Raw genomic sequence first — 144,179 nt, 5'->3', positions numbered from 1 at the left:
GAACTCTCTGACGTCTTAAAGGTACAGTATCCTAATTAATTTGTTAACTCTTTCCCCACCATTGACGAGTTAAATCGTCAATTAAGAGAAAGCGCTTCCCTGCCAATGCCGAGTATTTCTGTCAATCTGCAATATCGCTATTATCCACCACAGCTTGTACAACAGTATGTTTGATGATCGCTCTGAATCTGATCTCTATCAAAAAAATTGAATTATCTCAGCTTTTTGCTCAAATTTTTTTATTTTTGAAGAAACCTACTCATATTTGAAGAGAACTTATCGTTTCAAACCTATTTTTTTTAAGCAGAGGGTCTGATCTTTTATTTACTATATTGTATGTTTATATATTTAAAGAAGAACATTTTCTGTAAGACATCAAATCATAAAAAATGCTGGCTGGCAACTTTTTTTTAAAACGCTGGCAGGGAAAGAGTTAAATATATTAAAGAGGAAATCCCTCTTTAAACCGTTCTCAGATCTTTAAAGACTAAATCATATTTTTACAAAATAGCTTTAGTTTTTTATGTAAACAATTGACTCATTGGTCTTGTTTTATTTCTCCTAAGGTATTTTTCAAGAAGACATCTAATGCTGAGGATGTCCAGTACGTCTCTTGAGCAGGTGTGTGTATGTTAATAAGTGTGTTAGTCAGTCTTCAGTTATGTATTCTGAATGTTGTTCTTTTGCATGCGGTGTTAAAAGGAGCGGATTGATCTGAACCTGTGGAGAAAAACTCAATAATCTCATTTCTAACAGACAGAGAGTGGACGCCTCCAGCGGACCGTCTGTCTGTACCCGCGTGGCGTCTCCCGTCCCACCGCAGCCTGATTGGACACCCGCCGAGGGAACGGGCCGTGCCGTGACTTCGTCTCCGCTGACCGGTTATCGAAATCCCAACGGCCCCCCTTCGCATGTAAATACAAAAATAGACTTTCTTTTTTGATTCAGGCATTAGAAAAAGATCTGAAAAGAGCAACGGCGTCCGACCGTGTGATAATTGCACCTGGTCGTCCGACACGGGCCTATCTCAAACACCTTGCGACAGACGGATGAAAGCATGAGATGATAGAAACCCGTTTATCTGAACTTCAATGTGTCCGGTGAAGCGAAAGGTGCCGTTCAAACGACCGGTTTATATTTCCATCAGTTGTCATAATCCCGTAACCTGAGAAATCCACGGGTTCTAGCTTCACAGACGTGTTTGACGTGCCGGTCCTGTTAGGTATTATAAAGCCATCAGAGCGAAGCTCCCACGGCGAGCGTTAACATCTCCTCTGAAATCCGACAGAACCGCTGCCAGGACGGCACGCAGAACCCCGTCTGCAGCTCGCGGCCCGTCGGCTCCCGCAGAGCCCGTACACCTCGCCTCGTCCCTAATCATTATTTGATGACAGAAGTCTGCGTGCGTTACGGCGGTACGAGCGCCGGCGCTGTTTCTTAGCAACACGCCGGGGATATTCAAACAATTTCATTAAAGTGTGTCACCTCTTAGCAGGTGGTTGTGTGCGAGAGGAGATAAACACTGAGGTGGAGGCGTCGCTGCTATTTGCCAACATCACAATTGATAACATCAATTCAGGAGCGTGTTTACAAGCCCTATGAAATGAACCAAGCGTGTAAGTGTCGACGAACCCCCGACGCCTGCTGTCTTTTACTAAAACACATCGAATGCTCAGGTGACTCTGCTGATCGGATGGAAAACACTCGATTTACATTCCAATACCTGAAGCTCATCCTGGGATTTCCCGGCATCTGCCATACGACCGTGTGCGTGTGTTGTGTTAAATTGGATGTTTGTAGCATTCAGCGGTTAATTCGGTACCTGTGGTAAATCAAGGTATGAGCTCGAGACGCTCAGATGTGTTAGACACAAACAAAAATTACAGCTCGCTGACGTTTCTCAATTGCACATTTGCCTGACAGAGGAGAGGATCAAAATAACACGGCTTACGAGAGCGTGAACGGTGATTTAGTGTAGTTAAGTGAGAATGATTTACCTTATAACCTGTGGAAAATTCAGGTGATAAAGGTGACCTGGTGAATGTGTAGAGAAACACCTGGCCAGTGAGAGATTGAGTTTATTCTGTAACTAAAAGCACAAGAACTTTGACAGGCTCCTTTCCAAGTGAGAAACATTTCCTGCTCACATTTCAGTCAAGTTTATTTAGCAAAAAAGTTTTAGAACCTCTTTCAATACCTACATTTACATGCAATTAAATAATCTGTTTGTAATGGTATTGATGGCTCAATCGTATTGAAAAGTCTTCATGTAAACACCTTAATCAATACGATTAAGGTCAATCGAAGGCATATTTTGATCGTATTGAAATGGGGTGGTGTAGTCCGATCCCTGATACGATCGTCAGCATTTAAACGTGTGAATCTTAGTACTTTCTCAATCGGATGCAAAAATAAAAATGTACCTTTTCATTTACGTATCACATGATTCTTGTAACAGAAACATGAAATAGCAAGGCAATGTCAACATGCATTATTAAGGTAATGGGGTCACGCGCAGCGTTCATGTCTTTCATAACATCACATATTGCAATAAAATAGCATTGTGCCTTTCAAAAAGTGTGTTTTCTTTGCCTAAATCTAAAAACATCTTAAAAACTGCTGTGCGCTGCGTTGCCAAGTCCTCTCATTTCAGATGTGGGATACTTTTTAAACTATTTCAGCGAGTTTATTTTTTTCTGCGGGTTAAAGATGAAAGGATTTAGTTCAATAGTTATTGGCATTTTGGCTGTGAAAAGTCATTGGGATGCTTTGGGGCTAGTTTTGAATGTCCATTGACCCGGTTCTGACCTGGGAATCTGGCAACTCTGGCTGTGCGCTTGTGCAGACATTTGGTTCAGGTTATATACAATGTAAATTTTTGCAATGTTTAGGGTGCATGTAAACTATACTGTCGTAACCTGCAATCGGATTAAATTTAGTCAGATAGGCAACATTTTGTGCATGTAAACATAGCTACTGGAGTCCTATTGTACTTTTGTTTTCCAATAATATAACTGTACTGCATTACTTTATAATTTATTACAGTATAACATCAGCATTAAAGGTCACATATCATCCACTTTTACAAGGTGTTTGGACATAAATGTGTGTTGGCAATATGTGAACACAACCACCTTACAATAAAAATAAAAAAATCCACCTGCGTACAGAAATTTGTCATTTCCATCACTCATTTCTTATGCCATACTTTAAAATGTGCATAAAATCAGGGAGATGGAAACCCAGTTAATGAAATTAATAAAGTGACATTTGTGAAAATAGGGCATTTCAATTATTAACTAATAACCTTTTTATTGCCATTAAAGTAAAATTACTGCACCGAGCCATAAAAGTCTGCTTATATAAAAGAAAACATGTCAGATGTACATAGAGGGTTTTGCATCTGAGCAAAATAACATTTTCAGTCATTTATTTACTTTAGGATTAGTGATTGTCGTCTCTTTGTTTATCAGTAACTTGTTTTGTTTTTTCCAGGTAACTCATCTTCAGTCAGGTGTGTCTGATGAAATCTGCAGGACAAAACTGCTGACAGTCTTTATACAATACACTGTGACCTCCACACAAAGGTAATAATTTAATGTTTAAAGTCATCAGCATCCGGATGTGTTTACCTAAATCTGACTCCAGGAATCTATTAACTCGTGTAGTGTATCACATTCAAGAAATCAGAAACTCAGTCATCTGAAACAGACTTTACTAGTTAAACATCTGAAGTTGTCATTTTTTGCTCCTTTATAAAGAACACATGTTTACAGTTTACATGTACACACATACAGAGCAATCACTTCAGGATATTTAAGAGATGTCTCTGTTATTCAAACAAACAACATCTCTTATCAAGATAAATAATAGTAAGTTGACATGACTTGTAAATCGTTGAACATAATTTTTACAGTGCACAAAACATCAAATTAATGAGCAAGCCCTGATTTTAAACCCATTGACATCAGATACAAACTGGGATTTGTTTAAGTAATAAAAACGTTTTTATGATAAAGCAAATTACAAATTGATTGCAAAGTTAAAATTATTTCCCATAGAAGATGTTTTGTTTAAAAACGCTAATTAATAAAGAAAAATATTTCATTTTAAAGTTTCATTAAACCAAAGATTATAAATTAACCCTACATTCAACAGTCTCCATTTTCGTATCTATGATGAGGACAGAAATAACCCTGCTAACATAAATAAAATACATAGATTGATTGTTCCAAAGAGAGAAACAATCAGGAATTAATTTGATGAATAAAAGTCCCCCGCCGTGCCATTTTGGCAGTCTTGACTTTTATCACGTCACATTCATCAAAAGGTTTCTTCAGCACGCCGTGACACATCATTCCCAACAAGAGCATCATTCAGAAAGAGTCGTTTAGATATCCGCCGGGATTCATCCGCTGGATTTATGTGAATCATCACAGTTCACTCACACGAACAAATAATTGAATCGCTCCGAGTACATAAAACAGCACAATAGCTGATGTAAACAGCTGTAGCACAGAGTAAACATCAATCTGAAACTGAAATCTCTTTCCACATCACATCTCTTTAATATCTCACTTGTTCCTCTTCTTTTAGTTTGCATAGTGGATGCTTAACAACAACTGGCTCACTTGTGTCTCTTTTATGTCTTATATGAGGTTGAAAAGACGTCGAAAGTTGAATGAACGACACAAACTCCATAATGTCTCCTGAGATACGAGACGAGCAATTAAATTCTCTCCTCTGGTCACGTTGAAATGTTGTTAGTGAATTGTGTGAGTTTTCGGTATAGCAGCGCGAGCTTGCGCGTTCCACAGGGAAGGATTTTGTCATCGATAACATGCCCATTACTGTTCTGAGGTCAGTAATCAGCTTTCTGAAATGAGCCCTGCGTACTGGGCCGGGTCAGAGAGATGTTGACATAGTGTTCACTGCAGAGTTATGAAATATTAAATATGTGTCGGCTAGACATCATTCACACGTTAATGTCCTTCAGTATAGAGCAGGCCTGTATTATACCATCCATCAATCTGTTGTGCGTTACTGAATGTTGGAATATCTGCGGCGTGTACTGTCAAACATGAGCCACCATCCAAAAACAACATGATAGATCATTTTCCAGCTCAATCTGAAGAATCTAATCACCACATATTCTCTATACACCGTTTCTGCAATATTTCCAGGAGAACATTCATTTCCTTCGGTTTCCTTGTTATTATTGTAATACGTACACAGTGCTTTTTAAACTTTGACACAAACAACTTTTAAAATAGATCATTTAAAGTTAAAATGTGTACAAAGCAAATAAATACACATCTGTGAGCATATCTTCAGTGTACTTCTAGAGGTCTTCACGGGTCCACTTAGATCCGAAAACCCGAGGTCCGACCCGAGACCCGATCAGGTCCATGTCTAAATGTTTCACGTGTGCCTCGGACACGGGTCAGGTAGAATAATAGCTGCATCGGGTAATTTAAAATGAATGTGTTTTTGCCAAATGGACCTGAGAAGAACCAAACTATCTTGCATGTGTGTCAATGTCCTTTTCAAACCTCTCATCTGTTTGCCAAGAGCGCTTGCGACATTGTGTGGACAGTGGTAGGTTCATTTTTGTTGAGACAGACATGTCAGTCAATTTTAAATGTACATTTTAGCGGTTACCTTGGTGTCGTCATCAGATAATAAATTGAAAACAAATGGAGCAGCTCGCCAAATTGGTTGCGAGACCAGCTGGGTTTCTTTCTGTCTGATTGGTGCGTGCGGGGCTGCAGACTGTACACATGTCGGTGCCGTTTACATTCAGGTACAGTCGGGTAAAAAAAATTGACACTGGTTCAGGTTGGACATGGGACTTCTTTATCTGGGTTTGTCTCAGGTCTTTCTTTTAAAAAATATTTGTTATGCACGTCGGTTTCGGGTAAAAAGTAATTTGGAACATTTTGGTAGCCTACATTTTTTTGGACCCGAGAAGACCTCTAATTAACACCCTTGGTAAATATGCAGCCTAGTCACACGAAATTACGTACCTATAGTCACATAATTTTTTTATTCTTTTTCGTGATACTATCCAAATTTCCTAATTTTTTCGTGATCGTATCACGAATTTCTGTTTATGTGTCATTGTTACGTATTGGTTACTCAACTGCTTTTTCCTATTTTCAAACCATTTTTGCTTTGGTTTAGGGTTAGATTTACATCAAATGACATCCTTACCCAAAACCAACTGTAACCCTAAAGCGACAATGGTTTAAAATTTAGAAAATATAAAAAAATAAATCAGAAAAAAATAGTATAAACCAATACTTAGTGACATCCAAATGCAAACACCAAATCTAACCTTAAACCGAAGTGAAAATGGTTTGAAAATAGGAAAAAGCAGTTGAGTAACCAATACGTGACAATGACACATTTTTCATACGATCACAAAAAAAAAACCCGCGTAAATTCGTTACACAAAAAATAATTACAAAAATTACTATAGGTACATATGACTATAGGTACATACTTTTGTGAGACTGTGTAGCAAATATGAGCATGTTGGCTATATTGTGACATACACGTCATCACCAATTAACTTCTTCTTGCTCAGATTGTGGAAATTCAATGCTTTTGCCATTTCCTCATAGCTGCTTTTGTTTTTCTTCAGCCCATTTTGTGAAGCTTAAAGAATTACTTCACTTTCTTAAAAAACAATCCCTATAATTTACTCACCCCCATGTCATCCAAAATGTTGATGTCTTTCATTGTTCAGTAGAGAAGAAATTAAGTTTTTTTGAGGACTTTATTGGAACACAGGAGCTTACAGTTTAAATGCAGTTTAAAATTGCAGTTTCAACGAAGCTTCAAAGTAGGCCTGCAGCTATTAATTCTTTTTCTAATCGATTAATCTAGCACTTAATCGATCGATTAATCGATTAATCTGATTTTTTGTGTGTGTGTTTTTAAGCAAACAAAACAAATAATGCATAACAAAAATTATGTGGCTGTGAAATGCGCAAGCATTTGGCTTTTATTTCTAAAAAAAATTATTTGCCAACAATTAAGCATTTTAATTTACTAATATAACAGGTTTCATGCTGTAATCTAGCCCTGACATCAAAGTGCATATCTGTTTTATGTAGATTTCTACAACTGCAACATTTACCATTAGACTACTAACAAATAATATATCATTTCTGGTGTGATCCTGTTTGGTATGGTACCTCTGTGTGTGTGTGTGTGTGTGTGTGTGTGTGCGTGCGTGCGTGCGTGCGTGCGTGCGAAGGGGTTCTTTTTTAGGCTATACTCTCTTGCTATTGAACATGAATACGTTTACTACTTAAAAACATTAAAGCTAAACATCATATCTAGTCAAACCGCATAAAGACATCGCTACAAATACAGTATGGGATTAAATCAGCAAACTTCAGTAGGCTTTGTTGCCTTGTTTTTTATAGCGACGCTTGGTGAAACAGCAATGGATGTTTTCGGTTCAGATGCTGAATGTAATGTAATGATAAGAATGTAAAGATCCCAAACTTTAGACATTCTCTCTCTGCCATTTATGGACATCTCCACCATCGCGCCAAATAAATTCAAAATGTATGTGTTACGGTGTGCTTCCTGAACATTGAAGAACGGTTCGTGTGAATCTGATCCCTGCGCATATAGTGCGCGCCATATGAATTTAACGAGGCTTCGAGGCAGAAGTTTTGCCTCGAGGAATTTTTGAAATCGAGTAACTTGATGAATCTTAGTTTCACATACATCATGCGAAACTTTTTGACGCATTTACGTGAGGTCGCGCTGGCACATTACACGGCTAGTGCAAGACGAGAAATTGTGGTACATATTTTTTATTTTTCCTGTTGAAAATAACAATGGTTTTGCTAGATAAGACCCTTATGGCTTGTTTGGAATTGTTTAGAGCCTTTGAAGCTGTATTGACATGGCAATTTTAAACTGCATTTAAACTGTAAACTGTTGAGGTCCAAAAAAGTCTATAAAAATGAGAAAAATCCTGAATTGTTTTTCTTAAAAAAACTTTATTTCTTCTCGACTGAAGATATCAACATTTTGGATGACATGGGGGTGCGGAAATTATCTGGATTTTTTAAAGAAAATTGAGTAAACCTTTAATAATGTTTTGCCACACATCACAATACAATTTCTTGGTCTTCTTGGTCCCATTTTGTTGAAGTGATTGTGATTGTGATACCTTATTTATACCACTGTGAAATAGAAGCTCATGTTTATGTGACCCTGGACCACAAAACCAGTCATAAGTCACACAAGTATATTATTTGTAGCAATAGCAAAAAATTGTATGGGTGAACATTTTTATGTCAAAAATCATTAGAATATTAAGTAAAAATGTTCCATGAAACTTTCTACAATAAATATATCAACAATGTTTTTATCATTAGTAATATGTGTCGCTAAGGACTTCATTTGGACAACTTTAAAAGTGTTTTTTTTTTTCATCTTTAGATTCCAGATTTTTAAAGTTGTACCTCAGCCTAATATTGTCCAATCCTAACAAACCATACATCACTGAAAAGCTTATTTATTCAACGTTCAGGTACAGAATGGAAAGAATATTCAGTGAAAATATAACCTTGATATCTTTATTTATTCCCCAGCTAAAATGGTTGATTCTGATTGGCCAGTTGCACCATTCCAAGGTTCATTCTTTTTAGATAACTACGCTCCGTTTAATATTATACAAAATCAATAAATATATGTGTTTCAATATTATATATGACATTATATTTACAAATGATTAAACCAAATAGTGTGTTCATGACATTTCATTCCATGTGAAAACCAAAAGCACGTGTTTTTCATATGGAAGGTCTGTAATTTGTAAAAAATGAGCAAATAAAATATTTCAAATCAATATTTAATGTTTTTACTTTACTTTTGAGGTAAATAGTTGTGTAATAAGCAGGATGATAATAATAATAAGGCAGCAGGTTGTTATTGCGAAATAAGCCTCCGATGTTTGTTGGGTCCTGTCGGTGCTTTCTGCAATAACAACCTGCTGCCTATAGATTATCACTTTCATAACTGTGAATAGATGGATGGACGGACTGACAGATATTTTAAAGTTTGAGAGAAGTAATAAGGCCATATGTGATGTTTATGGTTCTGGTGGTTAGTAAACAGGTTTATATACTGCAGATCATCTTACAACTGCAGACATATGATGAAAAGTTCTGGGACATAAACGATAGAGAGAAAGCAAAGCAAAGACGACTTCTTACGCTAAGAAGTTTTCTTGCCAGAAAAGGCTATGTGTCAAAAGATTGTGAGATGAGAGAGTGTTTGATATCTGTCTCTTAGGACTCCAGCTATGACAATTACACCAGGTTGAGTTTTGTATCCGCGGTCAGTTTCAGTGCTCATGTTAACAAGCCCTGTTCCTCAGCTCGCTACACCGAGTCCAAAACCAGAAGAAAGGGCCTAAAACAAGCCCGGTGGAGCAAGAAAATGCATCAATGATACAGAATGATCAAGGTGAACTTTCTCTCTCTCTTTCTCTCGCTCTAGTAATGGCCCGCTTTGATTCATCTTCCACACCTTTTTCTCTTCAGCCCTCAGTCATAAACTCAACGGCCTGTCGCTCTATCGTTATTCTCGTCCCTCTGCGTTCTTCCTGGATCTCCGTCCCACAATGCACATCTAAACTCATTAAGTAAATTCTCCGACAGTCATTAATGAGGCTTTTCTGCGGGCCCGAGATCTCGTCTTTAATTAGGTGAGCGTTTTTGACAGGACACCAAAACAAAAGACGAGGCGTGTTTATAAAAAGGAGCGGATCCCGCCGAGGGCCTCACGTTCTCCTCCGTTAATGACTGCCTTCTTTAAAAGAAAGAGTGAGGCGTGAGGAGGAGGAGGGAGGAGGAGAGGAGCTCTGAACCAGACAATGGCTCGTGTATACAGGGAGTCACGCTCCTCTGCGCTCCCTCACCAGGTGACTCCGTCTTCTCATTAGGAGACAATGGACATTCAGATGGCCCGGGGTAAACAGTGTGGTGTGCATGGGTTAACATGGGTAATGTTAAGAGCGTTCTTTACGCATGCATGTGGCTGTTTTGTCAAGGATGTATAAAGGTGTCCTGCCTTGTTCAGTGTGTCGCTGCGTTCAAAATCACAATGTACTGTATTAGATGAAGTATCCACTGCTTTATTGTTAAAAGAGTATATTTCTATATTTTATGTGTTAGAATACAGTTTGGACGTACTGCATCCGCCATGTTTTCATTGTCATTTAAACTCAACCACGACCGCCATTTACAATAGGTAATGTATGCGTTGTTTAACAAGTACAAGGTAACACTTAATTAAAAAAAATACAATTGTGCGTCTGACTCTGCGTCTGTCTGCCTGTCTGTCTCTCTGTCTGAATGTGTGTGTGTGTGTGTGTGTTTGTGTGTGTCTGTCTGTCTGTCTGTCTGTCTGTCTGACTGACTGACTGTGTATTGCTAATCTGTCTGTCTGTCTGCCTGTATGTCTGACTGACTGTCTGTCTGACTGTGCGTCTGTCTGTCTGTCTGTCTGTCTGTCTGCCTGACTGTCTCTATGTCTGAATGTGTGTGTGTGTGTGTGTGTGTGTGTGTGTGTGTGTGTGTGTTTGTTTGTTTGTTTGTTTTTATTTGGATCCCCATTAGCTTCAGCATAAGCTAAAAGCTATTCTTCCTGGGGTCCTATAAACTTTTCATGTGACGATACATTTACTACATTACATAATTACATCTACACATTACACACATCACTTCACACTACACACATTTAAAATAAACAACTGACACAAAAAGAACAGACAGACTGTGCGCCTGTGTGTCTGACTGTGTTTCTGAAAGTGTGTCTGTCTGTCTGTCTGTCTGTCTGTCTGTGTGTCTGACTGTGTTTCTGTCTGTCTGTCTGACTGACTGTGCATCTGTCTGTCTGACTGTGTTTCTGTTTGACTTTCTGGATGGGCGTCTGTCTGTCTGAATGTGCGTATGTCTGTCTGTCTGACCTTGTGTCTGTCTGTCTGTATGTCTGTCTGTCTGTCTGTCTGTCTGTGCGTCCGACTGTCTGTCTGTCTGTGTATGCCTGTCTGTCTGTCTGTATGTATGTATGTATGTATGTCTGGCTGTGTGTCTGTCTGACTGTGCGTCTGTCTGTCTGTCTGACTGTGTGTGTGTGTGTGTGTGTGTGTATGTGTGTGTGTATGTGTGTGTGTGTTTCTGTCTGTCTGTCTGTCTGTCTGTCTGACTGTGCATATGTCTGTCTGTCTGACTGTCTGTGTGTCTGTCTGACTGTGCGTCTGTCTGTGCCTCTGTCTGTCTGTTTGACTGTGCGTCTGTGTTTTTGTACGTGTGTCTGTTTGACTGTGCGTCTGTGTTTCTGTACGTGTGTCTGTTTGACTGTGCGTCTGTGTGTGTGTGTCTGTCTGTCTGTATGACTGTGCGTCTGTCTGTGTGTGTGTGTGTGTGTGTGTGTGTGTGTGTGTGTGTGTGTGTGTGTGTGTGTGTGTGTGTGTGTGTGACTGTGCGTCTGTCTGTATGCCTGACTGTGCGTCTGTCTGTCTGACTGTGTTTTTGTCTGACTTTCTGAATATGTGTCTGTCTGACTGTGTGTCTGTCTGTCTGTCTGTCTGTCTGTCTGTCTGTCTGTCTGTGTGTCTGTCTGACTGTGCATCTGTCTGTCTGACTGTTTTTGTCTGACTTTCTGAATCTGTGTCTGTCTGTTTGTGTGTCTGTTTTTGTGTCTGTCTCTCTTAGGTGTATGTGGACTTGTTAGAATAGCTGATGGTGCTCTGCACCATGTTCTGTGTTTGTGTGCTCCTCTGAGACTCAGGAGTTTGTAATTACCAACAGGTGGATGATTTGAGCGGTGCTGCTTTTCCTAACTGTTCCACAGACGACTCCCCTCGCCTCCCTTAAGCCTCAATTATAACTCTAACTTACAGTGTTTGCTTTATTTAGGTAATTAAAGTCGCTGAAGCTCATTCTGGCTTTGACTTCATGAATTTTGTTTGTGCAGTTTGTGTTGAGAGTTCACATTGAGCAGTGATGCTTATAGTCAGGTGTATAGACACTAAACATCTGATCAGGATTACAGTTTATCCAAAATTAATTAACAAGCTATTCATTATTTCATGAACAAAACACAGTGCATTCTTCGGCCAGTTTGAGTTTACATTGATCTAAAGCAGCTTACGGTGCATTCAAGCTACTCTGTGTATTTTTGGGAAATCAAACCAGTAAACTTTGAACTCTTCCATATAATGCACAAAACATTGAGGTGCTTACGCAGGTTTGAATCTGGCCTGCACCATCTCCAGATTCCATTGAATGTCAGCCCAGAAGTTTCCTGTCATTCTAAAATGCACGGAGGCAACGGCCCAAACAATAGATTTATAAGACGACGACTTGTATTTATCATAAGTTGTAAATGAGACGGGTTTGCCAGAGATTGAAGCGCCTCTCCTGGAGACTTTGAGTATCAAACTGTGCGGTGAGAGCTGTTAGTGCTGCCAGCCACAGTGACGGATCCATCACATCTACTCCTGGAATTAAAGAGGAATTACAAAATGCTTAAAGAACCTGACAGGACGGGGAAATATTCCTCCCTCCCGTGTGTGCGGTCTTTGCTTTAGTAATACCCCTCAGAGTGAGATTTAGGTGAGCTGTCAGTGAGCAGTGAGAGAAAGAGGCCGTCTCATCCCCAGACGCTCCACACGACACCACCTCTCCGCTATAAATCACGGCCGACGTAAGACGGCGCGGCTGCCAGTGAAAGCCAGGAATAAATAACATATTATTTGCCATGAGAATCGAGCACATTTCACTTCATTCCTGTGTTTGAGTAACAATATAAAGTCTGGCCCGCGATTACGCCGTCAATATCGCCGTCAGCAGCCAGTAACAATGCAAGAGTTATGACCGCGCTGAAAGCCATCAAGCTTTTTACCTTTCAATTGGTTTTATTTTAAAACTGCTGAATGGGTGATAATATAATAGTTGAGTTTGTGAACTCTTGGCTTGATGTTGCAGCCGTTTGTTATCGTAGTAAATGATGTCTTTTGTCTGGCTTTATAAAACGCTGTCACAGCCGTTTGCTCAAGAAGAACTTTAGTTGGTTGCAGGTTTTTCCTGATGTCTCCTATCCACTTTGAATCAGATTATTTAAATCCAATGCATGATTCTATTTGTCCAGATGTTCATCAGAAAACAAGATCTGGTTTATAATATGAGTCTTTTCACTGAGTTGTAGGCTCAAATCTTCAAAAGATTCGTTTGAGGCTAAAATAGATATTCATAAGCATGACCATAAAATTGGCTTTGTTTTCTGTTTGTGAAATAATACAATACTAATGGATGGACAAAAATATTTCTGTCTTTCTGATGAGACATTAAACTGAGGTCCTGATTTTCTGAGGTCATAAAAATTCCCAGGATGTCCTTTAAAAATAGTAATTATTATTAGGGGTCAAGCCCAAAATGGGTGAAGACCCCTATTGTATCCGCTAGTTTTCTTATTATTCTTCCGTTTTTTCTTCTTCCACCATTGCGGTCTATGGCAGCCCATAGCAGCGTACATAGGAAAGTTATGAAATTTGGCACGCTTATAAAGAACTGTCCAAAAAGTCTCCACAGCAAAATTGAAGTCTCTATATCAAACCCACTAGCACCACCAACAGTCCAAAGTTGCACTTCTGTTTTTGCTTATAACTTCTGACCCGTAAGTCCTAAACACAAAATTCTCATTTCCTCTGATTCCTTGATTGGACCATATGACATAATTTTCCGTCATGAAATTTTTTCCACCATTTTGAATTATTCATAAAATTTTGCGAACTCGTCCTAGAGCTTTAGCCCGATTGCCACCAAAAACCGTATGTAGCATCTACAGACACTCAAGGCAAAAAGTTATGGAATTTATGTTGTTTGCCAATCCGTTTCCGTGAACCACGTCAACAAATTTTACATAAAGCGTTAAAAAAGAATTTGAGGATGTATCTTCGCCAAACTTAAGCCTATTGACATGACACTTTGTACTTGTGATGCCAGTCAGGATCTGAGGGGGCATGCACAGTTTTGTCAAAGCGCCACCTAGTGGTCAGAAGAATGTTTTATACGCCTATAACTTTGGCTGCGGTCAATGTATTTTCACGGGACTTGTTTCCTTGGAGTTCTGAAAAGTTGCCGAGTCCAACGATACAGAACATGCCAGGATTCGGCTATCGTAGAGACATGGGGATGGTCTCTTTTGACTCATTTAACTTGTCGTAACATGTTGTGACCCATGTTTTGCCACTGCAAACATCACTCACAGGTCCTTTAGTGCTCTAATGTTACATGATGGTCAATAACAGAAGGACAATTGCAGTAGACAAGAACATAGATTATTTTGATAATTACTTGATTACTTTTGCGTTTTTTCATCTGAAATCATTAGGTTTAGCTAGGTTCTTTAGTCTGCTTATCCAAACTTAACTTTACACCTTTCTGTGCCCTTTTTGGCTTGACCCCGGTATTGCTGCTTGCAGCTATATTTATAATTAGTATTATTATTATGTGACAAACCCATTAAGTGAAAAAGTTATAATTAAAGATTTACAAATATATGCAGATAAAAGCTACATTTTCCCCACTATCGGATATCGTTTGATTGTTTAAAAACAGCCGACAAACAAGGCAGATTATATCCTGACATTTTAGCGGGAAAATGCAGAACTCATAATTTATTTTAAATTGGGTCACAATGACTTCAATTCTAGGATTTCACAACATTATAACTATTGATATCAGTAGAAGTCTTTCTAAGTAAACACATATCTGTATCGGCACAGAGTTTTTGTGTGTTTTCTCAAAAGGTTTCCTCGAGTGGTTTGTGTCAACCAGCTGCTGACCACACACACACTTTTCTTCACTGTTCTGTTGCTGTTTCAGGTTTTTTCAAGCTTAAAGAGTTACTCCACTTTCATAAAAAAGAATTACTCACCCCCATGTCATCAAGATGTTAATGTCTTTCCTTGTTCAGTCGAGAAGAAATTAAGTTTTTTGAGGACATTCCAGGATTTCTCTCCATATAGTGGACTTACGTGCAAAACTAAGGGGTAGGGGTAAGACAGAGAAATGGGATTGGGCCTTTGTCCTTGATTTTGAGGGTATGTACCTGCAAAGTCCTTGAAAGGTCCTTGAATTTGAAGTTAACTAAGATGTGGGAACCCTGTAGACTGTAAACAAAGATGGACGTAGTGTCCGTGACGTCACCCATTGGTTTGTGAAGATTGTTTTTGAAGCTTAAAGTATGCAGAGCCCGCCATTGCCATCCTGGCCGCCCGTCACCGTGCATCACTCGCAGATAACCGAAAATAAGTAAAGAAGAGGGACATGGGTGAAGCTGAGGTGACTGGTTGCTGAAACCACACCCACCTAGCTCAACTCTAGTGACAGCAGTGGCTGTTCAACCGTCACTCAAGTGGCCACGCCCTTAATTATGCAGAACTTTAAGGATTAATATAAATTAAACTAATGAGTTAAAAAAAAAATTTCACCCCCCTCACAGTTGCCATGAAGGGCAAAATTAGCTATACGGACCAATAACACTTTTTGTTCCAGGCTGTAAACATATTATTTTCTACTGTAAAGTTGGGCATTTTAACATGGGGGTATATGGGAATGGACTCTCTTTTGGAGCCTCTAGTGGCCAGTCGATGAACTGCAGTTTAAGTCACTTCTGTATTGGCCTTATCAGAGAGATTGGAAAGTTGCCCCACGGTGATGACGTAATACATAAGGTTGCGCTGGCGCATCACACAGCTTTTTGTCGATAGATAATGGTTCTTCTAGATAAGACCCTTATGTTTCGGTTGTGATCGTTTAGAGTCCTGTGAAGATGCACTGAAACTGTAAACCGTTGAGGTCCACTAAAGTCCACCATATGGAGAAAAATCCTGGAATGTTTTCCCCAAAAAACCCTGTTTTTTTTCTCGACTGAAAGAAAGACAAACATCTTGATGACATATAGGGGTGAGGAAATTATCAGGATTTTTTATGAAGGTTGAGTAATCCTTTAATAGGCATGTAGCATTTATTGTGGTGAGTTGTGTTGGTGTTTGAGAATCACAGTGGAGTGGATGAGACCTTGCGCTCATTGTCAGACATCTGAAACTTCAGCTCATTTAGTTTGGAGAGAATCTGACATGTTACACTCCACAGAAATGAATGTGTGTGTTTTTGTCTGATCTGTGAATGAGAGCAGAGGGAGTATAGTGTTGTGTTTTATCACAGTCTCCGAGCCAAGTCTTGAATAACACTATAAGACACGCTTCACCGCCGGCCACTCGTAAAACCTGAGAGCGCACGAATCAGGGGAGAAATACAACATCTACAGGATGTTTAAATAGAGCGTAATAATATTTCATAACATAAGCCTCTCGTGTGCATTAGCACCTGCATTAGACTCCAAGAAATCACACTGGTTCCATAGTAATGCCAGTATTATAATAACACAGCAATAAAACAGGAAGAGCATTGTGTGTATGTGTGTGTGCTGATATTACACATCTGTACAGAGTGTAAACATGTAGTTACGTTAAAGTGTACGTTTCATCTTTCACTGGTTTTTGTGTAGTTAAGAGAACACAATCAATGATTGTGTTGTGAAAAAAATGTAACAGTTTCTGCGTATAGCACAGGTACAGTTATTCTTATAGTAATACATGGTGTTAACAGACATCCTTGTGTGCATGCGTGCGTGTTTTAAGTGTGTAGATCAATGCATGTGTTTGTGTGCGTGTGTGTAGCTCTGTGTGGTTGTGTGTGAAGGTGGCTTGTTCCTCCATGTAACAATAGCAGAGGTGAGTGACCTACAAGAGAGCTGACAGCTTTACGACTCGTGTGCCAGAGCGAGGGAAGAGAATTCTGGGAACACAGTTCTGGCTCCAGTCCCAGACAAGCAGGTACTTCAGTGCGTGTGCGTGTGTGTTTGTGTATGTGTGTGTGTATGCAGGTAGTGTGTCTGAATGAGGAGGTCATAGAGGTTTGTGTGTGTTTGAAGAGCCTGAGGAGTTTGGATTGGTCAGGTCTTGCTTTAGTTGGATTGATGAAGGAATCTGAACATCAGATGTTTTATGCACATCCATGAAGCCAGACGTTTCACTAGAGGCATGAGGTCGTGTCTACATTGTATCTTTAGTTAGAATTTGGTGTTGTACGTTTGCTACATTGTATCAGTTTTATACTGGCACTGTTCCTGTAACCCAGAGGTTTCCAAACGACCTAGTCAGATAGGTAAAGTCTATCCCGGGACCCACCAACATATTTTTTATGTAAATGTGAGGAAAACACATTTTTTTCTCTTTTATAATTGAGTATTTTTATTAATGAAATGAAAGTTTTTAATTGCAGTATCAAAATGACTTATATGCAGTGTTGGGTGTAACTAGTTACTAATGGCGCTTTTCCATTGCATGGTGCCCCGCGGTTTGGTTTGGTTTGGGTCGGGTCGGCTTACTTTTGGGAGCTTTTCCATTGGGATCACTTCGTAGTACCCGATACTTTTTTTCGTACCACCTCGGTTGGGGTTCCAAGCGACCCGAGCTGATACCAAACGTGACGCGTAAACACAGTATTTCACTGATTGGTCTGAGAGAATCGTCATCGGCGCCGTCATCCTAGTATGTAAAATAATAGCTTAACCTTGCTGCTATCTTGCGCTGTCACAAGCAAAAATGTTGTCATCTGTGCTCTGTTTTAAGTTTCCAAACACCCTTTTAGCGATTAAAAACATCCACAGGTTGTGAATCAGGAACACATAAAAGTTTTTTCCAGACTTGCAGTTTCTGGCGGCACATTCGCGACGTGCACGTCAGTATTATTTATGCTTTAATGCAACTTCATTGAGGCTCAGCGGAGCGCCGTCGACAGACGCCACGGGTGTTTGAACAGAAACTGTTATGTGAGAGAGAGGTAGTTATAAACGCGATGTGCAAAGTAAACATCTATTTGTGGTGGCCAATTTTAATTTTGTGGCAGACTGATAAATAAATAAATGTATGGGAATGTACAAGGACGCTCTCTCTCTTGTATGTTGTCACAGCCGTATGCAGCGAAAATATTACGACACGACTATAATTACTCCCACTGCGTATTGATACTAAACTCAATGGTAAAGCTAACCACGCCAAAGTGAGGTGAGCTTAGCCGACCCAAACTAAACCAAACCGTGGGGTGCTACGCAATGGAAAAGCGCCATTAATTAGTTACTGTAATTTAATAAACTTTTCCTTTGAAACAGTAAAGTAAGGGATTACTCAGTAATTTAATGACAGTTAACCCCGTAAGACCCAAATATACAAAAAAAACTTTGGAAAAAAATATTTAACCTTTTATGTGTTGTTGTAGGAGTTCTCTAATTCAAAAATCAATGGGTTTGTATATTTTTTACATTTTGGTAAGTTTTTATGGAAATGTTGTAATATTACCTTTGCTGTGATTTCACTCACTGTCTGAACTTAATGTTAATAACATCTAAGAGTTAATCTGCAGGGTGTACTGCTCATGTACCCTAATAACAGTAGCCAGATATTCATATACATAATCACACAATATAATAACCAGACAAAACATATTTGTATGAAAAATCTAATTATTATGAAAAAATGCTCAGTTTGTATTTACAAAACCAGATAAACTGAAAGAAAACTGGCATTTACTGTGTTTAAAGACATGTTCTATGCTAGTAATCCCATTTTGTTGTTTATGAAAACTTCTCTCATTTGGAAACTGTACTCATTTGTTTTATCTCTCAGAGCCGTGATCATGCCTTGACACAAACCTTCTGAGGTACTCCAGTGGTATATGGAGGGAGATGGTATCATTAGTGATGCTAATTACAGAAATATCAGTATTGAGACTGATAAAATCTTTTTCAGACAGTAATACCTGTCATAGGGCACGCTCTGTGTTCTTGAATGGCTTGGTTTTGTTGGCGTCATGTCCACATTATCATCATATGGGCAGACATAAAGTTTTTAATTTCTCTTTTATAGTTGAGAGGCATCACCACATTCCTTCTCATCAGTTATATTAGAGTCCCATCTCAAAGTCACTTTTTCCAAATTTGGATGATAGAAATGACATCATACGCATTGTAGATAAGACAGTCCTGTCTGGTAGAACTCTGAAATAAAAAAAAATGGATTATTTTCATGCTTATTAATCTTGATGCAAATCAATTTCAATCACATTTATACATTTTAAAGGATTTACCCATTCCACAGAATTCACACAATACTGTCTTGGCAAGCTTATTGTCCTCTCTTTATAATGCTAATATCACCCCACATTCCAGAACAATATCACCTGACCCTTGTGCAGCAAACACATTGATCCAATTGAAGTAAATGCTGTGTATGGACTGTAGATCAATGATTTATAATGCAATAGTGGATTAAACATCAACAGTCTAAGGTTAAAATAACACTCTAGTGTAGTTTACAATTCTCACTATTAACTGGTTGGTTCTTAGCATTATGATATTACTGAGATATTGGCTGTTTATGAGTACTTAAAGCATATATTAATGCCTGATTCTGCAATACCTTATTCTACATCCTTAATCCTACCAATACTTAACAACTACTTTACTAAGTATTAATAAATTAGTTAGTTGATAATATTGAGAATTGACCTTAAAAAGTGTGAGCAGAATAATTGATGTATTTTTATATGATTTATTTGAGCTGTTTCAAGTTTATCTTTGTATCATTTTCTAAATAGGATTCAGAAAAGTGATAAGTAATAATCATTAAATACTTTTTGGAGAGAGTAATGCGTACAGTAATCTTATTACATGTAGATGTAGATTGTAGATGTAATTATTAACTAGTAATTAATTACCTTTTAGTAACATACCCAACACTACTTACAGTGGCAGGAAAAAGCATGTGAACCCCTAGGAATAAACTGTGTTTCTATAGGGAATTGCCATAAAATGTGATTTAAACCTCAGCTAGGTCACACCAATAGACAAACACAATGTGCATAAGCCACACACAAATAAATCTAGTTTCTTGTGTCTTTTTTGAAAACACCCAGTGCTGGAGGAAAATGTAAGTGAACCCATAGACTAATTACTTTAATGAAAGCTCATTTGTGTCAGAAGCTGGCAAACTGAAGTCTAATTATTAAAATGAGTTTAACTGTGTGTTTTAGTGCAACTTTGATTGATTAAAAAACACTCAAACATTTTAAGATTGCTGTCCTTAAGAAGCATCAGCTCTTATGAACCATACCTCTCTAAAGATATCTGATCAAGAGTTGTTGGACTCCATATGGCTGAAAAGGGATACAAAACAATCCCAAAAAAATTGTCATCCATCAGTCGACAGTTAGACAAATTGTCTTTAAATGGAGACAGATTAATACTCTACCCTCCCTTCCTAGAAGTGATGCACAGCCAAAATGACTCCTAAGGCACAATGCAGAATTGCTTAGCTTTTCACCTGGAAAGATGGTTGCTCTTCTCATTAAGAACATGAGATGCTGCACTGATCGGTCTCTCACTGTCTGGGGCAGATAAATAAATACCTGCGTGCAATACGTGGTGCACACAGCAGGGTTACGTGAATGTCTGAGCTGCACAAGCGACAGATCAACTAAGCAATATGATAGGCATGTGAGAGGGCTGTGTGTCATTGCGCACCAAATGACTCCCAATAAAAGCACAGACTTAACCTTACGATGGGTTTCAGTGTTTAGAGAGTGCTTTACTTCCTGCTTTGTTTAAAACAATAGCATTCTAATGACGATAGCGTGCCTGGGCTCGGATCAATGAAAGAATGTGTGTGTCTGGGGGAGTATGGATGGTAGAACCTAAGTTCCTTCTCAAGGATTGGGGGCGACATTCATCTCAGCTTTTTTTGGGCCTGAAAACCGATAATGCCATTTTCGGGCATAAAATTTAGGCCGAAAATTTTTTGGTGGCCAAAATTTCGGTGCACCCCTACTTTAAACAGGCATGGTGTCTATGGCAGAAAACACCACAGAGGAAGCCCCAGCTCTCCGGAAAAACATTGCTGTGAGTCTAAAGTTTGCAAAAGAGCACATTGGCAAACCCCACTGCTACTGGGAAATATTTTATGGACTGATGAAACAAAAGTTGAATTGTTCGGGGAAAATACAATGGGGCAAAAAGGGCACTGCTTACCAACATTAAAAACATCACCCCAACAGTGAAGTATGGTGTAGGGAACATCATGATTTGGGCATGCTTTGCTGCCTCAGACCCTGAACCACTTACCATCATCAAGGGGAAAATGAATTCCAAAGTTTAACAAAATATCCTACAGGATAATGTCAGGATGGCTGTCCGCCAGTTGAAACTCAGTAGAAGTTGGTTGATGCAGCAAGACAATGACCTTAACCATTGAAGTAAATCCACCACAGACTGGCTTAAGAAAGACAAAATGTGACATTTGGAGTGGCTGAGTCAAAGCCCGGACCTTAACCTCGTAGAGATGACCTCAAGAGAGCGGTTTACACCAGACATCCTACAAATGTGTCAGAGTTAACCGGTTTTGTAAAGAGGAATGGGTAAAAATTTCTTCTGAACGATGTGCAGGTCGGATTCAGAACAACTGAAAGTGCTTGCTTGGTTCAACAAGCAATTAACTTCAAGGGTTCACTTACATTTTCCTCCAGCACTTTGAATGTTTAATGGGTGTTTTCTAGAATTATTTGTGTGTTGCTGGCTTATACACATTGTGTTTGTCTATTGTTGTGACCTAGATGAGGATCAAATCACATTTTATGGCAAATCACTGTAGAAAACCAGTTAAGTCCTAAGGGTTCATATACTTTTTCCTACCACTGTATAAGTTATATCATGTCAAAATCATTGTCATTGCTAGTTATTAATTGAACTAAACTTAATTTATTTTTGTAATTGACCGCAACAGTTAAGTGACCCACCATATGAAAACCTCTGCTGAGTTTCTGAGTTGTAGATTTTTGGTTCATGGAGCCGACAGTGCCGATGGCAGGTGTAAACGGGTCTCGCAGGTATTCGTTAAATGTCTACTGCTGTGGGATTTCGGTATTTAATTCACTGCTTAACCTTTGTTAACTCGATCAAATTTGAGAGCAGAATTCTCACACGCTTCAATGATGTGTTGAATAAAACAGTGAATGTGAAGAGCGGCCGAAGGGAACGATTCTGCTTTCATACGGTGAGTCTCAGGTGAAAATAGAGACTTTATCTGAATCTGCTCTTTCTCTCTCTCTCTCGTACCGTCACACGCTCACTCTTACATAATCGCATTTGGATAAAACCTGAATCATCGTCGAGGAAAAAAGCAGAGAGTGTGTCGGATTGATGTTTTGTCCTTAAAATTGATTCTTTTCTAAGGTGAACGTACCTCAGACGTCTGACTCGAGGATAAAGACATCAAACCGGCGTTACAGAACGATCCAGACATCAGGAGCAATTTACCAGAGCGACGATAGCTATCTAACCTGCTTCTCCCCGGCGCTTCGCTCCGCACAGGTGACAGTTGATAGACTCATAATCTGCATTTCAAAGGCACGGGAACATGAGAGCCGCTTAACTCCGGCACGCTTTCACAGCGCTCAACACTGATGCTCCAAAGATATTTATAAAATCCCTCCTCTCACATTATGCAACCGTTTAAAAGACGTGTTTCAAGGTGGAGAAAAGGTGAGCGCTTTATTCTGACTGATCGGCTCACACACACGCTCACTTCAGCGCAAGAGAAAAGTTTGTGTATGTAGGCAGATCTGAATGTTGTGGTATTTCTGGAAAGAGTTTGTGTGTAGGTAGGAGTTAAACTGGATGAAGGTTTACAGTTGTAGAAACACTGACAGATCTACACTCTTAGAACGAATGTGTTAAAAACAACACATTAGTGTTGATTCTGGGACAACACACTAAATGCGTTGTCCCAGAATTCACCCATTGCTGTGTTATTATTGAAACAACACATTTTGTGTTACTTTTAACACAACATGTGTTATATTTTAACACAAAATCAACAGAAATTTACACATAATATGTTAAAATTACACATAATGTGTTAAAAGCTTACCACACAATGATGTGTAAAAAATTAACACATCCTTTCTAAGAGTGTACAGATCAAGGGTCAGTTGTGGGGTCAGTTAATATACTGTAAGTACTTAATCCTCTGAACAGACATTTTACGGTTATGAAATATTGGAATCTGAGGAAATCCTTTATTGTAATACTAACTTTAAACCCTTTGCTAGTTATACCCATATACTAATACTGTATTGATAGTTATTTGACATATTTAAATTAATAAGAATTAGTGGACTATTGAAATAAAGTGTAACTTTCAGTAAATATTTAAATATTAATTTTTAATAAAACAAAGATTAGCTACTGGTGCTGAAACTAAAGAAATCTCCCTCTTACTTACTTTAAATAAAGATTTGTTTGTTCAGCTTGAAAAAAAGTAAATTACCTGGTTGCCTTAAATGAATGATGTAAACTCTTTTAAGATTCAATCAACACAGCAGGAACAATTGAAGAGTTTGGTTCCAAAACACAATAAATCCATTTTGACAAATTTTCGGTAAAAACGTATTTTCTATACCAAGAAAGTGACAAGATGAAAACCGCTATTTTCTGTTACAAACTTTCCCATAGCATCTTTAGGTTATAAAAACATAAAAAATTCAAATCCATAACTTGATTTTCAAACATTTATTATAAAAACAAATTCTTTTTTCCACAAAATGCAATAAATCCATGGCAGTTTTTTTTTTCAAAATGCTAGAAATCTATTCAATTACACACTGATTAAAAAAATAAACATTAATGGCATTAATAAAAACACTTACTTTATCATATTAAGAACACTGTCATTGCTGCGGTTATACTTGAGACGTCGTCGCTTAGCATTTTTCACAGCGATCAGCTGTAAAATGTTTTGGTCCTGCTCGATTTTCGTTGACTTTGAGTAAAATAATGGAAAGTTTTTCATGAGATCCTCTGGGGTCAATGTGTTAGCGCATGATGCTGTCGGGAGAACAAGCAACCGTCTCCCGAGTGTCTCTCGCGGAAATTATTAGATGTTGATGGCTTACATTTCTTTCCCTTCACAGAAAACCATCACGGGTTTATCAATTCAATTAAAGTATTATTTTGTTTGTTTGTAGATGTACAAAGTAGATGAGGAAAACTAGGACTCTGTGTACTCAACGCGCCGCCATTGTTTGTTTACATTGCGTGAATGGTGCGCTGTAATTTCTGGAGCAGATTTATTGCGTTCTGTAAAAAAGGAGGAGTGGCGTTTATCGCATTTTGGGAAAAAAGGGAGAAAAGATGACAGAATAACTCAGCGGATATTAGATTTTGAGTAAAATTAAGAATTTACTTTTAACTACTGACCTGATATAATACTGATTTTGGCAGCAACTCATGTCCTTTTTAGGTGTTATTTTCAGGAATGCTAAGGTGTTTAAACTCAAAAAAAGTTTTGTCAAGTAATATTTTTTGTTGTTGTTGAATTAACTAATTTAAGGAAACCGGAAAACCATTTTTAAATCGATTCACCTTTTTTTACAGTCCTGTCAACCCAATCTCACGGCAAGTCATGTTATAGTCACAAAATATTTGATACATTTATTTGTGTTCATAGACACAATTTTCCGCTTTTTTCGTGTCATTGAGCACGAATGTCTTTTTCGTGTCAGTCAACACAAATTTCTATAAATAGTTTTCGTGTTTGTGGCACAACTTTCTTTTTCGTGTCATTTTTTGTATTGTTTTCTTATTGTTTTTTCCTATTTTCTTACCATTGTCGGTTGGGGTTAGAATGACTTTTTGTTACATTTTAGACATCCTAACGCAAACCCCAACTCTATCCCCAACCCTAAGCGAAAATCGGAAGAAAAACATGTAGAAACCAATACATAAAATTACATCCTAAACCAAACCCCAAATCTAACCCCAACCCCAAGTGACGATGATTTAAAAATATGAAAAACAATGAGGAAAACAATACATAAGATGACACGTGCCACAAACACGAAAAACTATTTATAGAAATTCGTGTTGACAGAGACAAAAAAGACATTCGTGCTGAATGGCAAGAAAAAAAGCGGAAAATCGTGTCCATGAACACGAATAAATTAATCTAATATTTCGTGCCTATAACATTATTTGCCGTGAGATTGTGTAGGTCCTGTAGTAACTGTCTGGGATAAAACCTTAAGGTCAGAGGTCACATGTTTGTATTGTCATATACACTTTACATACTTGAGCAAAAAACTGCAAATGTTTGCGTGCATTAACATTTGTCAGAAAACTTGCTAGTTTGTTTGTAGAGTTGTGTCTGTGAAATAGTCAGCAGGGATGAAGAGAAATCAAAGCTGATTTTGTGGTGGTGATTATTTGTAATGCTGCTATATCATTGAAACAAGCTTCCACTTTGTTGTAAAATAAACTTGTGCTGAATTCATGCAGATCATTAAAAGTCTGAATGTACTGAACTGAAACATTCAGGGCTTAAGTCCATCAAAGTTATTAATTCAGCAGCTATCAAAATGCTGAAGTTAATATGATAAAGACGTCATTACTTTTTATTTTGGGATTCCGTTTTTAGATATTTGGTTGAAAGAACAATACATTTAGAGATACATTTTTTTTAAACTAGCCATCTTTGGATTCTCAGAAAATACTGCCTCCCCCAATGAGGCTTCAACAATCACTAAACGTGGACATGGTCGTGGCCAGGAGACCTGGAAATCATCCTGGAAATCGTCCTTACCCTCCGGACACGATCTCTGTTACAAATGGAAAGACTCACATTTTTGAGAACCAACTCCATAGAGACATTTTCAACTACCTGGAGTTTGTTATTGACCATTTGGATAAACTAACTGACTAACAGAACTCTACGAGCCAAACAAATCCTCAACACCTTTGTAAAACACTGTGCCTTTATTGTACATCTTACATTATCTGCATGCACTGTGAAAGGAATTTATTCATGCCTTATTTGCTTCACTAACTGTTTACGAGACTGCTGTATGACGTTGTTTGTCTGTTCTGTTTTTATAACGAAACATTTTCAATAAAAAATAAATAAAAATAAAAATGTTTCTCACTATCATGACTTACAAAAAAAACATGTTTTCTATATTTAAAACTAATAGAGATGTTGTCAAAATATTACAAAAGTAAAAGAGATAAAAAATACAAATCATGCAATATTTAAAAGTTATAAAATATCATTGAATGAAGAGCTGAAGGTTATAAAGAGTGATCTTGTGTCACACTGCATCACTTGTTATATGTGTTGCTGAAGGACGTTAAGAGCAAATAATGAATTTTTTCCATGATTTGGAGATCCCGACACAAAGTGGTTGATGGTTTTAGCGTGGTCTCCGGGGCAGGAGGGCAGGTGATGTATGCGTTCAGGAGTAATTCTGCTCTGGGGAATTGACTTTACTGCCATCTGTAAATGTTCTGCACCGATGTTTCTAATTAGACTCCAAACCCGGGCGGCTCGACCCTCGTGTCTAAAATAAGCTTCGGACTGTTTGAACGCAGTCGTCCGCTCCTGCCGAGAGTTCAGCGGGCAGTAATTCAGAGGTGATTTGTGAAACGATGTTTTATGAGGGCTGACCGAGACCACCGACACACTTCTCTGCACATTAACACACTTTTCCAACCTTATATCACACAAAGTCTTCAGGAGATGTGTGCTGTGTGTGCGGATTCTTGTTTTTAGATGATTTGTGAAACAGAAAAAATTCATGACATTTGAGTTCCCAAGGTCCACTTATGATTTGTATGATTAACAATTTAATACACAGTCTTGTACTTTTTTAACAAGATGTTTAGTTGCCGTTTTAATTCAGTGAATGGTTTGGGGAACAATCAAACTTTAAATGAGAGTGCGTTTTCCCTGCGCTCACGCTCCGGTCTGTGCTGTGTCGTTCTTTTATCCTGCTTGTGTTTGAAGGTACTGAGGTTATCTGTGACCCGCAGCTGTAACTCAACATAAAGCTCAGCGCTTGGAACCCCTCATGAGTCCAACAGAACCACAGGGCTGTCGCACGTCCTCATGCCCCTAACAGCCCTAAATACCCCACACACAAAACTCCTGTGCGACACTTCTGTCTGACAATACGTGACCTTATTAACACGACCTTCACTAAAGCACACTTGTGCCTCTCTTGAAAGAATATACTTTACTCTTTACAGTACACATGCCGTTCTTTGTCTTTTCTGTGGTTTTTAATAGGTTGATAAATGGTTGCTAGAATGGTTGATTACCAGGCCAAGTCAAAAGATCCAAATTTCTGATATTTTGAACTCTATATGTGATTCGCCAGACCAAAATCTTAATTGTAATAAGGTGACAGCATCCCTGTCCTCAGAAATGTGCACAATTAAAAGTGTGTTGTAATTGAGATGTTTATTTCGGCAAGCACAATTAATGGCTTTCAGTGACTCCTCCATTAGACAGACATACTGTATTTACCCTATTGGTTGAGTTGGAAATTGACAGATCAGTGTTTGAAAGTTCAGTAAGTTAAAACTATCAATAGTGGGGTTTCCATCCAAACGTGAAGTGAATCTTTTCAATATTCGCAAAAAAAGAAAAACAAACAAATGTGAATTATGTGCATCAAGTTGTTCGAGCGAATGACAGTGGAATTGGTAACCTAATAACCAACAGTAAATAAAACAAGGCACGCTTAGAAAATAAAGACAGGACTGCATTTAGTTATGATTTGACAAAATTACTAGCAGTGCAGTTTTTTTATGCCAAACTAAATGCGCACAGAAGAAGAAATGTTGAATTTTACTAGCAGACGATGACGTTGAGACTCATATATGGTAAAGATAACGACAGCTGATACAGCTAGAGTCAATTTTGTGGGTTTAACGGTACATTCACAGCCAATCACAGTGGCCGCAACACTTGCTTTGGTCTTCCATAAACGTAATTGGCTGGCTCGCACTAGGTTATTTGCATAAGATAGGTTATTTGATCTGATTGGCTGATGCAGGCATTGGTGCTTGAAAAGTTGAGAAATGTTCAACTTCTGCGTCGAGCAACAGCAGTGACGCAACGTTGATGGATCCACAATTCAGTTCGGCAACGCATGACGTCACCCATTCAAAGTAAATAGAGAAGCGTTAACACTTATGCCCAGTGCGAATGTACTGTAATGTTCACTACATCAGAATTTTTACGGAAAATATGTTTCCATCTCCCATTATTCGCATTTATTCTTTTTCACACAAGTCAAAAAACTCCTCAAACGTACGGAAAAAAACTTTTTTGCAAATTAAAGGTACTATAAGTAGGATTTACCCCATCTAGTGGTGAAGTTGTATTTTGCATTTAAAGGAATAGTGCTCTCTAGCGCCTCGCTTTTCCAAATGCGTGTTGCAACTACGGTAGCCGTTATGTAATCACTGATCTCCTTGTCCGTTTCAGCTAGTTCACATGTTTTGAACGAAAACGCATTGTGGAAACGCGTTGGTAGTCTAGTGCTTTTTGTCCCTCTCTCCTTGGACTTAGAAAAGTCAGATCATTGGCAGAGGTCATTTGACACCAATGAGGACATATTTATGAATAAAGACACTGATTTTGATTAATAAAACACTTCAAACCCTACTTACTGTCCCTTTAAGGGAGTTGTATTCAAGATTTGGCGTTTCCACACTCGTTTCTTGTGCGATACTTAAAATTAAACTTAAATAAAGTTGTGTAACTGGTAGAACATTGCGTTAGAAGTGCAAAGGTCATGGGTTTGATTCCCAGGAACACACATTGTGATTAAAAAAATATATATTTAATGTACTGTTGGCAGATGAAAAAGTGTTTTTATAATCAGAACAATGACACACTTCACATTCAAGCTGCGTGAATAAACAGCGAGCGTGTGCACGTCAGATGAAGCGTGTGAGTCTGTACTACTGTATGTGATATTGGTGTAATGACCAATCACAGCCTCTGCTGGTTTAGAGATTTGTGCTTCAGAGGTTTGATGGGGGGGTCATCGCAGGCCGCGTATATTCACGCACCTTCATGCTACAGGCGTGTTAACTGCGCTCTTTCAGCCTCTGCATCTAATGCACATCACTTAAAGAGTGTTTCTGTAGAGCCAGCGGATCTTTAATAATGTCGACTTTAGTTGAATGTGACAGCCGCAGGAACGGAGTACTCTGTTGGTTAAAGTGTTCCTCTGGAAATCTAATCACGGGGTCAGAGGTCGATCCGAGACACGCTTTAACTCGGCAGTATGAGGGTCGGCTCTTATAAATCACGTACAGGTTTATTTCAGCCAGTGAACTGATAACATGAATCTCTTTAGCGTGAAGAGCTTGAATCTCTCTGTGTGTGTTTACAGAAGCAGAAGATCAAATGAGCTGTTCTCACCTCACCTGAAATCTTTTTAATGCCATGATCAAATCTATCTTCACTTAATATAGTCAGACTGTCAGAGGACGTTAGGGCTCACAAATAGTTTTTTACTTGAATAATGTTTAAAGGTTTGTGCGAGGGTTAAATATGTGAGGTCATCACTGATGTTTGTTATGTGATGGAGTATGTTTTAAATGTCTTACGGTGATTATGCTTAATATATTAATAAGATGTGGGGTCATGTAAAGGCGTTAAACGTTTTTTCTTTTATTAGGGAAAGCCCATAGATGGTGTAAGCACAAATCAGGACGCTAGTTTTTGGCTCATTACCCCGATTTTGCATTGCATGAAAACATCTTAACCGGCTTTCTCACAGTTTTGTTCATGTGTTCATGTCTCCACATGTGAAAGATAAACGTCACACTGAAGTAAGCGCAAAGTAACGCATAAAAGTCTGCGCTTGACTCAAGCAGTTGGAAGAGAAACTGCGAAAATAAAAGCTTGTGTTACACTTACAGGTTCTGCAAACATGAGAAGAGATACAACAATATAGTGCAAGACATTTATGCCTTCGGCTTTTTTGAACTATCGGCCGTGACGTCACTGCCTGTCAAATCTCCAAATGCATAGACGGTTTATTGATTTGCACATAAATGCATGAAATAAGAAGCAGATTTTTGATAGTTTTATCTGCTTATTCTGTTCATGTAAACGCAGTCAGTGTGTTCGAGTTTAAGCTGTTGTGTGTCTCACAGGACGTGAAGATGAAAAGGTTAACTCACCTTGTTGGGCCGAATGTTATCACATGACATCCCAGGTTCACAGATGCTGAAGTTCATGTTTCAACTTAACACTAAATTGTTTGTATGTCAGTCCACATTCGAGTCTGTTAAACTCCGACACTTCATTTTTAGTTTTACTTTCCATGATTTTTGTGTGCAATATTACTTGCATGACTCTCTGTATGTGTACAGGCCTATTCAGACGGATTAGTCTTACATGGAGAGATGGGGTAAAGTAATTATTACCAGATTTTCTCACTGACTGTATATAGTCTCGTCTGAATCTGCTATCTCAGTAATCATTTCTGACCATGTCAGTAAAGATTGCGCTGACTTATGCATTCTGTAAAAAGGTTAGAAAGGTGACCTTAGGTAACACTAATCCTTTGCGAATAGACCAGCTGTAATTATGTATATAAATATTAGGTTATTTCCTATTGAAAGTTTTCTTTATTCATAGTATTTTTTGTTAATGAGTACTAAATTATTGAAATAATAAAAAATATAACCATTTGAAAAAAGCAAAGAAAATAATGACTTTGGACATCCTGCAGTTATATAATCATAAGTTGGTTCTTGCGGCACCACGTGAAGTCAAACATATCTTAGGTCTGTTTGTGCATTTCTGATTTTAGGAAGCAACGTAATACGCACATAGGTGACGGCAGTGCACAAATCGAGTTACGTCTCCTGCTTCTGAGATTTTTAAACCATCTACCTGCACAGCTCATTTGATTTAAGTACCTCCACCTACATTTCTACATAACCTGAAATGTGTTTCTCCCATCGTACGTCACTGCATCTTTCTGTCCACTAGAGGCACTGGAGGTGCTTGTTTTTATAAAAAGCAGACATATTACTGAACATTATTGGCGTATATTCAGGGCTCAACGCAAATCATTTTTTATACTGGCCCGTTGGGGCCAGTGGTTCAGGTTTTCACAAATTTTCACTGGCCCCAATAAAAAATGTCAGCGTCACATATTTAAAAATAATAATTCAAAAGTCAAATATAATTGTATATATATACAACAGACATGTTCCAACGTAAAACTTTTCTGCTTTACCTGTAAACTGACAGCAAACTTTCTTTCGTTATGTTTTACCCAAGTAAATGTCTGCTTCCAAGATGTTTAACAATATATATTGGTGAAAATATATGTTACAATCGGGCAAGTGCAATACTTTTTACTGGCCCGAACGTCTCTCATGCTTGCCCCTGGTCACCGGCAGTCCTTTATGTTGAGCTCTGATATTATTATTCAGTTCATGCTTGTGTGACTGTGGCTGATAATCGTCTGATGTTTTACTGTCAGGATTGATCGTGTTTGGTCGAGGTATGTCAAGAACTTGTTTACAGGAACATAGTGGTTACGAAATGGACAGTAATGAATGATCAAGATACATCTGTATGTTTAAGTCAGCTGTGTTTAATTCAAGTTCAGATGTGCCGTGCGTTTGCACACATTTGACTTAAACCCAGGAGAACCCAAGAACCCTTTTCTTAGCAACAATTAACATTAGCCAAATTTGACCCGTGTATGGGTTCTCCAGTCCCCAAATCTACTTAACAATGATGAGCAGGCTTTAATTTGTGCATGTGTCTGCTTTGCAACTTTTAAAATGAAAGATGCAGCGAGATGTACCTACAGCAGGTTATGCAGAAATGTAGGCAAAGATTTGTATGGCGAGTGAGCCTAGTGTGCATCCACCCTAATGTCACAGACAGAAACTTATTTTATTCAAACTGATATAGCAGGAAATCAAACAATCACTCTGCATTAAAAACATCTTTAAAATTTGATTCAACACACACACAACACAGATAGGGGGCGTCTGTTAAATGTGTCACTTTTACAGAACGTTGAGATTTTATGAATCTAGGCCAATCGTTCAGTATGTGTTTGTTTCTATTCACTGACTGTATCTGTATCTCTCCACCTAATGTTGCTTTTTATTTTTCACAATGTCTCAGTAGTTTTATTAGTAGTAGTATTTTTTGTAGCTGCTTATTATTCTTTATGTATTTTGCTTTAAATATAATGAACAGATACGGTATCTCTTACAAAACCCTGCCATCTAATGACATGACATGCTGACCATGACAGATTTTTGATTGACTAAAGAAAAGTGTTCCCCTTGTGTCTTTTACTGTTCACAGACCGTTCACTATTTAAAAAACAAATAACATTGCAATGTTGCAATCAGTTTCAATCTATGCACCGGTGGGTGCTTTAAAGATAAAAAACACAATGCTGATGTAAAGAACCTGTAATGATGGTGAAGAGTCATAACTATAAAAGTGGTACAGTAAGAATATGGCTTTTTTATAAGAAGAAGTGTTGGAAATGCGCTACTAAAGCAATAATTCAACCTAATTCAACTAATCTCATATAAATGCATTTGTACGAGTCAGTTTTTACTAGTCTGTTTGTTATAGCTTGTGCCCATATAAGTGTCCTTACTGATAAACATCAATTTTATTTCCTGTATCAAACGAAATTCCTAAAGCATCTTGAATTCCACTTTGACCTGCAATAAAAAAACATTTTTATTAGAGTATGTTACAATTTATTGTCATAATCTCTCTCTCTCTCTCGGTCTCTCTCTCTCTCTGGATAAGTATGGACAATAGTCTCAGCAGTGGCCTGTGATTGCCTCCTTTTCACATGTTAATGAGCATCTCTACATATACGTCCTCTTTCTCAAATCTCAACAAATTATACAGCAAACACAGAAAAGAGATCTCCTGCCGCTTCCATTTTTTATTTAACACACTGATGTGTAAATTTGAGTGTAAATGTTGCGCTCAAGAGCTTAAATTCGCAGCTAATTGTTGCCGTCATTTTTGCGTACGATGTTTTCTTCTTTAATCTAATACATACCCGGATAAAACACAGATCAACCCAATAAACCCTGCTTGCATGAGACAGACAGACAGACAGACAGACAAGACAGTGAGGTTTGTTGCCAAGGCAATGGCTGTTTATTTCCATCACACGTTTGCATATAAATATTTTTCATTTTGCTCATTTCATGTCTGAGATGTGAATAGTGTTGATTACAGTATGTTATACTCCAGGGCCATATTGCTTTATAAAACTGTTACTACATAATGGACACCTCATTGTTTCATTCAAATCATTTTTGTGAATTAAATTCAAGTCTTATATTTTCACCAGTAGATGTAGAGGTTTATAACTCGTGCAGTGACGTACACCACACTAATTGGAGAACAGCATTGACCAATAAGCATCCAGACTGTACGTATTACTTTTATTATAAACTGTTCAATTGTTCATTGTTAATATCTGATATCTATTGAATGATTTGACTGATGCCATTGAGAAACTCTTTGCAAACATACACAGAAATATGAAGCATATTGGTGCGGTAAAGTAAGTGGTTTAAAACACATTTCTGCGTGCAGCGCCTCTCATACGAGCAGCCTGCCGTATACTTTCTGAATGCTGAAAGAAGAAAGTCACATTTTACGTCATAGTTGAAATTACATTTCACATTCCTGCAAAGTTTATACAGCACATAGCAGCAGATTTTTACAAGATTCATATGCAAATGTGCATTGAGATTAGAGATACAACGATTATTCCAGTTCGTGATAAATTATTCATTTAACAACCGTCAATTATTAATTCCACAGGAACAATAAGCCATGTTTCTGTAGGCAGAGTTTTTCATTTAAGCGGACCTTACCTTTCTCTCTGTGTGAACTTTCCTAATGTCAGAATTAATTGTGAATGTTTAACATTTCTTTTTCAACGTCAAAATAGTTTAAAATATATGTCTGCCGGTTTGGAGCGCCATTGTTCCTTTACCTCACTGGAGGCCTGACCTCTTTACAGGATCAGACACAGAATCACTGTCGTCTCGTGCAAATGAAGAGTGTCTGATAATAATCGCATCATTCGTGTACAGAACAAGTGCTACATGTGGAAATCAATATGTGTTTGAAGCATACAGTGAGTAGTCCAGCGTGCTGTTATATACAGATGAACGAAGCCCATCGGCGAGGCTCAGGCCCTGCGGCTACGGTAAAAGACCTCATTTCATATGTTTGAGAGACTTTGAAATCACTCGCCAGTAACTCTGCTCTCTAATTGTCCATCAATCTGTCATCCTTTCTCTTTCTTTCTTTCTTTCTTCCTTTAGACTGTGTGTGTGCGTTTGTGCGACACACTCGTTCTGTACAGCTGTCATTCACATTAACATTTGGCTGTGAATTGAACAGGTTTGTTGGGTAAATGCATAATTAATAAGTACAGATGAGAAATCGCTACTGCATGTAATGTGTGTGCATGCATTGGTGTATTTGCACAGAGGTGGATCTGTGAAGAGCCGGACGGGCTTTTTTTGGCTGGTGATGAACAGGCACACATGAAGATGTGATAATTATGCTAATGACATACACACATGTATCTCTGGTACTGTTGAGCGGTTTACAACTCGGCCTAAGATCCACACGTGACAGAGACCCCAGCAGTTTATACGGTAAAATGGCATTTGTTCTGTGGATAAAAATATATATTTTAATTAGCCTACTAATTTGTTTGTTTAATTTTTAAACCTTTGCTTGCTTTTCTAAACACATTGTATAGCAAAGGTCAAATTGATGCTCCTTTAATTACTATTACTTTTGTATATTTCACACACATAAGCATATATTAGATTTTATTCTTTCCCCTTTTTTATAAAGTAACAATTTATATTATTGCTTACATTGCAAATGTAACACATATGTTGCAATGCAATGATAACTGTTTAATAAAACTGCTTCACAGTAGCAAAATGCAATACAGTAAAAATATGTGGCAGGTCAGAAATGAAGAAATGAGTGTAAGGAGAGCACGCGCAGAGAGGGGGCGTCTGATTCCCCCCTTAAAAAAAACAGATCCACGAACCTACACAGGGTTTGTCTCATTCACAACACCTATAATGATGGAGGCTAAATAACAAAAAATAAAAATTAAGACAAAATGTGATTCCTTTTGTAACATCTATATTTGAGCTGGTTATATACATGTCAAAATTATATTTAATTTAATGACTATTAACCTTACAAAATCAGGTTACAGTTTAACCAATAAAATACTTTTGAGTCAGAATTTTATAATCAGACAGAAATCAATAAGAATATTGTTTAGTTTGATAAAATGATTATTTTGGCACTCGCCCTGCAGTGACTAAATCATGATCACATCGTGCACTATTATCCGCATAGTTTCAATAAATAGGCTATACAATAAAATCATTTAAAAATCTTAATTTACAAGCTGTAATGCTATTATTGTAGTATTGTGTAAAAATCATACGTTTTTATCATTTTTATGATATCTAATCATCTATAAATTATAAGTCAGATTATATCTAAATAAATGCATCTTAATGGTCTTATACTGCAGATAAATGCTAAAAAAAATATTTTATACACATAAATCACTGTAAGACATCCGCACTAAACCATTAAAACGACCGAAAAAATGAATCGAATGACAGAAGCTCATTCACGCCCTTCAATGCGTCGCATGACCGACTTTCAATATTTTATTTTCGAATAGAAACAGAAATAGCTTATATTTGTTTTAAATGACACCTTTTTATGATCTCCAATGACTTTGTTTAAATAACAATCCTTACATAAACTTACCTGCATACCTGCAGACTCACCTGTCACGCCGGAGCGCACGCGCGCGCGCGTCCCTTCCTGCAGAAACCCGAACGCGCTTTCCGCGTCTCTCCTGACAGGATGTGTTTCTTCATAAAAGTCAGTTTTTCTCTTGCAAATTCATCCTCTTTTGTTTCAGCTTCAGTCGATCTGCGGTCGTAGCTGAAGAAGAATCGAGTGAATGTGTTTAACTTTCTTCAAACGTTTCTCTGGTCTTCGCTTTAAAGGTGCGTGATGCTCTGCGGTGTGTGTGTGTGTGTCAGTGTCATAATAGACACACACACATGCGCTCGTGGATCTATTATCCCTCCCTGTGCTGATAGGTGGCGTGTGTTTCTCTCTCTCTCGAAAAGAAAAGGAGGAAAAAGTGTCATTAGAGGCGTGTAAACGCGTCAGTCCGAGCGCAGGTTTGAGTCCTGGAGTCTGTGAGAGGATTCAGTCGCAAACCTGCGCGTCAGGAATAACGCGCGTCTGTTTCTCAGGCTTTATTCTGGACCCAGAGACTAACACACACAACACACACTCCTGCCGCCGACACGACACGGTAAGACGCACTCTTTTTTACCTTCATATCATACTTTTGTTGAAATAGTCGTCGTTAGAAATTAAGCACTTGTGCTGGAATCAGGATGCTCGAGCACAGGTACAACTGCGCGCGTGTCAAGTTACCTATGCCTTCACCTGTGCAGGTGCGCTAAAACACTTGGTGAACTTGTTTCAAACTGACGTTTTATTTTAGGATAACTTCATGCTAAATATTTGAAATTTTACAAACATTTTTTTTCTTTAGGTTAATATTTTGTTCTGTGTGAGATCAATAATAGGGAAGAGTGTACAATTTAATGCATAGATTTTATTGGGCATTTTTGTCTAGAACAATTTTGACTACAATTTTAAGTTGACATAAAATTACAAATATATACATAACGGCACTTTATAGTTTGATGTAAATATCAAAAATATTTTACAGTATTATATCTCACTGCATGTTGATGAGAGTGTATATTTGATTCACAGATGATGTTGATGATATCTGTAATACAGTAAAGCTGCACATTTATCCAAACATGTATCTTGTTATCATTAGAAATATTAAACAAACCTTTAAACATTCTCAATATAGTTTTCTCTACAGAAATAAAGTTTCATGCCTGCACATAAAGCAGATCGAACAGCATAAACTAAATCTCTTAAAACGATATAAATCTGTATTTTTCACATTTATTTTTTACCTAGAAATAAATACGTTTATAATGCAATATTTTAGTATTATGCTTTATATGTATGCTTAAAAATGACAGACCATTAACTGAGCCCTTTACTTAAAATTGTCTCTTCTTCAAGTTCCCAAAAATAAGTTAGAAAAAAATGACACTAGCTGCTTTTAAAAGCAAAATTATCTTACTTTTTTTTTCATTACTACTAGTCAAATATAAATCTAGATTCTGACCTATACAATTTTTTTCACGTCATTCAGTTTTTTGTGTATATCAGAGATTACAGCAACAGGACACACGCGCCCTTAAAGTAAATGCACCCGTCGGTACTCCGGTCCGATAGTCTCTGGTGATCAGATGCATGGCAAGAGAAAGGCTGCGCGCTCCCAGAATGATATCAGACCCTGTGAACAATCACATTCACTCACCCATGTGCCTGTGTGTTTCTCTTGTGTTTCTGCTCGGGCTGATGGGCTGCCAGAGGACGCGTCTCACCCTGCGCATTGTTCAAGTGTTCGCTCGGGTTTGAGTCCATGCAAACTGCCATCTGATCCACGTTTATCAATGCGGGAGCTGATCATGGCGGATGGCCCCCGGTGTAAGAGGCGAAAGCAAGCCAACCCGCGGAGGAAAAACGGTAAGAGCTGCTGGGGAAAGTGTCCTGGTGCGGTGCGTAAATGGATGCGTGACGCAGGACAGATTGAGATCAGACCGGGGTGATCAGACTTAGTGTATGCTTGTAAATAATAGAAAAGAGCAGAAGTATAATTTGGACTAAACGGGCGTGTTGTATACAAAGGCCACGGAGAGTTTTGCTGTTTGAATTTGTGCGCAAGTTACAGTGAGTTTGGAAATGAAAGTTTGTGCGTAAATCGTCCGCACCGTTACACGCGCTGTGATCTATCGCTTATGTTAGATGCCTGTGGATTCATTACACTCGCGTTTTAATTTGTTAAGGAAGCTGTTGACAATCCAAAGACATCGACGGGCTTTTGAAAATAGTCAGCCGCCGTGCATTATTTTCATTCATTCTTAACGCATGAATTAGTGCTCCTCTGTAGCGGTGTTGTGCTTGTCGTGTGTTTTTGTGTGGGGTGTGTATAGAGCCCCGTGAGTCGCAGTGAATGTCACACAAGTGCAGCTGGCTATAACACGCTAATGTTGTCTGATTAAAACGCATTAATGCTTTTGTGGTAAGCAGAATGAGTTTGGATCAACTTATTTTATTCACTGGTGTTGAATGCGTGCCAAGTTGGTGTTTGGGCGTTTTGAACAAGCATAAATATTCTATAATTACATAAACTAAACATGCCGTATGAGCGCAAAACAACAAACGATGTGAGTTTATAGAATGGATTGCATTAGAATCGTGCGCTAGTGTTTGGGTTTGTTGGTTCGGTTATCTGCACATTTGCGTAAATGTGAGTTTTAATGCATCTGTTTCACGGGGATTAAACGCTGTAAACACAGATCACTTCAGATGTATCTCCATCTCTCCTTTATGAAATGTTTCATATTGATCCGAAAAAATCAATACGAGCCTTTTCACCCTCACGAGTCTCTTTAAGCACCAAAGTTAAAAAAAATATTTCTATACAGCACATCCGTTTATAAGACTTTTGCGCATGTAAAAACTACTAATGCGTATTAACGCACTTCATTAAATGTATTCAAAAATCATACGCGTGATACGCGCCTTTGTGCTTTATACACAACCTGCTTATTTTGCATGAAAATAAAGTAAATGCTTCTAATTGGTGTTTATATATTTTGGGAATGATTGTTCGTGGACACAAGAGTGTTGTTTTGGCTTACTAAAAAATGAAAGATGCATCGGTAAAAATGTGTCCTGCTATGAAGTGACAGTCTTACTGAAATGAGGGCACAGATGAAATATTCAGGGATGTTGGATGGCTGCAGATTTGAGCTTAACATGAGAGTAAAATGTGTTTGTATTATAAAACACCTGCTGGATTCTGTGTCCAGGTGTGTAGCGGAAGATGGCAAACATTTAGCACATACAAATCATTCAAAAATAAAAAGAATTATAAGTATGTACATATTGGTTACATCTACCCCATAAATGTTTAGCATTAAAAAAAAGATAATCAAAAAATGGACAAAATGATTACATGCATGTGTCCGGCTGTGTTTTCTCTACGAAAGAAAGCTTGAAACACTAAGATAAATTTCAATTCTCTCTGCAAACATACAGTATTGCTTCAGTTCCAATGTATCACATAGAGATGAAACTCCCGGTTTGAACAGACTGTATAGGGAATCTCATGTGTAAGGAGCAGGTCAGAGTTCGGGAGCTGGAATCCAATCGCGGATGCTGCTGTGTCCAGGTGTAAAAGTTTTGTCCCGCCGTGAAGGTTTCTCTGTATGTGATACAGCTGTGCTTTAGTTGTTTTTAAACACTTTACTGTACCCGTTTGTGGTTCTGAATGTGATGCACGGAGGTCAAGACGGGTGTTCGTGTGTCTTGCATGTAGGGGAAGTCTTTCAGAGGCCTCAAACCACAGGAAGACCCACTTCCCCCTAAGCAGATGACTGCCGCGGGTCGTCCCGAGACGCATATTTTCACACGTTTCCTGCAGCACAAAGACGCGCCCCTCCATTCAGCGTGCTACGCTCCCGCTCGGCAAGATTGATTACATCATTTCAGGTTGGGTAAAGCTCCTCTGTGGCGAGAGGAGAATCTCACTGTTTGATTATGGCGGCTGAGCCTCGCTTGCCGAATTAGGAGGGGGGCGATTCTTTAGCTCGGGCTGCTCTTTCATCCCCAACAATGGCAGATTCCACCCCGTCTAAACTGTTTCTGTGCCCCCATTATGGCGCACGGCTCCCTGGCCGCCCGGCCCCTCCTCTGACTCTGTGTTTGGGAGGAGCGGGGCCGCTCACAGCTGACTGTCAGTCGTAATGTCTTTCATTTACATGTGTGTAAGGTGAACGGGGCGAGAGCATGTACCTCTGGTCCCCTGCACGCTTTTCTTACACGGGAAGAAAACTGTTGAGCTTCCAGACTTCAGTTTTTTTACTGCGGTTTGTTAAATGCTACTCACCAGAGTTTTCCTTGCGAGCGGCATTCCCGGGCAATTTTTTGACGTGGCTCTGAAATCTATGCTATTTCTGTGGTGTTGGACTGATTCTGATTTAATCGGTGAATTTGTCAGTGTATAAATAACAAGAAATTTGTATTTTTGTCTTGGATAGGTTGATGAGTTTGAATATTCATTTGCATTTCAAAAATTATCCTTACATTTTATCTGTCGTATTAAAAGCAGAAGGGAGCATTCAAGACTAAAACAATTTAACTCGTTTACTTGTTTAAGTTATTTTTTTCCTAAATCATAGCAGAATAGAAACACCTGTCATTCAAAACCTGCCACACATACTCCACCCCTCGCAGGTTTATCTACTCATTATTCTGACTATAATTTGATCATCAGTATTAACAGCAAGAACTCCAATTTCCATCGCACGTTTCAATCCGTTTCCCCCAAAATCTGTGCCAAAAATGTCCACAGGCTTGTAATGAACTGCCCTTATTTAAATCCCAAATATCATTTAATGTACACCAGTAGTAATTTCTTCTGTGTTCTTGCTTGTGAAGATATTTTATATTTGGAAGGGAACCCCCCCACCCCACACGCACGCACACGCACGCACAAGGCCGATAGCTCAGTGGAAATGCCTTAGGTGTGACTTCACTTTCACTCACATCAGCGCTGTCCCAACTGCCTTTCATATCACATCCACTGCGTCTCCACCGGTAAACATTCCCCGCGGGCTGAACAAAGAACGCAACCCTTTCTCCTTAATCACAACCCAGCCCCTCGCTCTCGCTCGCTCTCTTTGCCAGCGTACAACATTTGCATTCAGCTTTAGAGAGCGTGCATGAGAAGGGGGTAGAGCGACAGAAATAAAGAGAGAATAAAGACAGAGGAGGGTGGGTGTCGAGAGCAAAATAACTGAGGTGTTTGTGAATGTTTGTTGGGCGTCCCCTGGTTACGGCCCTTATATAGACGCACACACACACACACACACACACAGATAGTGTTACGCAGTGGTGTGTTAGCTCTATTCATGGATGCACACTTTCACACTTAAGAGAAAATCATGTGTGTGAGACGCGGCTTTATGATGCTAGAAACAGGTGTGTGTGTGTGTTTAGATAATTTAATGTGTGGGCATGTGCGTGTGAGGATAGAAACACTTGTAAATGATTTTTCTTGGTTGGATAATCAAACTAAAGCTCTATAGAAAGTAACGTGCATACCCGACCGAATCTGTGAATTATTTTGAACGGATGTCAGCATTAATTTCACTGCACATCATTTCGCGGATGCTGTCAGCTCAGCGGAGCCGGACAGTAAATAACCCACCTCACTGATTATTTCTTCATTTCATTTTCTGACCGTTCAGCAAATTTCTTGATGATTTTAGCCCGATGATGGTTCGGACTGTTTTGGACAGATTTTCAAAATGTGAGCATTTCTGCTTCTCGTCCAGCGACATCATGTGATGAGAATTCCACAAACTCAGAACTTTGACCAGAAAGATTATCAGCCTGTGGGATTGATCCCGATTTACTTCAGCAAACACCTTTGTAAGAGAGGGTTAGTTTGTAAAAGCGTCCTTTGTTAGAGGTGCTGGTAAAGTCCTGCCAAAGCATTACGCTTGCAACACCAGCATGACAGGTTTGATTCCCAGAGGATGCATCTCCATATTAATATATAGTTTGAATACATCATCGTTTGTTCAGAGGTTGCATTTTACACCTCCAGAAGGAGTTCATAATTGTATTTTATTTATTTCACCAATTATTCAGCTTTTGACTTACAGTAAGAATATAAAGTTAAAAAAAATAAAACCGGTCAGAACGTTTAAGAACATCTGGAATTAAATGAGAAATATTTGATTTCTGAGTTCTGATTGCAGACTTTTGCATCTAAACACATCTCTTCTGAACCTTTCATATGTGACTCATTTTCATCATTGAAACAATACAAGACCTCAATGTAGTCTAAATTACAGTAGAAACAATTGAGATTTAAAAGAGATTTCCTCTCTATGTGTGCTTTACAGGAGATGATGTCGTTGTGTAATTGATCTCTTCAGATTAACTTATTGCATGTAACCCACATTAGGTTAGTTTTAAGTCATACATTTAACAGGAAAGAGATTGTGCGTGTGTGTGTGTGTGTGTGTGTGTGTCTGTGTGTGTGTGTGTGTGGGTGTGTTTGTGTGTGCATTCATGTGTGTGCATGCGTGTGTGTGTGTATGTGTGTGTTCAGCTGTCCGGTGTTTCTCATCTCAAGAGTTTATCTTAACATGTTTTCTGTGTTGTTCACAAGAAGTTTGTATAAAGTCCAGTGTGTGTTTTGATGTGAGATGGTGGGTGGTTAGTGATGGGTTGTAGTAAAACTGTAGTGCCGTCACAGACTTTTGGCACTTTGTTACCCATTTCCCTCTTTGTACAGTAATTGTAGCATTTTGAGACTGGCTAGCGTTTCCTGTGATTTGATAACTGGACGATGACGTCACTTAAAATTTTAATTCATGCATTTATCAGACACTTTTATCCAAAGCAACTTACAGTGCATTCAAACTCAATTGTTTGTACATTTTCTCGAGTATGTGTTCCTTGGTGATCGAACACATGACCTTTGCACTGCCCTGCCTATTAAGCTACAGAAACCTTGCCCAGAAACAACATAATACATTACAGTCTTATTGTAATTTAAATTAATTACATTTAGCATATCAATTTCTTATCAATAGTCAAATAAGGCAGTGGTTCTCAAATTTTTCAGTGTGCGGCTCCCCTTGTGTAAGGCACATTGCTTCACGGACCCCCCGAAATAAAATTTATGACAAAAAAATTTAAAAACTTATCAAACTTCAAATTTAAATTAAACAAATTAAATTATACAAAGTAGTGCTGTTTGTTAGTATCCTTTTTTAGGCTTAATTACACAGAATTCATGATAAATTAATGTATTTTATAAAATGTCATAAAACTGGGGCCCTCCTGGCACCATCTCGCGGCCCCCCAGGGGGCCCCGGCCCCCAGTTTGAGAACCACTGAAATAAGGAGTTCATAACAAATGGTTTTGTATGGCACTCAGTTTCCTGATGATATTTATACTTACATTTATCAGTTTGAGCGTCAAGAAAAAAGCCGTCTGTCAACCTGAAGTGTAGAAGGATTTGTTGATTTGCATTACATGTATACATTTTTATTCATTGCATTTTCAATATGCTTTTATAAAACAATCCTGTGTTTAAACCCTTAACCTTTTGTGCTAACGCAATGCTCTACCACTGAGCTATACTGAAGCACATATATAATGCGAGTAATGTATCTCGGATGATTTTTTTTAGAGGCGTATTTTCAGATCGAGGCAAAGTTATGAATGGAGAACGTCTCTGCTCACGTGTAGATAAATGACTTCATATGAAGCTCGTCATAGGACCATCTGCACCGGAGCATCGGTCCGGTCGGCCGCATGATTGTACGCACTTCTGGTCTTTCTCTATTGTGTGATGTTAGGCCTCCGTTTCATGCATCGACTCCTCGCGAAATATCACGGCTCATTTCAGATTCATTTTTCATTGTCTCTGCTTGTGCATCATAATATTGTGTGCAAGAAAAAAACTCTCAGGTGTCAACATGTTAATTTGCAGGAAGGGCTGGTGTGACTGCCACTCTTGTGCTGCTCAGGTGTGAAAACACGCATGTCTTCTTTTGGACACGCTGCCATGTTGCGCAGGTTTGTTCTGTATAAATTAGCAGGCTGAGTTTGATGGTCACATTATGTTGAAACGCGAGCGAGAGAACACGTTTTCATCTTTTCTCTTCTCAAGGTGATTTAAAAGGATGATTTCTGTACATGTTTTAACTTGGCTCATCTGTGCAGGAGAAATTGTGCGGGCGAAAGATTTAAAGGTATTTCAGGACGTAAGCCAGATCACACAAATGGTGATTCATACCTTATGTTAATTTGCAGTCATTATTAATGATAAGCATCAAATCAAAACCTATATAAGTACTGCAACCTCTTGATCACATGTTTGATGGGAAAAATAATAAACATCTGATTATTCATCAGTTATATATGTGCATGTGTACAGTCATTTCAATATAAATCCCCTTACGTAACCAAAGTAACGTGAAGCTCGCACAGATATGACAACGATCAAATCAATTTACAGTTTACTGTCACGTTGTAATGCAAAATGCTCCTATTGATGTATTACAGATAAATATATATACATTGTATAAGTCTCTTTTAAGGATTGTGTATAAAGATATGGCACACATTGAGGTTCTTCTCTTTGATTGTTGGATCTCTTCTGGCAAGGTCATGAGCTTCAAACAATCAATAGGAGATGTGCAGATATCAGATTGTGACATGAAAATAAATGACTTGAAATATGTGCGTTCATAAGATAGAAACGAAGATCATTACACCATCACATCAGGCTAAATCTGTTTATGAGGCCTCAGGAAAGAGAAGTGCGTTTAGGTTGACGTGTGAGATTTTGACGTGGGTTTTTCTATTTAGTCTTTAATGATCTCACCGTCAAAGCGGGGCAGGAAATTGTTGAAATTGCCGTTTGGCTTGTTTCTTTAACCTTAGGTAAAAGTGTGCCAAGGAGACGCTCGCGCGCACACACTTTTTCTCCCGGACGCGCGTGCTGTCGTTAATGGAGTCTGACTGCGGATAAAGCTTTGTGCCGAAGCGCCCGTCAAAGCGACGTCTCGCTGCTGTCACACACAAATGTCAAACAAACACCTCCTCAGGTAGCAGCGAGTAATCATACAGACAGCGTGTCCTCAGCCTTTCTCAGACGCCGGCATACAGGACGAACCCCAGGGCTGAGATTCAGAGCCATTACCTGCCCGTCTGTATCTGTGTGTGTGTGTGCGACAATGTTAATATTACCTGTTATCATTAACCTGTATGATTTAGTCTTGCTCAAAGGTTGATCTTTCATGGCTCAGGTGTTTTAATGGTTAAGGATCAGCTTTCTTTCAAATGTTTTAAAGTCACAAAAGCAGATCTCTCATGATTTGGTCTTGATCTAATAAGAAATGTTTAAGATCTGTATGTATGAGGAGATGTCTGCAACGTGCTCTCCATCTAATGTTTGCTCTCTTAAAGAAACAATCGAGACATTAAAGAGATCTCATTTGTGACTTTCCTACGCTCAATGACATCATGCGACCATTTCTCTGTGTTTCTCGGCGGTGGATGATCCTCTTCAGCTCAGCTTTGCTTTTTAACTCTGTCCTACTTCACAAACGTTATCAGCGCTCGTAATTAGCGAAGGAACGGCCGGTGAAAGCCTTTCTATCGGTAATTAAAGTAATGAAATATTCATTTCTGCCTTTTCTGTGAGGAGTGGGCAGTTCTCTTACAATAGCAGACAGTCTCATTTACAATTAGTGCGCACACACACAGATTTTCACTCACTTTAACCTCGCGTGTGCGTGTGTGTGTGTCTGTGAGGGAGATCTCTGTCCGACGCAGAGGTTACCTTTTCCCAACGGTGCAAAATCGACTTGACGTAAGCGTTCATCAGTCGCAGGATTTCACCTCGAGGTATTTGCATCAAATCAAGTCAGTCAAGCTATGACAAGTAGGACAGAGAGAGAGAGAGAGATTGTGTGTGTGTGTGTGTGTGCGTGTTTGGGGTCAAAGTGTGTGTTTGGCGTGCGTGTCAGAGGTGTGAGAGCTACGAGCACGATGGGTCACAGCATCATGGGTGTGAAGTCAAGAGAAGACACACGCACACGCTTCTGTCTGTCTGTCTGTCTGTCTGTCTGTCTGGAGAGGTTTCTCTTCATGTCACACAATACAAGACTTCTCACAGGACAAAGAGGAGGTGTGGGTGCTTTTGTGTATGCTAGGGCTGTGCAATTAATCAGTGAAATTTGTGATCCAAACAATTACAAAAACAAAATAATCAAGGTAAAACAATTATTGTGCATTTAAAATATAAATTGCATGCTGCTGGACTGATGTGTTAGTAAGGCACCACTGATTTGACACGTATAGCCTATTGCAACACTTACTAAAAGATTAAATAAATGCATGTTTTCAAAGTAATCATGTTAAATTATCGTGATTATGATTTTGCCTATAATCGAGCAGTCTTAGTATATGCATGAACAAAATTGTCCCCAGAACAACAATTTAAAAAAAAATAACTATACAAAATATTTAATTAATTAGAAAAAATATATGCACTCTATAAAAGAGCAAAAAATAATTTGTCATTGTGAAATAAGTATGTAATATTTGTAGCAAATAATTTTATTCGATTTTTGTTCATTGAATAATTTTCTTTATTTCTTTTTTTGGTTAAGGACCATCTTTCTTTACATGTTTCAAATAAGCAAGAGTATAGAGCGACAAAGTCAACACAGAAAGCAGATCTGGTCTTGATTTAATAAAAAATGTTTAAGATCTGTATGTGGATAAATGCAAGTCTCTATTTGCTCCTTAAAGGGGCCATAGCATGAAAATCTGACTTTTTCCATGTTTAAGTGTTATAATCGGGTACTTTTATCAATCTAGAAAATGTGAAAAAGATCAACCCAGTAACTTAGTTTTGGTAAACCATTATCTACAAGCACATGAAAAAATAGGTAGTTGAAATTTGGCTCTCCTTATGATGTCACAAGGAGCTCTTATTATAATAATACCGCCCCTTAATCTGCACTAACCAACCACAGCGCTGCCATTTAGTGCAGAGAAAAGCACAATTGAGTTTTAATTGCAACAAACCACCATCATTGTGATCAGTGTTTGAATTTCATCAGCTCATTTGCATTTTAAAGGACACACCTAAAACGGCACATTTTTGCACAAGTGTCAATTTTAACATGTTATAATAAATTATGTATATGGTGTTTTGAGCTAAAACTTCACATATGTGCTCTGGGGACACCAAAGATTTAATTGACATCTTATAAAAGTCTTGTTCCATGGCCCCTTTAAATAGATCTCATTAAAGATATCTCACATGTTTCAAATAAGCGAGAGTATAGAGCGACAAAGTAGATTTTTGTTCATTGAATATTTCTTTATTTTTTTATTTATGAGATGAGTTTAATACACGAAACTGCATCCACATGAGCAGATGCACTACCCACCACACCAAAACTCCAATGGCGAGCAATATGTTTAAATGTGTGTGTGTTAATATTTACTATTGTGTATTTTATACGCCAGTGTATTTCAGTTGTGGTATTAGTCCAGATGAAATCCACACAGAATTGAAATGGAGCTTTACCTTTGTGAAACACATTACAGCAGTGAGCGTCTGTTGGGTCGTGTTTGGCCCTACATGAAAGATGAAAAGGTTTGTGTTTGACATGGAAATATTGCACAATTATTTTCTGGAGTGTTCCCGCGGAGGAGCTTTAGAGCGAGCAGATAAGTCTCGAATTGTTGAAAGTTTTAGAGAATATCTGCTCTCGTTCTGTCTCTGCTGCACTACAAAGCCAAAGCACTTTGCTAGTTCATCGCAAAAAACGCCTTAAATCCCCTAAGAGGAGAGAGAGAGAGAGAGAGAGAGAGAGAGAGGTTTAGTTGTATTAGTGTTTGGTTTCTCTTATATGAGCAGACATAGAGTACTGAGAGGAGTCAGGTGGGTCTGCTCACCTGAAGATTAACCACTATGACACATTTGTTCACCGAGTACAACTAGACTTTGACATGTGTTGAACACTGATGCAGAGAGCTAGAGAGCGCGTGTCCGGGTTTATCACAGTGTGACATTAATAAAAGCCGCCCTCTCCAACAGAACGACCAATTAAATCCCAAAGCACACGCTCGGAAACTCCTGAAAATCCAGTGATATAGGCTCGGAGTCTCCACTCGTCTGAAGGAGGGGAACGGAGACGCTGGACGAGCTGGAGAAGATCCGCTGCTCCGGCAATCACGCGGTTAACCGAATTAAACAATTTGCAAACAGATGAAGTCAGTCAGTCAGTCTTAAACATTTTTCCTACAAAACAATTACTAAATTACAGTACATAAAAACCGTTCTCTGTCAGTATTTATGCAATCAACATAACCAAGAAACAAAACAATTTAATGTGGAAAAAAATCATCATTCATCTGCATTATAATTGCCGCTTTTCCTCGTGCACGGCGGCAGTTAATTAAAATTGTGATTAAATCCATCCCGCCGCCTAAGATGTGTTTCTCCAAACAGGTGGTACAGAATTTAAAAGTAAAGAGAAAAAGCGTAATTAGCATTGGAAATTGAGAAATTGCCTGCAAGAATCGGTGTTAATTTCATTCTCTGATGAGGTGATTTATAACAAGCCTCATCCGCACGTTTCCCAGCATGCACCGTCAATGTGTTTGCTAAATATTTGAAGTGTTTTAAGGCAGAGAGCTGCGCAGTTTCTGCTTGGGCTGATGGCTCATCTCCTGTGACAGACATTTTCCAACGAGGATTTAACAGTCCATGTAGAGAATGGTTATCTGTCGTCTACAGCGAGGTGACCATCATGCGTCCAATAATACACTGCCTGCTTTTACGGTCATGACAGGGTTTGTTTTATAAATGTGAATGAAATCCAGTTATGTGAGATCAGACAGAACAGTCATTGCTGTAGTTACTCGGATGAAAACATTGATTATTGTTTATGTTTGCATGTGCATATTTGTGTGTTTTATATATGTAAAGATACAGCCAAGAAAAAAAAAAACATTAAGAGACCATTTTAGTGGTACCTTTCAGTTTTACTAGGTATGTGTTTCAGTAAATGTTTTGTTTCATTCTGCCAACTTTCTGCCAAATTCTTAATAAAAATGATGTTTTATTTGCATTTATTTACTGAAAATTGAAATGGGAAAAACAGTCAAAATTACAAAAAAGCAGCAGTGTTTTCCAATCTTCAATGCTGCAGAGAAAACAAGTTCAAATTAATTTCTCAACCACAAAATTCTCATTTTATATGCATTTGTGGAAAAAATATTTTTTTTGGGGAAAAACCCAGATTTTTAGTGACATCTTGTCATGCTTGTCATGGGTAACTTTATGTGACTCCTGAGGTTTGCTTTTGTTGCAATTCAACAGACAGTGGACTAAAATTATCCCAATACATCTATAAATGATGATTCAAATCAAAACTGGAGTGGTCCACGGCTGTAAATATAATCTATAATGTAAATATATTGGTTGATACAAAAAGCACAAGCCTGTTATATACAGACACATTGGATATGATGTGTTTCTGCTGGCACCCAACGTTTACAGCAGTGTGACAAATATCTGGAGGTGTGTGGTGTCAGGGTGTGTTTGTAGTGTCGTGTCTGAGACTCAAGGTGTTGTGTATGTTTAGCATGTCAAATGTAGCTCACACACAGCTCCTTATCTCCAAAGACCCCGACCACACCACACAGATTTCCTTTTATTATGATTTCATCCTCATCCTCTTCCTCTCTCTCTCTCAGTGGTCCGGGTCATGTGTGATCTGACAGGTATTCCAGAGCGCAGTGACCCAAACACACTTCAGCTGTCATACACACACACACACATTTTGCATGTGGTTTGTGTAACTCAGATGTATCTTTGAAGTGTGATGTGTTGCATTTATAAATCTGTGGAGGATTTCAACTTTTAACTGTGTTCTGCTTTGCTATCTTTATGCTTTTAATGAAAATTTAGCATTGCAAAAATATAAAATTTTTTACTAATATGAGCTTGTACAAATGCATGCAATAATAATAATGATTCAGAGAGAATTAGTACAATATTTTTAGTTGAAGTGCATGAGTCACAACGTATTTTATGAACTACACTGCAACAAGCATTGCATAGCTTGAATAAATGAACATGCATGTGTGCACGTGTGTGTGTGTGTGTGTGTGTGTGTGTGTGTGTGTGTGTGTGAGAGAGAGAGAGATAGACAAAAACACACTCACACATGTGTGTGTGTAAAGAGTGTGAGAGAGAGAGAGAGACGGGCCTGGAGAGGCGGGGATGGGTGAGTATTGGTGGATTTCACAGGTAACTGGATTACGTGGGCACATAATTGATCCATTTGGGGGTAAAATAACGGAGCTCTAAGCTTTGGAAATGGAGTTTATGAAACAGGCGTTCGTAAATTCAAAGGAATCAATATGTCAATTTTATTACATCTTCAGGGTAGATGAGTTTTAAAAGAGCCCTGTCTTATATTCTGTCTGTGTACAGGTCCAGGGTGACTGTTTGTTTGATGTTGATGTTTCATTATGTACAGGAGAAGTGGGGTGAACCAGGGCCGCCCGCTTTGGCCGTCTGCAGAAAAAAAAAAAACGCTGTTTGTCAGCGCTGGCTGTGGCGCACGAGAATGATTCTTTAGACGCAACCTTTTAGTGCACCTAGAAAAGACAATAAAGCATTCCTCTCTCTTCAAGCCGTCCATTTATAATGCAGGAAAGTGGATTAAGAGCATTTCTGCATTTTCATCGGTAAAATATTCACAATTCATTTACGCGGTAGCTCAGCCCAACTCGGTTTTATTACTTCTGCTCTAATTTAAATGAATTATGCAGGAAAAAACTGATGCAAACAGACAGAAATGCAGCGCTCGCTGCGGTTTCGTTTTTGTGTTGTCGAATTAAAACGTAGAGAAAGAAAGCAGGACTCTAAACGTTGTGCGAGAAAGTGTGCAGGTGGTGAAGAGAGAGAGAGAGAGAGAAAGGCTTGTAATTACTCGGCCCGGCGTGCTGGCATTTGTTGAACACCTCTCGCTATTATACTAGTTTATTTTCCAGCAAGTAAATTCGCGGAAGTTGGTGATGCTTGCGTTTTTAATTCAGCGTTCGCTGACTGACATCTGCTATCAATGCACGGCAGATGTTAGCGTGTACGCGAGGAGCACCGGGGCTCCAACCGAGAGCACGATTATTCGTCCTGTAGCTGTTGTAGTCGCAGGACGGATGACTGCTCAGCCAGAGCACAGTTTACAGCATCCACACACACACACACACACACACATGCATGCATGCATGCATATATACTGAATTAATTACTTGTGTTTGCGGTGAGAGAGAGAATCAGAGGTGAGTTAGTTCTCAGAGACAGTGTCTCACTCATTCACACGCTTTCAGCACGTCGACATGCGGCCCACTCCTGTCGATCTGAGCCGGTCACTTCTCCTGTCAGCACACCTGCAAGCGTGTGAACCACAAATAATGAGCGCAGATATTTAAGGACCGCCTCATTATGAGAGCGCTGCATCAAAACACAAAGGCGTCCGTTTATCCGGATATCTCGTATCGGTGCAGATCACATCCATGATATTTCTGCACGCTGCTTTTGTGGCGGTGGTATTTCGTGTTTGATTGTTTTCTTCCTCTTTCTGTTTTGCGATACCAATCGGTTCTTTCAAAGAGATCTTATCGTGGGTTATTCTCTACCGAACGTAGCACCTACTCAGAGAAGTTTGTTTTACAGGAGAAACATCACAAATGCAATCTTTATCTCTGCACTATAATCTTATGCGACTCATGAGAGATCTCAACAGTGTCTCAGACAGTGCTATCAACTTTAATAGTTTAGCGCTACTGTATGCTTTCACTCAACAGTCGACACAATTGTGAAGAGCATTTAAGGATGCATGACACTGAATGTCTACTGTACTTTGTGTGGGTTTGATCTCTTAGTCATCACTGTACACATTTTTTCTTATCGTATTGTTGAATAGCTGTACGTCTGTCACACACAGAGATGAAAGACACTGTAAGTGTGTAAACTCTTTTCACATTGATAGTACAGGTCTGAGTTACTAGTGTACACAAGGTGGTGGTGTCTTACACCCGACACTAGTGTTGTAGTCAAGACCACCTAAACCGAGACCAAGTCATGACCAAGACCAAGACAGGCCGAGACCGAGACAAGACCAAGACTTTAAAGGGTCAAGACCAAGACCAGTGCAACTCACTGCATTAAAACACTTATAAAATGTGGAATATGCATATGATTAGGCACTTCTTGTCTGTGCGTGCATGTGCGCGTGTGTATGTCATCAGAGAAGTTGATAAAATAATCAAAGGCATTGCAGATATGTGGGAATTTATCTTTGTCTAAGCAAATAAAAGTGAACAAAACTAAGGAGCTGAAATCAACTTAACCATTTATTCTGAACTGTCTTTCCATGGCTCGCCATCCACTTAACACAATTGCAGGTGTTTTTAGTAATAAAGTTAGAAAAAATGTCATTGGGAGAAACTTAAACAATGCCAACATGATATACCAAACCTGAATAAACTGCATAAAAAGTAATGATAAAAAATTTGTGATATGCCATCAGTTGTGGTCTTGACCGGTCTTGAAATAAAATTCCGAGTCCTCGTTGTCTGAGACCGAGTAAAAATGCGGTCGATTCCAAGACGAGACCAAGACCTTTAAAAAGTGGTCTTGAGACCGGTCTTGAGACTACATCACTACCCGACACACCCTAAAGCAAAATGCATTGGAAAGAAAGTGTGTGTGTTTGTTTGTGTGATGTTCACCTATCAAATGGTAATTCAATAGCTGCTTGTTGTGTAATTGCTTTGCGTTATCTCAATGAGTGCGAACTAAAAACATCATTACATCATGTACGGTGTGCAAAATAAGCCAGTGAAGATTACAGATGTGTGCGTCTGTGTGTTTGTATTGTAAGTGACTCTGTGTGGGGATTTGTGTTGAACTCAGATGTGGGTTAAATGCAAATTGAATGAGAATCAGGCAGCGATAATTATGGTGGAGTGGCGAGAGGTCAGTGGAGTAAAGGAGCCTGCAGAGAGACACGCTTTTCTCTGTATGTCTGCTCACCTGGTTACAGGTACACTTGACATTAGCTGCTTTTCTGTCGTTTGCTCACTGATGGTTAATTCAGATCATATTTAACAACTGTAAGAAACAACATACTGTAGCAACACACCAGCAACCACTGAGAACTTACGTTATCCGAATGTAATTATTTGCACGAGTAGATTACATACAGAGTCAATGCAAAGACACAAATAGACTCAAATTGAATGTGATACTCGCCTCAATGGCATCTTCCGTGCAAGTTGACAATTTTTTTAAAGTGTGAATTTCGCATGATAAGAGCAAGCAAAGAGCTTATTGACACTTCTGGTTTGACACGTACGATTGTATGAGAAAATAGGGGAATGCATTGTTTTCATTTGAGGTAAAGACAAGTCATCCTGCAAGTAATTTAGAGCGAGTATTTACTGCATATTATTCACATCGCTTTTGGTGTGCACATACCATTAGATCCGAGTGCTGTCGTGCTGAAAGTTTTGGCTAGTTGTCAACGTGTTGCAATCAGGGTTCCCATGGGTCCTTGAAATCCTTGAAAGTTTGTGAATCTGGGAGGAAAATATTCAAGGCCCTGGGAAGTTTTTGAAAATATACATGCATAGATACAGGTCATTGAAAGTGCTTGAATCTATTTCATGCAAGAAGATTTCTGGAAAATAATCCATATAATTCCCTGTGTAGTGTAGGATAATTCCCTGTGTAGTGAAGGATAATTATATCTACTGTATGCGAATGTTAATTCACACCAAAATTTTTGCATAGTTGTGTTTGACACATGAAAACGTCTCGGGTTACGTATGTAACTGTTGTTCTCTGAGAATGGAATGAGACGCTGCGTCTCCCTTGTCATACTTCCTGCGTCCCTGTAACGCCGTCTTTGCCAATATTTCAGATAGCGATATACTTCCTGACTCCCGCGTCACCCTGTCTTTGTCGTTAAGGCTCACCATTGGTTGAATTTGATATACACATTCAGACACACTTACCCCTGGAGGCATCCCCAAAGTGTCACCACAGTGACGCAACATGAGTTCCCTCGAAAGGGAACTGTAACAATGTATCTTAAAAGGTAACACGATGTAACCTTACTCTCACTTGAAATGTGTCCCCACATTTAGTCCTTGAATTTGAGGGTATTGGACCTGGAAAGTCCTTGAAAGGTCCTTGAATTTAAAGATAATTAAGGTGTGGGATCCCTGTGCTATGCATTTACTGATTTTCGCATGGGTTCCTTCTTTAGAAAACGCAGAAATATAGTCGATCACGTGTGGAAATAGAAATAATTCACTTAGGATAACAGTTTCATTGTCCAGGGGCTTTGAATGTTTGTTTCACACGTCTTAAATGCCATCAAACTGTGAAATCTTTCTCTGCAAGCTTTTACAAAGGATATAGATAACACCAAATTAATCAATACCATGTTTCTCTCTTTCTTTCTTTCTCTCCTGCTGGCTGTGAAACTGTGGATCTGTCCCTTAACATCCAACAGCAGGTAAGCGTATTTATATGTATCTATTTAAGTTTTATTAATATAATTTAATCACTACAAACTTTTGAACACCTTTTGCATTTGGGCTGAGATATCATACACATGTTCCTGCATTGCATTAGGAGCTCAAAGGTCATGGGTTTGATTCCAACAATATATTTGGATAAAGTGTCTGAATGCATATTTAGAAATGCAGTACTGTAGTATTTCTTGCTGTTCACAAAGTGTGGCTCCATTCCCAGGAAGCATTTTTTGAAATAAAAGTGTGCCAAATACATAAATGTAAATGTGCCACCGTTACAGTCGTCAGACACGAGGGTCGTCCACGTGTCGTTCAGCGACACTAATACCTCACACGTAATTACTATTTATTGGAAGTTCTGCTCATCCTCGCCGCTGCTGTTTTATCGCTCCTCTAAATAATTTCAGCAAATAAGAAGGTTTTGGGTTCCTGCGTCTCGGCTCCCGGTCATCAAAGTTTAATCGAAGCCACGTTTTAGTTTTTGAATAAAGAACACTTAAAAAATTTAGATGCAAATTATTTTGCATTATTCATGGTCTCGTCGTCCTTGTAGATTTAAACATTTGCCAGGCCACCTTGATTTGAGTCATTACCTCGACTCGGGCTGTTCCGTCATGAATAAGGTATTTCCTACAAGTGCAGCTCTCGCTTGATGAGCTTTTAAAGTGCTTCTACACCCCGTCTGCGTGCGCGCATGAGCGAGCCGAACACGGTGAGCAGAAATCCGTCTCAGGTGGCGATGAGGAAGCCAACTTTTTTAGCGTTTACCTGAAAGGCAGATGAGATCTTGAGAAATAAGCCAGCTCCTGTTCACAATTTCTGCTTTCTTTGTAAGAGCGAAGGGTGAAAAGCCCTGGAGAAACACATCTGAAAGAGAGCGAGACTGTTGGTTTTAATTACTCAACACAGATTGTCGCTCTGAAGCATGTGCTCGCGATCCAAACGCTCTGAGATTATTGACTGTTACCTGTACGCACTGACATATGGGATCAATTGTAATTTGCTTTAGCGTTTCTTCAGATCGTTGAACACACTCGCGCACACACACACAAAGAGAGCTCATGAGAGATATTAACGTGGCACAGAAGATGAAACGGTGATGATATGATTTGAAACATCCTGGCTCTTAGCATCACTTAAATCTACCTCGCAAGAACAAACCAGAGTCTTTAAATTATTCCTTTTCATCTGCACGCAAACAGCCATAAAATGATGAAATCTTCATATCCCGGCAGCTTTAACTATTAGAGTCTAAAGCGCGGCCCAAATCTGCCGTAATGAAACCGTTCTTTGTTTGTTTGTTTGTTTGCTATGAGAGAGAGAGAGAGCAGGTTAGATCCCGTGGCCTCTGCAAGAAAAATAAAGTAGTTGACACAGTGTCTCGATCATCTTTACTACCCGCTGGAAGAATTAATATTTAAACATTCTAATAATGCGGCTTGCCTTGCATGCACTTTTAAGCAAAGCAACAATATTTTTCACCTGGGGTAACACAATGATTTTTCTTCCTGCTGAGTGCAATTTCCCTTTCTAATGTGTCTGTGGAGCTTCCACCATTGGGCAGACCCTCTTTACTCTTTATTATTTCCCACTGAAAGAGAAAAAATATTCATGGAGGTAAATATATTGAAATGAATTTTCGTGTCCATGAGCAAAGGGAAGTTCGGGGCGGCATACTCCTTCTCCAAAGCGGGGTAATGATTGGAAAAAACATCCCGCGTTATTTGAGGAAGACTGCGGAAAATATACCGAAATCATCTGCTGTTTAAATATATCCACAAAAAGCCAAATAGCCGGCGTTTCTCTTCGAGCGTTATCACGTTGTTGTTTCTTTATTTATGTGCTTTCACATCACTCCTGACATATCTGCGGTTTTAAAAAAAATGCAGGTTTTTTTAAACTAATAGATGTTCCCTGTTGCGTAAAATAACTTAGATTTTTACTTTATTCTCTCTTTTACCTTAAAACCTTATGAAAAAGCTTCAATAAACCACTTATACGCAGCAGAACAGGTGACGAACAGAAAAGACAGGACAGCAGACAGGATACGTGTGGAGATCTGCGTTGTGTCACGGAAAATAGATTTCTGAGGCCTGAAGCCTTTGTAATTGATCAGGAATATGAATTGCTGAGTTGTGCGGGCAAATTGAACGACATAAATAAGAGTTATGATCCCCTGTTCTGTTTATGTGTAGCCATATAGTTGAAATGAAAAGAGCGCGCGTGTGTGTGTGTGTCAGTCAGTGACCCAGATATATTGAATATTCATGATACATTCACAATGATTCAGGTGGTGATATAAAAATAACTAAACAGCATAGTGAAAGTCCCAGTTATTTTAACAGGCTTTTTATTTGGCCATTAGTTTGGTGGTCCTTCTTGCGACTCATGAGTCGGAGATTGTTAAGACAGAGATATTTTAATAGGGTCTCTCTCTGATTGAAATTGATTCAAGCAAAAACACCATTAGAATAGCTGCTTTTACTGCCTTTCAGTGAATCAGTTTAAGTTCAAGTGAATCAGTTAAAAATCCAAATCCATGATTCATTTTGGATCGACAGAACAGTTTGGGGAAGTTCTGTGAGCCGTGCAGACAAATATCTTTGCGTTCTTTGATAGAAATGATTACAGAGAAATACTGGCCCGATCAGTGTTTTATGTCAAATTTTTACATACTTTAATGCACGTCCTCCTCTCAGGAGGTCTTCAAAGAGACGTGCTTTTTCCTGCAACGTCTCACCTGATTGAAATCTAGCAGCTGCCGGGCATCGCGTCTCATCTGTCGAGGTGGGAAAAGAGCAGGCGATTAGCTTCCACTTCACCATGTTTGAATCCCGTACGTGTCTGTGGCTCTTTGAAAAGAGATCACTCATGCTAAAGGAGCTCTGACAGGGCCGGGGCAACAGCCTTGGGTTCATTTTTACCCCGCGGGCAACACTGCTGTCTTCATGCACACAGACAGGTAAAATCAGAGGAAGTCGATGCTTTGAAGGGGTCGTTCATCCACACATCAAAATTCACATTGTCCAAACTCATATGTGTTACAGAACGCACTGTAAACTATCATCAGACAGTCACAATCAGTCATGAGACGTCTGAAAACCAGTATCGCTTGACCTCAAAAACATATTTATTTATTCTCATATACATAAATGAGAAGAAAAATCTAAAAGGGCCTTGTGAGGAAAAAAGTCATTTAGGTTTGAATGACATGAGTAATAATGGCAGGATTTGCATATTTGAACTGTCGCTTTAAGGCCTTAGTGTTACAGAGACAGAGAGGCGGACAGCTTGGAGGACACTGACAAAGAGTGATGGACATACACACAGACTGAGAGACAGACAGACAGAGAGAGATGAACAGAGAGTGATGGACACACAGAGAGATGGATAGACAGAGAGTGATGGACACACAGAGAGATGGATAGACAGATGGACAGAGAGTGACAGACAGACAGACAGATGAACAGAAAGTGAGGGACAGACAGACATACAGATTGGAGGACACTGACAAAGAGTGATTGACATACATACAGACAGACTGAGAGAAAGACAGACAGACAGACTGAGAGTGATGGACAGACAGACAGACAGAACGAGATTGATGGACAGGCAGACAGACAGACAGACAGACAGAGAGTGGTGGACATACATACAGATAGACTGAGAGAAAGACAGACAGACAGAGAGTGATGGACAGACAGACAGACAGACAGACAGTGTGGTGGACAGATGGACAGACAGAGAGTGAGGGACAAACAGACAGACAGACAGACAGAGTGTGGTGGACAGATGAACAGAGAGACACAGACAGACAGACAGACAGACAGACAGAGAGTGGTGGACAGATGGACAGACAAAGAGTGAGGGACAAACAGACAGACAGACGAGATGGACAGACAGACAGGCAAACAGACAGACAGACAGAGTGTGGATGACAGATGGACAGACAGAGACAGACAGAGTGTGGTGGACAGACAGAGAGTGAGGGACAGACAGACATACAGACAGAGATGGACAGACAGACATAGTGTGGTGGACAGATGGACAGACAGAGAGTGAGGGACAAACAGACAGACAGACGAGATGGACAGACAGACAGGCAAACAGACAGACAGACAGAGTGTGGATGACAGATGGACAGACAGAGACAGACAGAGTGTGGTGGACAGACAGAGAGTGAGGGACAGACAGACATACAGACAGAGATGGACAGACAGACATAGTGTGGTGGACAGATGGACAGACAGAGAGTGAGGGACAAACAGACAGACAGGCAAACAGACAGACAGACAGGCAAACAGACAAACAGTGTGGTGGACAGAGACAGACAGACAGATGGACAGAGAGTGAGGGACAAACAGACAGACAGACAAACAGGAATGGACAGGCAGATGGACAGACAAACAGACAGACAGACGTTTCACGCTGACACACTGAGTTATGATCAGAGAGAACAGCGCTTGCTGTGTGTGGAGAGTTTTTACTCTGGACTGTTGGGAATGTGGAGTAGATGGACGGGGATTTGGTGTGTGGCGGTCGGAATGACATTCCTTCAATTAGATAAACACCTGTCTAATTTAAGAGTCTCACTGACAACAGCAGTTCACTGGAATGACACACACACACATTTACTAAATAGAGACATAAATCTAACAAACAGATCGTGATGGAGACCTCATTCTGAGAAATGTCTTGACCCCTTACCCAATCCTTTCTGTTTTACACTTTCATTACCACATTATTTAGCCACGTTTATTAAGCTGTTAGCTCAGAAACAAGCACAGTTTATGTGTACAGGAGATTTCTTCTTTGTGTTTTGGGTATGTGTGTTGTGTTTTCATGGTTGTGTTTTTAATGTCCATGCACAAACACACACGCAGCTGTAACAACACACGTGTGCATCAACACACACAGCAGCTCAGGAGGGTAAAATCATGGGACGTTTACACCGGTATTGCATTCAGTGCTCTTTGTTTAAGTGTCTGTCCACTTCTGCAGCTAATCTCTCCAGCACAGTTTTTTATACGAGCTGTTAATATTGATTGGTGGGTTAGACACTGCAGGATGCAATCACAATAACAGGCTTCTGTGTGTGTGTGTGTGTGTGTGTGTGTGTGCGCGCGTGCGTGCGTGCGTGCGTGCGTGTGTGTGTGTGCGCGTGCGTGCATGTGTGTGTTGTGCAATGATCATTGTAATGCTGAGCACCTTGAAGACTAATGAGCTTTTATTTTAATGACCATCAGAATTATGAAGGTCACTGTACACACGACAGCTGCCGAGACCGAGACAGGTTTGCATTTACAGTCTGATTTTATTTCTGTCTTTCATGGATCTGTGATGCGCGTGGCTCTCATCCGCCTCTCTGTCACGCACTCCAAGCGTCTTCAAACCACCTTATGCAGCCATCTCAAACACAGGTCATGCTTCAAAGAGCACATCTTTATTAGATGACCGAAATCTCTTTTTGAGTCCTCGAAATGACTTTAGACTGACACTTTCTTATACACAGTGAAACATTTACTGTGGTGAGAAACACAACACGGGCAATTCTGCAGTGTTTAAAACGAACATCTTTTACTTCAGATCTTTTTTATCTTCTCTATATTGGACTGACGTCATCTTCTAGAATTAATGCAAATTGTTGCTACACTGGGGCGCGTTTCCCGAACAACTACGTAACTCGCTGCTGAACCAACATAGTATGATGCATAGTTGGAGAAACTGTCACGACTGTTTCCCGAAAGCATAGTAACTTTGTCACATATTCGTCGTTTGAACCATATTGGTTTAACAACATAGTTGATGATGTCATGTGGGAGGTGGAGTACTAATTAAACGGTTCAAATCTATTTAATGTCAGATTATTGTAAATATAATGTAAATGTAATGTAAATAACATATATTGCAGCGGACAACTGATTTTGTTATCGTGATTTAGTTATTTGTTTTTTTTAAGATATTCATGCACAAGTTCCCTCTTATGTCACTCCTCTCAGGGATTCCCCAGGGTCTTAAAGCTCAAAGGACTGCCCACATGTGCGGTTTTCAAATGCAGCGCTTTAATTCTGTTTAAAAACTTAAAGACGTAAAAAAGTTTTCATATATTTAGAATCATGGATATAGAATGTACTACATGTTTTTTGTTTATTTTGTTCAAAAGCATGATCAACGTAAGTCTACATATTATAATAAGAAGGAACGATACTTCTAACGACAGGACAGACGAAGAGCTGTCGTTCAAAGCGCACAAGTTTGCGATGCAGCTTGCGAATGTTCTTTGAACTGTGGTTTCAGGAAACACAAAGTCCTTGACCTTCGTCAGTAACAACGTAACTTACGACAGTAGTTGGCTAACGATGCTTTTGGGAAGCGTACCCCTGCTTGGCAACCATAACTAGTTTACCATTACACTACTACTTATATCGTAAGATTACTATTATTGATAAATGTAAAAAGCACATATCAAGATAATTTTTAACTTTTTAAACGTAACAAGAGCAATCTGCCGCGTCAAATAGTCAAGTGAGATCTCCACGGTAATTTTAAATTCAAAGCGGTCACAGCAAACAGCACGCGCAGGGTTTATGTACTGCTTGTCAATGACTGCCCACAAACATGTGCGGGCTATGTGTGGTTGTCAATGACAGGCATAAAATACGTGAAATTTCGTCAGAGCCGATGATGTAGTGGGCAACGCTCCGACATGTGGTACTTTCGCCGCCCGAGTTTGATTCCCAGCTCGTGGTCATTTGCCGATCCCATATCCCTTTCTCCACCCTGTACTTTCCTGTTCTCTACTCATTCACTGTTAAAAAAATGGCCAAGAAATATAACAAAAAATAAATAAATCTGTAATTCCTCTGAAAACTATGGGCGCGGATTTCATTTGGGCCTGCTGATGACTAAATCAATAGTAAAGCAGATGATATGTGCATACAAGGGCCTGTAGTTCCTGATCAAAGTTTATTTTGTAACAATTAAAGTCTAAATTTCATGGCGGTAATCTTTGTGTATCAGCGCTGAGAGTCACAGACAGCAGAGGGTCTCTCTCTCTATGTCAAGCGTTCTAAAACAAGGCCTGTAATTGTGGCAGTGACCTGATCCGTGTCTGGGTGGTAGAGAATGTGTAATTATCGCTTGTTAACCAGGACGGCGCACCTGCTACACCGAAAAAGGTTTGAAGTAACAACGTTGGCAACCTCCAGAGCTGCCAATCACACCAGGAGAGAGAGAGAGAGAGAGAGAGAGAGAGATTGCACGGCTATTCTTTCAAACACGTCTAAGCAGTAAAATGCATCGTCGCTGTGTTTGCTCTGCTACAATAGAGTGAACATTACCCAGCACAACTCTTATTATTACACACGCACACATGCTGGCCTTTCCGACACGCGCGCACGCATTACCGCCTCACATTGTTGGGTTCGAACGGCGCTCCTGCATTTCAGAGATTTGCTCATTATGCGGCGTATTAAAGGAGCGAGTCGGTAATCAACCTGCACGGCGAGCCAAAGGAGAGCAGCACCGATTCACGTATCCCGGCAACAATGCACGAACCCTCGAACCGCAGCGACGGGAGAAATTGTTTAGTAAATACAGGATGGATCGTGTTTTATTAAGCAGGGCAGACGCTATTCACACACACACACACGGAGCGTGTGTACCTGACTGATAATCGTGTGCGTTCAGATGTGTTGGCATAATAGGAAACACGGCAGCATTCACAGACTCGCAGACCGAATGAATTGTAGAGAGGTAGAAAAATCACTGAGCGGAAACAAGATACAACCCAGAACATGACACACAACTCACATTTACTTTTTGCGCTCGTCTTTGTTCTGTTTTCTGGCTGCTTGCTCAAGTCGAACGTGAAACGTGTCAGACGGCGGAGCGCAGAGATAGAGAGTTTAAAGCCGAATGTGTGGACGAGAGGGAATCGGTGGGGTTTACCTGTCAGAGCGGGGTGATTTTTGATGGCTTTACTGGAGGCTGATGGGTTCACATCTGACTGACGGCTCATGCGAGCAGTGAGCAGCCAAACAGACGTGTTTGTTGCTTTAAGTGGTATGAACGCTGCCACGCGAACCGTACATGACCAGGGCTGTAAAACTAGAATCAAGATGACTGAAAGTAGCTCACCGCATTGAGTTATATAAAGGTTTGCTTATTAATTATAGATGAGATTTGGAGAAGTTCAAATGAAACGGTTCCCAACACAGAACGATTACTGCCGACCAGGAAGCTCGGAGATCAAGACTCCATTCGGCCCTCTTGGGAACGCCGCCTCTGTTTAACCATGTGACATGTTGTCATATTGGGGCACAGCGAAGGAGAGAAAGAAAAAATCAATTGGCAATTAAATGCTGCACCTTGCGAGGATGACAAAAGACATTTGGTGGTGACGAGAGAGAGAGAGAGAGAGAGAGAGAGAGAGAGAGAGACAGGAGGGGAAGGTAATGAAACTCTAATGACTATTCATAAGCGATTTGCAGGCCTCTGATCCAGCTGAGTGGAAGTTGTGCCCTCTGGTCCTAAAGTCTGTCAGCTCGGCTCTCCTCAACCCTTCCCTGACATCACCGAATTACCCAGCAGCCCTTGGGGCGCGACTCAGGACGCCATTCTCTCGCACATCTGCCGCACTAAAGGTGCCACCTCGGGACAAAACACCGAGAACCACCAAAGTGTAAATACCTGAAATTGACAAGCGCTGATACCTTTCCCCCGCGCGCTCGTCTCTCGCTCCACATCGCTCACTTTGGTTCGGGGCATGACTGCACATTTTTCGTCTTCGGTGTACGTCTTTATTCTGTTAGTGTGTGGGGCTTTGTGTTGTTGGCGTCAGGCTGTGTGCTAAACTTATTGTGTGATAAATGTGTAGATGTAAAATGCAGAGATGATGTGTCCATTTGAAAGAATGACTACAATGCATGCATGCTTTAGCCATTAATATAGAAATGCATGCTGAAATAGAAAAATAAATGCAGTTTCAAGTCATTATGTTTGTTCATTAGCTCATTCTAAAAATGCAGTCCTTCAAATTTTGACTAAAGAAGATATCTTACTGTCTAACGTTTAGTTAGTCCAGTCACTCATTTCATATTCATACGGTATGATCTAATCTACATAAAAGTAAGCAGTCTCATTGTGGCTGCTTCCAAATACCCACACTTGCGGTCTTTGCACTTGACCACTTGACTACTTACATGATGTATTTCTTGTATTTGGCCCAAGTGTTCGAGTGGGCGTAAAGATCCCAAGAGTGCATGTAGGATTATTCACCTGATGGGACACTTAGCAAGTGTAAATTCAGGTATAGTGTCAGCATTTTGGACCAAAATTTATTCAGCTTTTATTTAGGCTACTTAAAATCTATATTTTTTGTTTTTTCTTTAGGTAAAATGAAGACGTAAACACTCTGAAATTAATCTTTGCTGAACTTAAAGATTATTATCTACATGTGCACCTGCAAAAAACCTCTTCATTTTATGCATGCAGCTTTATTTAAGTTTATTGTTTATTCTGTAGTCCCTGAATAAACGACACAGTTTATTATTACTGTATGTGATAAACACAGTTGCAGATGTTTTACAAAATACATAACAATGTTTGCACCAATGACATGTGCAACACTTTCAGTTTTACTACCCAAATTAAATGTGCAGTGTGTAATTTTTTGAAAGATCTCTTGACAGAAATGCAAAATAACATACAAAACGATATGATCAGGGGTGTATAAAGACCTTTCATAATGACCTTTCATATGTGTTTATTACCTTAGAATGAAACGTTTTTATCTACATACACAGAGGGTCCCCTTACATAGAAGTCGCCATTTTGTGCCGCCATGTTTCTACAGAAACCCTTAATAGACAAACTTTTTTTACTAAGTTGTCTCTGACGATGACATGTTTGTCCGGTGGTAGCTACCGTAGCTTCTCTATGTGTTTCAAAAGCGAGGGGTGAGCAGTGGACTGAGCCATTGGTTGCAGTTCGCAACCTCACCACTAGATGCCACTAAAATTTACACACTGCACCTTTAACTTACAATTAAAAGTTTCTGCGACATCATCTTGGGAGGTTTGGGCAAAAGTCTCACGATTCACATCCGGAACATGATGCATGATGGGATACACTTAGCCTGTGAGATGGCTTTCGTTCGGGTTAACGGCACTGCACTTGGTCAGTTTTAATACATGGGACAGTCTCACATGCTTACTTCCTGTCGCGTGCACTTGCTCTCAAGTTGGCAAGACCTCAATTGTGGGTATTTGGACGCAGTCTACATTACCTGTTAAAGCAGTAATGCACCAGTGGATATCGACTGCCGTGTGGAGTTAAAGTCTGGATTAAGCTGAATATGGTTTTGGTTTGAAGTGACGGCCGTCCTGATTTTACCCGAAAGAGTTACTTAGTTGACACACATCAGAAACTAGAGTCCCGTCAGCATTTCTCCTCTTTTCTTTGTTTCCATATACTGTAGTTTTTTCTCAGCTGCAGCTGTGGTGGGTTTGTTCTGACCTCAGCCCCGAGCGAGCGCTCCGGCCCGGTCACTCAGAATCAGGGGAAACTCTGAAGAATAAAGCCGTTCTGGTCCAGTTTGTTTTGGTTTCTCCCCAGAGTCAGAATGCATGTCAGTTTTCTGTTTGTGTGCTGGACCGTAAATCTCTCCGAGATCCTGCTTTAAACACTCTTTAGTTCCTTCTTTTATATGGGAATAATCATCTCTTTAAGGAGCTGTCAGTATAGGAGTCAGAGATCACGCCGAATCTGACGCCGTCGACCTTTGACTCTTTATATGAAAACAAAGAGGCATGGCGATGGAAAATCTGGAAATTGATAGATGCAAATATTTCTAAAGTGACTTTAGCTCTAGCTCTGTTTTAATTGGTTAGATTGTCAGTCTCTATTTATCCTTATTCAGTTATCACCAGTGTGTTTCGGGGTGTTCACTGCATCAGCAACTTTTCTGTTTTATTACTGCAGAATTTACTATAGTAATGATTAGCCATTAACACCACACACGCTTTGTTTTGGATCTTTCTACCTATATTCTGTTTATTTCTTTACTTAAACCAATGGAGAGCTGGCAGGTCAACCCCATTACATAGGTGCAAAAGTTGTCTGGTTTATTATTTTAGCACAATCAGAGTATTAGCTAGACAGATACATTTTTATCGTATCAAAATGCATTAAATATTAAACACTTCGTAGAGTAAAATACACTATAGCTATCCAGTAAAATACTGTCGATTTTGAATATATCTGCTTAAACTTTATTTAGTCAGTTTTAGGATCACACTAGTGTACAGATGAAGTAAGAGAGCATCCAAACACTTTAGTTTGATGATTTGTTTAATATTAGCGTGTAATATGTGTTTATATGTAAATGATATTATTATGAGATAATGCTAATAGAAGGTAGAGTTGTTCTAGCAGCAGTATACTGCTGATCATTTGTCATTAGTGCTAATGAAATCTTTTCATCTCATGCTGATGAAGGTAATGATGGCACAATAACATCTATCAGACACAAGTTTAATTAGAGAACTGAAGCATTACACTGAAATATTAATGATGCCCACTGTATTTATGAGCCCAGCGTTCATATCTGCCGCACTGTTTGACCAAATCTCTCTCGCTCGCTTTCTCTCTCTCTCTCTCTCTCTGTCTGTGTCTATCCCACAACCCCTCAGGGTCAAAAGCAGTCCCTCGCCCACATCACACACATATACTGTACACACACACACACACTTATAAACTGAAGTGTATTTATATGAATGAGTATAGGACTATATAATCTATATAATATTACTTCTTAACTCCTTAAATGCTGATATACGACATATGACGTCAAACACCGTCAACCTGTTTACTAGCTACCCATATTAACCTCAGTTTACTGCTGTACCTTCATAAACCTGTTTTATAAAAAAAAATAGAAATTTTCATTGCATTGGCTCTTTTCGCCTTATTGCTTGAATGCAAAATCAAAAAAGATGCAGAGCACTCTCTTGAGCCGAATAAATTGTATAAACCATTAAACAGACGTTTATATGCATGCATATGATATTAAGGGTTCATATTACCTTGCTTTGTTCCTGTAGGCTATAGGCCAAACGCAGACACACACACACATATACAGTATACTGTACGTCTGTTCGGTGTGGGTTGGTCCTGTGCAGAATCCCAGAGGATTTTGCTCTTTTGCTCTCCGATCTGGCGTAGGCAGCCGCCTCAGAAACACGATCCATGCTCTCATACACACAGTAAGAGGGCAAAGCAGGTGGGGGTTCACTGATGTATTGATTTTTATTAAGGTCTCACTGTATATCAGTCTTTGTTTAGCCAACGTGGCCTGTAAATATCCAGCACTAACCTACACCGATCACACATATTCCTCCCCCTCGCTCTCATCTAGAAGTTTTGGTGGTGTAGACGCTCTTCCAAGTGTAGTTGAGTGTTGTGCAGTTGTGCTGTTATTTGGAAAGAGCGCGTTCAGATGTTCCTGCCAAACGCTGGCCAACTTCTGCTGACCTCTGCGTTACTGGCGGTTCAAGCTCCTTTCACTCGTAATCCATCGTTTCCCAGTGTCTCCTGCAGGAATTCATGTTTCTGAAGGTTTTGCAAGGTCGAGTACGGCTCAGAATCACACCTGGTTCATCGTATTCATCCTTTCCAAACCAGTGCCAAAAATTATCTGTTTTTTAACGGGAAATCTTTTTGCCAGAAATTATTTTACAAAGTATACTGTTTTTACAGTTTTAAAGGGGACTTTTTTAAGATGTAACATACATATTTTGTGTTTCGTATGCACGTATGCAAAGTTTTAGCCCCCCCAAAAAATGTATAGATTATTTATTATAGCATGTTACAATTGACATTTTGTAGGTGTGAGCAAAACTTTGCCTTTTTTGGGTGTCTCCTTTTAAATGCAAATTGGCTGATAATGGAAACACTGATCACCATAATGGTGGTTTGTTGAAATTAAAACTCATTTGTGCTATCAATTATTTTCTCTCTCTCTCTGCACTAAATGGCAGTGTTGTGGTTGGATAGTGCAGAATAAGGGACAGTATTATCATAATAAGATCTCCTTTTGACATCACTAGGAGAGTCAAATTTAATTATTTTTTCAACTGCTTGCAGAGAATGGTTTACCAAAACTAAGTTTCTGGGTTCTTTTTCACATTTTCAAGGTTAATACAAACACCTGAGACCCAAGCACTTAAACATGGAAAAGACAGATTTTCATGATATGACCCCTTTAAGGTTTGTAATTGTATAAAAAGAGCATGTGTGCATTTATGACAAAAGCTCATTTGAATCAATTAAGTGGATTCAAATTGAGTTTAATAAAATGATAAACTGATTGAGGCAAAAAATGTACCTAAAAATGGGACGATTCAAATATTAAGCCCTTTACCAATCCTTTGATAATCTACGAGACACGTCTGTCTTCAAACCATAGGAGTCGTCGTTTCACTTTTCTTCACACTTTGATAAAAGTAGTTTTGTTTTTCGTGTTCCTGTGAGCTAGTCGTGTCGGGTTCGAGGGGCAGCGGTCCCCCGTGATTTCGTTCAGAGCGCTGACAGGAAGCCAGAGTAGCTGTTGACTCACAAATCCCTGCCGTACAGAACTCGGAGGAAAACCAATCTGACCTTCTAAAGTTACGACACCTCCAATTTCCCCGCTTCTGTCTGCGGCCCGTCTCTTGTTCTCTTAAACGGACCGCACGAGTCCATTCAGCTAAACGACTCTGATTCTCCTCTTTCGACACTAGTTTTGTCAATCGTAGCTACTTGGGATTTTGCTGATGCTTTGCTTTAATGACAGCGGTATGGTGACTGTAAGGAATTGTGGGTAATCCGGAAAATCCACTTTTTGTAAAAATAGTACACTTTTTGAGCACTGTGGCTTGATGGATTGTTCATGAATGGCGAGAGATCCAGTTTGGACATGTTTGACATGGCATACTACTGTTTTTATTTCTGTAGTGATAGTTTTATTTTGTACAAAACAAATTATTTAGTTAAACTGCTGAAGTTATATAGATAGTTATATATGGAGTCATTTGACAATGTTTAGTGCTGCTGTTTTAGATTTCTATTGTTGCACTTTAAATAAAATAATAGTGTACACTACAAACACTTTGTACAAATATGTAAAGCCTTGAATCAAGATGTATTTCTGCAAAATGACATAAGAAAATAATTCCAGTTTTTAGACAAAAATATACAATTTAAGTGAATTAATACTAGCAAGAAAGTAAGAATAAGGGGTAAGAATGTTTTTCTTGAAATTTTCTTGAATTAACTATTTAATAAAAAAGTTAAACATTTTTTTTTTCTTAACCCTTTGGCAGATTTTTTTTTTGCTTGTTTTAAGATTCACATTAATTTTATGTTTTTTTTGTGTGTGTGTGTGTCTAAAAACTAGACTAGATTTTCTTAGGTAATTTTGCTCATCAAGAAAACACATTTTAATTGAAATATTTTTAGATGTTTGTATTGAAAAAAGACAAAGATACCAAGTAAGAAATATTTTTTTTTGCATTGTATTGTGCAAGTGTTTCATTTTGATCATGCTGTGATCAATGTTGAGGTTTGTGACCTCAGTAACTTTCCAGTTCCTGTGTCACTTTAGTTTGAAGTGTGAACATTTCTCTCGTCTTCTCATCTGGATGTTTGAATTATTCAGATATTCTGGAAGTCTCTTTCTCTATCTTTCACCCTCTTTAGTGTATGTGTGTGACTGAACGCGTAGCTGTACGAGCTAAAATTGCTTCATCATGCTAAAGTGAGGTGAACATAAATTATTTAGTTGAACCTGAGGAAATCACTCCTCTCTCTGGGAATTTGTGTCAGTGTAGGCTGCTTAAATTTCAGATAGATGGACACTTTCTCTCGCCCGTGTGTTATCAGCTCAAAATAATGAAATAAAGACAGAAAACGACACTAAACATCTAGTGTGGGGAAATACTGTCTCCAGCGAAAGCTTTTAAAGTCTTTATCTGCATATCATTTCATACACGACTACAGTGACTGTGAAGTGATGGAGAGCAGATGTTACTACTGTATGACAGATGAATGCATGACTCCACCTGGATTTCCAGGGACAAAACCACACCATAACACGCTAAAAACTCCCTGGATAAAGACTTATCTCTTATTAATGCAATAAGCTGTATTCATTTTTAGTTGCCTTCCACTGAAATGCATTTGAAAAAAAAAGGAAATGATTATATTTCATTAGTTTTCTTCAAGTTTTTATTTTTCCCTTGTGCTACAAACTTAACAGTTTTATTTGAGAAAAAAGTTATTAATGCACTAAATCTGCCATTTTAACTATAAATGTAATATCTATAGATTGGTCTTTCTTGATTATGCATTGTTAATAAAGAATAGTCATGAATAACAGAAGCTAGTTGAGATATAAACCAAACCCAGCCTTTGGGTTTCAGTTCACCTAGAATCTTTGTGTGTTAATTTTAACCTAATGGTTGGGTTTGTCCATATTTAATTCAACCGTGAGTTGAAACAAGAGTATAAGCAATGATAAAGGTTTTTAAAACACATTACAGTTTCTAAAGGATCTTCCCAGGAAGGCAGCGTGATATCTGTCGGACAGAATGACACAGTGGAAAATCTCTGGGAATTCTTGGATACGGCGTATCTTTTTGTTAGCCGTGTCGGTGTTCATTGAGGTCACAGTTTCACGTGTGTGTGTGTTTAGAGAAGGAATAAAGCGCGGTGCGCTCAGCCCAGTAGAGGGAAACAGTTTCTCAGTGTTAGAGATGATTAACTGTTATCTCAGTGTGGATTTGACGCGCACAGCTCCGCTGACTCAGGTAGAGTCGACGAACGCTGCACAGGAAATGAAATTTCTCTCCCGTCCCACTAGGACAGAGTATAATCCTCTCGACACAACCAGATTAGCGCTGCTGCTAATTGGCGACAGCTTCCTTTCTCTGTCAGCCTGTTTACCGCAGGTGTGTGTGTGTGTGTGTGCGATTTATTTTCAGGGAATAAAATCACCTTTGTGCATCTGGGCTGCGTTATTTAATTTCCAGGTCTTGTAAAAGCGTGTAAATATATATTTAAAACTGCTTGATACTGGAAAGACGCTACTGAAGGCAATGTGTTTTGAACCTTCGGCCTGTGAAAAATATCTTAGGTTTGGCAGAACAGAGATATTCCGGAGCTCGTTCGCGTTTTACTCGGCAGGGAGGTGGAGTTTTTTTCACACGAGAAGCTGGGAAAACTCTTGCTTTTCTATGTCTAATGGTCTTTTGGCACCTTGAGTTCTGTAAGAAGCCAATTTGTAGCTGTGACAGAGCTCTCGCGCGCGTGTGTGCGCGGTTAACGCAAGGCTACCTAACCGCCTCGGTTCAAGCTGTAAAAGGCTGATTAGTTTCTTTCTGCTACGCCGCAGCTGAGTTCCTGTCACCCACACGGCTTTCATCCTCTCACACCTTACACATACACCAGCGCTGATAAGAGACACAGTAACAAACACACACAGTGCACAAGAAAACACAGAAACAAGGCCGTCACGAATAAAAGCACGGTGTGTCCTCCCACCTCACAGCTTTAGTCTGCAGGTAAACCTTTCTCTCTGTCTTTTAGTATTTACAGCTGTTATACAATGCTCTGCTGATCTGAGGCCTGTGATACTAACAATACAAGAAAATATTAAACAATACAGTCAGAGAGACAGATGGACAGATTATTTTTATGTTTCTTAACAGTGAGAGGATCTCATATTGTGTAAATAAACATACTTATCTACATCTAAATAGGCTTCTTTATCAAATCTGAACTTAAAGTTGCCATAGAATGTAAAACTGTATTTATAGGCATAGATGAATAATAAGAGTAATGTACATGCTAATGACATATCATGAGTCTCAAACACCATTGTTTCCTTCTTCTTATGTAAATTTCTCAACATTACACCAACTGTGACGTTAAAGTCCAGATGTACGCCCCAACATTAAATTAAGTAGCGATAGGTACTGCTGAGGTAGCGATATATGCTAGTTAGCGCTATATGCTAGTTAATGCTATTTGCTAGCGTTTAGGCTCAAGTTCTACTTTTGACGTTACAGTTACGTTTTGCAGGTCTATACTGAAAAAAACTCAAACTTAACGCTCAGAAACGTCCATTAACAATCACCAAACAATTGATTATTCCAGCCTGATCTCACGAATTTTCGTGGGATAGTCACATTTTTCCTTAGCATTCTCACAGATCTCCGTATTTTTCCGTGGCTCTGCTACAGACTTTCTTTTCTGTGGCATTCTCTTGGATTGGTTACCCAACTGTTTTGTCCTATTTTCTTAACATTGTCACTTCGGTTTAGGGTTAGATTTACATAAAATGACATTCCTACCCAAACCCAACTCTAACCCCAACGCCAGGCGACAGTGGTTTAAAGTTTAGAAAATATAAAATAATAAATCAGAAAAAATAGTATAAACCAATACTTAAAGTGACATACTAACGCAAACACCAAATCTAACCATAAACCGAAGCAAAAATGGTTTGAAAATAGGCCACGGAAAAATGCGGAGATACGTGAGAATGCCACGGAAAATTAGCAAAAAATTCTGTGACTATCCCACGAAACTTTGTGAGATCACGTTGCAGCATTTCTCAAAATCTGTATCTTCGTCTGATACAGGCTAAAACATAAGATCTGTTTACATACAAACAGAGCTACTGAGACGCTCTAAGAAACAGCCAATCAGATCAGAGCTCAACATTATTATTCATGACCCTTCCAAATAAGGTAATAATAGACCATTTCTTTCTAAACATGTAAAACTGTCTCTGGATCATTTTTGCAAGTTACATACTTTCTGTGTAGAGAACATTTTAACAAATTATTGCATTCTTTGGCACCTTTAAAACAATTTTAGTAAAACTACAAAAGATATAAGACTTTGGGTGCAGGTTTCCTGTGGTCATCCCTCACTACTCAAGTACTCGAGTCTCTGTCTCAAATCTCTATCTTACGTTCTCCTTAAAAAGAAAAGTAAAGCCTGGCATGGTTTGATTCAGCGATGGTGACAGGAATCAGGGTGAAAACAAAAGACCTCCAGGGTGAAGGATGGAAGGAGAATTATCTGGTTTGTGACAGAAACCGCCAGTTTGTCCGAAAACCTTTTTCGGCGAGTAGTCCAAATGCTGTTTTTCTTAGCTCCTGTACAATCTCTCGTCCCCCCACACCTCACGATGTCTCTCGTCCTTTAGCGGTGGGGCGGGTGGGGGGGTAATTAAAGCTTTCATTATTGTGTTGCTTATCTCTCTGGAAGGAGAAACGTGAAAATCCCCAAACAAAGAAAAGCGTGTATAAGATGATTATGGTGCGGCCTGAGCACAGAAATATCCAGGAAAAATGGTCCCTTGCACTTTCTTACGATGGGAGAAAGTACATTTATGGAGTTTGTTGGAGGATTAAAACCCTTTGGCTTAGTTTGGAGAAGCAATACAGACTTTTTGCTGGACTTCCATCTTGAACCTTTCCAAAGTATTTTAACACGATCACCACAACCACCTGCAGTCCAGCGTGATCTGACACTTAATGCACTGATATAGCTTTATTTATATTAGTTAATGACATTATTGTCGTTCTTATGCAGTAAATATCTGAAAGTGCTTGTATAATGCTTCTTATTTATCAATGTCAGAATATTTGACATGGTTGCGTTATTAATGCACACAAAAGGCAGACGGTAAGCATCGTTTTACTGAAGAGAGTTGATATAATTCTATTGATTGTGGCTCCAGTAATTCATCAAATGATGGAGAAGAGCAGACTTTCTGCGTTTCAGAGAACCTGACGGTGAGATGATGAGATGAGGAAATGTACAAATTGTACAAAAGCAACACATTAATTATATTTCTTTTGCCCATGTTTACTAAAACGATGCAGAAAGTACAAATACACAAAACTTTCATCAGCCACAACTTATTCTTACAGTAGTGTGTTTTCAGAGTTACCAAACCTACGTAAAAGTTCACATTTGAATCAAATTTCTGCAAGTTCATACAGAACGCAATGTTTAATAAAAGCTTTTGGTCTGAATGAAGATCTGAGAAGGCCTGCATGGATTGTGGTTGAGGCAGAAAGAACATCGAATGACCCGGAAACCCATCAGTCATCTGGGAAAATTACCCTTTTGGTCACCTATAGGCTTACATTAGAAAATCATTTTTAAGGGGGTTGGGTTTAAGAAAGTGAAACTGTGACACCAACAGTTGGGAACGTATGTAGCCAAAACACACACACACTCGCCTCCATCGCCCAGTGAGAATTTCTGCTCCGGTTGTGCTTTGGACAATCCAGTGAGCTACAGTATAATCCTGCTTGATTTTAAAATGAACCGGCTCTTTGCAAACACTCAGTTTCCAGCATCGCTATCCATCAAACGCTCTGTCAGAGCTTTTCTCTAGCGTGTAGGCGCTCTAACTGCTGAGCTCCACTATAATATGGGAGTCTATAATCACAATAACATGTTTAACGTGTAAACTAGCGAGAGACGGATTATAGCTGTCCGTGGAAAGTGCGGAGAGGCGACAATTCAACTGTTCACCTTTTTCCCTCCACATCCGTCCTCATAATGACCTGTCCTTTCTTCCTCTTCTCTTTCTTACCTCAGGCACCTCGCACCCATTCCCTCATTGCATTTCCCAATTAGGCTTGTACTCATTGTTAGTTTATTAGCGGTGGCAGGGGCTCCACAAATGTGTTTGCTGATATTCACTTGTTAATGACCAAATTCAAACCCTATTGAACGGATACGCAGCTGTGAGAGGCCGCTAATAATAGCCTCTCTGAGACAAAAGATGTAGGAAATGGCATTACAGGGCATAACAATAGACCTCTATTGGTGCTCTAATGGCACGGCCTTTCATTTAGAAATTGTTTCCCTTTTAAAAGCTTTGAGCTGGCGGCATAAATCCCCACGCTCAGCGGAGGCATTTCTGTGGGTCACGATCGCTCCGCTCTGAAAGGTATTTCACCTGGGGAAAGCCCTCCCCGCACGCGCACACCCGCCCTCCCCTCAGCCCGGGCGTTTTAACGAAGCAGGTACCGTTCATTAGGGCAAAGGTGATGGGAGTAAAAGTGAGAAGAACAAACAAGTCGAGGCATTTGTTCGTGGTGTAATCTACACATCAATTATCCTGCTGAGCTAATTAGCACCTAGCCGTACCCCAGGTACCTGCGCTCGCACGAGAAATGGCTCTCATGCCGCTGATCAAAAGAGAGCTGCTCGCAGGGAAAACTAAGCCGGAGAGGTGGACACGAGATCAAAACTTTCTTTTATACCCACTGAACCGTAGCGTGCAACTCTCCACGGCTCCTCCGTACACCTTGCAAAAAACAGAAACTGTATGGAAATGCATTTGCATTGTGGTTGCTGCCAAGTGCACCGCCGGCAGAAAGACTGGAGCTTTGATGCTTATGTGTGTTTCTGTCTAAAATAAGTCATTCTACCATAGTATACTGCTAAAAACAAAGCGCATGTTGCTTAACCAGCTTCACCAGATTATCCAACCTGGACCAGCATTCAAATTCATGCTAGTCTGTTCATTTAAGTGTCTTATGTGTCCACTCTTTCAGTACAGTTAAACCAATCAGTTTAGCAGTGCATTTTTACAACTAGCCATCATGCACATCGTTTGATTTAAGCTTCGATTGCAAACATGTAGTTTCTTTTAGCAAAACGTTCAGCATACGAATATGAGCATCTTTGTCATGCTAACGGCTTCTGTTCTGCAGTAAAGGTGCAGCGGGCTGTTGTGTTTAAGCGACCCAGCTGAAGATTAGGCTTTAGAGATGCACATTTAGCATAAGAAAGGCCGACGGGGGGTCCGCCAGCGTGCCGCGGGCCTGTCTGTCTCAGGTCGTTATTCGGGCTGAACGGCGTTCAGGTCTTGTGTGATGGCGCATGGGGCGATCGCAGCATCACGCTCCAATTAAACACGCAGCGCTTCTCGTGACGACAGTGAAAAGGCAGGTGAAAAGACACGCTGTAATTCAAACATCTGCTTGCGTGTTTACGCACAATGCTGACATTTTAAATAAAGTGCAGGGGCGTAAGTCAACTTGTCTTTCCTTGTGCGCGCTCGGCTTCAGATATCACAAACTCCCTTTACGGTAAACTCACAGGTCTTATATCCACCGAGCTGATCGATAGACATCAAAATACCATATGTGGGAAATTTGTGGTTTGCGTTCAGTGAAGCTGGTTAAGTTCTGGTGGCGTGTTAAGGGTTAATTGGGCTGCGCAACTGTGTCAGGTGCGTGTGGAGCATCGGTGGCCCCGTCGGGCTCTCGGGGGGCCCCTGTTGTCACCGAGGCCTCATTTGCTGATTGGAGAACGGAGGTAACAGGATGAAAAGAGGCTGTTTCCTGCAGCTTGTTTGATACCTGGTGGGGAGCTTTCAGGTGACAAAGACCCAAAGCGGCAGGGGTGGAACAGATGTGTTCTCCTCTCTCATTAGCATCTGAATGAGTCGCTCGGATTGGGCTGGCCGGGGGGTTTTACCTCTCACCTGGATAGTCCTGCTCTGATCTTTATACCATCTGAGGACCTCTTCCTCCCCTTTCCGTCCCCCTGACCCCGCCGAATCCAAAAGCGCCCCTCTCTATGACCTCCAGCTGGGTGCTGGCAGAGTTTTATGACAGTAATCGACCTGAGCACAGATGCTTTTTTTCAAAACCTGCCCTCACACGGATTTCACCCTCTCATTGTGCCCCAAACGCATCGGGAAAATTCTGCCCCGCGCTGAATGTGTCCCCCCGTGACCCCCCTCGCCGAGGTTTGGAAGACATCCAAGAGGCTTTTTTCACCCCCTCGTCTCCACGCATTTTATTATTTTATTAATTTTCCATTCATACGGACAATAAAGCCTCCATATTCCACAGCATCAGGTTGATAAATGACATCGCCTTTTCTTTACTCCTGACAGACCCAGAGGAACATCGAGTTGCTCTTTTATGGACTTTTCATTGGAAGTAATACATTTGTCTCAGATGTTTCTTCTAAAACTCCCAGGAGAATTCAAGCTGCACACCGTGTCAGCAAGTATATAGGGAACAAGAAATGTTTGATTTGTTCATATTAAAATGATTGGACTATACGATTGGATGTTGGTGTATGAACACAATTTAAGACAAATCCAGTATTTGAAGGCAGTGTCACCTCTGCAGATTTTGTGCATGTGTTTTAATTCGGTGGGAAATGTTTACTGAAGTCATGGTGAACTTCAGGTGGGTCTCTGTTAGATAAAGGTTATCCTGCGCTGGACTGCGGGTCAGGAATGCACCGCAGCCTTGATGGAGTCAGAATGCTGCTCTCAGCTTGTCTTTATCTCAGTCTCCGCCTGATAGTTTAGTACTGCGGTATAAGAAAATAGACATTCAGAAACTTACTGCGAATACAAGGATTTCTGTCTACATGCCTAGATTTACACTGTAAATCTTGATGCCCAATTCCGACTTGTTGCCTGTATCTGATTTTTTTATCATCATCTTTCAAAAGCGCCTCGTATCCGATATCAGCATTTACACTAAACACTCGGGAAAACAATTCAAGGTAGACATACTGATCTGGAACAAGTAAAATGTCGTGATATGCAATGGACACAGACAAAATTATTATACAAGATTATAGAGCTTTATTTCTGTAACAACTGTAAAACTTCAACATAACTTCACTAAGTGGAGCTAAGAAGAGTCATGGGGAGGTGTCCACCTGAGTTACATTTTGTATGACGCTCGACACGTCTTGACATGGGAATATCTGTCCGCTTATCCAATTTATATCCGATTTTTTTTCAAATTTAAACGAATAAGGCTTAAAACCGAGAATATTGAAATCTATGTGCTTACACATTTGTGGGTCATATCCGTTGGAAAAAAACATGCGGCCTATGTCACATTTTAAATGAAATCTTATGAACGATTATCAGTGCAGATAAGCCTGCTCTTATCTTTCCTTCACCTTTCAATTTTATCACCATCGAGTAATTCCCTCGTGGCGTTTTCTCTCTTTAAATATCCAGTTTTTCTTATAAATCCGTCACATGACGAGAGTAAAATGAGCCGCGAGTGAATAAACCGAGCCCGTCTCACCTCTCCACCGTATGTTCATTTCTTATTTATAACAAAGCAACTCACAGTAAAATGATCCCGTTACAGAATATAATTACATCTTAGATTGTGTTTAGCCATTATTACTGCAAACACACAGTAATCTACTCTGACAGAGCTCTGTGTTATTCTTGCATTACTATTAATCTCACACGAGGTGAAATACGGTTGCCGGAGCAGATTGGGGAAATACTCCATACAGATGTATTAATGTTTTAATCAACTCTGGCAAAATTAATTTTGCAGCGATTTCATATATTTGAATTTGCATCTACTTAGTACAAGTTATTTATTTTTATGGATTCCTCTTTTATTAATATAAGGCATATGGCCCTTTAGCTAGAAAACATCGCCTGATTTGTTTTGCCGTGTATACAGAATGTTAAAAATAAAGAGCAGCTGAATTCGGTGTGTTGTGTTTCAGTCAGAGTAAATGCCATATTTAGTTTGAGACGAATAAAAAAACAAGCTGTGAGGTTTAGACATGCAGTTAAGGTATGTGAAGAGAGGTAGGGGTAGTCATTATAATTAACTTTTTATCTTGATCCAGAGCAGACCAAATGCCTCACTCTTATTAAACAGTTTGTTTGGGCTGATAACACTGAACTGTGACAGCCGCTCCCCACACAACACAACAACACAACATACTGCGACCGTCAGCGCATTCCACTACCTGCCCTGTGTCACCAACAGACAGACAGAAACAGAGACCGAGAGACAGACAGACAGACAGAAACAGAGATCGAGAGACAGACAGACACAGAGAGACATACAGATAGACACAGACACAGAGAGATAGATAGACAGACAGGCAGACAGACAGAGACAGATAGAGAGACAGACAGATAGATACAGACAGATAGACAGGCAGAAAAAAGAGAGAGAGACAGACAGACAGACAGACAAACAGACAGACACAGAGAGACAGACAGACAAACAGACAGACAGGGAGAGACAGGCAGGCAGAAAAAAGAGAGACAGACAGAGAGACATACAGACAGACAGACAGACAGACACAGAGATCGAGAGACAGACAGACAGACAGAAACAGAGATCGAGAGACAGACAGACACAGAGAGACATACAGATAGACACAGACACAGAGAGATAGATAGACAGACAGAGACAGATAGAGAGACAGACAGATAGATACAGACAGATAGACAGGCAGAAAAAAGAGAGAGAGACAGACAGACAGACAAACAGACAGACACAGAGAGACAGACAGACAGACAGACAGACAGGGAGAGACAGGCAGGCAGAAAAAAGAGAGACAGACAGAGAGACATACAGACAGACAGACAGACAGACACAGAGAGACATACAGACAGATAGATGGACAGCCACAGAGAGACAGACAGACACAGAGAGACAGACAGATAGACAGACAGGCAGAAAAAAGAGAGACAGACAAGCAGACAGAAAGACAGAGACATAGACACAGACAGACAAACGGACAGACAGACAGACATACAGACAGACGGACAGACACAGAGAGACAGATAGACAGCAGAGGGGGCAGGGAGTGAAGGAGGCGTCCACCGCCTGTGTGTGTCTTTGTGTCTGTCTGTGTGGGGAGGGAAGGGAGGCGTTTACCCTGGAAGAGACCTCGAGTATTCCACAGAGAGACAAACTACATTTACTGACCTTATTACACGCTCTCTGAAATCCTCCATTCTGATTGGTCAATGCCAACGTCTATAGTAAATATTTGTATATAATGATGCTAAACTCAGGTGGTCGATTTCCATCGCAGATGTACTCATTTCTTACGTCTCATATCTAATGTAAATTATACTCAGGCACTGCAATTTATTTCTTTTTTTGGTATGTAAACGATATAATCCTTCATCGTGGCAAAAGTAGCTTTACCAACACTCCAACTTTGTCACTATTTCCCAGAAGACACCTGGAAATGCTTTTATGAAGTAAGAAGAAATGCTAATATATAAAAACGTCATCTTGAAATGAAATGTACCACTTTAGCGGCCTTTGTATGGCACGTTTGACATGTTTTCCTACGTGTTTTTTTGAGGTAAACATTAGCGTAAGACACACACGTCTGTGTGCACTTGAGTAAATGTGCTGTTTTAACCGCTCGGAGATCACATCCACACTAAAGTGATCACAGCTGAGGACTTTTTGCACTCGCATAAATATTTGATGAGCAACCTGGTTGAAAAGAGTCGAGGAGCATTTTCACATTCCCTCATCCTGTTCATTCACCGCAGCCGCACGTAAACGTCCCCATCTGAACGCATTTAGGTAACAAGACCGCAACAACACCGAGAGCAGGTGCCGTGTCTGTTCGCCTTTTATATTTATACACGTTTATGGAAAATATAAAGCGAAGAGAGAGAAAAGTGAAGCGAGCTGAACATTCGCTCCATTCAGCGCCGCATAAAAGGCCCATTCAGACAAGAGAAAATAAGAAATTGTGCGTCTTTGTGCGAGAGAAGTGGCGGTGTGCCGGGACTGGGGCAGAAAGCGTTTTATCCCGCTAAAGGTTTTCTGTGTATTTGGTTAGTTACGGCAATTACGGTCACTAACTGACAGCCAAACGCATGCGGGAGAGCGAGCGGGCTGCCTCCTCGCGCAACTCTTACTGCCGAACATCTGCTGAGAGATTTGCATATTAATTAACCCATATTAACTCTAATTATTCTGGGAAATTATCAAATAAATTAAATTTTCTAATTTTAACCTTTCCTTTACTTGACGGATGCGAGAGCCGGAGATACCCCTGTTACCCCCTCGCTCACCTGCACGCACGCGCCCCCGTCCTCGCTCCGACATCTCGCCTCTCTTTCTGGCAAGACATTTGCCCTGCAAACATTTTCGCCCGCCTAACCACAAATACCTTCAATAGCTGTATGCTGTATTAACCGTGTCAAACAAAAATCCAGACGCATTTTAAAAAGGGCGTAAATATATCTACAACTGATATAAACACTGATATTTTAAATAATGTTTTTTTAACTACATTAGATAATATTATATTTATGACACATTTCACGCAATTTGCAACAACATTTAATAAAACAGAACAGTAAATGTTTAATAGTTGGTTGTTAGACATGTCAATGATCATTGTTTCATCAACATGCCCGAAGTGATGTCACACCGGCCCGGCCGTCAGTCTGATCTTACTGTTGAGTTTTTCTGGTCCTGTGCAGACGAGACTTCCTTTGTGTGTGTGTGTGTGTGTGTGTGTGTTGTGTTTCTTCTTGGCTTATGGAGCGAGAGGAGGGGCGACCCAGAGCGAGGACAGATGGTGTAAGTGGGCCGAGTCGGGCCGAGCAGCTAAACCCTCAGACCCGCTCTCTTCAGCCTGTTGCTCCGGCCTCCCCGAAATAAATGAGAGTCCAATTAAAGTCCGGCTACTGTTGCCGCGAGTGATTGAACATAACCACCCCCTTCCTGATAAACACACATAAAACACATGTTCATCCTGTCCCACACACACACACACACACCCGTCTCACACACTTTCTCTCATACACACATCCAGGCAGGAGTTGGTTTACACATCACTGAGTTCTCTCCATTCATTGGCCTTTGAGCTGCTTTACTCTTTTGTTTGCTCGGGGCTGTTACCCTTCTGTCCTCTCCCTCCACCACACCACCCTCTGTTCATCTTCCCCCTCTCTCTCTCTGTCTGTCTGTGTTGTTTTTTTAAGATGTGCACCCTAGAAACCCCACATCAACCTTACAGTTTTATAGAAACCAAAATCAAACTTTACATGCATTTAGATGAAGTTATTCATAAAGTTGTTAAAGTCACATTCTTCTTAATATCTCGATTATTCTTTTAGTCAGTTATGAGATTAATGGTATGCAAAATGTGTTTTTTATTATACTGTATACTGTGGGTGTTTCTCAAACTCAATGACGCGTCCTACACTGCAAAAACTCCTTGTTGCACTTAAATTTTTAAGTTTAAACAACTTAAAAATAGTTGTAAGAAATTAAAGGTGACACATAAAAATCTGTCTTTTTCCATGTTTAAGTGCTATAATTGGGTCCCCAGTGCTTCTATCAAACTAGAAAATGTAAAAAAGATCAATCCAGTCACTTAGTTTTGGTAAACCATTCTCTGCAAGCATGTGAAAAAATAGCTCATTGACATTTGTCACCCCTTGTGATGTCAGAAGGGGATATTAATAATACCGCCCCTTAATCTGCACTATCCAACCACTGCACTGCCATTTAGTGCAGAGAGAGAAAATAATTGACGGCACAATTGATTTTTATTTTCAACAAACCATCATTATGGTGATCAGTGTTTGCATTACATCAGCTCACTTGCATTTAAAAGGACACACCCCAATATTGATCATTTTGCTCAATTGTGGCAATTTTAACATGTTATAATAAATTAAGAGTTTCGTTGCAAAACAAGATAACATTTTTTTTTCATTTTTCAAAAATCTTGTTTTTTTGGTTGTGCATTCCAATTAATATCAATTTAACTCCAGTTGGTTTGTTTTGATTTAAACCTTCATAACTTAAAAAAATACAGCTAAGTAGCACCATAAAACAAAATAATAACATGATAACATAATAATAAACATGTTTTGACAAAAATGTTAATCTCGTTTTGCAACGAAACTCTTCAAATGATCTATATGGTATTTTGAGCTTAAACTTCACATACTCTAGGGACACGAAAGATTTATTTGACATCTTAAAAAATAAGATGCCCTCTTTAAGTCCATTATTTTTTTTAAATATATATATACCAACTCCTCACTAGTTAAGAAAGTTGAAATGACTTAATTAATTAATTAATTAAATTAGTTTAGACTTAAACATTTATGTGCAACAAGGAGGTTTTTACAGTGTAGGAAGGTTGCAAATCTCGACTGCCATGTCATCATGCATTGTCGACGAACGTCTCAGTTCAAAGGATGCTTCGATGGCATCCTTCATTTCATGTCCTTCATTCGGCCTATTTTAAAGGATGCATTAAGTGTGATTGTCCTCAAATCACTCACAATTGCACACAATACAAAAACATCACGAGAATCGCGCACTTACTTGGCCAATTTTATTCTAGCAAATACGTTGTCACAGAGCTCACCAAATTTCGTTATGATATATAGACCAGAAAATAACTGTGTGCGTGCCCATCACTGTGTGTGTGTGTGTGTGTGTCTGCAGTGTTTTACACACATATACAGAGTTGTGTTACTGTACTGGACCGCAGTGCAGTGTGTGTATGTGCTGTGAAGCCCTCAGGTTGCATTTGTGTGATGGTGTGTAAGGACCAAACCCTGGAGTATTCTGGGAATTTCTCAGAGGAACGCCTCTGAATTGTGTGGATTACAGGATTATATCTGCAGTCAGAGGTCAAAGGAAGAAACAGTACTTACTGTTTATATGCTTGATTATTTATAATACTTTTTTAAATAAAAAAGTATAATAGTTGCATTTTTAAAATCTCATAAAATCATATGGTGAGTGTTTTTTGTTTTATATTGGTGTTAACATTAAACAGAAAGTTAGGTTGGAATACAAGGCATGTGTTTTAATAGCTTCTCTTTATGAACCCTAAATGAACCCGAACCGAGAACCGGAAAACCCTAAATGGACTTCGACTCAGTTCACTGACTTAAAACTCCAGACCTCTTTTTTATTTTATTTTATAGTTCTTTAAAGCCCTTTTCTGTCTTAAAATAAATCACAATTGCAAATCTCTAAATGACTTTCTCTCAATCATAGTCATCTAAATCTGTGTTGTGCGTTGAGAAACCGAGCATAGGAATCAATACCATCTTGCACAGCCCCTGCGATTAGCGGGCGTGGATATGACAGGCCCGTCTGCCGGAGACGCGTAGGTTAAGCCCGGCATTAGCGTTGACTGGGGCAATTAGGAATGTCATTTTAATTATCTGTGGCATGGGAGTGAGAGATGTTCCTTTAATTTGTTTGAAATCAAAAGCAGAGTAGCAGGTAGCATCGCTGCGAGAATGGCAGCCGTAATCGCCTTTGTTCCCTTTGACACTCGCCGAAGACGCCGACGAATAGAGCGTGTCTTCAGAGCCCAACTTAGCCAGCAAGTAAACATTATCGCTTCATTGTGTCTGCGCTCCAGAAACACAAAAGACTGATTAGAGATGAGGTGAGAAATCACTGTAATGGCAGCGGTGACATTAGCAGGTTGGAATTATTGTGTTGAAGAGCACAATACCGGCGCGTGATAGGCTGTCTGTCAGCCAAACAATGCGCTCGCTCTTGAATTTTTACTCCGTCTGAAGTTCGGCCCAACCCATCATTATTTATCGGCCTTTTCAAATCTTACAGCGCAAAGTTGATGGATTTTATTTTTAACTTTACAAGATTTCACTTTGTGAAAGCTCTCTCTCTCTTTCTCTCTTCATCTTTCTCTAACTTCATCTCCTGAAGTCTCTTTGTCCTGTTTCCAGCTTTACCTACATCACAAACTTTCATTCTTATTCTAAGTTTTGTAAACATCTACTGCGTGCTGTTTTTGATGCAATGCTTAAGAAATATAATATTGTATCACACGGAGAGCGAGAGCATAAAGTGTTGCATATATTTGTCTATTAACTGAATCTTTCCGGTTTATAACAGTTTAAGTTTCATGTTATTTTTAAAAGGTTATTTTAAACAAAATCTCTGCTTTGGAAACTCGAGCGCCGCTTGGACTTTCTAAGTGTTAATTCTCAGCGATGTGACGTGTGTAGAAATGTCGAGCCCAGGCGTGGGGGGTATCGTGGGACTTTTTAAGTTTTAATGTGCTGTGCTGAAGGTATATGTGAACCTCACATCATGTCTGAATGTCTCACTTATTCTTGTGGCTTTTCTATTCTTATCCCCCCCCCCATTTTTCTTTTCCTCTTTCTTTCACCGAGAGCATTACTCAGTCTGAACTTGCCTAAACCCTTGTGGTCACACCTCTTGAAAAGGTTTTGTTTCCCCTGTCAATTGGTATTCAGCCCAGGTCACATACGCTCACACACACGCTGTTTTCATTTTAATTTGCACCTGTTGTGCAGTTGTTCAGGAGGCAAGTGCAGACCAGTGGATTAGTCAAAGATCATGTTAGGAACAGATATGCCTAGTGTAATCTTTTTGTCCACAGGGGAATGTTAAGATAGACTTTGCTGCGCGTGGTGTGGGGTGGCAACGCTCGCCCCATCGAAAGCCGAACGATATCCGAACGAAACCAGAGCCTGCTTTCTGTTTATGGAATATGATGCCTCCCGATATTAATGCAGATGTTTCTCCTGACAGATTTAAAGATAGATGCATGAGTCAGTTGTTAACGTAGAGTGTCAGATTAATAGTGAACTTGTGTGTATTAGATGTCTTTAATATTGATCGTCTCTGTTGTGTTCTGCAGTGGTGGACTATGAGAACGTTGTAGAGACCGGCTCGGAGACGGAAGATGACGACAGACTCCTGGTGTCGGAGGAGGACGGCCTTCTCAACGGTGCGGGGAGTCCCGTTAGCCTCGTCAATCATGAGTCTGTAGCTCCGCCCTCCCCCACCCTGGATCACACGCTACTGAGGAAGACTGTGGATGAGGAAGATGACATGAAGGATAGTGGAATAGAGAATGTTTGGCATGACAGTGACTTGCTGAGCACTTCAATCGATGGCACTGGTGAGTACTGTCCTTTTTCAATGACACGTCTCTTTAGGACACACCCCTTTACTCTTCTCTCAGACACACCTCTTTCTCTTTTAGATAATCTCCTCTCAGATATGCCTCCTTCTTTTAGACAAACCCCACTCCTCTTAGACACGCCCCTTTTACTTAGATAGACTGCTCCTGCTTCTCGTAGGGAGACTCCTCCTCTCGGACACGCCCCCTTCTCTTAGACACACCCACTCCTCTCAGACACACACCAACTCCTTTCAGACATGGCCCCTTCACTTAGACAAACCACACTTGCCTCTCTGAAATGTCCCCTTCCTGTGGGCAGATTCCTCCTCTTGGACACACCCCTTCCTTTAGACACACCCCACTTTTTTCTGACACGCCCCCTTCTCTTAGACAAACCACCTTTCTTTCAGACACACCCTATTTCCTAAGACAGACCGTTCTTGCCTCTCAGAAATGTCCCCTTCTTGTAGGCAGATTCCTCCTCTTAGACACGCCCCCTAGTCTTAGACAAACACCTCTCTTTTTAGACACGCCCCCCTTTTCGCTCAGATACACCTTCCTCTCAGACACACCCATTTCGCTTGTCTCATGGTTTCTTCCATTAAATTGGAATTTTCAGTTTGCTACTAGGAGAAGTGCGTTTATACACCCATGTTGGGAAGATTTGGCAATTAAACACAGCAACAAGCAAGATTGTGATCATTTAAACATCCCCTCTACTCTCAGCCACACCCTTACCTTTCCGATGCGTGCACCTCATTTCATAGACACACCCCTCTCCCCGACTCTTCTCAACTAAAGTGTAATTTTCCTCTTTAGTTAGCACACAACACCAGTTTCTACCTCTCGTAATCGGCCGAGGCGAAATTCTGTTGGTTTGGTCGAGCATCGTCTGTAATTGCAGTAATAGCAGAACGCCGTACGCGAATCCATGTAAACTCCCGGCTCCCGGTTTCTCCTCCTGCAAGCGTCATTGGTGCGGGAGGCGCAGTCAGAGGCGCGGGGAGATAAATACTCTTAATGAGGGAGCGAGGTAATCATTAAGGGAGGCCAGGCTGCTGCTCAAGTCATTAAGAATCTTAAATGAAATTTTTATTTTTATGATAGCCATTTACATGTGTAATAAGAGTCAATGATTCTTGGAAGCATATGACAGAAACATAGCAGAGTGAGAGACCATGGAAGACAGGCCATCTAAATGAGCAGTTCTTCACTATTCATTTGTGCTAATGAACTAGCTGTGCACAGAGCCGAGAAAGAGAGAGGGCGTTCAGGAGTCTAAAAATTTAATACTGCACCCCCCCCCCCAAAAAAAAATCTTCCTGCACGTTTAGCGAGAAGCGCTCGAGTCGGCATGAGGAGGAATATCATGAAGCCTGATATTACTGCAGGAGAGCGTCTGGATTCATTATTTACAGTCAGTCGCTGCAGTTTGGAAATTCCAAGCGTTGTTGCTTTAGTCCAATGTTTTGAACCTAGGACCCCTTTCATGACCCCAACTGTTTGAAATCAAACAAAAAACGTAGTCACAAGTCATCAAATTGACTCTACTAAAGGGCCGTTAACATAACGATAACTATAAAAAATAGTTTTAAAAATCATTTTATTTTGAAGAGAATAGCGGAGTTCACACCACAACTAGAATGATAAAAATACGATGAGCGATATTCTTGGGATTACTGTTTTCTACCGGTAAATGATAAACCAATGACAGCCAATCAAATCTACTTGAATCTAAAGTGCGCACATTTGAAATGGCACTGTGGCGCTGCTCATAAAATGACTTTATAGTATTTTTATTCTACTACAATAACTATTACACCAAAAGGTAATTCGATTACACAAATTAGATTCACTGTTTAGAGAAAAAACAATAGCATATTTATACATTTAATGTGAACAATTACAAGTATGTATGCAATATTAGTTATGCCATTGAAGGTAAATTACAGGCGAATTAGCATAAAATTACGTTATCGTCTGGTGGTGTGGATGCTAATATAGTTATTGTTATAGTTAACGTTATAATGTGAACGGCCCTTTATGCTCTCGATCCCTTTTTATATTTGAATATTTTTATTATAAATTTCTAATAATGTAATGATGGTCGATCACTTACTATTTGAGAATGATGCATTGCTGATGAGAACTTGGCCATCATCCTACTATTTTTTTACGCATTTTACGATTTTACACAAAAACGTTAAGAACCGATCACACATGAAAAGTTCTTGCATTCAAAACTATTTTGCCCAACAGAATACAGAAAGCACAGGGATCTCAATTTCAAATTGAAACCACTTTTAACAAGTTTTATATTTCATTTTGCGTGCATCGTAACTTCTTTACTGTAACCACATTTTTCCAAACTAACGGTCGGGTTGAAATTATTTTCTGTAATCAGCATTATGCAGAAATGTTGTTGATAGAGTTTAACTTATACTGAACCCAGAACATTCTTTTAATTTGATAAAACTTTGTGGAGCCAGAATGTCTGTGATTTCTCTGTTGCAATTCTTCAGCGTGTGTGTGTGTGTGTGATAAAAACCTCAACTGTGTTTTTGCTGGTCTCTCTCTCTCTCTCTCTCTCTCTCTCTCTCTCTCTTTTACTCTTTCTTCAAACTTGTGGGCACTCTTCTTCAGCATTTAAGACTTTTTTCACGCGTTTGGTGCCTGACTGTCTGTATTGGTACCTCAGCACATAACTCTGTCCTGAGATCAGCCCAGCCCACTCTCTGGTGCTCTCTTTCTTGTCTGTTTGCTCCAGTCGCTCAGTTTTCTGTGCTGTTGTCGTCCTTGACTCATTCTCGTATCCTGTAATGTCCTTCACCAGTGTGTTATCGGTGATAGAGACTTTAAATGAATCACCTGCCCGTCTTGCTGCTCTTGTCTCACTGTTTTACTTTCTTTGGGTCCTCAGAGAGTGGTTCGGTTCAGACAGGAGCCGTATGTTTTCAGAGAGCGAGCTGACGGGCTGTGTTTTGAAAGTAAACTGAGTGAATGGAGTGAAATCATGAGGTGAAAGAGACTCGACATGAATCTCTTCAGAGCTCTGTTTACGTATCCACCACCTCAAAACTGATTTATCTGTCTGAGACAAAAGCACAACTAGATCAGCACTCGAATACTTTGTGTGTGTAAGAGAGAGAGAGAGAGAGAGAGAGAGAGAGAGAGCAGGATGTTCGAGGATGTTCAGTTATAGTTTTATACTGATGTAGTATAAACAACGAGGTACAAAGTCCAATCTCACAGCAGAATTAAAGACATGTAACAAGAGTAGCTATATTTTTATCCAACTATTTTTATGCACATTTTTTTGGGATATTGCTAAAAAAACACTGGATGGAAAGATGCGCCTTAATTCTAAAAATATTCCGATATTTAAAAGATATTTAATTTGCTTAATTAAGTTGAATAAAGTTCTTATCCGATAAGAAAAGAAACTACAATGGAAACAATTTAATTGAATAAATCCCTAGATTCGCAACAAAAAAGTTTGTGCGATGGACGGCATAACTGGACTAACCAGCAGACCAATTTCATTGCATGACTTATCTGAAATAAGAAATAAGTCAAATTATCTTACTTGATGTCATTCTCAAACAGCAGGAATTTTCCTCCGAAAGCATGAAGCACAAATACTTAAAGCAACACTAAAGAGTTTTTTTACCTTAAAATAACATTTTCAAAAAAGTTTCTGTCATTCATCCACTCGAAACAGGGTGAACGGCCAAAACCGCACTAAAGAAGTTTCTAACCGTCGGATCGCGGTCCTGTAATTCGAGTGAAAACTACAAAACTTGCTATACGGCAGACCTACAATCCAATCAGAGCCAGCTTTGCTGCAGTAGGCTAAATTATTTACGACCTGTAGGGGGAGCAAAGAGCAAAAACTCTTTAGTGTTGCTTTAATTATGCGTGAAAAGGATTTTATACAGTGGCTTCACTTACTGATGTTTTGCGGCAGTTTTGTAGGAAGTGACGATTCTGTTCTCACGACTCACTTGATGAAATCGCAGCTTTATTTGCGATATTGAATATTTGCAATATTCCGATTTTATCTCATAGAGAATGAGACGTGGTCTGGGAACCACATGTTCATTTTCTCGTATGTGAGGCGTGGTTTACGAATGCCTAGAGCTGTTTATTGGGCCCTACGAATGCCTATCAAATGCATATGTATGTAGCTCATAGCCAGTCGTTGTGTCACGTAAACGTCGTCATCGTCTTGCTGCCCCCTCCCCGTTCTGTGATTGGTTCCCTATTTCAGGTGAAAATTTGGGCCATGGTTTTCATGCTAAACTTGCAGCGTGAATAAATTTGCACGCAAGGCAGCATGAGGAAACCCAGGATCATTTTGACCGTAAGTTTGACATGCAACTTGTTTGCTTGTTCAGGTGGTCTGAACATTCTTGCCCTGATCTTTGAGTTTGCTGTAGTTTGTTTCTCAGTGCACTTGACTCTTTCCTTCGCTTTGTGTGATTGTTGTCATTATAAACAAGATGCAGAACAACATGTTTTCAATCCAACTGTGTGTGCATCATTAGACTCACCTCTCTCTCTCTCTCTTTTTCTTTCTCTCTGTCTATCCGTCTATCTGTCTTTCTGTCTCATTCACAGATGATCTGAAGGGTGACTATGACAGCATGGGGCCTGATGCCAATTTGCCATCAGTCGGGAACGGTTCAGGTCAGTCACGTGCGTCTACTTTATTTGCTTGACATTTTTAATAAAGTTAATGAACCTTGCCATTCATTAAATCTAGTCGCTGGAATTGACAAAGTTAGTGGCATCTTAGAGAGGTTTAGCATGTAAACTAGATGTTAATGAGCGGTACAGTTTCTTTTTGAGTTGTACATGGAAATATTTACTACTGATGGTCAGATCACAAACTCGACGTAGATTATGTTTGCTTTGTGTCATTCTGATGAGGTTTTAGTGCCTGGCCATTGATTTTACCACGGTAAAAAGACTATGTCGTTGAGAAGGAAAGGCCTTTTTTCTCTCTCTCTCTCTGTGAGGGTGTGTAGTTTTAATAAAGCTTTCTAATGTTAGACGCGCACTCCAGAGATAAACAGCTCGTCTCCGCTGTGCAGCCCACGACGTTCCTCTGCAGCTGGGCTCTTTGAGCAACAGGAGAAGTGAAACATTAGATCCTTGACTTTAGACCATCTTCTGTGAGATCTACCTCCCCCAAATCACATTTCAGCCCGAAATCTAATTTGCACGTAAACTCGATTTGTTTAGATCATGTACGCCGCGAAACCCACAGGAGCGAGGAGTCGAACGTGTTGGTTTGTGAGGCAGGTACAGTAATGAGAGCCAAGCCGTTCGCCGTGTTAAATAATGTTAAAGGGCTGCCGGCTCTCTGACATTTTCAAGACATTTTTGACAGCGACGCAGCCCAGCGGCTCGACCTTTGCACAAATGAGACGATAAAATGTTTACTGTCAGACAAACCTGACTACAGTGTTTATACCTTACACAAGCTCGTTCTAATTAAAAGCTAGCTTATAAAAGTGAAGTCAAACACGCTCGGTTCCTCCTCCGGAATATTTCACTTGTCACTTGATGAATTAGAAACGGAGACGGCTGTTAGATAATAAACTTGTACGTTATACAACAACTGCATACGCAAACATTGTGCTGGAATTCACACCTTCTGCTCTTTTAAAGATTTAGTATTAGAAAATAATTTTGTAAATGCATTTTTCTTTAAAAGAAATTACTTTATTACTTAGAGATTGGTATTTTTAAAAGATCAGGGGAGGTTTAAGCTTCTGCACTGGGTGTCTCAATGAATCTTAAGTGGATCTGATGCAAACGTATTAAAAATCTTTTGATTGCAGACATTGCTGAGATTTTATCTAAAACTCTTGAGGTGACGTGAAATTGCATCTAAGAAATTAAATTAAAAAAAATAGATTTTTCTTTTGTATGTAATTCATGTATATCACATATTAAACAGAAAAAAAAATGCACAAACCAATCATGATGCATGTTCATGTCAAAATTGATCTAAGGTGTAATGGAATTATCGTCTGGTCAAGAGAACTAGGAAGTGATGTCGGGGTTACGGCAAGCATCATTTCCTCCTTGTCTGACTGCCTCTAATACGGTTAAAAGTAGAAAAAGGGTTTATTGTTAAAAGCTTTTCCATGATTCGAATGGTTCTCCAGCTAGATTAAGTCATATTTCTTATTTTAGTGGCCATTAGGTGGCTAGATAAGGCAGTAATTTAGACGTATCCTTCCCAGAACGTTTCTCTAATGTTCCTGCGTTCTTTTTATCACAGCTGTTGCTACATGTTTCCGTCACCTTCCAATGCACCATATTTTTCACATGCTAGAAGGGGTCCAGGTCTTATTTAATCTCTCTCTCTTTCTCTAGTGAAGGGTGTGCATTGCGTTCCTGAGTTCGAGGATTTCTTCGGGAAGCGTAAACTGGTGGAAAGCGAAAGTCACGTGGTCAGTATCGCAGAATACCTCCAGAGGGGCGATACGGCCATCATCTACCCCGAAGCACCCGAGGAGCTTTCCCGATCCCGCCTAGCCACGCCCGAAGCCAACGGACATGAGGAGAACGGTGAGAATGCCGTCGCTAACATGGGCAGCTGTTGCTGTCGTCTGATTGGCCGGCTGCCCGAGTGTTTACCTTTAGAGCGAGGTGCAGCTGTCTGCGTGGTGAAATTAGAAACTCTAAATTTCTCTAGTGGAGGAGGAGCTGAGGACATTACAGTGCATACCTCTCTGATGAAGAATGTGTGAAAGATTAGACATGCGAGAACCATTGGGAGCGATTATAACCACAACTGGCTTCAAATGCTGCCAGAGTTGCTTTTAGCCAATGAAATAGCCATTTATTCCAATACAATTTTAAAAAGTTTCTCGACATCACTTATCATGCAGACATGACCAAACGTTACTACTTTAAGCTGATTTTTCATATTTTAATGTATTTTTGAGAGCCTGGTTTACATGTTCTGTTTCGCTCTGGTCTGGTCTTGATCCACCAGTGGCTACAGTTTAAAATAGCTTATAAATCCCGTTATATTTCTTTCATCACCAACAAAGCCCCCCGAGCAAAACTCGTCAAACGTCAATTTGAGAGCACGCTCTCGAATGCATTGGCGTGAGCGCTTACGAGCGCTGATGCCAACCTCGATGATGGCACACAGTGGAGCAGATTGTACAGATACCTCCTCATACCACGCCGGGCACAGTGCCCGCTCTCAGCCGTCGCTTTGCTGACCTCTCTGCTTCTCCCTCTGCCGCAGACCTGCCACCTGGAACTCCAGATGCTTTTGCCCAACTGTTGACCTGCCCCTACTGCGACCGAGGCTACAAACGCTTGACTTCCCTAAAGGAGCACATCAAGTACCGGCACGAGAAGAACGAGGAGAACTTCGCCTGCCCTCTGTGCAGCTACACGTTTGCTTACCGCACTCAGCTGGAGAGACATATGGCCACACACAAGCCAGGACGAGATCAGGTGAGCTGCATTTCCTCTCTCTCTCTCTCTATCTATATTTCTCTCCCGGCGCTCTACTGTATATGTCTAATGTGCTGTATTCCCTTGGAGAAAAGATATCGTTTTGATTGGCAATCATTATTAATTTTTCATGGCATTTTGAAGATGCAGATCTTTTAATGGTTATAGCTTTAATTGAGGTCTAAATGGTTTTTTGATGGCCTCCTCTGATATGATACTGCAGTCTTATATTCACGATCCAATGGCTATGTTAATTTCCAATTTAGAAATCGTATCCGCTCTTTAGGTTTTCTTTTTTATGTTCTCTAAAAATCAGTTTGTCCGTGGTGACAGAGTAACGCATCGCAATTTCCATTTGCGTAAATGATTCGGGTACGTCGAGAGCTTGACGTTTGTCTCTTAACAGTCTGTTGTGCCGTTATTTACACGCGTTAAATGGGCCGTCGTATCCAAATACAGTAGAGTGCAATTCCCTCAACAAACAGGTAGAGTCTCTCTCCTGACTGATGAAGTACAATACAATGAATCGACGGTCTCTCCGGAGACAAAACCACTTATCGCAGCATCTCGGCTCAGGATCAGGATGACTCCCGAGGTCGTGTGAGATGAGATACTGCAGCTCTTTATCTCTCAGACACGACGCTGTGACGAGAACAGAATGATTCGATACGCAAAGAGCTGCCAACTTCTTCACCTGATGCCACGGGCCGCTCAAAACATGAACAGATGGCCCATTCTGCACCCGTGACCTCCCTAATCCACAAATTACTTCCTATTTGTTGCTCTTCGTTTCTGTGCTTGATTCTGTTAAAAACTCGAAATCAGATCGTGATTGTCCAAACGTGCAGGAGACGGAAATAGAGCGCTCTATGTGTCTTTGTGAGCCCAAGCTCATTTTTACCTGCTAAGCCTAAACATATGCAAATAGCCAATCAAAGGCCCCGCCCACACCGTGCTTGACACTGTGTAAAAGCATCATGTCGGGCGGACGGGTCCCTATCCTCTCCCCGCTGCCAGTCACAATTAGGACGGCGGGGTGACATATCGAGGGTGGCGCGTTGGGACCAAACCTGCCTCCCTCCTCAGAGGGAGGGTGGGGGGGCAGAAAGCAGCTGTTGCTGTTTGTTTATGCGGCTCGGCAGCATATGAGCGAATGGTCGGGTCCCTCCCGCCGTGGGCCGCTCGCTCCCCGCTTGATGTTTGAAGGTTGCCGCTGTTTGAACAATCCTCTCTGTGTGTCCCGCGCTTTATGCCATCTGTCTCCAGCGGAATGCGGGCCTCTCTCTCTCTCTCTCTCTCTCTCTCTCTCTTGTCTCTCTCGCTCACTCTCTTCACCACCAGTTGTCGGAGCCGATCATGGGCGGCGCTCACAGGCCTTTTGTGTTTCTCTGCCCGTTCGACATGCTCACCTCCCACTCTGAATTAATTGTGCTCGCCTGGTGCGCTCTCTGCTTCTCTGCACCGACGCCCATATTGTTGTTGTTGTTATTGTTATTATATTTTGATTTTCGAGGCTCTGCTTTGAATTGCAAATGCGAGGGGCGCAGTTCTCATGTTCTACCTTTGAACAGCAAATGAAGTGCCTGCCTACAAGCCGTGTTCACGGCTTATTAAAGAGACGTTTGAAGACTTTAAACAGTTTGCGCATTTGAGTCCAATTATGAAATTGCAATATTTATGCGAACCCACCTTTTCGCGTAATGAACCGTTTGCTCAGGTATCTGAAGGACGTGTTGCTTAAATATGCTGGATTCGTTTTGAACGTTTATCCTACATTAGGAAAAGTGGGACATTTCTGACTGCTTAATGAAGAAAAAACTAGCTGCCTGTGCAGTGTTTCTGAATGGTAAATGTTGGCTTATTATCACTGTTTAAATGCACCCAAACCAAGCAAGGTTGCATTTGGCCTGTCATAAAATCATTTGCTTAAATCTTTCCTGTTATGTGTGTTTGTTCATGTGAATATTTTCTCCTCCACAGCATCAGATCCTAAACCAGAGTTCTGGAAACCGCAAGTTCAAATGCACTGAATGTGGAAAGGCCTTCAAATATAAACATCATCTCAAGGAGCACCTGCGGATACACAGTGGTACGTCACTTTCCTTTCATTACTCACTATGTTATTTAGCATTGAGAAAATCCCTTTTAAATCATAATTCCATAGACAAATATTTTAAGGTTTGTGATATAAAATAAGCATTGTTTTCTGTTATATATTTATCATGCAAATCAAAAAAAATTTGGCTTTTCATAAAATAGACTGAGCTAAAACTTTATGCACTGGAAAAAAATAAAAGCATATTTTTTCTGTAAAAGTCTTTTCTATGTAGCTGCTTTGCAAAAATGCACAATTGATGAGGTTCTTAATCATAAATTATCTCTCAATTCTAGGTGAGAAGCCATATGAATGTCCAAACTGTAAGAAGAGATTTTCTCACTCGGGGTCATACAGTTCGCACATAAGCAGTAAGAAGTGCATCGGACTGATCGCCATCAACGGCAGGGTGAGGAACAACATAAAGACGGGTTCATCTCCGACCTCTGCGTCTTCCTCCCCCACAAACGCTGCGATATCACAACTCCGACACAAACTGGAGAACGGCAAACCTCTCGGCCTGCAGGACCACTCGAACCACCTCAATATCAAATCTGAACCACTGGACTTCAACGACTATAAGCTGATGATGGCTTCTCACGGATACGGTACAAGCAGCCCGTTCCTGAACGGCGGCGTGAGGGGAGGCAGCCCGCTGGGCATTCAAAACTCCCAGAGTCCCCTTCAGCATTTGGGTATGGCTATGGAAGGGCAGATGCTGGGATACCCGTCACTGGGAAACAACTTTAGTGAGGTGCAGAAGGTCCTGCAGATCGTGGACAACACCGTTTGTCGACAAAAGATGGACTACAAGCCAGAGGAGATCTCCAAGTTGAAGGCTTACATGAAGGAGTTGGGTACCCACATAGAGGAACAGAAGCAGGGGCTCACGTCACCCACTGGACCCCAGAATACTCTTCCGCTCATCAATCACAACGGTGCAACCAAAAGCATCATAGATTACACGCTAGAGAAAGTCAACGAAGCCAAAGCCTGCCTTCAGAGCTTGACCACAGACTCTAAAAGACAAATTAGCAATATCAAGAAAGAGAAGGCAAATCACATGCTTGATATAGGTACAGAGGAGAAACCCCACGAGAATAGTAACCTAATGTTTACACCTTTCTCCTGTCAGTACTGCAAAGAGACTTTCCCTGGTCCCATTCCCCTGCACCAGCATGAGCGTTACCTTTGCAAGATGAACGAGGAGATCAAGGCGGTGCTTCAACCCGCTCAGAATGCCATGACCAACAAAAGCGGCTTGTTCGGAGAGAAACACGGCCTCTTGCACCCTTCCGTCATCCCTGAGAAGGGCGTCAACGGCCCCATCAGTCCGTACAAGGACCACATGTCAGTGCTCAAAGCTTATTTCGCCATGAACATGGAGCCCAACTCAGAAGAGCTACTGAAAATCTCCATAGCAGTCGGCCTTCCTCAGGAGTTTGTGAAAGAGTGGTTCGAACAAAGGAAAGTCTTTCAGTACGCCAATTCCAGGACTCCTCCGTTAGACATGAACCTTGTGGAGCGGGGTCACGTGATCTCCGCTCACACGCCCACTAAAGACTTTTCAGGCATGCGGTCCCCTATGTCCCTGGTCAAAAGTGCCGACCGAATCACGTCCCCCTCCGTCCCCGAGCTTCATAACAACATCAACAACTGTGATACCCCACTCAGGCTTTCCAAAACACCCCATTTCTCTCACCACAAGCCACTGGGAGAGAAGCTGGACCACTCGAGAAGCAACACGCCATCTCCTCTTAACCTGTCGTCTGCCTCCTCCAAAAACTCTCACACTAGTTCTTACACACCCAACAGTTTCACCTCTGAGGACCTGCAGGGCGAACCGCTGGACCTCTCGTTGCCAAAGCTCATGAAGGAGCCAAAGCATATATTGACTGTGAAGAGCAGACCCAAGCTCAACAGCACCCCCGTTGACCACAACCACGTCACGACGCCCCGCGAGCACGCGGACGAGCCGCTCAACTTGGCTTATTTCTCCAAGAAGGAGTTTGGCAGCCCCAATGCAAACAACAATCTGGAGAAAAGCTCTAGCCCCATGTTCGGTCTGAACCCTTTCGCTGCCAAGCCCATGTACACCTCCCTGCCGCCCCAAAGCGCATTTCCACCCCCTACGTTCATGCCCCCGGTGCAAGCCAGTCTCCCGGGACTTAGACCTTACCCCAGCCTCGACCAGATAAGCTTTTTGCCACACATGGCCTACACATACGCAGCGGGGGCGGCCAGCTTCGCCGAGATGCAGCAGAGGAGAAAGTACCATCGGAAACCAGGGTTCCAGGTAAATAACCGTCTCGTTCTTTTTAAAAGCCTCAGGCCTTGTGTGTCTTTCTTCTAGCCCTCTGGTGGGTGGGTTGCGAGCGCAGCTCGGCTACTTTGAGACACTAATTAAAAGCCACTCAGAGTGGGAGAGGAGAGTTCACCTCAAGCCCGGTGACTGATGAGAGCAAACCTGCAGCAGACGTCATTGCCTCTAGTGCCGTACACCGGCTCTGATATAGTGCCAAGCGTTCTGTTGCCAGCCCTCGACTGAGAGCAGGAAACAGATTCAAAGTGGCAGGTGCTCCGAGTGCTCATGAGTGCTCGTGTACGTTCGCCTGCGGTGCTGCCGTCCTCTTTCCTGTCTCAGGTGCGAGAAAAGGATTACGAGTCAGTGAGCTTGAGACATTTCTCTTTATTTCCATGCCCTCGTCTTTTTTTCTGCTCCTCTTTTTTCTAGATTTCTACAGCAAGAAAAGCTGAAATGAGTTTGAGCATTAAGATTAATAATGCACACTCCCCATGTTCATTACATCTCGGCGCTGAAGGCTGTTTAACATCGGGGAAACCATTCTGATAAAAAGTATTAATAATGTTTCCTATTCTAAGTTATTAAATTAGATTTTAAAAATACAGCTAAGGGCATTTAGCTTAAATTGATTGCGGAACGATAGCGTAGAGGTTTCTTAAAAGAGACTGCGTCGAAGTATTGTCAGTCCAGAGCCCTCACTGTCCTTAATGAGGGCATCGTCGCTGCCGTTTCGGCCGTTTCGCGCCCCTCTTGATTTAATCATTACCGCTTGAAATTAGAGGACTGTGGCAATATGCCCCGCCGTGCCTCTCCTCGTATTGTTATTAGCTTCTAATGTAATAATATTTTTTCCCCATTAATTTAAGTTTAAGCCTATCGGGGTAATCTCTGCTCAGATAAATACTGCGCTAACACCCTTTCATGTATGAAATTAAACCAAATTTGAATGCAAATATATGGAATAAGGTGTGATTAAGAAACCTCAGAGAGAAAGGCCTCATTTGCAATATCCTGCCTTTACACGTCTTTTCAGCGCACAAATATTTTAATGTTTAATTCTTTTGATCCCAGAAACGGCTTTTCTTTTAGCAGAGCATTTAAATTGCCTAAAAAGTCGAAAATATAGTGAAATTTATAATAAGCAAGTTCCCGTTTATGAGCTAATCCAACATTTGCAATATAAGCTTAGTTTGGTATTTCAGAGCACGGCATGCGGCGAATAAAATGTTTATGCTTGCAATCAGTGGGAAAATAATCTGCTATTTTGTAACAAACAGTAAAACTATCGATCCTGTTTTAATGGTGTTTAAAATGTTTTATTAAATATCAACATAACAATAATAATGCAGTATAGATCAAACACATGTAAAGTGTAGTTGTGTTGTTAATGTTGTCTGATCTAAAGTAATGCTGATGGTCTCTCTTTCCAGACTGAACTTCTCGACGGGACGGCAGATTATCTGAGCAGTCTAGATGATATGGCCGACCCCGAGGCCTGTCTGTCCAGGAAGAAGATTAAGAAGACAGAAAGTGGTATGTACGCGTGTGACCTTTGCGACAAAACATTCCAGAAGAGCAGTTCCCTCCTCAGACACAAATATGAGCACACAGGTATATATATATATGTATATGTATACTGTTCTAGACACCATCATTGAATAACTGTCTGTCTAATTCGCGTCAGATATTCACACTGCTGCTGTCTCTCTCTCTTTCTCTCTCTTTCTTTAATAATTTTGACTTCTCTCCTCTTTTTGACTTTCTCTCCTGTTGACAGTCAGTAAACTTAATTCATATAAAAAGACACAGCACTGATGTTATACTGATATTAAAAACACAACTGATATAAACCTATGTCATATCCCCGAACACCGAATGACTGAAGATTTAGCTTTTTTAGACACACAATTTTTTTTTATTGTGTGAACAGTTAATATCACAATAATCCTCCAAGAGAATTCAGACTTACTTGACATTTGTCATAATTGCTCCCTTTACCAGTAATAAAATGCAACCGTAAATTATATAAATTGTAAAATATGGTAAGGTAAAAGTATATTTTGTAAAAATGCAAATAAGGTGTGAAATGAAATTATATAGATGTTAACTGAATGTTAAGTCTTTGAAAGTCAAAGATCTTCTCATTTTATATAGAAAATATATATTAAGTAGAGATAAACCGATATTAAATCTTCCACCGATACTGATAGCTGATTATTCAGACTGATATCGACAGATAGTTTGGTGGTTATATTAACTTGCATTAACTAAATTCTAAAAATAAAATTTTTCTAATGTTATATATAATGAGAATTAATATTGAACATTAAACTAGTGATGTTTCTTTACATTTTCTATACAAATATCTCAAATTCATAGCATTTTCTTGTTCTCTTTTGATTGACAGGATATATCTGCCATGACTATCGTCTGTTTTTAAACTATCGGCCGATAATGTAAAAAAAACCTTTTATCGGCTGATACCGATTATTGGCCGATATATCGGTGCTTCTCTAATATGAAGTAATATAAATATTAATAAATCTTCATCTTACAGTATAAATTGTTTTATACATGTGTGCCAGTTTAAATCGGTATATGATAAAGTTTATGTGAACAGAATTGACATTTTGACTTGCGGATGTTAAATTTAATTTACAACAGAAAAATCATGAGCTGGATTTAAATTCACCCCCAAAAAAATCACTCGCTGTGTTACAAAACATCTGTAAATCATGTGGATAGATTAAATGTGATGAAGATCTCTCACCCACACACACACATGCACAACTGCGCACACACACGGATGCACACACACACATGCACATGCACAAACGTACACACACACACACACACACACACACACACACACACACACACACACACTCACACACACACACACACACACACAAACACACACTTTATCTTTCTCCTGATTGCATCACGACATACAGACTGGAATGAACTTAATCCCCCCCCCCTCTCTCTCTCTCTCTCTCTCTCTCTCTCTCTCTCTCTCTCTCGCTCTCTCTCTCTCTCTCTCTCTCTCTCTCTCTCTCTCTCTCAGCTGCAGCTGTGTGTTTGCAGAATAACAGTAAAGTTCAGATTAGTGTTGGGCAGTAACAATCAGACAATCACATCATTTTCAATCTTATCTAATATCTCAATATTTATGTATTTTATGCATCTGGTTTAAAATGTGGATTTATTTTTCCCAGATTAATTATTTGGCCATCGCTGTTAGTTTTTTTTATTAGCAGACACTTTTATCCTAAGTGACTGAGAGACCATTCAACATTGTATTGTCTTAGTTGCCAAGTAAATATAATTTAAAGTTTAATTCAGAAAGTAAAATATACATTTTTCCTGAATGATTTTACTACACAGTGATAGACATTAATTATTCCCAGATTTACTTGAATCATGTTTATGTAATTATTTCATGCAGAAATGGCTATAAACAAATTCCCCAAAGGTTTTGAACGATCATGAAATGAATAATTTTATTCAGTCCATTAAATTAATTATTTGAAACTGAACGTTTGAACTGATTTATAGAACATGAAACTTTAATATTGTTTTTGCAACTGAAGTTTAAATAATCATTTAAAGGTACAATATGTAACTTTTAGATTTTCTGGATGTTAAGTCATATTAATATAAAATACACAACTTATAATGCTGAAAACACTGAACAGGAAAATGTTTGTGACTGTATGTTATTGGGGTTGTTTTCAGTAAAGCTCATGGATGGTGAAACAAGATCTGATTTCAACCATTTTGCCCCTCATTCAAATTTCTGGGGTGTTTTGTCAGTTTTTTGTTTTACATTTATGTAATTGACGCTTTTATCCAAAGTGACTTACAGTGCATTACAAAGCTATACATTTTCATCGGTACAGTATGTGTAGTCCTGGGATCGAACCCTTGACCTTTTGCACAGCTAACACAACACCCTAGCACTGAGCTATACTTCATTTATACCTCAAACTTCTTCTCTTCTCTTCTGTTCATTTTTTATTCTTTTACTTTCTACTTTACCGTCTCTCTCTCTCTCTCTCTGTGTCTTTTCATTAGTCCTCACTGTGTCGGATCTTCTTCTGGACACGAGCGTGTTGCGTCATGAGTAATGCAGATCGCAACAGTCTCAGTCTCTTTACAAAAGAGTTACGCTGCAGGAAACCCTCGCTCAATCTCACTCTTTATTTGTTTGTCCCTGCGCAACAGCTCTGTGTGTTTGTTTAGTTTGCGACGGTTTATTTGTGTTGCAGCGTTGTTGCGATGCTGGCTCACCGCTTCACGCTTCACTTCTGTGAGGGAATGTTACAAAGTAAATACACAAACGCTCGCACAGACGGCACACCGAGCAGAACTGCAGCCAGAGAAGAAAGACAAACACACACACAACACTCCAGCGTATTAGATTATTTCCGCTTGTTTTTTCATCCGAACTGTCTTTATTAAAAGTTTATTTTGCTTGTAAAATCTGTGATGCTTAATGTGAACCGCAGCGCTCGCTCACGGCGTCTCCACTGTTGTCTTGTGTTTCCGCAGGTAAACGGCCGCACCAGTGTCAGATCTGCAAGAAGGCCTTCAAACACAAGCACCACTTGATCGAACACAGTCGCCTGCACTCGGGAGAAAAGCCCTACCAGTGCGACAAATGCGGCAAACGCTTCTCGCATTCCGGCTCGTACTCGCAGCACATGAACCACAGATACTCCTACTGCAAGAGAGAAGCCGAGGAGCGAGAGGCGGCGGAGCGGGAGGCGCGGGAAAAGGGACACCTGGAGCCCACGGAGCTGCTGCTGAACCGGGCGTACCTGCAGGGCATGGCTCCGTCCGGATACCCGGAGCACCCGGAGAGAGAGCCCATCCTCAGAGACGGACTGAACGGGAGCATACGAGAACGCTTGAAGGACGTGGAGGGAACGTTCGCCAAGATGGGGCGACGGCGGGACGAGGAGTTCGAAGAGGAGGAGGAGGAGAGCGAGAACAAAAGCATGGACACGGACGGTGACACGATGAGGGACGACGAGGAGAACTGCGAGCAGTCCATGGACGAGAGCTCCGTGGACGGGAAAGCCGAATTCAAATCGGATCACGAGGACGTCGCGGAGGACATCGCGGTTTAGCGATGTTTTCGTTCAGGGGTGCGAGAAGCTGCATTATGCAAAAATGAAAAGAGGAAAATAAATAATGAAATTTTAAAAAATTGTACAGTATTATGGCCTAAAAAAAATGTGTGGTGCTACCATCTTAAAATCCTGTGTTCCATAGTATTTATAGCACAAACTAGTAACTTGTACAATAATTGCACTCTGCTTCTATAATCACTACGAAAATAAGAAAACTATTTGCCGATGTATATTTATTATACAGTACAGTGTTAAAAAAGAATCTGCAGCTCACGGGCTGTGAGCCGTCAGTATTTAATGCTCAGTGTTTCTGCCCTTACCACACATATACTGATACACACACACACACACACACACACTGACACACACTTTAAGGCCTAATTTATGTGAAGGAACGTGACAGTATTTGGTTTGTTTGGATGATATGAAGTCTTAAAGAGACTGCTGAAGAGAGAACGAGCAAAGAAACAGGCGAGGGGTCAGATGAAGCCTTTGTAAGGTCGTTGCCTTATAGACAAACCTGTTATTCAGCACGTTTCTGAAGTGCCGACCCCGTTCAGCTCGTTCTCTCTCTCTCTTGGCCAAGCAGCTCTTTAGTTTACAATGATGTTTGTGCAATTTTCTTCTTCTCAGTATTACACCAAACCAGAACCGCATCTTTTTATTTGTAGATTTAAAGAACATCTTATTTATGTGGCCCATTTTTGTATCTCCTGATTTTATTTATTTCATACTGTACAGTACAGTATTATAGTTCTCAATAAATAGATCTATTTTAGTAAAATGGAACATGAAGTTAATGAGAGCATTTATTGTGTTTACCTTAATTGTGAAATGCAAATGATTTGTTTTTCTGTTCTTTTATTTTCCAGTGACTGGAAATTCCAAAATTTGGAAATTTTGATACGATATTGTAAGATCACTGTATTTTCAACTGAACGACGTAAAAAATTAACATCCGCTTTGATGTTTAAAGCGGAACGGGGACAGTTGAGTTCAATGTAAGATAGCGTAACGGACGAGACACGACAACCTTTCCTGAAAATAATATGTCTTTGTAAGAGTATTATGGATTTTTTCATTTGTAATTTCTCTTGGAAATGACCATGCTCAAATAAAAGTAGCCAAATTAAAGAAGTTTTTTCCAAGAACGCCACTGTGTGAACGTAAGCGTGTGTGACCGTTTGATGTATCGCAGGTCCTCCATATAGTCATGTGTTTTTGTTTTAGAGGACACACACACACACACACACACACACACATCATTATAATCTTCTGTCTCAAAGCGGCAGAAATTTCACCTTTCAGAGGTGATTCACAGCCTTCATCATTAGATATTCAACAACTTCACAGTCGATAAAGACTGAGCAGGTTTTCAATGAACTCTTCAAATAAAGAGCAAAGAACCTGTCGAACAAAGCCACAGAGAGAGAGAGAGAGAGAGAGAGAGAGAGAAAGAGAGAGAGAGAGAGGACAGTGAAGCTTAATGTGTCTTCAGTTCTTACAGCATATGCATATGAAAGACAGATCAAATATTTTCACACAGAAGATCGTCTCTATATCTCCTTACCTGATCAACTGATGATACATCTACACTTTAAACTCTATTCACTGTTTGTTACAATGTTGCCAAAGCATGAAATAAAAAAACCACAATTATCACAGGAGCAGAATTAAATTGTGCTCAACTAAAAAAATATATAAATACATCAAATATTAAAACTTTCCCTTTTGAATGTTTATACTTTTGATTGACGTGTAACAAATGCATCTGGAGACTGGGGCTAGTTGTCACCCTTTTAACTCCAGTGAATATTTCTGTATATTTACAAACCTTAAAGCCTTTACAAAATATAATAAAATAAAACAACCTACTTAGCCAATGAAGCGTTTGCACTGTAATTACCCATTGTGTTAGATTGCAGAAGATATAATAAAATATTCAAATTAAAATCTACATTCATTATTTAGTTGATTTGAATGTGTGCCATTGTGATTTTTTGTGTTCACCCATTTTCACGTAGATAATCATTTCAGTTTTTAAATAAAGAAATGTAATATTTCAAAACCAGAATCTAACATCACTAAGAAAGCACAGCTACAAGAATAAACATTTGTGCATGAGGATTTATGTTTTCTGTGTAAACCAGCACCAATATTTATATATTGCCTTAGGTCTGGGTTTTTAAACTCACATATAATGAACCTATAGCAAGGGACCCCTTTACTAAAATATATATCAATACAATTTATAAAAAAACATGTGTAAAAATAATTTAAATGATTTTAGTACACAAATATAAATGGTATATTCATAAATATTTACAAAAACTAATATATTAATATTTTTTATTTTTATTCAAGAGTGAAGTAAATCATCAGCTGTCCAGCACAGATGAGAAGCTCATGATGATGTTTGAGAGTTTGAACAGTAGAGCTGAAGATCACAGGTGCTTACACAAAATACTCAAATACTGTCATGTCCACTATTTTAAAATGTGAAATAGTTTTAAAGGGACATTTCACAAGACTTTTTTAAAATGTTAAATAAATTGTTGGTGTCCCAAGAGTTTGTGTGAGATGTTCTAGCCCAAAACATTATAGATAATTTAATATAAGATGTTAAAATTGCCACTATAAAGGTGTGAGCAAAAATGTGCTGTTTTTAAGTGTGTCCTTTAAAATGCAAATGAGCTGATCTCTGCACTAAAGGCAGTGGCATAGTTGAATAGTGCAGATTAAGAGGCTGTATTATTAGATCCCCTTATGACATCACAAGGGGAGCCGAATTTCAATTAACTTTTTTACATGCTTGTAGAGAATGGTTTGCCAAAACTAAGTTACTGGGTTGATCTTTATCACATTTTCTAGGTTGATAGAAGCACTGGGGAGCCAATTATAGCACTTAATCATGTAATAAACTTTGATAAATAAGTATAAATGTATTGTAGCATAAATAATCAAAATAGACCACATTATATTTGATAGTGTTTATAAATGAACTATTGTAAAAATAATTCTGACACACAGCCGATCAACAAGACTCAAACATCTCTTGTTCCCAAGTCTTGCTGGAATCACACTACTGTCCAAACTTTTTGACTGATTTTAATCATTTGCTGGCTGTACAAATCTGTGTGTGTGTGTGTGTGTGTGTGTGTGTGTGTGTGTGTGTGTGTGTGTGTGTGTGTGTGTGTGTGTGTGTGTGTTTGAGGGTAAAGACTTGGGTTTAGGGGTAGGGTTTGGATTGGGTTTCAATAATGGTTAGGGTTAGGAATCCTGTTTGATGGTTGGGGAGGGGATTGCATTACATCTATGAGTGTCCTCACAAAGATCGCTGTACACACTGTGAATGTGTGTGTTTGGGTGTGTTTGGGTGTGTGCGCGCGTGTGTGTATCTGAACACTGATTAGATGTCTTCTCATGACTCTGACTGCAGGTTCTCAGCTGGACATCAGGAACATCCTTCATTATGTGTATCCAGTGGAGCAAAGCTGTGATCGTGTCATACAGGTTATAATCATACTGTATCTGTTTACATTACACACACACACATTTATATTACACACACACACACACACACACACACACACACACACAAACACACACACATTTACATTACATTTATGCATTTGCCAGATGCTTTTATCCAAAGTGACTTTTTGAATTTGAATTAACATAACATATTAAATGATATAGTTTAGTGCTGTTGGTTAGTAGCCTAATTTTTCTAATATATAATTATGTAAAATGAATGTATTTTTATAAAATGTCATAACTCCCCAAAGCACCATCTCATGTGACCTCACAGCTGTCTGTCATGAGAACAGTCAGTGATTTAATCTTTAATCTTATTTATTTACATTTAAAGTACACATTCCAATACTTATATATGCACTGACAAATTGTGTGTGCATGTGCGCGCGCGCGCACGTGTGTGTGTGTGTGTGTGTGTGTGTGTGTGTGTGTGTGTGTGTGTGTGTGTGTGTGTGTGTGTGTGTGTGTGTGTGTTTGTGGGTATAGTTTATATTGTGTTGTATCTGATGTCAGTCTAATATGTTTTAAACTCTGTGTGGACACAGAGATCTGCAGTAAATCTCTTTTCATTTCTTTCTACTATATGTAATTTTTTAAGGCGAAGCATTTACACACAGCCGCTGGGGATTAGGCCTTAATGACAGAAGTTAATTATATTAAGTGTAATTTTTAAAAACAGTTCATGAACTGCAAATTATAGTTAAGAGCCCCTTTAATGTGCTTCATGTTAATTACATGTCTTAATATCACATAAAAAATAAAGAATCCAAGGAAAAAGAGATGGAAAAAAACAATTTATGGGTAATGTCATTCATCACTCGGATTACAGCGGTAAAATATACACTCATTTTAATTCAAAGCCTTTACTGAGCTTTTATACGTGAATAAACTCTGATCAATTCAAGTATTAGGACTTATATTCTCAGCTGTAATATTTATTTAATTACACATTATTTAAGCATTTTTTTGCTTTATATATTTGCTCATATATAAGTGATTTAACATGCCTGATCTTACAGTATAAATATAATTGTTGTAAATTTGGTAGACATTTCAAGCACATAATAATAAATCAAATGTTTCTCTCTCTTTAATTTCTCTCTATTTTTTATTTGTGTGAAACAGAAAGCGTCACAAACGTCCAGCGGCTCATTATCGTCTCATAATTAACCTCCAGACTTTCTCCTTCTTTCCTCGTCGGTTATGAAGTTTCACTCTTGAGAGGCAAAGATACTCTCGGCTCGCTCAATTGAAATAAAAGAAGAGAAAAGGTCTCGGCCATTTTGTTGCTTTGAAACCTTAATCTAGAAAAATTCAACTTTCCTTTATCCTTTAATACCAGATCAAAGAGCCGAGAGCGAACCGATTCCAACCCCGTCCATTATAGAGAAAACAGCAGAAAGGCTTTGAGAAGAAAGTGTGAAACGTCCTCACACAAAAGGAAAGGTTTGGAGGCTCAATTACTCATTTATTCACCGGCCTAATTTTATGCGTATCTCATTTGCATGTCATTTTTGAGGGCGAGGCAGACATTTCCACCGGTAATTATCCAGCCAAATACACGAACCACCCGAGAGCCGCGTGTTCGTCTGCGGGCACTGGTGTGGTGTCGGTCAGCATCCACGCGCTGTTTTGATGTGAGTTTTTATTTGTAGATTCGCTGCAATCAGTTTGTGATATGTTAAAGACTCCGGCCGGATTCTGTGTTGACCTCCCGGAGAGATGAACATCAAATGATTCAGCTCACCGTCTCCTTCATGAAGATCTTTGAAGACCTGTGAGATGTGATGTGCTTTAGATCTGGACCGAGTCCAGGACAATCATTTCTTCTGCATACTTTACTTGAGCGGTTTTGCTGGAAATGTTTATTTGTTTGTGCTTGCATGCGGTCCACTTCTTTAATTCTTTCATTTCGGTGCAAACGGCGATCTGGCGTGAAGCCACGTATCGATTATGAAAAGTCAGGGTGATTAAAACAGCAGAATGCGTGTGTGTGAAAGAGAGAAAAACTAAACAGGAGAAAAGAGAGAAAGAAAAAGCCACAGGAGTCAGAGACCTCCTCCGGTTCCATCACTTGTAATCATCTCAGATTTTGCTCAGAAACACTCGTGAACTTGCGTGGGAGTTGTTTTTACTTCATTAAAAACTCACGAGAACTCTCACGCTGCAGAAACCAACCCTTAACACTGAAAAAACAAGCAAAAAATAAATAAACTTCATAATGGAATTGTTTCCTCAATCCTCAATTTGGGAAGCTGGTGATTGGTTGAAATGATGGGTTCTGATTGGTTGGTTCTGTGTACCTCACTTATAGAGCTACCAAATACCCAAAGAGAGAAAATGTCCATAAAACCTCTAACCTTATAAATATGAAGTAAATATTTAAATATATTTTATCAACTACTTCATATTCAAATTGAAGCATTTAAGGGGGACATTTCATGAGATTTTTTTAAGATGTCAAATCAATCTTTTGTGTTTCCAGAGTATATGTATGTGACGTTTACGCTCAAAATATTATACAGATAATTTATTATAGCATGTTAAAATTGCCACTTTAGCAAAAATCTGCCATTTTGGGGTGTGTCCTTTAAATGCAAATGAGCTGATGAAATGCAAACACTGATCGCCATAATGGTGCTTTGTTGCTGTCAATTTTTTTCTCTCTCTGCACTAAATAGTAATAGTGTAGATAAATTAAGATTAAGGGGCTTAAAATAGATAGATTAAAGTTATTAGTGTAGATTAGATGCAGATTAAGGGACGGTGTTATTATAAAAAGATCCCCTTCTGACATCACAAGGGGAGCCAAATATCAGGGAGCTATTTTTTCACATGCTTGCAGAGAATGGTTAACCAAAACTAAGTTACTGGGTTGATCTTTTTCACATTTTCTAGGTTGATAGAAGCACTGGAGACCCAATTATAGCACTAAAACATGAAAAAAATAATAACGATCTTTTGGTTAAAGCCTGAGCCACCTACCATTGCGCAATGGACACAAAAGATAAGACAAGTTTATTTAATGGAACGGTTGCCAGCACAAGTGCAAATAAAAACCCCAGCTTTTGAATGAAGATGGGATCCAGTTATTGACTTTCTGAAATAGGACATTAAATTGTATATGTTTCTGATTGTATATAATGTATGAAGCCCAGTCTCGGGACAATGCTGCATTCTGATTGGCTGAGAAATGTTTCATGGGTGTTGATTATTTTTCTGTAAACCGCACACCTAACTTGTCAAATGTCTTAAAAATAGGCACCAGAGCAATGTTTGTGGTAACCGTGGTATAAGCGAAATAATTGACCCCGGTCTTTTGAATTATTTGAAAATAATGCACACCTGCGGTGTAACGGCATTACCAACTTGGTGTGCATTATTTTCTTATAATTCAATGGCCCGTCGTCAATTATTCCTTACATAATGCACACCAAGGTGGTTATGTGGCATGACACGGGTGTGCATTATTTTCAAATAATTCAAAAGACCTGAGTCAATTATTCCTCTTATACAACGGTTGCCACAAACATCACACACATATATTATGCAAAAAAATCTGTTTTGTTTTGTATGCGATTAATCGCGATTAACTCAATAAACTGCGATGTCAAAATCTTCACGAGGTTAAGATGCTTTTTATCTCAATGATGAGTTTTTAATCCAGTAAACACGCAAACACAAAACTTCTAACTTGAGTAACCGATCACATCTGATTCATATCTGATTGAGTGGGTCAGACGGTGAAGGACTGAAGATGAAGATGATGCAGTTGTTGACCTCAGCATTCAGTCAGTGATTCAAACATTTGAGCCCAGAGGGACAAGCAGTCAAAGTCTGAGTCGACTGACGGGTGGCAGGTCACAGTCCAGTGTACATATGGGCCTTTATAAGCTTTATTAAATCATGTGCTCTTACAATAAACCTGACGTGACCTGACGCGATGTTTCACTGTAGCTGACCAATGGACATGTCTGATCTGTGTTACATATGTGTTGGTATTACTGTCCATCTGACATCTGTACGAGACCCACAAACTGTCAGCGTACGATCATTCTGTCCTATCGAAGTAAAGCTCAACCCATGACGCACGCCAACCCGAGAAACAGATAGGATTTAATGTTCAGTGACAGGAAAGATTCAGATTAAAGTTTCCTTGCTTTCTCTTGATCCATATTCATCTGGCTGGAATATTACGCTTCAAACTTCTTAGGTTGGATCTCATCTGTGACAAAATGCATTTTAATCTGCTGTGAAATCAAATAAGATCATCTTTTGACTTCATCTTCTCAATGAGAGGTCACAGTATTTGTTTTAATATAGGACAATCATTTGGATTAGCATTTCTTTTAATTAGTTGTAGAATTCCCGGGAACGTTCTGGGGAAGTCCGAGTGCCCAAATCCACTTAAAGAGACACGCACGCCTTTAATATGGAAATCATAGGTCTGCAAAAATCTGATGCTTTTATTAAAGAAATGTGGCCCGAGGCTCGGAGCCGGCCCACCGCTGTGAAAACACACTCGCCAGCTGAAACAAACAGTTGTTAAAAAGGATCAATGCGTTTATATCCGGCAAGATGAAAAGCTAATTGACATGAATAATTTATTGTGATGGGATATTTTATATAAATCAAACAGTAGGAGAGACAGTAAAAGCAAATCTTTCACATATTAGGAGGACGTGCGAATATTCATAAGAAATGATTTGGGCGTCTTTAATCTGCTGTCTGAAGGTCAGTGAACTACATTCACCGGTTGACACATGCATGCAAAACTCTGAAGAGCTATTAGAGATCTATAAATGATTCAACAGCCGGAGCGTATCACACCGCCGAATAATATCATCTCATTTACCTTCATAAAACTCTTTCACCATACACACACACACACAGTGATGGAGGTGAATATAGACAGGTTTATCTTTAAAGACCAGAAAAAAATCACATTCATGTAAAAATTGTTTCGTTCTATTAAATGTGATTCGACAAGATGCTCAATCTGTTGTTGTCACAGGTGTGTTACATTTGAGATTATTTGGTTAGTTTTCACACATTTCACCCTGCCTGTAAAAAAACAGCATTTTTAATAATTTTCTGGTGAACTCATCGTACATAATGTTATTATTTATAAGTATGGACGGCGCTTTGGTCCATTTTAATGGTTTTGAAAGTACTTTCTAAATAAAGTTGAGTTGAAAATATAATTTTCATTTCTTTAATATTGACTAAGATCATGAAATCAATGTGAAATCAAACTTTGAATCTCTAAATCTCAACATTAGATTATGAGATTTCATCCTGTAATAACACTCCAGCTGCAAACTTTCAGGAGTGACAACCACATTTAAATGCAGGAGTGAATCCCATTAATTATCATAGAACAAGACTCACTCCCAAAACTGGGATGATTGACACAGAGGTAACCATAGCAACGATCTGCCGTCTCGCGTGGTTATCATTCACAGCTTTGACCAAAATAATATTCCAGCGTTATGTTTTGCATTAAACATAATATTTTGCATCTTGGCATTATGTGTTGTATGCATTTGTGAGGCTGCTCCAAGGCGCACTGTCTTGAAGTGTTGCCAGGTCCTCGTCTTTTTGTACTAACTGTACATACCGTTGTGGCGCTTAACCATTTATGGCTTTTGGCTCATGAAGCGAACAAGTTTTTGGCGATATTAAAGTGAGAAGCTGCCGGTCCCGATGTTTTGATTATTGAGGTAAAGCATTTGGATTTATTTCGGTTATTTATTATTGGATTTTTATTATTGGAGATCTGGCAACACTAGTCAAGAAATGCTCGTGCCTTTGTCTTACAGCGCATTCACACGGGGCGTAAGGGTTAACGCTTAACGGAAGGCTTGTCTGAAGCGTGGCCAACAGCCAATCACAGTGGCCGCTACACATGCTCCGTTCTTCCATAAACGTAATTGGCTGGCTCTGTCTAGGTAATTTGCATAAGGCGATCTGATTGGCTGACGCACGCATTGCCGCTTGAAAAGTTGAGAAATGTTCAACTTCTGCCGCGAGCAACGGCACTGACGCCGCGCCGACGGATCCACAATTCAGTTCGGCAACGCATGACGTCATCCATTAAAAGTGAATGGGAAGCGTCAACGCTGACGCCCCGTGTGAATGCGCCGTTATTCTGCACCGTGCATACTTTTTTCATACTTTTTAATTCGGTTGTAGAATGCAATTGTCAGTCCCGTAAATGACTGAAGTGTGTGTGTACAGAACAGGATTAAGCACTAAAAGGTGAAGTGAAAACCGAATTGAAATGCAGTGATTACGAGGTCACGGACAAGATCACATTTTATTGTAAAAGATGTAAGACATAAATGCAAACCTTAAATTATTCAAAATGTTCTTCATGACAAAGCTCTGCTATGTGTGACTCTCTACAGATTTAATAGCTGGTTTCGTGCTAATGGGCATCGCTTTAGAAACTTGAACTTAAAACCATAAGGTTACCCGCCAAACCGACAGACATTTGAGAGATGTCAGAAGGAAATGACACAACTGAATTGTTTCTCAGTTGGGATGAAAGACTTCTATTCTGTGTTTTTACACAAAGCCGACTCTTATGTTGCTGAACTTTTGACAGCTCTGCTCAATATCTCCTCATGTTTTGGTGACAGCATTGCAGTGGGTGAATTCTTCACATTTCTCCGTGTTTCTTGCATTGAGCGTCTTTGTTCAAACCCTCCCATGGTGCTCCCTCCTCAACCTCGAACCCTTGCCCTGCGACTCCTCTAAAACTATTCACCTCCGTCCTCCTCGTAGATGACGTGTCTTTGATAAATGAGGGTCTCCTCCTCACCCACGACGTGATTTTGGAATGTGGTATTGCGTGTCGCGGCTCTCGGGGAATGAAACGATTGGGAGCAGCGGCTCTCGTAGGCGAACGGCGTGTTGAAGTCTGGGTTCTGTAAGAAACAGGATTGTTTGCAAACGTAGTGCGTGTTTGTTGATGTGGGTTGTTGGGGAATCCTCGCAATTCACCATGACGTGACCGAAGAATCCAGCAGAAACTGACCAGCAGTAGTCCATAGAGAAACAGATCATGCAGTCTTATTTAAACCTCTGTAGTCTCTGGACTAGAGCACCATTAACACCAGCATAATTAATTCAGACTTTTTTCAGTGAATAACTCTCAAATGATCTGAGATCTGTCAGTGAAATTATTCAGCAGTTATAAATAAGAAAAGTCTTACTGTGCACGTACAGCTGAGCGATTGCATGCAAACGTAAACCTTACTGTTTTTAACAGTGCTGCTACATCAGATTTTGTCAGTTAATGGTGTCAATTATTTAAAAAATATTTTCCATAGTTGGATTTTAGAATTCCAGTACAGAGAAATCATAATGCTGTTTTTCCTCATAAATACGGCAACCCATTATCACGAAATTGCGTACTTATAGTCACGTAAATTTGTGAGTCTTGTACATGACACTGTCATGTTTTTCCAGCTTTTTGCATGAACATGTCACGTATTTCTGTATATGTGCCATTGTCACGTATTTGTTACTCAACTGTTTTGTCCTATTTTTAAACCATTGTCACTTCGGTTTAGGGTAGATTTACATAAAATGAGAACACTTTCCCAAACCCAACTTTAACCCTAATGCCAGGCGACAATGGTTTAACAATCATAAAATATAAAAAATAAATCATAAAAAAGGTACTTAAAGTGAAATCCTAACACAAGCACCAAATCTAACCCTAAACCGAAGCGTCAATGGTTTATAAAATATGAAAAAACAGTTGAGTAACAAATACGTGACAATGACACATGAACCGAAATACGTGACAAGTTCATGAAAAAAGGCGGGAAACCGTGTCAGTGTTACAGAAAAGACAAGTTTACGTGACTATAGGTACATAATTTCGTGAATACGTACATGAAAATTTTAATAAAATAAATCTAATTTTTTTCTAGAGCTGTCCTTTCACCATGTGTTTGGTATTAACTTATTCCCCGCCAGCCATTTTTTGGAAAGTTGCCTGCCAGCATTTTCTGTTTCATTGATTTTAAGGTTTCACAAATTAAAAAAAATATTTACATAAACAAATCCAAATATATCAAATGAAAGAACAGACCATCTTCTTTCAAACAAACAATAAACAAACAAAAAAAAAACATCCTATCTATATTTTTTCTGCTTATTAACTTTTAAATATTGGTATTTTTCTTTAAAAAGAAAATCATTTCAGCAAAATAATTGCTGAAATAATTGCATTTTTGTGAAAGAATTTTATTAGCAATCAGATTCAGAATGATTATCAAAACATACACAGAGTTTAAAATTAATAAATAACTTTTTGGCTTCAGTTTTTTCATAAATCGTGTCAGTGGATATTCGTGGTATTGCAGATTAACATAAAATTAATCAGGAACACGTTTTTTTCATGCAAATGTTTTCTCTTAATTGACTAAATAACTTGTCAATGGCGGGGAAAGAGTTTTAATGCTTCTGGTTTGTGCATTTTAATTCACCAAATTCCTGCAAAGTATTTTGTCTATAGGGTTTCCAACAGTCCTGTATTAGCCGGGATGTCCTGTATTTTGGGCTAAATTGTTTCCTGTTTTTTGACTGCTACGCTAATCTAACCAGTGACTTATCCAACAGGCTTGTTCGACTTAACGAGAAGCTGATGACATGAAAATCCCATGAGAGCGATATGACAAAGCATACAGAGTAGACTGCTATCGAAATGCTCTCGCGGTACTTTCATGTCCAACACCTTTTATCCAATCACAGACCCCTTCAAGCCCAACCCATATATGTTAAATGGGGTCATATAATGCGATTACATGTTTTCTTTTTTATAAAATGTTTTTTTAGCTGTGTGTGCATGTAAATCTCAATCGGAAATGCCCCAATGCATTATTACATGGGACATTCACTCGCGTCTGATTCACAGCCTCTAAGTGTGTTTTAATTATTTGTTTAAGTATTTGATGTTGACTCTGCCAAACTGCAGCTTACAGGATCTGTTATTTTTAGTTGGTCACATGTTAGATTAACATAAAGTTATTTACTAAAAATGCCAAATCCTCTTGGTAACACTTGAAGGGATAGTTCACCCAAAAATCACTCTCGTGTTGTTACAAACCTGTAAAAATTTCTTTGTTTTGATGAACACGAATGAAGATATCTTGAGAAAGTTAGGAAAATTGTGAAATTTGTTACTAGTAACAATGGAATAATTACTAGTCCCTATTCCAATAAATACTGATATCTAATGAATAAGCACTAGTATATATTTAATAAATACTAGTATCTAATGAATAAGTACTTGTATCTAATTAATAAGTATTAGTATCTAATTAATAAGTATTAGTATCTAATAAATAAGTACTAGTATATATTTAATAAATACTAGTATCTAATGAATAAGTACTTGTATCTAATTAATAAGTATTAGTATCTAATAAATAAGTACTAGTATATATTTAATAAATACTAGTATCTAATGAATAAGTACTTGTATCTAATTAATAAGTATTAGTATCTAATAAATAAGTACTAGTATGTAATGAATAAGCACTATTATCTAATAAACAAGCACTACTATCTAATGTTTAGGTACTAGTATCTAATGATTAAGAAATAGTATCTAATCAAGTAGATACTAGTAACTAAAAAATAAGAACTAGTAACTAAAAAATAGATACTATTAAATTTAAATAAAAAAAAATTTAAACGGCTTGCCATAGTTTGTTACCAAACCAATCATGAGCACCATTCACTTCAATAGTAGGAAAAACAAATACTATGGAAGTGAATGGGGCTCATTTTCGGTTTGTTTACAAACATTCCTCAAGCTATCTTCATTCGTGTTCATAAGAACAAAGAAATTTATACAGGTTTGTAAATAATGACAAATGTTCATTTTGGGTGAACTGTCCCTTTAAAGAAAAACTCATATAAAAAGTCAAATTCTTTCATCATTTATGGCATTGAGTTCTGATATACAAAACAAGTTTATTTAAATCTTAAGACATGTTTTAGACAGAATCGTTCTCTATGTTTTTTCTCATCTGTTAATTTGATTCATACCATATACTACTGGCTCTGTTAGAATTTTCGCAGTTTTCCATGTAGTAATTTGTAAAAATGAACGTGTGTCTGGCGACGTCCGTCTGTCTTAAAGAGAAGTGATCGTATGTGACAGTACAGAGCCTCCGTCATTCACCGGGCCTTATCCCATCAAATGCTTTTCACATCAAGATAATATTAGAAGCGAGTGCCGTGAGCGCGGTGAGGTCTGTGAGTTAATGCAAGGTGAAGCCACAGCGTCTCTCCCGGGAGCGTTTTGTTTTCCGTACCCACTCAGAGGGTCCCGGTGTGGCCCGCCAGGGATTCTACCGCCCGTGCACGGCCCGTTCCTCTGAGACAGAGAGGTGTTTTCAGTCTGTCTGTGAGTAGACACAGATAATTCAGGCCTGATCTCTCAGTTCAGCGGTAATGAGGGTGATTTGAAGAATGTTCACACATCTCCCAGCGCTGATAAATGTTATTATTCATGCACAGGTGCTGCCGCGTGCGTCCTCTGAATGATAATTAAGATAATCTGTCTCTTTCTTCCGTTCGCCTTTCACACGGATCACTTTGTTCTGCACTTTCTCGCTCCTCAATGGCGGCCCGTCTCCGGCCCGATCTTTTGTCTGCCGTTTTTCCCAGCACAAAACCGCATCAAACTACTGGGACTAAACGTATATTTTCCCTTCGGCTCTGCTGAATGCGTGCCAAGCTAAATTCGAGTCAAAATTATGGGTGATCAGCCTGTAGTATTTGTTCATGTGCATTCGTATTTGACTGGAGATCATTTAGGTATCGACTTGGTTATCTCCACAAATTCTTTTAAACAATTAAATGAGTCATTTCGTAAAATATTCCCTGGTAAGAAATGAATGCCTAAAGGATGGCTCAGATGTTAAGATGTTTGTTTGAGACATTGATTTGAGACAAACATCTTCATTTGATCTCAGTTTGCTATCAAGGAGAAACAACCGAGACGTTAAAGTAAGTTGAGACTCAACAAATGAATCACAAGCAGAACGCATTCATACTGCGCACAACACACAAAAAGAGCTCAAGCTAATTGCTCGTGTCTGTCGAAGACCATTTTGTCCAATGGTTGAATGCATTTACTGTTGTGTGTGTGTGTAAAGGTTAGTGTTTGTGAAGGGTTTTGTGTGTAATTACCTGAACTACAGAGACACTTCCCAGAGGCCGAGTGAATGGAAGTGTCTACTGTCAAACGGCCTCATTAGAAAGCAGCTCCATATCATTAATCTCAATGAAATCTCTCCTGCAGACCTCAGCTGAACAGGTTTGTAAACAATTAAGTTCAACCTAAACAGACCTGTCAGAGTTTAATAGAGTTCATGGGTTCTTCAGGAAAGCTTGAAGAGAAAAACAACCTCTTGGTTTCATATCAGCCGTCTTCTTCTGCGGTCATCTGCATCATAGTTTGTAGAAAACACAAATTAAACCACACCAAACATTTTGGTTCACATTATTACAGTAAAAAACTCCCATGATATTTCATCTTACCCTGCACCTCGAGTACCGGTTTGGCATCCTTTGGTGGTCCCGTTTCCTTCTCTGTCTGTCATTTAAAGGTGAAAATGCCCAAAAAATAATCTTGATGGGGGGCAAAAAAGTGTGGCAGGCCAGTAGATGGCGATGTTACCTTGTAAAGAAACACAACACGTCTGTGCACATATGCATTACTCTACAGAGCGATAAATACAAACAATCAAGACAACAAAAGCATCGAACAGTGTTGTTTAGATGGACAATAAGGTTGATTTATCACTTTAAGTGATTCTGGAATATAAAGCGACAACATTTTGTAATCTTTGTTGGAGAATTAATAATTAAGTTAATATCTTGAGCAGCACAAACACAGCCGACATTATTGTTTTGGTTATACTCGTGCATGACTATAGACTGTTTTAGCAGTAACAACATAAACACGCGACTTTCGTGGTCATCACGTAACTTCCGGTAAACTCTGCGAAGAATAAATAACAACAAAGTACTTTAAATGTAGTTTATTTATATAACAAGCACAATAAACAACACGTAGATTACATAGGAACGCAAAACATTTCTTATTTTCGACGAGGTATTTGTTCAGTTTCAACAACTAGTCAGACCATTAAACAAACAGAAACCGGAAGTAAAGTTCGGACCAGACGCTTTTCGCGTCACCGCACGTGCGCCCGATGAAACGGTCTATAGATTTGTGTGAGATAATCAGTGTGATCTTATGAGAATATGCGTCTATGTTAACATAAAGTGTTGTTGTACCACACGTACAGTTACTTACATTTTCACACTGAAAATTATAATATTAATGTGTTGACAGGACTAATACATTTATTATTTGTGTATTAACAGCTTTACAGATTTGTATGTATTTCTATTCATAAATATTAAAATCGCGGGTATTGGCGTTTCGTACTCATATTAATGACATGTTTTCAGTTGTATTATCTGATGTACTATTTATTTATTTAAGATAAAATATCTTTATTTATTTTAAGATTACACAATATTAAACAACACTACACTTTAAAGCCTTAAAATGAAAAACATTTCTGTAATCATTTAAACATTTTGTAATATTTAGTTTGTTTGCCATGACACATAAAAGGCGTTTTCTCCTATGCAATAATAATAACACCAAACACCACATACATTCACAAAAGATTGTGAAGAACAGATCCAAATTCAGCCCTTTATCCAGCAATCTTGATTCCAGTTCATATCAGTGACCGGGAATGTCAAATCTTGCGCATGAATTCAAATATTGCGCCTCAAGAAGCTTTACAACTCATTCCTTTACGGCAGTGATGTCAAACGCTGATTGGCTCTTGCCTGATATGTCACAGATTTGCGACATTGCCGTCTTTTAGTCGATGTACTTTTGAAATTTAAAATGTGCACAGACAGAAGCTGGATGAACATTGTCATGGATAAATAACTTTAATATTTCTCTCTACTTCATAAACTCTAGAGAGGGCCGCGACTGCAGGACATGCTATCGAAATTTCACAATAGGACTGTATTAGCGACGTTAAATATCTCTTGTTGCTATACAAAAAATGCTATATTGTTGTTATAAAATTTTCCTACATGTTTCTGTCAGTTACGTTACAGAATAAAAAAATACATAATGTATTATTCATATTTTTCTATAAAAAGAGTTTGTGTTTAGGGTACGATTTGTGGTATAGGGTTAGGGTGGTAACATTATCAATAAAATGGTTAAAGGGAAATTATACAGCAATCTTTATGGTATGTAAATGTTTTAAATTTTGTAGCTGTAAAAACGTAATAATGCTTTGATTAAATGTTACAAATATGTCTACATTGTGCACTTCAGCATCTATTTAAACGTACAAAAAGGTATGTTTTGTGTTTTTAAAAGTTACACATTATTACTATGTATTAACAGTGAGATTATAACACGTGCATCACTATCACATATTTGTTTTTATGTAGTTTTATATGCAGACAAAGCGTTTTTTATTAAAAACTTCCATTATCAAAAATAATCTGTTGTCCCAAACATCAGTAGGAGATGAGGTGGATTTTTCTTTTGGTTTCTATTTCTCTGACAATATATTGGCTGGCCCCTCCCACCCAACATAACTGTAGCAAGTGTTTCCTGATTTGCTGTTTGGTCAAAATCTTTGCACAGCAACAGAAAACTCAAAACTTCATGGTATTAAAGTCCTGTTAGAGCTGTTTCTATTCAGTTTTGGACGCTGCACGTTTGAAGATGTTTTGTTTAATCAGTGCATGTGTTTTTAGTAAAAGGATAACTTTCATCAGTAAAAGCAGATTTCACTTCTGATAGCCGGTAAATGACATACATATATTTGAATCATACCTTCTGGCTACTGAATGTCCTCACATGTCTTTAATAAGGATGGAGGAGCTTCTGCTTTTAAATGAGAAATGAGCCTCTACAGCAGTGACATCTCAGGGGTTAAAATTAAACACCACGCATCTGATATTTCAGAACTAGTTTAAATGATTTCAGAAGTTATTTATAGATAAAGTTTGATATTTTTTTACCGCTTGCACAAAACAGAATTGCAAATTGATTTAGGAACTCAACTGAGCCAGACAGGGTGCAGTCAGAAAAGTATATTTTATGCGTGTGGTGCTGCAAAAATAACACAGTTTAAATCTCTTTCCATTTTGCATCAGTTGTCGATTGAAACCAACAACCCACTAAATTATCCGTCCATATGTGAACACACTCTTTAACTCTCAGTGGTTTACAGTGTTAACCTATCAGCTGTCTTACTGTGTGTGCATACCGCCAGCGACTTTGTTGTTGTGTGTCGCCCGTCTCTTTCAATGATGTCATCAAGATCTGTTTCTTATTCTGGTTGTTTTAGTTACAAATGAGTAACCATCCAGATACTCCACTGATTCACAATTAATAAAATGACACGAAAAAGAAAGTCGTGCCATGGACACGAAAAACAATTTTTATAAATTTGTGCTGAATGACACGAAATAGACATCGGTGCTCAAGGCATGAATAAATTAATACAATTTTTCGTGACTATAACACAAATTTCCATGAGATCATGTTACTCTTTTTGATCCATAATAATGGCATAAGGGTCTCATCCAGCAAAATGATTGTCATTTTTGGGAATAAAAATAAAAATATGCACACGTAATTACGTAAGCACAGGAAAGGTCACGCCTCATGTGAAACGAACACTCGCAGACCATTTTAAACAATAAACTGACACAAACAATTAATTAGTATCATTCCACATACAACAACGTCAGAAAGCTCGTCTTTCTCCACACTTGTAAACACTGAAGCAGACATTTCACATACGTGGTGCGTGACCTTTTGACGTGATGATGCATTACGTGAGGTCGCGTTGGCGCATCACACGGCTGGTGCAAGACGAGAGGTTGTGGTTAAAAAGTACTTTTTTAATTTTTCTTGCCAAGAATGACAATGAATTTTTTAGATAAGATCCTTATGCCTTGGTTGGGATCGTTTAGAGCCCTTTGAAGCTGCGTTGAAACTGCAATTTTAGCAATTTTAATTTTGGGGTGAGTAAATTATCTAATTTTTTAATGAAAATGTAGTAATCCTTTAATTGAAATATTTAACCGATCAATAATATTTACGCCGTCTCACCGGCTGCTATCTGTTATGTGAAATCAGTATTGAAACTCATGGTATGATATCAGCACAGATGCGGGATACACGAGGGTTGGGTTTCACGCTCATCTCAGGATTTTCCAAGGGCAGAAATCAGAGGAAGCGAACTAATCAGGATCATTTTCAAAGGCCGATTGTTGAATCAGAGGAATGTCTTTGTTTCTGAATGCAGTTAAAGTAATGTGGATGTCCCTGAGACCGAGCTTGGCAGCGCTGCATGGGTAAAAACAGGAGGGGCGGATGAGCTTCATCTGGTTCAACTCAAACATCTGCACTTCTTTGGGAGGGGAACGCTTTCGTCCTGAAGGTTTGATTGAAACTTAGAAAGCGCAGGAAATACAAATACTCCTGGACGGGACGATGTGCGGTGATGTGCTGGAGACTCGCCGGCTGAACCACATGAAATAATTGGAAGCGGGTGCCTGCGTTTAAAGAGACACGGCCGCTTCTGAAGCTCAAAGGTTCAGTCTGCACGTCGCCGGCCGCAAGATGTGTTTTATTAATGGCTCTGTTTTACGTTCTCACTTTTCTTCTTAAATTGTTCGCCTTCGACGACATCAAGTTTTGATGAGAAAAAGTCTAACCCCTCCTTAAACGCTATATCTCCAGCTGGTTTTTTATTGAGAAACTATTTAAAAAGACTTTATTGCTTTACCACGGGAGTGAAGTTTGCTTGTTTGTGAAGTTATCATCGCAAGACGCATATTTTTGGACGTTAACCTTGTATAGAGTTAAATTAGGTTAAAGCCCCATCGGGTCTGTTTAGTGAAGTTATTCATCAGCTGGAGAAGTAAAGAGCTTTCTCCTGATCACTGCTTCAGGCCTGATGTTTTCAACCTGACCTGTGATGAATTGAATCGTTTCGAGCTTGATAATATCTCTAAATATTAAGCTCGGATATAAAAACTCTTTAGTGCCATTTTTGTTTATTTGGTGTATAATTTATTATTTAATTTGTACAATTCTGCTATTTCTATTTTTGTGTAAAGCCGCTTACAACATACAGTAAATATTTTGATAGATTTTTGAGTTGTAATTCCAGATAAACGCTGTCCTCAATCGAACAGTGCTGTACTTCAATATTATCATATTTTCATCTTAATTGTTGTAAAATTTCCTAGCTCATACATGCATTATAGTTTCAAAGGTTCTTGCTATCTTAACACGAACGCCTTCTGCTCTCAGCTTCTGGAAACAGTCCCGATTTAACCGTAATGATTTTCTTTAAAACCATCTCCAGCAGTCTGACTGACTCATCTTCAGCCCAGTAAAGCCGCTGTCACTTCACATCCAGCGTTCCCAATAACAAACAATAAATGGCGAGCACAAAGGCCGATGAAAATACTATAATTGACTCTGTGGTGCCACTTTATCATTAGTTCAGGCTTGATTCAGAGGCGTAATCTGCTTTGGCTGGTGAAGGCGTCTGCGCTAGCGGCTGAACGTGCTAATAAAGTAGCGAGCGCTAATGCTCAGCTAATGCACTTGTAATGGCTGCTTTTGAAAGCGGGAAGGTTTATCATTGCTCCGCACAAGAGGCAACAAATCTAAAACCTTTAACGAGAAATAATTAGGATCTATTTAAACTACGCTGACCACATTCTTAAGCTTGTTAACCGCTGCAGATACAATTAAAGGCTTTGAGACCGCTAAACTTAACCAAGAATTGTATTACCTGAAGAAACCATTAGTTTGTCGCATGCACACAAAGTTGAACATTTTCATTAAGACTTCTGCAAGCGCTTCGTAATCATCTCCACCAGTTAAAAATGTTAACAAATGTTATTATGCTATATAATGCTTAACACATCATTAGTCAACGTACGTAGATAGAAATGTCAAGAAACGTTGATTCATATGTTTTCATACGTACATTTATAGCTGAATCTACATGCACTAGTGATCTGTTGAGCATTACGCTGTATGATATTTGTTAATGGCTTATTAAATGAAAGTTATTATGAAGTTCTTTGCATAATGACACACATTTTAAAATCCTAATTATAAAACGGATTAAACTCTTTTGCATGGCAACCGTGAAGCGTCTATATTGACTAATAATCTATAGTATGGATTGCAAGAATTATTAAAAAAAAAAATGTATAAAGATCGCTGATGTTTAAGAGATACAGCAGTAGTCATTTTACCAGAGTAAATCCCTGTAAAAACTGACTGACTGACAGCATGTGTTTGACCCGTGCAGACACGCAGATCGAGCTAAAATGACTTCAGTCTGTGTACTGTAAAACTCTGCACTCTTTAATTTCTTCACAGACTTTAAGAGTAAAAATCAGGTCAACCTTTAAGATTTATGCGCAGCTGAAATTAATGGTATGCTATTTTTACACTGAAGATAGACTGTTAATTTGATATGACCTCAGTCAAAGGCGCTGAAACAACAAACTCTTTTACTTCTAAAGACATAGCGATCACGAACAGGCCGGCGTCTTATCTCTACGCACACGGGCCTGAATAAAAACAGCTCTTATTTCTCTTAGGAACTGTGCTTTTAAGAGAACAAATGCAAAAACCACTAAATGCCACCTTCGTCAAAAATAAGTTAAGGATGATCTCGGCCTGTACATCAAATAATTTCGCTTCAAATCGACTAAATCCCAGTCGCAGAAATACCAATTTGTTGACTTTTCTGAGAAGAGTAGAAATAGGTAAGCTCTTTAATACAATCACTGTTTATAGGGACCACACCAGACCCCCAAAAAGGATAAACACTTTAATTTTGCTTTAAAATTGACTGTAAAGATTAATAATAATATTCATGTTATATTAATATACATGTCATAATGACAGAGGTTTAATGATGAACAGATGCTTTTACATCACCTGTGATATTGCAACACAGTCTCACGGCAAGTCGTGTTATAGTAACGAAAATTTTTAATTAATTTATTAATTTATGTTTGATGACACAAATGTCCGCTGTTTTCGTGTCTCTGGAGATGAATGTCTTTTTTGTCCTTCCCAGCACGAATTTCTATCAATGGCTGTTCGTGTCTGAGGCACGACTTTCTTTATCGTGTCATTTTATATTTTGTTTTCTCATTCTTCTTTTCTACTTTTAAATCATTGTCGTTTGGGGTTAGGGTTAGTGACACGATAAAGAAAGCCGTGCCACAGACACGAACAGCCATTGATAGAAATTCGTCCTGAGAAGGACGAAAGAGACATTCGTCTCCAGAGACACAAAAAAACAGAAATTCGTGTCATCAAACACGAATAAATTTATCAAAATTTTCGTTACTATAACACAACTTGCTGTGAGATTGAGTTGGATATTGATACAGCAGTGAAGGTGGGCATAAGAGTCGTGCGTCCTTCACCATTTCCTAAACAACAGGGTCTTTATCTCCTTTAACACTCACTTTACTACTTTTTACTGCTCTGTCTGTTTTCAAAAGGTTGCACACTTTTGAGTGGACTCCTTCAACAGATCAAAACACCTCCATTTAATGCCTGGCAGTGATGCAGCTCTTCCTCTCTCTCTCTCTCTCTCTCTTCCGTAATTCCTCATCTTTTGATGTAGGTCACCTCAGATCGCTCTTCATTCTAACTGAACAGGTTGACCTTTAACCTTTCACTCTTGACCTGTCTGCATTCATCTGAAGATCGTCAGAGAGCTGTAGACTGTCACCGTTCTAATTACTACTGATTCATGAGCGCTCTCTCTCGCTCTCTCTCTCACCATGTGAGAGAAACAAACTTTATTTTACAAAAAAGGCCTAAAACAATGAAAGCTGGTGATATTTCACAGACATATATTATACACATTTTGTTTTTGGTCATAAACATCCGAACATTAGACATCAAGGATTAATTTTGTTTTATTTACAGGTCACAAGCATCTGTATGTTTTATTTTTTTGAAATCATTTATTTTCATATTTCTCACTGATAATGCAGATATTTTTACGGTGTTGCCATTTCAGTAGCCTAAATTAAGAGCAATACAACAAATACCAACATGAGGTAAAAATGTTGTTTCATTTTATATGATTTATTATTATTATCATTTGTATTATTATTAATAATACTCTTTCATTCTTCTGTTGCAATGTAATTCAGTTTAGATAAAAGCATCTGATAAATGCCTAAATGTAAATTTGGGTGTTTAATTGTACTTTTTTAAATGTAATGTGAATGTGTTCTGGACGAGTTTCACAAGGTTCTGGTTAAATCGGACACAACAAACTCTCAGTACAGTAAACACAACAACAACAACAGAAGATTAAGAGTAAATAAATGAACATCAGGAATCCTAAAGGTTAAATTCAGAGAGGTAATGACAGGTCTCCTGCTGGCTGAAGATTTCACACCTAATTATTTACAATAATACTTCATTAATATGCACAAAAGATGTGTGCTCAACAACAAAAAATCTTGTTGATGATTTTTAATTTTCCAAATGATGTTCATCAGTGCGCTGTTAATTATTTGACCATTTTAGAAACGGCAGTGCTTTCGCTGTCAACAAATTGATTATTAACACACAACAATAAACCAGCCCAAACTTTCTCATTGTTAAGAAATCATTTGTCTTTGGGAAGAGAAAACATTTGGTCACCAGATATTTTTAAACAAGGAAAGCGTCTGATTCTCATTGAAACGCTCATTAATAGTGGAATAATAATTATTTTGATTGGTTGTTGTTTTGCTGAATTTGTCTCTTAATAATAAATCCCAGAATTCCTTGCTGTTGTTGAATCTTCATTTAATTCTGATTGAGAAACTCGGTCTGACCCGAGCAGATGAAGACGACTTAGCCACAGATCATATATTGAGTTTTCAGAGAGTTTATTTTGACCACAGTAGAATCTCAAACATACATCAGAATGCATTATTATTATTATTATTATTATTATTATTAGTATATTAAATTTGAAAGTGTCTGCTTGTCATAATGACTCTGGGGTGCTCTGTATTAAAAAAATGTATGGCATATTTGATTTATTCAAACTGCTTTATTGAGAAATATTCCAGATGATTCCTATACTCTTAAAACCAATGTGTTAATTTTTGTGTTGTGTTTATCACATCTTGTGTTGTCCCTTTTATTTATTTGAACACAAAATCAACACGCAATTGACAAACAATGTGTTAAAAATTACCACATCTTTTCTTAAAGTATAATTTTCCTTTATCTATTCTAAATGTTTAAAGCATGTTTTCATATTTGAACTGTATTTTATTATGTAATGTTTCTTTCAGTACGTTTAACAAACTAAACCTATATGACATCATCATCTTCCAGGAAGTGACATCATTTCTTTGGATGAAAACACCAGCAGAAACATCAGTAAGATAGATTTAAGGAATTCTTTGATGTTTTGTGGTAGTATTTGATTTGTCCCTTTTGATAAAATGACAGAAACTTATGATAACGTATGATAATGTCAAGAAAGACTTAAATAAACTGACACGCTCATGTAATCCCTAACTGAGCAGTGTTGATTTTATTCAAACTGTTTTAGATCTAGTTTTACTATTGGTGGGCCGTGCATTTCACACCTAGTCGTTCAGTGATTACACCTCAAGGAATAACAGTCAAATTTTACTTTATTAAAAAAAGACACTACAAAATGAAACGCAACAAATATTATACAAGAAACCACTGTAAAAGTGTATTTTATTTTTGCAAAAGAAATTTAATAAATGGTTCTTAAAAAAGCATAATAACTGTTTTAAAGAATCAAAGTATAACAAATTACTTTGTATACAGTGTATTATTTAAAGATAATGCCGTTTATTAAATTACAATTAAAAAAGTGATATTCAAAAAATTCGGTAGCACTTTCTATGAAACTCATGCTTATAATGAATTATAACCCTCTTTATAATTATTTATAGGCAGTTATTACGATTCTATAAATATATTTATAAAGACACAACAACACCTATACCCCATTATAAAACAGTATACTTACATTTATAATATGTTTATTATTACTTATAAGTGATGCATTTGCATTTCAATGTGCATGCTCATAATCCACTATACACTGATTTATAAGTATTAATTACTCAGTCGTATACTTCATGAGGGTATTTATAAAAATGCAGCCTGAATTGCTATAATGATATTATATTATAGTTACTACTTACTTAATCATGCAGATTCACTTCTACATTATTTCAAATAACTGATTTGATTTATATTGTTATAACACTGTTATAAGTTAATGCAAACATTGGCCATTAACTTTTTTACTAGTATGTACATCGCAAATGTTTGTAAAGGATTTTTTTCGTTACTTTATTATAGGCATTTTTTTAATTTGCAAATAAACTATTGAACTATTCACTTTACTTAAATCCATCAATAATACATTTATAGGGGTTAATAACTGCATTATGAGTCATAATAAGTAACTTATAACATGGTTATAACAATACAAATTGAATCCATTATTTGAAATAGAACTAAATCTGCATGATTAATTAAGTAGTAACTATAATATAATATCATTATAGCAATTCAGGCTGCATTTTTATAAATACCCTCATGGAAGTATACGACTGAGTAATTAATACTTATAGATCAGTGTATAGTGGATTATAAGCATGAACATTGAAATGCAGGTGCATCACTTATAAGTAATAATAAATATATTGTAACTATACTGTTCTTGTAATGGGGTATACGTGTTGTTGTGTCTTTATGAATGTATTTATAGAATCGTAATACCTGCCTATAAATAATTATAAATGGGGTTATAATTCATTATAAGCATGGGCTTCATAGAAAGTGTACATGTTAAGATGAAGGCGCCTGCACTGTTCGTTTTGAAGGCCTATGCACATTTCTTTGACCCTGGCAACACATGATGTCAGCTGCTGACTAAAATATGATTGGATAATAAATATACACTACTGGAAGCAGCGCAACAAAGAGAAAAGCTATGAAATAAAGATAATAGACTATTATGGGATTAATTTAATACACATTTATGGAAAAATATATTAAAATATAAATCAGTGATAGTGTTTAGGCCAGCAGCAAAAGCTTTGGCCCTAAGGCCCACCACTGGCTCTTACATTAATCTAGTTTTAGATTTCGATAAGTTTAAGTCTGACCACAGAATGTTTCTGAAAGTCTGTAGAAATACATTTATGGGAAATTTTCAAAAGATTAAAGTCTGTAAATTACACGGGCATATGTTGTTATCCTTATTGGATTCTCTCTCGTGCATGTTGGAAGCAGATGTTCGTTCCTATTTAAGGTTAGGATAAAGTCTCGCATGGCTGAAGACTGTGTGCAGGCCAGACCACAGGTCTGTAGATCCAGGAGCGAGGATGTCTCTTCAAAGAGTCGTGCCAAGACTTCATTCTCCTCTCTGATTGGCTGCCGTCAGAAGGTTTGGCTCTCGTCTCTCTCCGGCAGTAATTTGTCTTGCAGGGATCACCACACTTTGATTAAAAAACACGACTGCAGGTTTAATCCGTCAGGCCAGCTGCTAAACTCAAGGTAGACTGAGAAACACGAGCAGGACACAACCAATGAGATAAATGTGGGAGCTGTTTTCTACCTAAAGTTGGTCAAATCCAAAATATCTTCATCAGAGCCGCTCAACTGAGAAGTTATGAAGCATCTTTTCATTTCCCAATAAAGGGACCAAAACTGTGGACTGACAAAGGATTTTCTTGTTTGTAAAACACGCGCGCACACACACACACACACACACACGCACACACGGTTTGGGCATGTTGTGGACTCAAACAGGTATTTTTAGATGATAACTTCAAAATGGATTCAAAAGTCATAAAATTAGAGAAAAGTGGAGATGTGATGTTCGATCAAGCACAAAATATATTTTATAGCAGGAATTTCAACATTTTCCATTATTTTCTCCCTCTTCTTTACAAAACACAGAGAGAGAGAGAGAGAGAGAGAGAGAGAGAGAGAGAGAGAGAGAGAGAGAGAGAGAGAGAGAGAGAGAGATGATGATTCTTTGCAGCTCATTTTTAAAAGAGAAATTTACTTAAAATAAAATAAAAATAAAGTAAAGTATTGTACAGTAAGTAATTATTTGCATGAGCGACAGTCCTGCAGTTCTCTGATGCTTTGAGCGACTGAAGGTGATTTTTATTGCTTTTGTCTTTGAAGCCTTTTTGTTTGTGGACACAAAGATAAAACACAGACATCTTTAACCATCATTTACATTAGGACATTATACAGGGCAGGAAAAAAGTTGATCAGATTATCATGTTGAAATAATTTCACTTCTTTTGGAGACAATTTTAAGTAAAATTCATCATGATTTTAGGAAACAGTGTCTGATGCTCTTACAGATTTCAAGAAAATAATAATTTAATAGAAAAAGGTTGCTGTTGAATAAATCATATTTCACCACATTTAGGGGTCAATAAATACTGTATGTGTTTATCATTAGCTATTGTCTATAATGTCTATGATAATTCATGTCAAATAAAGGCCAGAAGATTAGGAATGTTGTTATTTTATATCTATATTATTATTATTATTAGCATTAAATTAATTATAATGGTATGTGAGAATGTAAACTGGCTGTTAATATGATGAAACACAAAATAAGATGAACCACATTGAATCTAATCTGGGCTCTTATTGGCTGATTTTTATTTTTGGTCATTAGGTCATTCATTCAAGTTTTTTTGCTCAAATAATTATTTCTTCACATAATTCCAACAGATCAAATGTTTAAGTCAAGGGACACTAAACGTTTAAACAGTGATGTACAAAATCAGATTGAAGAAACACTTTTTTCAGACTGAAGCCTTATTCAGACGGGATTAGTTTTACAGGGGGACCTCTGAGAAAATCGTGCTTCTCAGTGGTCCTCTGTGTTTTTAATCCCGTCCGAATTGGCCATGTCTGTGTTTTTCTCTGACGACCTCCGTAAAAATTCCAGAGCAATTTATTTACTGTTTTTCACTGAACTCAGAGGTCCTCTGAGAAATTTAATCCTGTCTGGATGCAAATGTCTGTGTTTGCCTTCAATATCTTTTGAAAACGCGGTTCTTGACATGTTTTGGCCAACGTGATCTGCCGTAAGGTCTTACTAACGCCCATATATTGTACTTCCGAGCAGATATGGATGTTTTTATCCCATTCGGCAAAATAAAATAATTAAATCAAGACGACCTGAATATCAAACACTGTTAGGACTGGCCACTGTAATATCAGTAAAAGGTAAACTCAACATTATTTTGGGTTTATTATAAGCAGACAGTTATAGAAAACACGTAGGCTAACGTTACTTTAGTACGATTTGTAGCCTATAAGTTATTTTGATTTGTTAAAATTAAATTAATAAATTACATGTTCTGTCATAATTTAAACCTTACAAACACGCGTATACAGAGCACGTGATCATCTGCAAAGCCCAATGCATGAAACAGACACTCAGATCTTTGGAATAGCCTGCATCATTTAAATCCCGTCCCAATCGGTACGTAAAATCGCAGACGTCGTGGGGGACACGTTTTAACTCAAACGTCGTTTGGAAAACTAATCCTGTCCAAATAATGCTTAACTGAAGGAAGTCATAGTTGTGTTTGAAGACGTCATTCTTAACAGAATCAGTAATGATCAACAATGAAATCAATGAAAGGTCTAAAGTGAATTAAAGCTTTTGGCATTAGATGAGGTTTTCTGTGTAACACAAAGAGTTTGAACAATACACCTCTCTCTCCCTCATCTCTCTGACACCATCATTTATCAATCAACCACGACCACATTGACAAGTGCTAATTTAATAGAAACTGACCTGTCTGACAGAAAACCCCACAGACACACAATACAAACTCATTCATCAACACAGCTTCAATACAACTCATTCTCTCGGTCTGTTTCCTCTTGTGTTGTCTTTAACATCTTTCATGAGTCCATCTGCAGCTTAAGTCCAAACTTAAACCTCTCCAAACTTATACACATTAATTTGCTGTTTCATGTACAACACTTGTACTTCTATGTTAATTTCTGCTGGACACATCAGAGACAGCATCGCATGTATCTTTCATGGAGAAGGCAATCCCAGAATGCATTGTGACATACTCGAATTATGGATGACTTTTTTAAAACTGCAATGCATTGCTTAAAATATTTCAGTGTTATTAAAACTTAACCATTTTATCCAATATATGTGTTTAACAGTAACACAAAGTAGAGTTTCATGTCCAGGCAGCAGACGACTTTTGGGCCAGATCCGTACTGGATCCACGCTGAAGTCAGCAGGTTCTGTGTGGATCCGGCCCGTAGTCAACTGCTGTCTGGGTGGTCAGTAAGGAAATTGCTGGTAGTCACGGTTTAGTTAATTCAATTCATTTCATTTTTTCCATGGAAGGTAAAATCATGCGGCGCGTCCCTTCAGTGTGGTGTTTGTCCTCAGACACCTCTCTAAACCTGTGATGGATTCATGAACAGCAGCTATCAGATTGTCAGGACCGACTTACAGAAACTTTGATCATGGACAACTACAGGCTGAGGAAGTCAAAGGATTTCTTCACTTTGCCACAGGCGATATTCATACAGAGAGGCAAACGTATAGAGCGCTTGCTCGTGAGCCAGAAGAAACGCTTTCACTGAAGGTCTTGAGAACAGAGAGCACTGATTCCCCAAGCCATCCACAAATCAACTCTCCATGGGAGAGAAAGAGAGAGAGAGAGAGAGAGAGAGAGAGAGAGAGACGGCACTGGAAGAACTGAAGAAAAGTGTGCTATCCATCCGTGTGCCACATCAAGCACAAATCTGTCTTTGAACCAATCAGAGAGCTCGAACCCAGTGAATTCCCACAGTATGTGTGGGATGATGATAAACAAAGGTGCTGTCACACATCTGATCTTATTACAGAGAAACAGAATGACTGAATCTTAATGGAAAGCTTTCAAACTGATGACATTCAGAATTATTCTTTATTTGCAATTTAAATAATTTTCTGGTTTAAAGTCAAGTGAGGTGACATTCTCATCATGATCATCTGTAATCAAACACATATTAAACATGGAAGTCAATCAGACAGAATGTGGCTTAATAAAATTATTAAAGGTGGATGGTAGAGGTCTTCACTGGTCCACTAAGATCCAAAACCCGATGTCTGACCCAAGTGAGTCTAAAAGTTTCACACGTGCCCCAGCTAGCGGAATTGGTTCTCGGGTAATTTAAAATGGGTTTTGGCTGAACGGACCAGAGAAGACCCAAACTATATTGCGTGTGTGCATCGAGTACTTGCAGTTGTGACATTGTGTGGATGGCGGTAGGTTCATTTTCATTGAGGCAGACCTGTCAGTCAATTTTGAATTCACATTTTAGCGGTTACCTTGGTGTCATCGTCAGATAACAAATAAAAATAAATGGAGCAGCGGGACAAATTTTTTCTTTCCTCTGACTGGTGCGCGCGTGACTGCAGACCGCACATATGTCGGTGTATTTTACATTCAGGTTCAAAAGAATTGCCACTGGGTCGGACACGTATCAAATTTTTTGGGTTTGTGTCAGGTCAGGTCTTTCTTTAACTCTTTCGCCGCCATTGACGAGATAACTTGTCAATTAAGAGAAAACGCTTCCCTGCCAATGACGAGAATTTCCGGCTTTCCGCAATACTGCTATTATCTTTCCGCAACTTTTGCAACTTTTAGCACCTCATGTGAAAGAGAAAGAACTCTGTGTATGTTTTAAAGATCGCTCTGTGTCTGATCTCTATCAAAAATCCTTCACATAAATGCAATTATCTCAGCTTTTTGCTCAAAAATTGGTGTTTTTGAAGAAACCTACCCATATTTGAGAGGTGATAAAAAGAGAACTAACGTTTTTTTTTTTGTTTGAAAGCGGATGGTCTGTTCTTTCTAGGGATGCACCGAGTCCAGATTTTTTAGGTTCGGCCGAATCCCGAATCCACCGTTTAAGATTCGTCCGAATCCGAAACCGAATACCGAATCCTACTCGCATCCTTATACCAACACAGTAAAACACATTAATGAAGTAAACAACGTCCACAGCAGTGTATTTTTCATTTTATTTAATTTTAACTGTACATTATGCCAGGATGACAAGTTGGAAAAACTATTTTGACAATTACCATAAGCCTATGCATAATGAAAGCGATGCGTTGCGACACGCTCGTTTTTCCAATAAGCAAGCAGCTCCGCGCTGAAAACTATATTTAACTTTGAGTGAGAAGCTCCGCTCGTCAATGTCAGTCTTCACACGGCCGTCCAATTACAGTGGAGGAGGGGCGGGACATTACCACAGCAACCAACCGGCTCACTGCTGAAGCATCACAGCTACCAAGCGCTCGGCTGAAAAACAGCTGGCATTTGGCGTCATTTAGTTCTTTCATTTGATATATTGTTTGTTTATATATTTAAAAAAGAACATTTACTGGAAGGCATTAAACTTGTGTGAAAATAATGAAAAATGCTGGTGCTGGCTGGCAACTTTTTAAAAAAAAACAAGATTTATGCACGTCGGGTTTAAGTAAAAAAAGATTTGCGTCATTTTGGGTCGGGTACATTTCTTTGGACCTGAGAGGACCTTTAGTGGGTGGTACCTTTGGTCATCAAGATAGCACAGCGGATGGCAGCCTCGTTTCTGAGCATAATGAAATAGATATTTAAAATCCTTTAGAGCGGTTTCCTGGACAGGCTTTAGATTAATCCAGGACTAGGCCTTAGTTATAGGAAATGTAAGTAGTTTTTAAAAACAATACTGCTGTGCATCTTGAGATGGCACTGATATATGTTAAGATTTAAATAAAGCAGTTCAAACATGCATTTTAGTCTGGGACTAGGATAAGTCCTTTCCGGGAAACCGCCTCTTTGAGATTTAACAAATAACCTTCTACTTTCTGTGCTATATGTGTGTGTGTTTGATTATTAGTGATGATATTTCATCCAGAGACTTATCTATAAGAGGAGAGAGAGAGAGAGAGTATTTGGGTGAAATGAATATCTCTCTATCCTCTCTTGACATGCTACACTTAAAATTTAAAACAGCCCTTTATATGAAAAAACATGTTGTAAGATTTGAAGAAAATTGCTGTTTTTATTAGAAAAAAAAAAACAAACAGATGATGTGCAGATTAAAGGCAAAAAGGAAAGAAAAGAAATAATGGGGTAAATATGAGGGTTTGATGTGTGTATGATGATTTGGAGCGAGTTATTGTGTGTTGATAGACACAGATCTTACAGAGATATTACTCCATACACATCCACTGAATGTTGACTTACTAAAACTGTGTACATAGTGAAAAATTTCACATGTTATTCATGTTTTATCACCCTGTGCTTTTTCTCTAGAGACTGACATGAACAAGACTGGAGATTATTGTTGATCTTCTATAGCGGAAAGCAGAAGATCTGAGCTCTCAGTAATACACAGATTTGATGCGTACACAAAAGCAGACATACAGTACATATACACACTTTTGATTGTAAGTGTTGCAGGTTTTGGAATAAAAAGTCATTCCTGATGCTCATAAAGGATTAAGATGTTGACACGTCAATGACATTATTTAGCCACCGTTTACACTGATTCAGTATCATTTGTGATTTCAAATCTGGAAAAGAGGCGAGTTTTCTGTACATTCATTCATTCTATGAATCACAGGTATGCACTTTGAAACATTGTCATAAAATCTAAATTTGAATGGTTTATGCACAGCATTTTATAAATGAGAGGCCTGGTTTCTCGTCTCATCAGGTGATTGTTAGATTCTTCGATGTTGACTGCGCAGTCGTCTGCGTGTCTGCAAGCTGTTAATTTTAATGAATCAATGTTGTGTTCTATATCAATATCCAGGGCTGAAATTAATCATTCAATGAGGTGTAATAAGCATCATTTTCCGTCACAAAAGACAATTTACATGAATTATGTATAAGAGATGTTGATTTTACATCACAAACTGTAAAGACAATAGGGACTGAAATCAAACCCAAACAATTTTAGACTATTTCTTTTTTTTCTTGCTGTGTTTTATTTCTTTTGTCTACTTTCTTATGTTATTGTACAGCACTTTGGTCCACTGCGGTGGTTTTAAAACGTGCTATATAAATCAAATTTGATTCATAACTAGACATAAGATGTAAACTGTTTGTAGTGATTAACTAACCTGTGTATTATAACAATCAAACCAAGCATTTACACAAACTGTCAAATTATTAAATTTCCGCGTATCCCATCCCATATCACTTGCTCATTTGTGTCCTTTATTATTAATGCTCTTAACCTAAGCAAGCTTACAACAGGCTTGTAAGAACAAACATACATAGTACACGCAAATATAGGAGAAATTTCAATTAAAGGTGTTGATTACATACAGTATGAGACTTTGTAGAATCTTGGCAGTCATGTTGTAGGCGTTGTTCATAAGATCAAAGGGCAATTTGAAACGATCATTTTCATAGAGTTTCTTCAACTCATGAAAACTTTATTCCTACAATTCTTTGCACTGCTTTAGACGCCTTTATTTTAAAGAAATGCTGCATAGAGACCGTCCTTAATTTGATCTTACGATCATTTCACAAAAGCGCGTATATGTGATTCATAGAATAAACCTTAGCATAGAAACCGTGTGAACGCGTCACCCATCACTGGTGCTAAGCACTTTTCCTCACCAAAGACGCATTTTATAAATATGAACGTTGCTGTGGATTTTTGCGTCTACAATCATTTCTGTGCGTATGCGGGTATTTCCCAGAATTCGGGCCTATTTACATCCCCAGGGTGTAATTCTATTAAAAACTAATCAAATCTAATAAATTTGAGCACCATAAAGTATAAACAAACCTAGACTTTTTTTATGGCTGCTTTTACTAATAATATTATCACATTTTATTGGTATTTTTGTGGTACAATATCTGTGTTTTGGTGTTGTCCTTCACCATAGTTTTCACATGATGTGCCATATCTCAAACATTATCACAAATTAATAAGAAAATATATGCATATGAATTAAATGTTACTTGAACTAATAAACTACATGCACAGATTAAGCCTATATATGCATTTTGTACTTTATTTTGCTTCATTTCTACCTGTCCCATGGTTTCGCTGTCATTACCAACACGCTCTGCATAAAGGGACTTTCCCACTGTTTTTTCATCAAAAGTTTATTTGGTAGTGATGGTAACCTAATGATATAGTGGAGCACATGGATTTCAAGCTGCAAGACTGATACCTTGATGTCCAGAAAAGTAAATAAATCTACTCTTTATTCTTTGTGTTGGGCATGTACAGTTATTATGCGTCATTACCATAAGTGTTGTATTTCTGTATTTTTAAACATATTTTTATCACTTTAATAGTTAAAATGGTGTACATTACATGTAAAAACCTAGCTACACTTGCTTAGTCATCATCTTAGTTAGTAGGGCAAAAATGTCATTACCAGCACAGTCATTACCAGCACAATACATAATTTTGCCAATAAATTATGTATAAATTACAAAAGCATCCTACAATTATACATTTCTGACAATGTATTAAAAAGTTTTGGTATATGGCATTCACTTAAATAAGCTTATATTCCAAGCCAGGGTATATTGATGAATCAGAAATTTAGATACGTAAATGACTATAATTCATCTTGCAAGTAAAAATCTCATTAAGTTCAAGATAAATTAGATTACACGTGAAACCACAAAAATTTTTAAAAGCACTGATTTATCATTTAAGTTTTATTTTTTACATATATTTGATAATGTGATGGTAAAGACACATTTACTTGACATAGTTAACAAAATGGCAAAAAAATCATAAAATCCCTTGTCTTATGGTCTCAATCAAGCTCATAATGTCGCTCCTGACTTAAGGACTGATCATTTGATGAAATTTGGAATTTTAATTTTCTAAATTGCAGCAACCCAATTTGGCCCTTAATCTGAGCAATACCCATGCATGCTTTATAAATAAAGCCCTTCGATCTGCAACGATCATCACTGATGGTGTCGACACATAATGCATTTTAGAATAAATCCACTGATTTCACATGTGTGCACGTGTGTTTCATGTTGAATTCACAAAAAAAAAATCCAAAAACACACATTTCACATGTAAATTTGCACATGTGAAATTCATGTGACTTTTGGGTTATGAGTACATATTTGTTAAAGTTGGTCAGTAATGTACAAAGTCAATTTTGTTTGTGTGCGTAGCTCAGTTTGCTAAAATCAATGGAAGTTTGGATTAGTTGCAGCTCAGAGACGACATCAGATTATTACCAATAAAGAGAATTAGATCAAATGATTTTTGACTTTGAAATTTATATCTAATCCAATCAGAAGTCATCAGTGGAATTGCTGTTGATTCATAAATGAGATAATGGTTTGCGTTTGTCTTAAGCGTGCTGTTGGTCTGTTTTATGACTCTGTCAAAGCTTCTGACTTCATTTTTAAATGACTATTGAGTGAAGGTCTCAGAGGAGCACATTGACAGAATCATCAGTAATACCTTTCTGCATGTGTCTCCTTTCATACTGCACACCAACACACATCCACTGATGTTTTAATGCCACTAACCTGGCAAACGTTGACAAATTGAGCTACTTCCCAAAATTACTTTTTTCCAGGTCAACTGATAAAATCTGAAGATTTAGTCCAGGAAATCTCCGTCTAGCTCTTACCTGCGCATCTAACATCCGTTAACACCAAAACGGTTGTTATTTTTCTGGCTACTCATTAGTTGTGTGATACGTGTTCTGCATCTCATCTCTGTTTGGTTTGGGAAATCTTCATTTGCATGCGGTGGTTTCTCTGTGGTTTGTTAAGGAAGAGAAAAATGAACCTTTTTTCCCTCAAACACAACTAATTAGAGTCCAACAGACACCTCAGCCCGGCGCCACTCGGTCGGGATGTAAATTGCGGAGTCGTCCGCCGTCGTCGCTTCGATTGTTTTGGCCGTTTCATCAGAAACGCTCTAATTAAGCGCAACTTATAGACGTCTTCTTTAAGTGCGTAAGGTGGCGTGTTGTGATAAGAAGAGGTTCTGATTCCTCGAGTGGAAACTTTGTTGACGGCGACGACGCAGTTTGTGGAATATGTCGTTTTAACCTTCTGAAAAAAAAATAATTGGGAGGCGAAAAAGAAAAGTTTGCTGCCGTGGCCTTTCACCACCCACTCATCTCTCACTAAAACACATCCTCAATAAAAAAAGCGATCTGATGATGAGCCGTAGTCATTACCTGGTCCGGACGACCTCCTCCAGAGAGCTCTTTGAAGGTCTATCTCCAAGGCCTAATTAGAAATACGGCCATCCTTTTGTCAGCGCTCACCTAGAGCGGGATAAACCGAGTCTTGAATTTTAAAAAGCCGCCAGCGGTCGTCTAACTTTGTCACGACCTTTAGCCAAATCGCCGCGACGAGCGTGAACGACGCTTCGACATATGGAACGGTCACGTCCGTCCTCGTTTACTCGTGCGCGTTTCTTTTTGGCGCGTTCTCAAAGATGATTCTGCTAAGGCTATTTTCCGCCGCTCAGCATGAGCCCAGTAAACATTACAATCCATCAGAGAGGAAGGAGAAAAAAAACCAGGGTTTGTTTTCACACTTAAAGGAGAGTGTTCTTAACTTAATCACCACCTTGTTTCGCTACATTTGCATATATTTACATATTAATTGGACTACAGATTAAAATTGGTTTTGTAATTTTAATTAAGTGTCCACAAAGGTATATGATTAGAACTGTTTAAAATACGGGCTGACAGATCGAGTAGGAGAGGCGCCGGGATCCGTCCCCTTCCGTAGAGGTGGATTACTTTCGGCAAATGCGCGGTTTATGATAGTTATTTTTAATCTTTACTAGATTATACAGCTAAAGTGGCTGGGTGGGAGGAGAGGGTGGGCTATCCGAATCATGCTCATTTTTTAAGACTCATTTCCCGTTCTGTTGATTTGCTGTACTTGACAAAAGTCCTTTGTAGCATTGCGTGATTGCAAATTAAGAGCCCGAGCTCCAAGTACAAAGAAGAGAATTTTGATTTAGTGCGTAAGTAACCAAATTATGCAAATGTGTTTATAAGTGCGGTAAAGCATTGAGGAATATTGAGCCGTGCTGTCCTTGCCCGTTTACCTTGAGAAACCTTCATCTGTTAAAAGCCCCACACAATCTCAATTTCTTCTAGTTAGTTTCTGTCTGTTAACTTTAAGGCCATCTATATGCTGGTGTACTCAAAACGTGATCAAATGAACATTTATATACATGTAAAAGAAAAAGATGTTGTTATATTAATGACATCATCTTGCGCCCGAGTGCATCATCCTGCTTTCATTACCATCAGCCAGAGATGAGCAATAACAAGTAGCAAATAATGATATATGCCTGAGACAGAACTTAATACATACTGGCTTTTTATAAAAAAAAAAAAAAAAACAGGAACATTTCTTTATATACTCTGCACAACTTTCATGAGAAATACAACAGATAAACACAGATAAGTCTTCACATGTCTTCTGATTTAAAATGGCAGCATCAAAGTCACGTTTAAATGCAAGATGTGTGTGTGTGTGTGTGTGTTATGGATTTTTTTTAGGCCGATACCGATACCGATTTAAACAGACAACCGATACCGGTATTAAACACTTGTATACAATACTATAGTTGGTCTATTAGCTAGTTTATTTCTGCATCAAATTATTTTTACTGAACATGGATTGGATCTAATTAACATTCAGCTGACCAACATAATAAGAGAGGCACAAATTAAGTTAAAACAAATATAATAAGACAATATTACAACCTTCAAACGTTGTTTTTGCTATTCAGCATTTATAAACAACATTAACTCTTTTTTTTTTTACATATAATGGATTTCTTTATGCAGTTAATTAATAAACAATCGGTATATATATCAAACTGGGGGCCCTGAGAGGGTGACAGGGGGCCCTGGTTTTTATAAAAATTTATTTATCATAAACTCTGTGTACTTAAATCTAAAAAAAAAATGCAACTAACCAACAGCACTACACTGAATAATTTAATATGTTTTGTTTAATTAAAATGTTTTATGCCATAGATTTTCTTTGGGGGGCCACGAAAGGATGCACCGTATTCAATGGGGGCCGCATGCTGAAAACGTTTGAGAACCACTGTGTTATGTTACATGTGATTTCAGGAAGCAAGTACACTGTAAAAAATGCTGCATTTTTATCAAATCAACAATAAAAAAAAATAATCCTCTGTTTTATTTTATTACAGTGTAATGCGCATGTAACGACAGAGTGGTGATACTTCAGATTTTACTGAGATTTCTAACCCTGTGCCAATTGTCCTTCAATATTACAGATGTCCTGCAAGTGGTAAAGTTTCATTATTCCATCTACCCTGTAAAACTAGTCCTGCCTGAATAAGACTTTATTTAACTCTTAGGGATGGTTTCCTAGACAGAGCTTATCCTAGTCCCAGACTAACATTTATGTTTAAGATGCCTTCATTTAAAAAAAACCTTGTACTGAAGGGGTATTTTTTGTAAGGTTTGTTTGTAAAAACTACTTTAATGTCCTAATATAACTAAGGCCTAGTCCTGGATTAAACCCTGTCCGGGAAACCACCCAAAATGTGTTCAGCTGAAGAAATGAAGTCATATATATTTTCATTTTTGAATTAACTATTACTTTAAATGTAAAAATAAGAGAACTAAAATGTCAACTTCATTTGAAAGCTAAATGAATAATCTTTTCATTGATGTATGGTTTGTTAAGATACCAATATTTGGCCAAGATACGACTAATCTGGAGTCGGAGGGTGCAAAAAAAAAAAAAAAAAAAACGAGCTGGTTCATTACTTAAAACTTAAATGTCATTTTACACAGCAAAATTAAGATGAAAAATAATATAACTATAATTTGTTGGTAAGATCTGAAGAGAGACACTGGGACCATTTGGAAACATTTAGCTCATTAAATAGATTTCTGAATGATAAAATCAAGTTTCACAGATTACTTGACAACGATCTTGAAGCAACTCAATTTTTACCTAAAAAATATTTATTGATTTGTTTGTCTATTTTTAAGATTTCTTTTAAGAATTCTTTGTACCTGTTTGTTAGGAAATGAATAAAAACTCTCATAAGCTCTGTTTTTTTCTTTTGAATCTTTAAATGGTCTCTTCTTGAATTACTAAGCTGCTCTAATCACTCCAACCTGGTCTCTCTCTCTCTCTCTCTTTTCTGGGGATAAAGACCCACCATGATGTGTAGTTATATACAATTCCAACATCTCTGTCATACTTTCATCTGACCCAAACTTTAGTCTGACTGCCAACTATTCAAATGTGCTTTCTATTCCACTGCTCCAGACTTACTGATGTCTCTCTCTCTCTCTCTCTCTCTCTGAGGATGTCAGTAGCAGTGTTGTGCTTCACTTACATAAACATTTCTGTCTCATTAAAACACCATGTGCTTTATACCTAAAACCGACTTAACTGACATTATATATATATATATATATATACATACAGTATATATATAGGTGAAATGGTTGTTTTTCCACTTCAGTATTATGGCCCCAACAGTGCTCACTGGAACATTCAAAAGCATTGAAATGCACCTATAACCAATGCCATCATTATGTTTTGCAACAATTAGGTTGCGAAGGTTTTGCAACAGCTTTTTGCTTTTACACATCATGAGTTGTGTCTTGTGTGACACCTTGGCAATGAGACGTTTTTGGGACTGAACCAGCCGATATTCATTTGCACTGACAGGGGGCTGGATTGCTTTTGAATTACTGATAGTTTTCAGCTGTTGTCTTGGCTCTCCATGTCTTTTTGCACCTCCCTTTCTCCATGTGTTCAATACTTTTTCCCTGTGTCATTTCACATTATTACACATAACTTTATTTCTGAATTTATTTGTTTTGGTTTCTTTGCATGTTTGGATTACTTGGGTTGTTACCAACATCTGGTGGTAATTTCATGTCAAGAGCACCTTTGGAAATATATTTACTGAGAAAATGGTGATGTGTTCAATACTTATTTCACCTGCTCAATGGGGTGGTTACCTGGACAGGGATTATCTTAAAACAGGATTAGGCCTTATTATTTAAGAAATATAACTAGTTTTAACAAACATGCCTTACTAAAAGCATTACTTGTGTTAATTTTGAGAAAAAACAAAGGGCACTGATGTATTTTAAGCACAAAATACGTGAAATAGTCCCGCATTATTTTGCTCAGTTTTGCGTGGCATTGTCACGTATTTCCACCATTTCCACCATTTTATGTCTCCGTGCCACGCATTTCTTTTCCGTGTCAGTTTCACGTGTTGGTTACTCAACTGTTTTACTTTCTTACAACTGTTTCTTCGGTTTGGGGTTAGAACAACTTTCTGTTACATAAAATGACATCCTTACCCAAACCCAACTCCAACCCTGATGTCAGGTGACAATGGTTTAAAAAGCATAGGAAAAAATAGTATAAACCAATACTTAAAGTAACATTCTAATGCAAACAGCAAATCTAACCCCAAACCGAAGCAACAATATTTTAAAAATAGGAAAAACAGTTGAATAACACATATATGAAACTGACACGGAAAAGAAAGTCGTGGCACAGGCACGGAAAATGAGAAAAACTGAGCAACATAATGCATGACAATTTCACGGAAATTTGTAAGATCAGGCTGCTTAAAATTCATTTTAAGATATATCAGTGCAAGTTGTTTTCAATTTGGACAGTTCTTACATTTATTTTAGTCTAGGACTAATCTTATCCCTGTCTGGGAAAATGCCCCAATATGTCTGTATTTCAATTTTTTAAATATATATATATATATATATATCAAATTTTAACCCATTTACTCCTAAAAACGCCTAAAACCTATGTTATTCTAGGTTAAATACCGATATCTCCTGAGGGTTTTCAGAAAAAATACTAAGAATTGTCAACGTCTACCATAAACTTAATATCTAAGCCTCTGTAGCACTTAGAAACATGAAATAAAAGATGTAATGTTTCAGCGCGCAGCACCAGGCACAAATGGGTTAAAATGTATATATAATTTAAAATATATAAGAAATATACATAAACATATATACAAATGTAAATGTTTCTTTAATACATACATATGTGTGTGTATTTATATATACATAATAATTATAATTAATGCCTTTCAGAAAATGTTCTTCTTTAAATATATAAACATACATATACACATACAATATACCAAATGAAAGAACAGACCCTCTGCTTTTTATATATACATAATAATTATAAAAACATATATTATGCAAACACAAACTTTTATACTTTTATTTTGTATGTGATTAATAACAATTAATTTCTAGACTAATGTTTTCCGTGATCTTTTAATCTGAGTGTTTAAATGCTTGAAATTACTTTTGTAGACAAAAATTTAATTGCAAAAAATTAATGTCTATTAATTGAAAACTAAAATTATTTAAAGAAAAAATATTTTTGAAATGGATAAATTGGACTGAACAATGAAGAAATAGTCATCAATAAGAGCTCAGAATAGATGGAAACTCTAGACAAAGAGTATCTGCAGCAGTAGTTCATACACATGTAATAGATTTAGTCAAACTGAAACAAAAAATCTGACTGTTTTGGAAAAACCTGAAACTCTCCAAAATCTTTAAGGAACCCAATCTCAGAGTGTACATCAGTGTACATGTTTAACAGATTGTTGAAGACACTTAAGTTTTATCTCTGCTCTGCGCTTGACTGATTCTACTGCTGGATGTCAAAGGATCAGAGATGAGAATGTTAAACATCTCCTACATGTTCACCCGTCCTGTAACGATTAACCTGAAACCTGCCTGAGCTCACAGAGAAAAAGAGAGAGAGAGAGAGAGAGAGAGAGAGAGAGAGAGAGAGAGAGAGACGCATCTCATCTTGACGTATTCTCTCTGACAGCAGAAAGGCAGAAGAGCTCATTGTGTTTGTCTGTATAGGTGGCAGGTGATGGATATTTCTTTACTTTATGGTGAGCTATTATCATAAATAAAACGCTCTTTAAGCTCAACCTTTTGCTCACTAATGGAATTTGTCAACATGAAAGAGTCGCTTTGTTGCGTGGACTCTCTCTGTTCAGAATCCTGGTGCCAAATCCCGCAACGGTGCATCCCCTGCCAGCATTTAGCGGTAACACCGGAGCTCAGGGAATCACACGCAATAATGAAATTACTTCAGTGCAAACAAAT

General features: G+C 38.8%; 1 protein-coding gene and 1 long non-coding RNA gene across 4 annotated transcripts in view; both read left to right on the top strand.

Moving 5' to 3' along the window:
- Window positions 1–900, top strand: part of LOC141365577 (uncharacterized) — a 2,443-nt gene extending 1,543 nt beyond the window's left edge. The window contains exons 2-3 of the long non-coding RNA XR_012370650.1: window positions 567–621; window positions 757–900. This is a non-coding gene — a long non-coding RNA (uncharacterized lncRNA). The remainder of the gene's footprint in view (window positions 1–566; window positions 622–756) is intronic.
- A 35,280-nt stretch (window positions 901–36,180) lies between these two features.
- On the top strand, window positions 36,181–103,421 carry zeb2b (zinc finger E-box binding homeobox 2b). 3 transcript variants are annotated; one of them, XM_055213576.2, is made up of 10 exons: window positions 36,181–36,422; window positions 37,577–37,732; window positions 84,975–85,238; window positions 89,862–89,930; window positions 91,632–91,826; window positions 92,518–92,732; window positions 94,713–94,821; window positions 95,124–97,123; window positions 98,563–98,743; window positions 101,687–103,421. In XM_055213576.2, exons 2-10 carry the CDS (start codon window positions 37,660–37,662, stop codon window positions 102,265–102,267), a joined length of 3,687 nt encoding a protein of 1,228 aa, XP_055069551.2. In that variant the 5' UTR covers window positions 36,181–36,422; window positions 37,577–37,659; the 3' UTR covers window positions 102,268–103,421. The 3 variants fall into 3 exon arrangements, with proteins under 3 accessions (XP_055069551.2, XP_073726740.1, XP_073726741.1); XM_073870639.1 differs by having other exon boundaries at window positions 36,183–36,422; window positions 84,972–85,238; XM_073870640.1 differs by having other exon boundaries at window positions 36,184–36,422; window positions 84,972–85,238; window positions 98,563–98,665.
- Window positions 103,422–144,179: the final 40,758 nt, after the last annotated feature.

The sequence above is a fragment of the Misgurnus anguillicaudatus genome, chromosome 8 (genome assembly GCF_027580225.2).
Source record: "Misgurnus anguillicaudatus chromosome 8, ASM2758022v2, whole genome shotgun sequence".
Classification (NCBI taxonomy): domain Eukaryota; kingdom Metazoa; phylum Chordata; class Actinopteri; order Cypriniformes; family Cobitidae; genus Misgurnus; species Misgurnus anguillicaudatus.
This window is presented reverse-complemented; position numbering and strand designations above follow the sequence as displayed.

Coding starts and splice junctions, on each gene's coding strand:
- zeb2b (XM_073870639.1), top strand. CDS start 37,660: ATGCGGGAGCTGATCATGGCGGATGGCCCCCGGTGTAAGAGGCGAAAG. Junction 85,239..89,861: donor CACTTCAATCGATGGCACTG/GTGAGTACTGTC, acceptor TCTCATTCACAG/ATGATCTGAAGGGTGACTAT. Junction 98,744..101,686: donor ACACAAATATGAGCACACAG/GTATATATATAT, acceptor GTGTTTCCGCAG/GTAAACGGCCGCACCAGTGT.